This window comes from Stegostoma tigrinum, chromosome 4 (assembly GCF_030684315.1).
Source record: "Stegostoma tigrinum isolate sSteTig4 chromosome 4, sSteTig4.hap1, whole genome shotgun sequence".
In the NCBI taxonomy this organism is placed as follows: Eukaryota; Metazoa; Chordata; class Chondrichthyes; order Orectolobiformes; family Stegostomatidae; genus Stegostoma; species Stegostoma tigrinum.
The window spans coordinates 19,761,048-19,882,943 of NC_081357.1; the positions used below are offsets into that span (position 1 = coordinate 19,761,048).

Sequence of the window (121,896 nt, forward strand, 5' to 3'; positions counted from 1 at the left end):
CTTAGTTTTTATCCTTATTTTTATATCTATTCTCTTGGCAATAAATAACATTCCATCTGCCTTCCTGGTTTCAAAACAGAGGTAGATATAGCTCTTGCTATTAAAGAAATCAAGGGACATGGGAAAAGGCAGAATTAGGGTTTCAGCTCAATGATCAACTGGGATCATTTTGAATGGCAGAGGAGTCTCAAGTCGTCAGGTGTTCTCCAGGTCCAGTCTCCTATGTTTCTATGTATGTCATCCCTTGCTACACCTGCATATTAGAGTGTTGCAATTCATGCATCAGAGTTCTGCACCTTCGCTCCTTATTTAATATGAACATAGGAGGTCTGGTCAGTAAGCTTGCAGATGACACCAAAATTGGAAGTGTACTGAACAGCAAAGAAGGTTATCTCAGAGTACAATGGGCCAAGAGTGGCACTTAGAGTTTATTATAGATAAATGTGAGGTGTTGCATTTTGGAAAGGCAAATCATGGCAGGACTTGTTGCTGAACAAAGGGACCTTGGAGTGCAGGTTCATAATTCATTGAGAGTGGAGTCCCAGTTAGATAGGATAGTGAAGAAGGCATTTGGTATGCTTGCCTTTATTGGCCAGTGCATTGAGTATAGGAGTTGGGATATCATGTTGCAGTTGTATAAAACATTCGTTAGGTCACAATTGAAATACTGTGTGCAATTCTGGTCATCCTGCTATAGGAAGGATTTTATGAAACTTGAAAGGGTTCAGAAAAGATTTACAAAGATGTTGCCAGGGTTGGAGCTTTTGAGTTATAGGGAGAGACTGAATAGGTTGGGGGTTTCTTTCCTGGAGCATCAGAGACTGAGGGGTGACCTTTTAGAGATTTATAAAATCATGAGGGGCATGGATAGGGTCAACAGATAAGGTCTTTTCCCTAGGGTGGGGAGTCAAAAAGTAGAAAGCATAGGCTTAAGGTGAGAGAGGAAAGATTTGAAAGGGATGCAAGGGGCAACTTTTTCATGCAGAGGGTGGTGTGTATGCGAAATGAGCTGCCAGAGGAAGTGGATGAATAGGAAGGGTTTAAGAGGTATATGGGTCAAATGCTGGAAAATGCTTCTAGATTTATTTAGGATATCTAGTCAGCATGGACGGTTTGGACTGAAGGGTCTGTTTCTGTGCTGTACACCCCTATGACTCTATGGTTCTAATATGCTGCTGTATTTTTATTCCTGCTAAAGTGCATAAGTTCACTTTTTCCAAAATTATATTCTGTTTGCCAAATTTTAAGAAACTCAACCGATCAATATCACTTTGCATTCTCCTTGTGTCTTTTTCGCAATCTTCTAACTATTTTTATGTCAGGAACAAATTTAGAAACATTACATTAAGTTACTTTGCCCAAGTCATTGTCATAAATTCTAAAATATCGAGATCAAAATCTTGATCCCTGTGGCTCTCCACACTCCAATCTTGCCACCTGAAAATGACAAATCTACACCTACTCTCTGTATCATGTTCACTAATCAGTCCTCTATCCCAGCCAATTTATTATCCCCAACGCCATGAGCTCTTACTATGTGTGGTAACCTTTGATGTGGAACCTTGTCAAAGGCTTCTGAAAACCTTTATATACTTCATCTGCATATTCCCCTTTATCCACATAAGTTACATACTCAAAGAATTCCAATAACTTAGTCAAATATGATTCCACAGCAATAAAATTCATGTTGATTCTGCATGATTACATTGAGAATATCTGTGTGTCCCACTGTAAAGCTTTTAATAGTAGATTCCAATCAGGACTCAACAATTTTGGACAAAATGTTTAAAAAATCCCCCAACAGAGTGAGAGTTCAAACATTGGTGTGCTAACAGCATTTGTTAAGATGCAAAAAGCTATCCAATAGATGAAGAACAACAATCAATTTGGTCCAGACAATATTCTTGCAGAGAATTATAAAGCTGCTAGTTGTGAACTATTCAAGTTTCTTCCAAGTCAGCCAAGAGAAAATATACCTCCTGACTTCCAAAATGCCATCAGTGTTATTGTTTTCAAAAAAGATGATAAACAGGTCAGCTGCGGGTGGAAAAGCAAGCATGTGGGCCCATAAAATAAAGTGCCATGACATATCCTGCCCCACAATGGAATTACAAGCAGTTCAAAATTCCTATAATAACACAGGAGCTCAATCTTCATTTTTTTTAAAAGCAGCAAAAACAAATGTTTCCTAAAAAAAATTGACACTGATGCAAATGATATTCTGGACTGTTCTAGACTCTTTAAGAGGCCTGGCTTTGGTAATTTAGTGTTTAGAAGTCTCTTGCAGAGTACAAATAGCATCAACAGCAGAATAACCCTGTAATTGCACTGATGTTGTAACAGGGGCAAACAAGCAGCAGGATGACCTCAAGGTGGGAGCCTGCAGGGAGGTTATTACTGTTGACTCTGATTGCAATCATTCCCAACGAAGAGAGATTACGTGAGTTTACACAGCTAGTTTAAATTGGTGCTCAACTTTTGAATAACAACACAGGAAATTCAAATTGAACAGTTGATGTTAGATAAGTGTTTTTAAATTAACAAAATAATATATTTCCCATTGCAGATTGTTTTTTCAGGTTTTAATAGCTTGTTATTCTATTCTGAACCAGATGAAATTACGTATTTGGTTTCTAGTATTTAGGACAACAGGTTACTTAGGAAACCTGCATGTGTCACTTCTGAATAAATAATTTTCTAAATTCAGATTTCTCCCTTTAAACTATTTTCCTTCTCACATTCTTCACTCCAGAATTGTGCTTTTGTCTCCCTTCAGCCGAGTTTAAGGAAAACTAGCCTGGAGTGACTTACCTCTTCTTTATCCTGGAATGTTTTCCTGGGATAGTTTCCAAGGTCAGTAATTGCTGCATTAGCAAAGGCAGAAATAAAGCTAGGGGCTTGCTTCTTTATTGTAGAATTTGTTATGTAACCACTGTACTGTTTCACAGTTATTACTTTCCACTATGGCTATACCTTTCTATCTTATGCTAGCTTTAAATTTATTAAAATAACTATTTACCATAGTTTTCTAATTTAAAACATTACTTGATATTCTGACCTTTCTTTTCTGAATTTCCAAGGTGCATGGTTGATATTTTGCTTTAATGCCTCATTACAAGTTATTTTCTTTATATTTATGAACATCCAAATCTTAATATTTGGTTCATCTAAGCTCATCCATCCAAAAGAAACCACTGACAACTTGGGTTCATAAAGCATCTTTAGGCTCAAGACCAACAGATGAGACAAAATTCTCTCTCTCTTTCTCTTATGATTGTAAGAAACTTACATAAATCAGGTTTTGGCACTCTGATGCTTGGTTATTAGCCAATGTAAGCTACTAGAATGAAAAAAAACACTACTTGACAGGAATGAATAGAGAGTTCTATAACGTTCATGAGTCTGTACATAGATATAGGACATCAGCCAGATTTGCCTGCTAATGTAGCAAAGCCATATCCTTGTTATATTTTCCATCACGGAGGGTCATATGTTGCTGAGGTTCATTTATGTCTGTCTACAATATATATTTCCACTCTTGACTCCTGTGAAATGGAACAGCATTGCATTAGAACAAACAGTGTTAAGAATGAAAGATGCTGTTCAATTTGGCTGAGTGTTGGAAGCCTACAAAAGGAATTCCGCTCACAGGTAGCTGTGTTGAGACAAGAATAGCAAGCATGGTGCAATCATGTTGAATTTGCACTCACATATATCTAAAGAAGACTAGTATGTGCCACTTACGACACAAATGTTGCCATCACCGAGACAATGTTCACGTCCATCAAATCGCCTGCTTCTCAACTCCACCCCATTTCCCATCTTGCCCAACAACAAAGTTGTTTTTTAGCTACCCAATTGATCCTATCTCTTCTAAACACCTCAGTTAGATCTCCCCTCAGTTGTTATTCAAGCAAATACAAGGTTTATGCAGCCTGTCCCCACAATTCAAAACATCAAGTCCACATTTAGCAGTTGAGACAAAGAGAGAAAAGAGTGGTCAGAGAATTGTGGGCAATCAATGCCCAAAATTCCAATACCTCATCCCTATGTGCTCCTCCATTATGAACACAATATTGGCAAATTACCCCCATAAAATAGAAAAAGAAGAAACATAGAAAATAGGAGCTGGAATAGACCTTTGGCCCTATGAGCCTGGTTCACCGCTCAATATGGTCATGGCTAATCATTCAACTCAGTACTCTGTTACCACTTGCTCCTGTATTCTTTGATTCCTTTAGTCCTAAGAACCATATCTAACACCTTCTTGAAAACATTTGACATTTAATCTTCTACTGCTTTTTGTGGCAGAGAATTCCAGGAGCCCGCCACATTCTGTTTGAAAAATATTCTTATTTCAGTCATAAATTGTTTACCCTGTATCCTTGTTCCGGAGTCCTTAGTTATCATAAAATGTCTTTCCTGCATTACCCTGTCTCATCCTATGAGAGCTTTATAGATTGATATGAGATCACCCCTCATTCTCCTAAACTCCAGTGAATACAGTTCTAATCAATCCAGTATCTCTTCCTACACCAGTCCTGCCATTCCAGGAATCAGTCTGGTAAATTTGCATTGAACTTCTTACATAGCCAGAACATCGTTCCTCGGATAAGGAGACTAAAAATGCACACAATACTCAAGGTGTGGTGCCACCAAGGCCCTGTACAACTGGAGCTAAACATCCCTTTCATGTACTCAAATCCTCACACTATTAAGGCCAACATACCGTTTGCCTTCTTCACCACCTGTTGCATCTTACTTACATGCTTACTTTCAACAAATAATGTACAAACACTCGCAGTTCTTGTTGCAATCCTCTTTTTCCAATCTACCACCATTCAGATAATAACCTACCATCTTGCATTTGCTCGCTCATTCAACTTGTTTAACTCATAATGAAGCATCTCTGCATTCTCCTCACAATTCACTCTGCAATTCAGTTTTGTCACCTGCAAGCATACATTTAGCTCTCTTATCTAATTCATTCATATATATTGTAAATAGCTGGGGTCCAAGCACAGTTCCTTGCAGTACCCGAAAAGTCACTGGCTGCCACTCAGAAAATGACTCATTTGTTCCTATTCTTTGTTCCCTGCTGGCCAAATAGATTAGATTACCTACAGTGTGGAAACAGGCCCTTCGGCCCAACACGCCCACCCCGCCCTTGAAGCATCCCACCCAGACCCACCTCCCTATAACCCACACACCCCTGAACACTACAGGAAATTTCTCATGGCCAGTCCACCTAGCCTGCACATCTTTGGACTGTGGGAGGAAACTGGAGCACCTGGAGGAAACCCATGCAGACACAGGGAGAATGTGCAAACTCCACACAGTCGCCCAAGGCTGGAATCGAACCCAGGTCCCTGGTGTTGTGAGGCTGCAGTGCTAACCACTGAGCCACCGTGCCGCCCCATTAGTTTTGTTGGAGGCTGTGGGTGGGAGGTCACCTGAGGGGATGACGTTATGAATGGTCTGAGAGAGGATGGTTGGTGCTCAGGGGTGGGGTCATAATCAAGGGGGCATAAGGAAGAGGTGGCAGAGAATTGGTGCTGGTCTCCGCGATTTCGAGGCCAGTGCGCCATACCGCTACTGCACCCCCCCTAATCTGTGGGTTTGATGCTGAGGTACAGACACCTTGGTAAGTGTGAAGTGGTTTGATAAAAAAAGATGTAGCAAAAATGTTTCCACTTTTGATATTTGTCCATAACTAGTGTCACAGATGTAGAAATACAATTTCCTTGAAGATGGAAAGGCAGGTAGACAGGCTAGTGAAAAAGATGGTAGTATGCTTGCTTTTATTGGTCAATGCATTGACTATCGGAATTGGGACATCATGTTGTAGCTGCATAAAACACTCTTTAGGCCACTTTTGGAACACTGCATTCAATTCTGATCTCCCTGCTACAGTGAAGATGTTGTTAAACTCGAAAGGGTTCAGAAAAGATTTACAACATTGTTGCCAATGTTGGAGTATTTGGCCTATAGGGAGATGCTGAATAGGCTGGGGCTGATTTTGTGAAGCGTTGAATGCTGAGGGCCGATCTTATAGAGGTATATAAAATCATGAGGGGCACGGATAGGGTGAACACCCTTTAGCCCAGGGTGGGGGGAGTCCAAAACTAGAGGGCATAAGTTTAAGGTGAAAGTGGAAAGATTTAAAAGGGACCTAAAGGACAAATTTTTCATGCAGAGGGTGGTGCATTTATGGAATGAGCTGCCAGAAGAGCTGGTGGAGACTGGTACACTTACAACATTTAAAAGGCATCTGAAATGGGTACATGCATAGGAAAGGTTTAGAGGGGTATGGACTGAATGCTGGCAATCAGCACTAGATTAATTTAGGATATCTGGTAGGCATGGACAAGTTAAACTGAAGGGTATGTTTCCATACTGTACAAATCTGTAACTCCAATAAAATTTGTGGAGGAATTTCCTTGCCTAAAAAGTTGTTAAAATAAGGATTTCATTATCACAATGAGTGGTTTCGGCAAATTGTAAGCATAATGTTACAGGAAAGCTGGATAGGTAAATGAGGGAGAAAGGGGTAGAAGAATATGCAAAAAGTAGTGCAAAAATGATTGGTTTGAAGGCAGCTATTTTTAAGCATTTTTTTTTAAGCAAGCAGCACCTGCTCAGCAACAAGTTCCTCACTGATGCCTAGTTTGGGTCCTGCCAGGGCCGCTCAGCTCCTGAATTCATTACATCCTTGTTTCAAACATGGACAAAAGAATTGAATTTTCAGAGGTGAGAGTGGCTACCCTTGACTCCAAGCCTGTATTTGACTGAGTGCAGAATAAAGAAGCCCTAGCAAAACTGGTCAAACTCCCCCCTGGTTGGAGTCATACCTGGCACATAGGAAGATGGTTGTGGTTGTTGGATTTCAATTATCTCAGCTCCAGAACATCTCTTCAGGCGTTCCTCAGGTCTTAGGTCCAACCACCTTCGGTGCTTCATCCATGACCTTCCCTTCATCATGAGACCAGAAGTGGGGACGTTCGCTGATTCCTGCGTTATGTTCAGCACCATTCACAACTCCTCAGATACCCTTTCAAGTTTAACAACATCTTTATGGTAGCAGGGAGATCAGAATTGAATGCAGTGTTGCAAAAGTGGCCTAAAGAGTGTTTTAAATGCAGCAAAACCTGGACATTATCAGAATTAGGCTGAAAAGTGCCATATAACATTTGCACCACGCAAATGACAAACACTGACTATGTCCAATAAGAGAGAATCTAACCACTGCCCTTGACATTCAAAAGGCTTTACCAGCACTGAACCCCATAATATCAATATTCTGGGAGTTACCCTTGAGCAGAAACTGACTAGATTATCCAAATAAATATAGGGCAACAAGAGCAGGGCAGAGGCTAGAAATGGTGGAGCGAGTATCTCACCTCCTGACTCCTGACACTATGGAAGTCTGGAATCTGTTGGATTACTCTCCACTTGCCTGGATGAATGCAACTTCAAAAACACTCAAGGAGCTTGGCACCATCTAGGTCAAAGCAAGCCCCTTGACTGTCTCAACACTTACAAACATCTCTCACATCCATCAACCCTAGAAGCAGCATCTACAAGGTGCACTGCAAAAAATTACTAAAGATCCTCAGACAGCACCTTCCAAACCTAGAGCCCACCATTAAGTCGACAAGGGCAGAAGATACATGGGAGCACCCCACCTGTAAGTTCCCTTCCAAGGCACACATCACCCTGACTTAGGAATATATCGCAATTCTTTAGCGCCATTGGTTCAAAATCCTGGAATTCCCTCCCAAATGGCATTGTGGACTCATCTGGATTGCAGCAGTTCAAGATGGCTGGCCGCCACCATCTTCTAAAGGGCACCTAGGGATGGCAATAAATGCTCATCCAGCCAGATTCATCCATACCCTAAGAATGAATTATTTTAAAAAATCTTCATGGCCTTTATCCAAACATGAATAGGGAAAAGTTGAATTCCAGACGTAAGGTAACAGAGATAACCATTGACGCCAAGGCATCTTTTGACTAAGTATTTGATTAAGGAGTCTGCGCAATGTTATTAAATGAAAATCATGGGAAAACTCTCCAGTAGACGAATCATACCTGAAGTAATTTTCCAGATGACCCCTGTTGGCAGCATATGGTATTTGCCACCAATACCAGTATGTGATGCTGGAAAGGATTGTTTGAGGTAGATTGTTGCAACCAATTCTTCTTCGTCTTTGCTTTTTTTTTGTTCCTAAGTATTGATTAGTGGTGGATGATAGATCATTGTAGAACATCTAAAGAAGAGACACTGTTCATACAATAGCTGCAATAAGTTTATTGAATCTCTGATGAAGGGTCATTGGGGTCTATTTTCCTCTCCACAGGAGATGAGTGGAGTCTTGCAGATATCTTTTCTGAGCCCCATCCATTTACAATTTATATTAATGGCTCAGATGAGGGAAGCAAAAGCATGGTAGCTAAATTTGCAAATGACACAAAATAGTTGGAAAGTATATAAAGAGGACATAAGGAGGTTGCAGAAAGATTTGGATAGGTTGAATGAGTAGGCAAAAATCTAACAGATAGAGTATACTGTGAGACAATAATTGGTTTGATAGCAAGAACTAAAAAAGTGTATTACTTAAATAAAAAATGAATAATTCAAAGATGTAGAGGAATCTTAGGTATTCCAATACAAGTTACATATTTGATTATAGGAACAACAAGCTATTAAGAAGACTAATGGAATGCTATCCTTCATTGTGAGAGGAAATTAACATAAAAGTAAGGATGTTATGCTCCTGTTATATAGGAGAAACTATGTCTATACAGTTATATAGCAGAAATCACATCTCAAACACTCCGTGCAATACTAATTTCCTTAATTAAGAAAGGATGTAAATGCATTGGAGGCAGAGGAGGTTTAATAGATTGAGAGCAGGAGTCAGTTAGCTATGTGACTGGTTTGTGATGCAGAGTGAGGCCAACAGTATGGGCTCAGTTCCTGCACCGTCTGAGGGTACCATGAAGGGCTCTCCTTCTCAGCCCCTCCTCTTGCCTGAGGCAAGATGACCATCAAGTTAGAACCCCACCAGCTGCCCAACCTCCTTTCAATGGAAGAGCAGCCCTGTGTTCTCGTAAGACTGTAGTGACTAGGACGAGGAGGTTGCTTTGAGGAATTATGTACTGGCATTGTTTCCATTGAAGTTTTAAGAAGTGAGAGGTTAGGTGATTGTAGTGTACAAAATTGTGAACAGCCTTGACAAGGTGGATGTGAAAAGGAAATTGCTTCTTGTAAACGAGCCTAGAACTCGAGACCACGGTTTAAAATTTATGCGTTGCCCTCTCAGGACAGGGGTGATAAGAAATGTTTTCTCTCAGAAAGCTGTACAACTTTGAACTTTTTGCATCAGAAGATGGTGGGGAAGCCATCTTCGATTATTTTAAGGCAGAATTAGATAACTGCTAGGTAGGAAATTAAATGCCAAGATAGGGATCTAATTTTCTAAATATATATGAAAACATACCAACAACTTTCTTACTGTGGTTTCAGAAAGATTTCACTATCTGCCTTGTACATGAACCAAATAGATTCATTGAAGATTGTTACTAACGTATTTCCGAAAGAAAACCTATGATGTGAACTAAGCCATATAAAATTATGATTGCACAATGGCCAAAGATTATAAGCCCAGCTGCATATCACCTCATGTGTAATCCCTCTCATCCCAGAAATCTATTGAATACACCTTCATTGCAACCTCTTTAAATCATGCATATTATCGTTAGGTACAGAAACCAAAGTTATGCAGAGTACTCCAGATGTAGTTTCATCAAGAGCCTGCTAAATTGTAATTCCTTACTCCAACCCTTTATAATAAAGGCCAATATATAATTTGTCATCCTAACAGTTTGCTATACCTACATATTAACTTTCTGTGCTTCATATTCAAGGATACCAACATGATTCTGAACAAAACATTTAATAGTTTCAGATGATTTTAAATAATATTTTTCCACTGTTGCTACCAAAGTGAATAACTTCATATTTTGTCACATCAATTCTGTCACCTTCATACCCATTAATTTAACCTACACTTTTTGTGGATATTTTTTGTCCTTTTCACATCTTACAAATCTGGATAGAAAGTATAGTTAGTCAACTTGGATACATTATATTCAATCCTTTCATAAGGACATAAGAACATAAGAACTAGGAACAGGAGTAGGCCATCTGGCCCCTCGAGCCTGCCCCATCATTTAATAACATCATGGCTGAGCTTTTTGAGACTCAGCTCCACTTGCCCGTCCACTCACCACAACACTTAATTCCTTTACTGTTCACTTACTTCCTTTACTTCCTTGCCTTAAAAACATTCAGCAAGGTAGCTTCAACCACTTCATTGGGCAGGGAATTCCACAGATTCACAACCCTTAGGGTGAAGAAGCTACTCCTGACCTCAGTCCTACATCTCCTTCCCTTTATTTTGACGCAATGCCCTCTCGTCCTAGTTTCACCTGCCAGCGGAAACAACCTCCCTGCCTCCACCTTATCTATTCCCTTCATAATCTTACATGCTTCTATAAGATCTCCCTTCATTCTTCCGAATACCAATGAGTATAATCCCAGTTTACTCAGTATCTCCTCATAATCCAACTCTCTCAACTCTGGAGTCAACCGAGTGAATCTCCTCTGCACCCCCTCCAGTGCTAGTATATCTCTTCTCAAGTAAGGAGATCAAAACGGCACACAGTACTCCAGGTGTGGCTTCACCAGGACCCTATACAGCTGAAGCATAGCCTTCCTGTTTTTAAACTCCATCCCTCTAGCAATGACAGACAAAATTCCATTTGCCTTTTAAATTACCTACTGCACCTGTAATCCTACTTTTAGCGATTCATGCACAAGGACACCCAAATCCCTCTGCACAGCAGCGTGCTGCAATTTTTTACCATTTAAAACAAGTCCATTTTCCTGTTATTCTTAGCAAAGTGGATGACCTCACACTTATCAACATTGTACTCCATCTGCCAGACCTTTGCTCACTCACTTAAACTATCTATATCTCTCTGCAGAATTTCAGTGTCTTCTGCACACTTGGCTCTACCACTCACCTTAGTGTCATCTGCAAATATTGACACACCACACTTAGTCCTCAACTCCAAATCATCTTTGTAAATTGTAAACAATTGCGGTCCCAACGCTGATGCCTGAGGCACACTGCTAGCCATTGACCACCAACCAGAAAAACACCCATTTACCCCTACTCTTTGCTTTCTACTGGTCAACCAATCCTCTATCCATGCCAATACATTACCTGTAATACCGTGCAAGTTTATCTAATGTAGCAGCCTTTGGTGTGGCAGCTTGTCAAATGCCTTCTGGAAATCCAGATACACCACATCCACAGGTTCCCCATCGTCCACCATGCAAGTAATGTCCTCAAATAATTCCACCAAATTAGTTAAACCTGACATACCCTTCATTAACCCATGCTGGGTATTTCCAATGGGACAATTTATATCCAGATGTCTAGCTATTCCTTCCTTAGTGATAGAAATGGCCTATACCTGAAGAAGGGTCTAGGCCTGAATCGTCAGTATTCCTGCTCCTCTGATGCTGCTTGGCCTGTTGTATTCATCCAGCTCTACACCTTGGTATCATTGACCTTTACACTTCCCCAGTAGTGACAACATGACAACTTGAAAGTGATCCTTTTATTCCTACTTTCCAGAAAAGGCAATTTCATACAAGCAATGCATAAAGATTATAAAACACTGATTCTTCATTGCACTGGCAATGAATCTTCATAAACATTAATGAAACAGTTTAGTTTGGAGGAATAAACTGTTTACAATGGATATTGTATCACCTAATATTGCAAATTCATCAGGATATTTTTGTAGTCTTTAACACCTGACCTCTCATCTGCCTGGTAATGAGCTCAGTAGGAGGAGCTGCCACTGCTCACTTCTGATGACTATGTAACACCAATTACTTTGCTTCCCAGAAACATCTCTTTGTAGCTTCTAAAGTCAGGAATTTTCTCCAACTGGTCCACCTGGGATCCCGACAGCAGCTGGCTCATTCTACTGACCACTCCTCAGATATTTGGTCGTCGCCAGTGGCTGTGGTCTTCATTATTCATGATCCTCATTCTTCAGTGCCCCAATAACAGGCTCTGCTCATCTCTTTTGCTCAGTCTGTCTCACTTTACATAAAGCTTCTGTGGCTCAGGGGAGCCTCCATTCAGACTAGTGATGTATCCAGCAACTGCATGCCTGCTATGACACTATGAATCAATGTTCCTATTCCACTCCCATTTCTCTATCCACCATCAGAGGTTTCCTGTTCAGAAGTCCTGGTCATCTGCTCCTTATTTCTTTGTCCCTTGCCCCTAGCCTATCTTTCTGCCTAACCCAGCTTGCTAAAGACATTGCTCCCTCAGGAATGAATGGGCAGGATTTTCCTCACCAGGTTGAAAAATGTCCTGTTACATGTGTAGCCTCCTTCAATCAATCTTTTATCCATCTTATTATATCAGCCCCTATCTTGTGCAGCTATCTTTTGTGTCTTGCCTTACTAATACAACGAACGTCAAATGTATAACATTCATTATACTCTGATATCTACCCCGCAAGTTGCATTCTCAAAAATACTCAAAGGACTAAATCTTAAAGGGGTCTGAGGGCATGGGTTATGGCGAGAATTGTAGCAGAATCAAATGAAAAGTCCAGAGATACCTAACTCGACATCAGGAGCATTTCTTTGTATGTTTTATGTTTTTGCTGAGTGGTGTGACAAGTTTCTCACTAGGCAACAGTGAGTTGCTAATTATGAGAGATGAGTTAACATCTTATTAACAGCTATCTCACCTCATTAATACTCAGCCCACCTGACTAAACATGTCAAACAAACTAGACATCAATTTAGAAATCCCAGCAGGTACCTGGCAACTTCAGCTCACTGCTTGCTCCAAAGAGCCTCCAAGCTGGACACAGAGCACCAACATCTCAGAGCCTGCTTCATGGACACCAACCGAATGCACCCTATGCCATGGATGTTGGTTCCTGATATGACCCAGCGTCTAAGAACCCTCGTGATGCATCTCCAACACATTTATAGGATGCTTCTACACTTCAATGCTGCCACTCAGGCTACACCAGCAGCTATTATTGTGAAGCTATAGCAACAACTATGTGCCGTTGGACCCAGCTGGACTAGACTGAATCTTGGGGTTTTCACTCACTCTCACAGCACTCACTCATTCTGAGCTGACTTAATTGCTCACACCATCTCTGCCTTGCATTGCCTTTGTAAACCTACAGCCAGAGCTACCATGACAACAAAATGTGAGGCTGGATGAACACAGCAGGCCAAGCAGCATCTCAGGAGCACAAAAGCTGACGTTTCAGGCCTAGACCCTTCATCAGAGAGCATCAGAGAGTCTTATGCTGCTTGGCCTGCTGTGTTCATCCAGCCTCACATTTTGTTGTCTTGGATTCTCCAGCATCTGCAGTTCCCATTATCTCTCGCCAGAGCTACCATGTTTATTTTACTTCTGACTCGTCTTGCTATTAGTGCAGACACAAAGGCAGGAAGTTTGTTATATTTGTCAGCAGGTCTCAGTCAAGTCAAGGGAGATTGTGTCTGTTCAGGGAGCCCTGACAGAGTAAATCATGGCAGCCTCTGATACTGGTCCAGGGGTTTGGACACAGTCAGCCACTTGATGTGGTTGAGTCAGGATTCCCTTCACCTAAGGAGTGAAGAGATGAATGTTGGCTAACCAAGAGTCTATCTTGCTGTGAGCTGTTTTACTCCTAGAATGAGACAGGCAGATATTACTTTTGGGATAAGTGAGCGAGTGAATAGGCAGCATGGAGGACATGCAGGTTTAATTGTTTTGGGGATGAGTGAGAGTATGAATGAGCCCTGAAACACTTAAGGACGTATTGATATTGTTAATTCCAACATGTTTTCCTTTAAATATGATCTCTGCAGTCAAAAAATGACTGCAGATGTAAATTCAGTGACCATCTGGCAGACTTGTGCATGGACTCGTGGAGTGTTAGGGAAATTCCAAACTGAAAGAATTAAAGGGAAGAAACAACGAGAGGTGACTATTCACCCCTTTCTCAGCAGAAGCCACCTCCTGCAGACATGTTTGCACTTTACTCTTCCAGGCATTTACAAAAGCAAGGTTAAAAAACCAATTGCAAAGCCTGGCCTGAGTGTGTGTTAGTGCTTGATGTACTAGTGTGTGGACTAGAGCGCCATGAAGGTCATGATCTGAGAACAGCCAATAAACATCAATGCAGGTAAAGCAAGGGAAAATATACCACTCACATGGAGTTCTGCTAACCTGCCTCAGAAAGGAAACAAAGCAAAATCAGTTTAACCAATGCGCAAAGCCATGAATCTCAAAACAGACTGCTGAACTTACCAATGTCAATGCTACTAGTACCAACCAATGTAATGACTACAATGTTCTACTGTCTATTTTTCTTGCACAACTTAAAGACTGAACTGTTTATCTTTTTTACAATTTTATCTTTACTTCCACTCATTATCTTAAACCATGTGTGTGTGTGTCGTGTTATTATTTCAACACAGGTTTCATGACAAAAAATCACACTCTACTGTTAATTAAAGAGCTAGGTTAAATTGGATCCTTTCAAAACATAAATTCATTTGGCCTAGGAGAGACTTATTGTTGCCATGGTTTGAAACAGACACTTTTGATCTTACGCACAGTATACGCTGGAGACACACATGGTAAAAAGTCCACCAAGGTCTCTCCCAAAACAGCCAATATGCCAATTTTTTAACTTTCATGATTCATTACTTTGTTTTATAGTTCATATTTCTTTGACTACCTTAACTCTTGTATCACATATCCTTATCAATAAACAGGGCTACATTGCCTGTGTTCCTTTCATGTTCTGATAAATGCTGTTATGGCTCTACATTCCCCTCTTCTCTGCTTGCTTGTCAACTCAAAGGTATTACTGAGCTAGGTTCCCGTAGTTTGGCTACATAACCCATCATCCCAATAGTACACACTGCATTCCTCATCAGGCTTAATAATGGCATTCTTACATTATGGCCATTAAGATCTTAGAATCTCTACAGTGTGGAAACAGGGCCTTTGGCCCAACAAGTCCACGCTAACCCACAAAGCATCCCACCCATACCCATACCTCCAAAGCCCAACTAATTTACACATCCCTGAACACTACGGGCAATTTAGTGTGGCTAATCCACCTAGCTTGCACATCTTTGGACTGTGGGAGGAAAGCAGAGCACCCAGAGGAAACCTGCACAGACACAGGGAGAATGTGCAACCTCCACACAGACAGTCACCTGAGGGTGGAATCGAAGCCGGGTCCCTAGCGCTGTGAAGCAGCAGTGCTAGCCACTGAGCCACTGTGCTGCCCCATTCTAAAGCTTGTAGTGTGAATTTAAATATTAATGTTAATCAATTTTCTCAAGTTGTCTCACTTCAATATCTACAGCAGATGGAATCTTTTCTAACAACTTTGTTGCAGACATTGAGGGAGCAAGTGAATGAAGAAGGAGAGCCAGTTTTGGGATATCTATGGAATCATAACCAATTGGAGAATAATTGTCTAGGGACACATTGTAAAATTATATCTGCTTTTGCATTAAATGTAAGCAATTTTTCCTAAATTTCTCTGGTTTTGTTCTCATATTGCTGTATCCCTTCTTTGTTCATCTACCTATCCAATCTAACCTTCAATGTTGTTGTAGTTTTTAAGTCAATGATCATTGCTGGAAATTAATTCCATGGCTGTATACTTCTCTGTTCTCAATTCTGAGTCTCGTATTGAATCTTACATATTATGGCCTCCACATTGTTGATTCCTCATCCACTGGGAGCATTCTGTTGAATCCACCTGTTTAAACACTTCGAAAATGTTGACAGGCAGAACAAAAATTCTTGCATACAGGCATTTTCAGATTTCTTTCAGAGATGTTAGCATATACACATCAGCTGTAAATGGCTGTGAAAAATCTGGTGACCTACTGCCATCCCTGATGTTGCTTTTGTAGTTTTAACTTCAGCATCTCCAAATCATTTATGTCTTTATCATAACTTCCTAAAATCTTCTCAATTTGTACATCGGTAGAATCAACTAATGTTATAAATTATAACACATAATAAGTTCACTCACCCTCGGACATGATTTAATTCAGCCACGCGTGTGCACTTCAACCCAAGGATACTAAGAATTATTTTACAGCATTCTGTGATCAATTAGGAATTAATGACTGTTAGAAAACATGCAAGCATTCCTAGCTCAGCAAGGACCTCTAGTGTCCTTAATGTAATTGCACAATTCCTTTCAATCAGTGGGGGAAGCAATGGCCTAGTGGTACTGTCACTGGACTGTTAATCTAGAGGTCCAGGTAATGTTCTAGAGACCTGGATTCAAATCCCACCACAGCAGATGGAATTCGAATTCAATAAATATCTCGAATTAAGAGTAAAATGGTAGCCATAAATCCATTGCTGGTTGCTGGGGGAAATACCCATCATGTTCACTATTGTCCTTTAGGGAAGGAAACTGTCATCTTTAGCTGGTCTGGCCTACACATGACTCCAGACCCTCTGGGCAATTAGGGATGGACAATAAATGCTGGCCTAGCCTGTGACACCCTCATCCACTGAATGAATAAAGGGTTAACTTTAATGTATTACAAATAAATTATGATGAAAGATTCAGCAGTAATTGCTAAAAAAAAAGAGGAATTAACTGATAAGCATAGGATGTAGAACATTTGAGCTCATAAAACTGTTAATTACTGTCTTCACAAAGCATTCATAACGTGTGATGGATCAAGCATTGTGTATTACATATGACTGCTTTGACATTGCTGGCATTTTAGAGTTATGTACAGACCAGACCAAGCAAAGATGGCAGTTTTGCTTCCCTGAAGGACATTTCTAACAATCAACAATGATTATATAGTCACATTAGATTTGGTACTGGGTAATGAGCCTGGCTAGGTGTTAGATTTGGAAGTAGGTGAACACTTTGATGATAGCGATCACAATTCTGTTATGTTTACTTTAGTGATGGAAAGGGATAGGTGTATACCACTGGGCAAGAGTTATAGCTGGGGGAAAGGCAATTATGATGAGATTAGGCAAGATTTAGGGAGCATAGGATGGGGAAGGAAACTGCAGGGGATGGGCACAGTAGAAATGTGGAGCTTATTCAAAGAAAAGCTCCTGTGTGTCCTAGATAAGTATGTATCTGTCAGGCAGGGAGGAAGCTGTAGAGCGTGGGAGCGGTGGTTTACGAAGGAAGTGGAATCTCAGGTCAAGAGGAAGAAGAAGGCTTATGTTAGGATGAGATGTGAAGGCTCAGTTAGGGCGCTTGAGGATTACAAGGTAGCCAGGAAAGACCTAAAGAGAGAGCTCAGAAGAGCCAGAAGGAGACATGAGAAGTTGTCGGCAGATAGGATCAGGGTTAACCCTAAGGCCTTCTATAGGTATTTAAGGAATAAAAGAATGACGAAAGTAAGATTAGGGCCAATCAAGGATAGTAGTGGTAAGTTGTGTGTGGAGTCAGAGGAGATAGGGGAATTCGACAGTATTCACTCTAGAAAACGACAATGTTGTCGAGGAGAATACTGAGATACAGGCTACTAGACTAGGTGGGATTGAGGTTCACAAGGAAGAGGTATTAGAAACCCCAAAGAGCATGAAGATAGATAAATCCCCTCGGCCAGATGGGATTTATGCTAGAATCCTCTGGGAAGCCAGGGAGGAGATTGCCGAGCCTTTGGCATTGATCTTTAACTCGTCATTGTCTACAGGAATAGTGCCAGACGACTGGAGGATAGCAAATGTGGTTCCCCTGTTCAAGCAGAGGAGTAGAGACAACCCTGGTTATTATAGACCAGTGAGCCTTACCTCAGTCGTTGGTAAAGTGTTGGAAGAGGTTATAAGAGATAGGATTTATAATCATCTAGAAAAGAATAAATTGATTAAGGATAGTCAGCATGGTATTGTGAAGGGTAGGGCGTGCCTCACAAACCTTATTGAGTTCTTTGAGAAGGTGACCAAACAGGTAGATGAGAGTAAACCGGTTGGTGTGGTGTATATGGATTTCAGCAAGGCGTTCGATAAGGTTCCCCATGGTAGGCTATTGTACAAAATGCAGAGGAATGGGATTGTGGGAGATATAGCTGTTTGGATCGCAAATTGGCTTGCTGAAAGAAGACAGAGGGTGGTAGTTGATGGGACATGTTCATCCTGGAGACCTGCTACTAATGGTGTACCGCAAGGGTCAGTGTTGGGTACAGTGCTGTTCACAATTTTTATAAACGACCTGGATGAGGGCGTAGAAGGATGTGTTAGTAAATTTGCAGATGACACTAAGGTCGGTGGAGTTGTGGATAGTGACGAAGGATGCTGTAGGTTACAGAGAGACATAGATAAGCTGCAGAGCTGGGCTGAGAGGTGGCAAATGGAGTTTAATGCAGACAAGTGTGAGGTGATGCACTTTGGTAGGAGTAACCGGAAGGCAAAGTACTGGGCTAATGGTAAGATTCTTAGTAGTGTAGATGAGCAGAGAGATCTCGGTGTCCATGTACACAAATGCTTGAAAGTTGCCACCCAGGTTGACAGGGCTATTAAGAAGGCATACAGTGTTTTAGCTTTTATTAATAGTGGAATTGAGTTCCGGAACCAAGAGGCTATGCTGCAGCTGTACAAAACTCTGGTGTGGTCGCACTTGGAGTATTACGTACAGTTCTAGTCACCACATTATAAGAAGGATGTGGAAGCTTTGGAAAGGGTGCAGAGGAGATTTACTAGGATGTTGCCTGGTATGGAGGGAAGGTCTTACGAGGAAAGGCTAAGGGACTTGAGGCTGTTTTCATTAAAGAGAAGAAGGTTGAGAGGTGACTTAATTGAGACATATAAAATCATCAGAGGATTAGATAGGGTGGATAGGGGGAGCCTTTTTCCTAGGATGGTGACGGCGATCACGAGGGGGCATAGCTTTAAATTGAGGGGTGAAAGATATAGGGCAGATGTCAGAGGTAGTTTCTTTACTCAGAGAGTAGGAAGGGAATGGAACGCCTTGCCTGCAACGGTAGTAGATTCGCCAACTTTAAGTACATTTAAGTCGTCATCGGACAAGCATATGGACGTACATGGAATAGTGCAGGTTAGATGGGCTTCAGATTGGTATGACAGGTCGGCACAACATTGAGGGACGAAGGGCCTGTACTGTGCTGTAGTGTTCTATATATTCTATATCATCAGACTTTTAATTCAAGATTTATTTCAATTCAGAATTCCCTATCTGCCATGGTGTGAGAATAGTCGAACAGAGAGACCTAGGGGTGCAGGTGCATAGTTCCTTGATACTGGCATCATCAGTCAGAGCACTGAGTACAGGATAATAAAGAACTGCAGATGCTGGGAATCAGAAACAAAAGCAGAAATTGCTGGAAAAGCCCAGCAGGTCTGGCAGTTCTGAAAAAGGGTCAGCAGAACCAAAACATTAACTCTGACTTTTCTCCACAGAGGCTGTCAGATCTGCTGAGCTTTTCCAGCAGTTTCTGTTCTCACTTGTCATGGAGAACAGGAGTTGTAATGTCATGTTACAACTGTACAAGACATTGGTAAGGCCACAATTAAGGTACTGTGTACAATTCTGGTCACCTGCCAATAGAAGGATGTTATTAAACAGGAAAAAGTGCAAAAAATGATCTACAAGGATCTTACTGTGACTGGAGAGTTTGAATTATTAGTAGAGGCTGCATAGACTGAACTTCTGTTCCTAGAGTGTCGGAGGCTAAAGGGTGATCTTATAGAGGTTTGTAAAAGCATGAAGGGCATAGATCGGGTGAATAGCTGAGGTCTTTTCCCCAGGATAGGGGAATCCAAAACTAGATGGAACAAGCTACTGGGGAAGTGGTAGAGGTGAGTACAATTACAAAGACCAAAAGAACCGTGGATGCTGTAAATCATGAACAAAAAGATCTGGCAGCATCTGTGGGGGAGAAAGCAGAGTTAACATTTCGGGTCCAGTGACCCTTCTCAGAACTTACAAACTTACGATTACAAAGACGTTTGGACAGGTACATGGACAGGAATGGTTTAGAGTGATACGGGCCAAATGCAGGCAAATCAGACTAGTTTAGTTTAGGAAACATGGTTGGTATAGACAGATCAGGCCAAAAGATCTGTTTCCATGCTGCAAGACTCTATGACTCTAAATGACAAGCTAAAGAATTTGCATCCATCTTCAGCTAGAATTTTGGAGTGGATGATCCATCTAAGCCTCCTCCTGAGGACCCCAGCATCACAGATGCCAGTCTTCAGTCAAATTGATTCCTTATACATAATATCATATTAAAGATGCTGGGTACTGCAAAGGCTATTGGCCCTGAAAACATCAGGCAATAGCACCAAAGCCTAATGCTCAACAACTAGCCATGCCTCTGGTCAGCCATTCCAGAACAACTACAACATTAGCATCTACCTGGCAATGTGGAAACCACGGATAGCTAGTCCATAAAAAGTAGGACAAATATATTTAGATAATTATTGATCCGTCAGTATACTCTCCATCATTAGCAAAGTGATGGAAAGCATTATCCACAACGCCATGAAGCAGCACTACAGCAATGAGATGGCCACTGATGCGCTGCTTGTGTTCTACCAGGGCCGCTCAACTCCTGAACTCACTGCAGCTTTGTTTCAAATTTGGACTTGTTGCAAAGTTGGATAGAGTATTTGTGAATTGGAAGGCAGGATGTTAGAATTTGATGTTTGTAAAGTGATGGGGGGAAGAGTGTGTCGTCCCTTTAAAAGATTATATGTTTTTTCCAGAATGGAGCAAAAAAATTGCACAGCTGCACAGAGAGCTCCTGAACTTGAAACATTGTATCGAAAGGCTGTGGGGTCAACAACCCAGGCAGTAGTTTGCTTTGTTATTAAGGTAATCAGTTTGAAAATCAGCCAATAATTTAAACCAGGCATTTAGAAACTAAAAACCGATTATATTTAAATCTGATGGTTTTGCCAACCTAGAGCCAATCCAATTGTAAGAAATTAATAGGTCATCAAGGGTATAAAAGAAGAGGGCATTTGAAAAGTAGTGTTAGAGGAACTGCCACCTAATACAGTTAACAACCCCATCAGCTCTAAAGGGAAAAATCACCAGCTCTCACAGAGCCCTCTAAGCTCTAACAAAACCATCAAAGAACTAAAGGTATGGCTAGTATTCTTGACACAAGAATTCGATGGAAAGAGGGAATCCTGACTCAAGAATTCGACAGAGAAAGGCGTTCCTGACTAAAGGTCAGCGGAGAGGGTGCAGAGCATTCCAGAAGATGCATCCTGGTTGTAATTTTGAGACATTAGCTCTAATTTATTTTATTATTATTTTGGTTTATGTAAGTGGTACTTGTATTTACTGGAACAGCATACCATTAGAACTTCATTTTATTCAGGATTAATTAGTCATTTGGGGAATTGTTCAGTTTGTTAGTGATAGGATCAATCTGTTCACTATTAGAGTGAGGTAAATAAATTGCTACTTGTTGATAATAGACTGAAGAAAAGGATTTCACTTTATTCAACCACTCCTTTATAACAGATTGGCAGGTAAGAAGCAGGTTGTACCACTTTTCACGCCTCTTTTAACAGATTATGAGGTAAGGCGGGTGTCTCTGGGCATTTCAATTTTAGTTATCAGGGCAGAGGGTTGACCTGTGCTTTATAACAGACTAGATAGCTGACGTCTAGAGATGAAGCAAGAGTGAGTGCCCTTGCCAATTTGCAGCCCTCAGATACAGGGCCAGTCTGTTGCCAAATGTAGGGGGATCTGGCCAAATCCAGGCTTGGATTGTTAAGAGACAAGTAACATTTATAGCACACAAGTGCCAGAAAATGGCCATTTCAAAGGAAAGTGAGTCTAACCTTTTCGCCTTGACAATCAATACCAATATCATTTCAGAATCCCCCATTATCAACATCTGGGGGGTTACCATTGACCAGAAACTGAACTGTCCTAGCCATATAAATATATCAGTTACAAAAGCAGGTCAGAGACTAGGAATCTCACAGTGACTAATTCGACACCTGACTCCCAAAGTCTGTCCATCACCTACAAAACGCAAGTCAGAGGTGTGATGGAATGCACTCCACTTCTCTGGATGAGGGCAGCTCTAACTATACAAGAAACAAAACACCATCCATGACAAAACAGCCCACATGACTAACACCACATTCATCACCATCAGCTTTAACTCTGTTCAATACAGAAAGTGACAAGTAATATGCACCATCTAAAAGACGCAATGCAGCAATTCCCCACAGCACCATCAACATAGCCCTCCAAGTCTGCAAGTACTATACAAAGAAGAAAAAGAGCAGCTAATGCCTGGGAATACTACCACCTGCAAGCTCCCATCCAAGATATTACACCTCCTAACTTGGAATTATATTGCTGTTTTTGTATTGTCACTGGGTCAGAATCCAGGAACTCTGTTTCTAGCAGTACCGTGAATGTACCAACGACTACAGCATTTCAAGACAGAAGCTCACCTCCACGTTCTCAAGCGATTAGGGACAGCTCCATTCCATCAATAAATTAGAAGAATATTCCTTTGTGATGAAAAGGGAATTAAAATACTAACACAAAGTGACTCAACTTGAAATGTGATAATGGAAACTGCAGATGCTGGACAATCTAAGATAACAAAGTGTGGAGCTGGATGAACACAGCAGGCCAAGCAGCATCTCAGGAGCACAAAAGCTGATATTTCGGGCCTAGACCCTTCATCAGAGAGTCCGGAGGGAGGAGGGTAACTTCTTCAGGTTAGACATCCCTGGAAGAGGCTTCGCAGTGGGGTTAAAATTGTATCAGTGATAATGGGAACTGCGGATGCTGGAGAATCCAAGATAACAAAGTGTGGAGCTGGATGAGCACAGCAGGCCAAGCAGCATCTCAGGAGCACAAAAGCTGACGTTTCGGGTCTAGACCCTTCATCAGAGGGTCTGACGAAGGGTCTACGCCCGAAATGTCAGCTTTTGTGCTCCTGAGATGCTGCTTGGCCTGCTGTGTTCATCCAGCTCCACACTTTGTTATCAACTGGAAATGTATTGAAATTGCAAATTCTTGTAAAAAAATACAGATTAAGGTTCCTAAAAGACTGTCTGAAGTTATATGTCATCAGGGTGCAAATTTCTAACCAACACAGAATGATAAAATACAGGTTAGCCATTAAAGTGAACACCAGCTGTTGCATTTGAGTTCTCACTTTGCCACCCCCCCAATTATTTCAGGAAAGTACGTACCACTTGTATTAAATATCAACCGATAGAACATGCTGACTGACTGCTCCCTATTTAGTGTTGGTAACTGTTTTCTGACAGTTGATCTGAATGGTTTTTGTCAAACAAATCTGAACTAGTCTACCACATATTACATTTAGCAGTTGTACATTCTATCAGTAAATCAAACACAAGCTCATAAATAATGCCATCCAAGGATGTCAAATTCAAAAATGCAAACATAGAAAAAGAAAAACAGCTCTGTCACGCTCCTTGGAATCATATCAGCATTAGACACAGTTTCTGCTATTTCACTGACCAAAGCAAACAACATCCGCTTAAAAGTCGTTCTGGCTGTTTTAAACTAATGCATGTACTTTGCCCTAAGCAAATTTTATTATAGTTCAACAGGAATGTTAAGTCCATAATGTTGGCCACTGGATAGATGTTATGAGTCTGAAAATGTTATGAATCTAAATATTATTAATTTAGAAGTATGCTCAACATCAGAATGACCACCAACAATGAGAATGTTAACACTGTAACGGGCTCTCCATTGGCTTAGTTTGTTTATTCAGTTGATAGCTGAGCCATAAAGACAAGGTGATTCCTATAGTCATTATCAATTTGGCTGATTTCCACTGAGATGATTGTCACATTGTTTAGTGTTTAAGAATGTAAGAAACAGGAGTAGGAAATTCTGCTGCTCAAGCCTGCTCTGCCATTTAATTCTATCATAGCTAGCCTCAACTACACTTTCCTGCTCATTTCTTTACCCTTTAACCCATTGTCAGTTAAAAATCTGTCTACATCCTCCTGAAATTTTCAGTGTCCCAGCATCCATTGCATACCAGTGTAGTGAATTCTACAAATTCACAACCCTGTGAGAGAAGTAATTCCTCCCCATATCTGTTTAAAATCTGCCACCCTGTAGCCCAAAACTGCAACCTCTCATTCAAGATTGACCCACAAGAGGAAACATCCACTCCATGTTTATTTTGTCATTCTCCTTTAGCATCCTATGTTCTGTTTCTTATCTCTTTTGTGGCTGAAGGTTTTGCTGGCTGGCCAGCATTTATTGCTTTCTCCAGTTGCCCTTAAGAAGGTGGTGGGAGCTACCTTCTTGAGCCACTGTAGTCCACCTGCTGTAAGTTGACCCACACTGCCATTAGGGAAGGAATTCCTCAACGTATGCTTCAAATATATCATTCTCATCCCTCAGAACTCTCACAGCCTTTTTATTCTTCCAACCAAAACAGAAACCTCGCATCTATCCATGTTAAACTCTATCTGCCAAATTTTTGTCCATTCACCTAACTTGTCCACATCCATTTGTAAATTTCATATTTTTTCATGGAAATTACTTGCCCATTTATTTTAGCGTCATGTGAAAATTTGGCTATGGTACATTCTATTCCTGCATTAAAATCATTAATATAAATTATAAATAGCTGAGGCCTTAGGGCCGAATCCTGTGGCTCTGCTGGTTAGCCAATCCACTATCCCGGTGGTTCACAACCTTTTCAGTATCGCGGCAAACTTCAACAAGACAAACAAATCCACAGCACACGCACTTTTTCAGCTAATCTGATTGCTCATAAAGCTATACTTACTTGCATTTACCATTGTTACAACCTTATTAGAGAGGGTTGAAACATAGTGCACAAGCTAAAGAAGGTTTAAAAGCATTAATAATTCAAATCCATTGGAAAACATACATCATATTCCAATGCATGCACAGACACATTTTCAAAATCTACTCAAATCAAAAATTTGCCAATTTCTTTCTACGAATGAGATATTCAGATAAGGACCAAGTGGCATCTCTTGTCCATGAAAATGCAAAGGTCAGTTAGATGATAAGTGAGATTGCAGATGACACAAAATTTGGCCAGGTTGTTGACAGTGAAAAAGATGGTCTTAGTTTCTGGGAAGATATAGATAGATTGGTCAGATGGGAAGATTGGCAGCAGATGGAATTTAGCCCTAATAAGGGTGAGATGATGCACTTTGGAAGAAGCAACAAGACATTCAACAAATGGCAAGACACTAGGAAGCTCAGTGGAATAGATTGATTTTGGGATGTTTCTCCACAGATCCTTGAAGGTGGCTGGACACGTTAAGAAAGAAGTTAAGGCATATGGGACACTTGCCTTTATCAGTCATGGCATTGATTAGAAGAGCAGGGAGGTTAAGTTGGATCTGGACAGGGCTTTGGTTAGGCCACAGCTAGAGTACTATATGCAGTTCTGGTCACAACATTATTGGAAGGATATGATTGCAATGCAGGATATGCAGAGGAGATTCATCAGCATGTTGCCTAGGGTGGAGCAGTCTATCTATGAAAAGAGGCTAGATGAGCTTGGGTTCTTTTCTTTGGAGCAAAAAAGTCTGAATAGGGTAACTACTAAGGTACATAAGTTTATGAAGGACATGGATAGTGTGGATGGAAAGAGGCTGTTCCCCTCAGTCAAAGAGAGCATAATTTTAAGGAGAAAAGCAAGAGGTTTAGAGGAGATTTGAGGGAAAGCTTTTTCACTCAAAAAGTAGGGGGAATCTGGAATGCATTGCCTGGGATGGTAGCTGAGGTAGAAAACATTACAACATTTAACAATTATTTGAGAGAACACTTGACATGTCATAACATTCACGGCTATGGGCCAAGTGCTCTAAAGGTGGAATAAAATAGATTTAGAGTATTTTTTGTCAGTGCTGACTATATGGGCCAAGGGCCCTCTTCTGTCCTGTATGATTCTATGATTCTCTCTTGTATGATTCTATGACTGTCTCTGAACAGTTCTTGCTTTTTTTCTGATTGGGTTGTAGAACTATGGACTAAGCAGAAAGACTAAAAGTTACAACAGTTAATGAACTGTGACAGACATTTAAAGAAATATTCAGTCCTACTCCAACAACGGGGTCAGATGCTCTGAGAGTCAGTGTGGACTTGTTGGGCCAAAGGGCCCGTTTCCACGCAAGAGGGATTCTATTATTTATGAACTATGATTCTATGATCTAGGAGAAGGTGCTGGATATCTGAAAATGCACAAAGATGGATAAATCCCTGGGACCTCATTAGGTGTATCCTAGAACTCTGGGAAGCTAGGGAAATGATTGTTGGGCCCCTCGTTAAGATACTTGCATCATCAATAGCCACAGGTGAGGTGCTGGAAGACTAAAGGTTGGCCAATGTAATGCCACTATTTAAGAAAGATGTTAAGAAAAAGCCAGGGAACAGTAGACTGGTGAGCCTGCCACCAGTGGTGGGCACGTTGTTGGAGAGAATTCTGAGGGACAGGATTTACATGCATTTTTTTAAAATTCATTCACAGGATGAGGGCATCCCTGGCTAGGCAGCATTTTATTGTCCATCCCTAATTGCCCACAATGCAGTTAAGATTCAACCGCATTGCTGTGGGTCTGGAGTCACATGTAGGCCAGACCATGAAAGGATGGCAGTTTCCTTCCCTAAAGGAGATTAGTGAACCAGGTGGGTCTTTCCACCAATTGAGAATGGATTCATGATCAACATTAGACCCCTAATTCCAGATATTTATTGGATTCAAATTTTACCATCTGCCGTGGCAGGATTTGAACCCCTGTCCCCAGAATGTTTTTTGCATCTCTGAATCAGCAGTCCAGCAATAATACCACTAGGCCATCGCCTCCCCATTTGGAGGGGCAAGGATTGATGAGGGATAGTCTACATGGCTTTGCTTGTGGGAAGTCATGTCTTACTAACTTGATTGAGGTTTTTGAAGAAAGAGTGAAGAAGATTGATGAGGGCAGAGTGGTGTACTTGATCGATGTAGACTTCAGTAAAGCGTTCGAAAAGGTTCCGCATGGTAGACTGGTTAGCAAAGTTAGATCACATGGAATATGGGGAGGACTAGCCATTTGGATAGAGAACTGGCTCAAAGGTAGAGGACAGAAGCTGGTGGTAGAGGGTTGCTTTTCAGACTGGAGGCCTATGACCAGCAGTGTGCCACAAGGGTCAGTGCTGGGTCCACTAGTTTCTGTCATTTATATAAATATTTTGAATGTGAACGTAGGAGGTATGGTTAGTAAGTTTGCAGACACCAAGGTTGGTGGTATAACGGATAGCAAAGAGTACAATGAGATCTTGATCTGATAGACCAATAGACTGAGGAGCAGCAGATGGAGGTTAATTTAGATAAATGTGAGGTGTTGCATTTTGGAAAGGCAAATCAGGGCAGGACTTATACCCCTAATGGTAAGGTCCTGGAGTGTGTTGTGGAACAAAGAGAACTTGGAGTTCTGGTTCATAGTTCTTTAAAAGTGAAGTCACAGGTAGGTAGGGTCGTGAAAAAGGTATTTGGTATGCTTGCCTTTATTGAACAATGCATTGAGCATAGGAGTTGGAAGGTCATGTTGCAGCTATACAGGATATTGGTTAGGCCAATTTTGGAATGAAGTGCGCAATTCTAGTCACTGTGCTACAGGAAAGGTGTTGTGAAACTTGAAATGGTTTGGAAAAGATTTACAAGGATGTTGCCAGGGTTGGAGGATTTAAGTGATAGGGAGAGGCTGACTAGGCTAGGGCTATTTTTCCTGGAGCATCAGATGCTGAGGGGGTGACCTTATAGAGGTTTATAAGATCATGACGGGCATGGGCAGGGTAAATAGACAAGGTCTTTTCCCTGGGATGGGGTGTCCAAAACTAGAGGGCAATAGTTCAAGGTTAGAGGGGAAAGATTTAAAAGGGATGCAAGGGCCAACTTTATCTTGCCCAGGATGGGTTGTGTATGAAATGAGCTGCCAGAGGAAGTGGTGGAGGCTAGTACAATTACAACATTTAAAAGGCATCTGGAAAGGTTTATGAATAGGAAGGATTTAGAGGGATATGGGCCAAATGCTGGCAAGTGGGTCTAGATTTCTCTGGGATATCTGGTCGGCATGGACGAGTTGAACTGAAGGGTTTGTTTCCATGCTGCTCATGTCTATGACCCGATAACCCTAAGGAGAGGCAGAGATTAATCAAGAACAATCAGCATGGTTTTGTTAAGAGGAGATCATGTCTGATCAACCTGAATAAATTTTTCTGAGAGGTGATCAACTGAGTAGTAGATGAGGGCATTTGGTGTAGTCTACCAGGACTTTAGTAAGGCTTTCGTATGGTCCCACATGGGACACCCATAGCAAAGACAAGAACCCATGGGAACTAAGGAAATTTCGCTAAGAGGACCCAGAATTGGCTGAGTGGCAGGAAGGAGAGGATGACGGTCAAGGGGTGTTTTGTGGCTGGAAATTTTGTATCAATTGGGGCTCCGCAACAATTAGTTTTGGGGCCCTTACTGTTTGTGGTATACAAAAATGATTCAAATGTGAATGCGGGAGGGTTGATCAGCAAGTTTGCAGATGGTATGAAAATTGGTGAGTTTGTAAATTGTGAGGAAGACAAGCCTTAGATTACACAAATATAGATGTACTGGTCAGACTGACTGATCACTGGCAAAAGGAATTCAAACTGGACAAGTGTGAGGTAACACAAGACAAACAAGGCAAGAGAATTCATGTCTTACATTCATTCCAAGATGGCAGCGGCAGCAGGATAGCCAGCATTTTGGGGCTCCTGAGCCTGTCCACTCTGAACAGCAGGCCGGCCTTATCCTTCTTTCTCCTTTTCTTCCTTCTTTCTCTTTCATCTTCATGTTTTTTTGCTATTTTTGGCAGCAATGGAGAAAAAAGGTGGCATGGCTGATGGCAAGATCAGGAGCAGGCAGTTTGAGCAGCCAGCAGTGAGAGCAGGAGCAGGCAGTCTGAAGTGGACAGCAGTGAAGTGGGAACAGGCAGCCTGAGGCAGCCAGTGGTAAGAATGTGAGAAGACAGCCGAGAGCAGCCAGGGCTGGCAACAAGCGTTGGAGGCGGCAGACCAGGGTTGCCAATGGTGAGAACAGGAGCTGTCATCATGAGACAGCTGGTGACGAGAGTGGGAGCAGAAGGTCAGCAGTGAGAGAAGGACTAGGCAGACTGGGGCAGCCACCAAAGGCTGCACGAGGAACAGTCTACAAGGTGGCGAGAATAGGCTGTCCAGGGCAGCTGTGGGAGTGACGTCAAGCCCAAAACAGGGGAGGTCAAGCCCGGTGAGGAGTGCTAGCACAGCATGTCCAGGTGCTTATGGACTATGGTGTTAAACTATTAACAGTGTTTCTTTGGTTTTCAACCTTTTAGTAAGAAGGGCTGTAATGCTTAACTGTTTTAACTTTGTTTTCCTTATTTTTCTGCTTTGTACATGCAAATAAACCTAATCCAATTCAATTCAATGATGCATGGTAGGACCCTGGGAAAAACCAAGGAGCAGAGGGCCATTTATCCCTTAAGATAAAGGGACAAGTAGAGGAAGTGGTTAAGAAGACATATGGGATACTTGCCTTTATTAGCCAAGGCATAGCGCCTAAGAGCAGGGACATTATGCTGTTTAATAACTTAGGAAGCCCAACTGGAAAGGAATGTCATTTATTGTTGAACGGCAAAACTCATGGCATATGTAGGCTGATCCAGTCCAGGCAGACAGTTCTGGGGTGGGTCCGCTTTATATATTTTCTGATCAACTAGTTCAGGGATGTTCTTACACACCTGTGGAGCAAGTGGGACTTAAACTAAGTCCTCCACCAAGGGGAAAAGCTCCTTTCTGTCTACCCTATCCCTGCTAGTCATAACTATATACATCTCCCCTCATCTCCTCTGCTCCAAAGAAAACAACCTAAAACTGTTCAAAGATAGTAAGAACTGCTGATGCTGGAGTCAGAGATAGCACAGTGTGGAGCTGGAGGAATCATAGACTTAAGGTAAAGGGCAGAGGTTTAGAGAGAATGTGAGTAAAAAGTTTTCATGCTGGAAGCTGGAACTCACTGCTTGTAGGGGCAGTAGAAGAGAAACCCTCACAACATTTACAAATTAAGTATTTGGACATGCACCTGCACAACCAAGGCATCTTTCAGTTTTGACAAGGCATATAAGACTATGAGTAGAAGTGCTAGAAAATGGGATTAAAATAGGTGCTTGTTTCTGACCAGCACAGACTTGGTGTGACAAAAGGCCATATTCTGTGCTGTAGACCTCTACGACTCCATTAATCTATGGCCTTTGTGGTTCTGCAGATTACTGCAGCATTCAGCTGCTCATATTCCCTCAGCAGACCCTCTTTCCTCGCTCTACCTGTTTCATTGGTACCTACATTGCCACTGCAAGTTCGTCTGCAGCCCGTAAGAGATATCTTTAACCCTTGCAGCAACACAGCCTTCAGGGGTCTTGATCCTTGCTAATGTGAACCTCTGAGGCTCCTTCATGAATCAACTTCATGATCATGGCTAATATGATTGTGGGCTCAACATTTCCACCTACCAACATGAATTCCCTTGCTAGTCAAGAATCTGCCTGAAAAATGTTTAACTACCTGTTTCCACAACTGTCTGGGGAAGAGTTCCAAAGACCGATAAGCTTCTTAGAGAAAATAAAAATCCCCATCACTCAGCTTAAATGATAGACCACTGATTTTAAACTGTCATCTGGTTTTAATTCCCACAAGAGGAACCATCTTAGGATCTTATTTTTCTCCAAGGAAATTCCAACGTAAAAAGACCCTATCTGTCAATTATTCATGACATAATTCTGCCATCCCAGAGATCAATCAAATGTAACTTCTCTGAACTGCCTTGGGTGCAGTTACATGCTTTCTTAAATAAAGCTACTAAACCTGTACTCTACATTCGAGATGTGTCCTCACCCAAAGTTCTAAACAATTATTAAAGAAATAATGCTGTTCATATCACACCAACCTAACTTTAGAAAAATCCCACATCTATTCAGATTAAAAGTGCAATTTTAAAGTGCTTTTTATGACCACAAGATATCTTAAAATATTTTACAGCCAACAAAATATCTTTGAAGTACAATCATTGTTGTAACGTAGGAAATGTTGCTGATAATTCATGTTCAGCAAACTCCCACAAACCACAACCTGAATAATTACCACAATAATTTGTGATATGAATTGAGGTATAAATAGTTACCGATGAACCAGACATAATCCATCTGCTCCCCTGCCTTGTGATCTTTTAAACTCATGCTAACAAATTGATGGAACATGAGAGGGTGCAGATAAGATTTAGAAGGATGTTGCCAGGACTGGAGGCTTTGAGTTATAGGGAGTGCCTGAAAAGGCTGGGACATTTTTCCTTGGAGTGTTTGAGGCTGAGGGGGGACCTTGTAGAGATTTATAAAATCATCGGGGCATGGATGGGATAAACGGCCAAGGTCTTTTTCCTAGCGTGGAGCAAGTCCAAAATCAGAGACATAGGTTTAAGGTGGGGGAAAGATATAGAAAGGACCTGAGGGATAACTTTTTCATGCAGATATTGTGGGTGGGGTGTATGTCGGAAAAAGCTGCCTGAAAAAATGATGGAGGCAGGTACAACAACAACATTTAAACGACATCTAGGTGTATGAATAGGAATGGTTTGGAAGGATATGGGCTAAATGCAGGCAAGTGGTTAGATTGGGATGTCTGGTTGGTGTGGACAAGTTGGGCGGAAGTGTCTGTTTCCATGCTGTATGACTCTATGAGTCTATCTGAAAGTATTGCACTAGAGTATCAGCCCTGAATTTTGTTCTGAAGCTCCAGGGAGGGACTTGAACCCAAATGGCCTCTTTCCACATACATTTTTTCACTACTCTTGACAAATGTATTCTCTATATTAGCTCATTGGGGTTGTTTAGTTTAGTTGGCTAATTGGCTAGATTGTAGCATAGAATGACAGTAATTACACGTTAAATATCCACAGAAGCTGCAGTTGTTAATGGAGGGCTGAGTCCAAGCTTCACTCCATGCCCAATGCAGAGTGGTGTTCTTTGTCAATTACCCAGTATCAGTGTCCATTTAAAAAAAATTAATTTTGAATGCCATACACAAAGGAAGTGCAGACAGATGTTTAATCTGGCGAAAAAATTGGCATTAACATCAAAATTTCATTCCATGACTTAGTAGGTACTATTGGATTCAATGATGCATAGATCCATTTTCTGGTTTTATGATGGATGGTTAATCACTGAATGTTTTCATATATCTAATTAATCTTTGAAGGAGTTCCCATTGTTCATGCGGATAAATTAGTTCAACATTTGAAAGCTACAGTTGTGTTAAATCACCTTAACTGTGAAGTCCTCTTTCAAGCTGTCAAAGTTCTATCAAAATATATGACTCATGGCTACCTTTTGTGATTGTTAAAGACTTGCTGACAGGTAATGTTACAGTTCCCAGTTTCTTCTGCAACAAACGCTCTCTGTATAAAATGTGGATTTAATCTGGAATGATCAGGAAGCAGCTTCAGGCACTTACTTAGCTACAGATATTACGTGAAACATTCCATCTCCATCCTGGCTCCATAGAATGACCCAGTAGTTCTGGCCCATCCCATGACATGCTCTATTACATTTCACATGTGCATTTTTGATATATTGTGATCACTACCAACATACTAAATTAGCCACAAATTCACATACCGATAATCATTTATTAGATAATTGTACAGCATTTTTCAGACATCAAGTTCTTCAAGGTTCAGTGCAAGGACCACTAGCCTTTTTGATATTTATCAATATCTTGGGTTTAACTATATAGGGTAGAAATTTAAAATTTGCAGATGTTTAAAAAGTGGACGTTTATTAAACAGTGAGGAAGATATAAATACAGTTCAGGACATCATAAATAGTCTGATGGAATTGAGATATAGCAGATGAAATTCGGTGCAGAAAATTGGAGACATGGTAAGATTTTAGAAAGTTGAATGACAAGAAACAATACAAATGGAAACAAACAACAAGGGCATGTCCTTTATTGGATTGTCAAGCTCTAGTTAGCAGTGTGACAAAGAGATCGTATTGGGACCTCAGCTGCACTGTATATATAATATTTATCAATGCTTCTACGACTTTGATGAAAGAATTGCAATTAAATTTTCCAATAACACTAAAATGGTTAGGACAGTAAGTTGCCAAGAGGACGTAAGTGTCAATAAGGGGATTTAGACAGGCTATGTGATTGGTCCCCGAACAAAGAATTTACATAAACTTGTGTGTATTTCTCTTCTTATTTTCTAGTGTTTCAACTTAAAAATAACCATCGCTACAGGTTCATGCATTAAACAAGATCAAAGGTTGGTTTATTAAACACTTATGTTTGGACTATTTTAAGTAGAAACTGATAGTTATCCTCTAAGACAAAAGAAGAAAGATTTAATGGCTGAAAGTTAACTCGGAAGATGAACATTAGATCAGTCCCAACTATTGTTGCAGGCCTGGCTTGCTTGAAGACTCTCATCCCAAAGTGAATGGGTTGAAAGTGAGATTCAGAACGTGTGTTGGCTTCTGTAATCAAATAGTTGGAAGCTGTTCCTACAGGTGGAGTAATGTGAATAAGTCCTGAGCATGAGTGAAGGCTCCTTTGTTTTGCTTGCACAGAAATGCAGGTTATGTCTTTTTGTTGCCTACTTTAGTACAGCAAATCTGGATATTTTGCTCTGTTTTTCTATTGAGAAGAAGTAACTGTTCGTAGAGTGTCTCTCTCGCAATGTTCAGAAGAATTCCCTCACACTCGCCATTTACAGCCAGTTTTATCACAATCAAACATTAACTCTGTTTTCTCTCTACAGATTTGCCAGAACTGCTGAGTTTCTCCAGCAATTTGTTTTTGTTTCAGATTTCCAGTTTCCTGTGTTCTTTAATTTATTGTAATGAATGTAGACAAGCAGGTGCAGAAAGCTATTAGGAAAGAAAATCGTATTTTGATTTTCATTGCTAGAATATTTGAGTTCAAAAATAGGGATGTTTTAGCACAGTTATTCAGAGTCTTGAAGCCATGTTGAGTCTGTACAGGACAGTGGTGAGGCCTCTTCTGGAATATTGTGTCCTGTTCTGGTTGCCCAGTTATAGGAAGGATATTATCAAGCTGGAGAGGTTTCAGAAGAGATTTACCAAGATGTTCCCAGGCATGGAATGTTTGAGTTATAAAGAAAGGCCGGAGAAGCTAGGACTTTTTTCACCAGACCATAGGATGTTGATAGGCGACCTGATCGAAGTTTATAAAATAATGAGTGGTATACATGAGTTGATGGTAGTTATCTTTTGCCCAGGATGGGGAATTTCAAGGCTAGTGGGACATTTTGAACGTGAGAGGAGAGAGATTTTAAAAAGGCATGAGGGGCAACTTTTTTACACAGAAGGTAGTTCACATGTAGAATGAACTTCCTGAGGAAGTGGTGGATGTGGGTACAATTACAATGTTTAAAAGAAATTTGGATAAGTACATGAATAGGAAATGTTTGGAGGGATATGGGCCAGGAGCAAGCAGATGGGACTCGTTAAGTTTGGGATTATGTTCGGTGTAGATTGGTTAGATCCAAGGGTCCGTTTGCGTGTTGTGTGACTGTATGACTCTATGGAGTATTACGTCTCAGTTCCACAGGGGTGGAAGTATATCCTTCCACAGATCGAAATGCTCATTTAGATAAAGCATTGTTCCAGAAAGAACGAAACGTCAGCTCCTAAGATGCTGCTTGGCCTGTTGTGTTCATCCAGCTCTACACTTTGTTATCTCGGATTCTCCAGCATCTGCAGTTCCTATTATCTCTCTGCTGGAATTCCTTCTGATATCCTTTCTAACTCCTGTTCAACACCACAGAAGTTTTTGAGTCTTTATGCCTTTTGAGGGTTCAATGGATAATCCCTACAGTCTTAAATTATTTAATGCCTTTTTGTAGTTAACTCTTTAGAACACAGTCTAATCGTTTTTGGTTGCAGTTGAATCACAGGAGAAGTCATATGGTTTCTTGCAGCCAATTTTGTAAGACACCTTGTGTCAATTTTAAGAAGAAATCAGATTTCTCCACAAATGTTACAATATTGTAACGACACATTTGCGGCAAAATAATGTAAAGGAAATAAGAATGATGACAAAAATGAGAAGATAGAAGGAAGAGATAACATAGTGTGGAGCTGGAGGAATACAGCAGGCCATGCAGCATCAGAGAAGTAGGAAAGTTGACGTTTCAGGTTGGGGCTGACTCCAACATCGGCAGTTCTTACTATCAAAGATAGAGGGAAGACAGTTTTTTCATAATTCTCATTTGAGCTTTGTTTCAGAGGAGGCAAATTTACTTATGAGATGAAGGAATCTCCTGCCACTTGTCCTATTTATAGCAAATAAGACTAGAAAATGGGTTGTTCTGAGGAGGATGGTCGTGAACTGAATCATGTGATTGTGTATTAGAATAGGAAATTAGTAGGGAATGCTAACAAAATTACAATTAATGAACAAATAATTACTCAGTAGTTAAAATAAAAGAATAGCTTGCATTCAAAACTCTGTAAGCCAGTTTTAATGTCATTAAATATGCATTGTAGTTTCTCTATGTGAGAACATAGAAACTAGGAGCAGGAGTAAGCCATTTGGACCTTCAAGCCTGCTCCGCCAACTAACATAATCAAAGCCGATGTTCGCTTTCTCTCTATATGCCTTGATTAATTTACAATCTAAAAATGTATTTATCTCTTTCTCGAATAAAATCAGTGACTAGGCTTCCTCATTTCACTTCCAATGGTCTACCCTGTATCCTTAAGACTATGTCCCTGGTTCTAAATTCTGCAAACAGGAAAAATATCCTCTCTACATCTGGCCTGTCCAGCCCAATTAGAGCGCCACACATTTCAATCAGATCTGTCTCATCCCTCTAAGCTCTCATGAATACAGTCTCAGTTGAACCAATCTCTTCTCATAGCACAGTCCTGCCATCCATGGTATCAGCCTAGTGAACCTCCACTGCACTTCCCCTGTGGCAAGTATATCCTTTCTTAGATAGTGAGAGTACAAATGCACGTAATACTCGGTCTCACCGAAGCCCTGAATAACTGCACTAAGACATCCCTACTCCTGAACTGAAATCCTCTAGCAATGAAAGCCAAAATACCATTTTCCTTCCTAATTGCTTGCAGCACCTGCTGTCTAATTTCGTTATAATAAAACAAAGAACATAGGAAGCTGGAAATCTGAAACAAAGATAGAAATTATTGGGAAAACTCAGTAGGTCTGGCAGCATCTATGGAGAGAAAACAGAGTTAATATTTTGGACCCAGTGACCCTCTTCACCTTACTTTACACAAAGAGCCTACGATTTTGAAAATTCCCATGCCTATGTTTGTCCTACAGCCTTTTCATATGGAGGCCAAAACTACCATACCTTGATGAACACCCTCACTCCCTCTTTCAAAGCTCTGAGCCAGGAGATCCACATTTAATATGCTCCAGGGGTGTGTAACAACATTTCTCACAGGTTGATTAGAAAATATTTAAAAGCAAATCTGGCAGAGCTTTGTAGTGCAGTGGTAGTGGCCCTGTCTTAGAGATAGGAAGCCTGGCTCAAATTCTACCTTCACCAGTTATTTAATAATAGGTTCATTTAAAAAAAATTATTTGGGGACTCTTGTATTGCAGTGGGTGGGGCGTTATGGGTTCAAGTCCTGCCTGATCCAAAGGTGTGTATGAACATCTCTGAACAGGTTGATTAGAAAATATTTTTTAAAGAACAGACGGCACGAATGTTGTCCAGGTTTTACTACAAACAGACATAGACTACTAGTTTATTCTTTGTCATTGTACAGTCATCATTGAACATTCTGACTATGATGGAGAGGTCAATGTTGGAGCAACTTGTGATAGTTGTGCTTAGAACTCCTGTAGTAATGCAAGTTTTCAACCACCACCATTTTCCTTTGTATTGCCTATGAGTTGAACACGACAATCAGTCAAATACTGACTTGATTTCAAGGACAGTCACTCTCACCTCATTACTGGAATTCAGCCCTTTGGTATGTTTGGATCAGGGCTACAAAGACTTCTGAAATTGAGTGGATATGACAAACACATATTGAGCAATTGTGAGTTTACTGGTGTGCAAAAGCCACTTGAAAGCACTGTCACACATCTTCCATCTTTTGCACAATCGATTGAGAACAGACAAATGGAGTGACAATTGGCCAGACTGGATGTAAGATGACAAAGTGTGAAGCTGGATGAACACAGCAGGCCAAGCAGCATCTCAGGAGCACAAAAGCTGACGTTTCGGGCCTAGACCCTTCATCAGAGAGGCCAGATTGGATGTGTTCATTTCTTTGTAGACTGGAAAATTATAAAGAAGCTTGAGAGAGTAGATATTCAGATGGCCTAGCAGAGGAATCTAGAACTAGAAACAGTTTAAAAATAAGTAATCTCACATTCAAGATGAAGGTGAAGAAGAATTTCTTCCTTCAAAGGATCATTAGCATTTGGGATTCTCATCCCCAACAAATGCAAAGACCTGAATGATATACTCCTATTCTTAAGTTCCTATTGTCAACAGATGCTTATTTGGCTGTTGTGCCAAAGCCCTAGTAAACTAAAATCTGGCTGTTAACCTTGGCTTTATATTTGACCTCAAAATTACCTTCTAACTACATATCCACACCTATGGATGTGTCCGTCCATATGGCCATCTGTTTCTACTTCTGTAACAATCTCTTAATCCCACCACTTGCTCAGCTCATCTGCTACCAAAATCTTCATCCTTTCCTCTTTTCCTCTACATTTGGCTATTTCAAGATACTCCTGATTAACTTCCCACATTCTGTTCTCCTTAAACTTGAGATGATCCCCAACTTACTTGTTGTATTCATAACCTGTGTGTTCGCAGTCTAAACTGGTTATTAAATATGCAATGCCTCGCTTTTAAAATTTGCTTGTTTTTATATCCCTCCTTAGCCTTGCCTCTCATTATCTCTGCAAACACCACTAATCTTTCCATTCTGATCTCTTGTTATTGTTTTAATACATGTGTTTGTAAGAGAAGTTAGATTGACTTTTATGTTATCTTTTGATCATTTTTCATAGAATTTCTTTGCCCCTCTAATCTGTATTTTCAGTTCACCCCTGCACTTTATTTGACATTGAATCATTCAGAAATCAATGTGTCCAAGAATATCGTGCTGTTATACCTTGTGGGCCTGGAATTGAGCCCAGGATAAGGAGTGTTTTTTTTTGGCAGATATTTAATTGCCTACATTTCCAAGACAGACAAAATAACTGTGGAACAAGGTATCTAATAGAGGAAATATACAAGTATGCACCTAGAGAAAACACCTGGGCCGGATGGCTGCGTCAGAATTTTATAACTAGTCTTGCTGTAACTTGTTTCTCTGCATCTTCCCATAACTGAGATCAAATGCTTCTTTTTCTTTTAAGGCAAGGTTATTTTGCTGTTCATATAATCCATTACTGGCCTTACTAAAAAACAAGTGTGAATCTAAAAACTCTCACACACCTCTTGGAACATTCATTTTGGAACTGATCTACAATAAAAAGGGTTTGTTTTCTAACAAAGAAGAACAAATCCTCAATAAAGAAGGAAGATGGCAAAAATTTTAGTCACATAATAGCCTGAATTAAGACGAATAAAACAGCTTTACTGTCTGGGATAAGGACTACATAACCAAGTAGTCATTATCACACAATCACAAGGCACATCCACATTGTGGAGGGTGAACTGGGGATTAATATAGCTCAGGTAACCTTTTAATTTGTTATCATTCATATTGAAACGGCCTAACTCACTCAAGATATTTTATTACAAGTTATTACTAAAGGATTCTTAATGATAAAGAGAAAGATAAAATTATCTAGAAAATATAGATATTAATATTAAAAACAAATACTGATAGGACAAGAGAATACTTTTCAGAGATAAGCCCCATTATCTTTGTGGTATACAACTGAAGCCTGTTGCTGGAGCTTGATGTTTATGCAAAGAAGTTAGTGCTTCAAATCAGATTCTACAGTTCTGATGGCTTTGGTAGCTGGATAGTTCATGTTTTATTGGACAAGTGTACCAGTAGGAAAGCAGATTTTAAGAGAAAGTAAAGATTTTGGCTTCTAGTTTTGCAGACATGATACTTTTAATTGCCAGTTACTTTACAGCAGGCCTCTGTTTTGACTAGTGGTTAACTGATACTCAACCAAAAGAAAATGCCATTCAGCCAAACATTTCAGTTTAATAACATCTTCAGTGACCATGTCACAAAGAACTTATGCAAGGAAGCCTACCACCTATACCAGGTCCGTCATTTATATGATTTCCTGAATGAGATGTTACCTCTCATGTGTGTTTCACATTTCAATTTTGAATCTCTCCAAACATGTTCTGCCCAATCAAATATTAAAACAACTCTTGTTAAAGTCACAAATGACATCCTGCAGTCATAGAGTCATACAGCATGAAAACAGGCCCTTTGGTCCACCTCCTCCATGCCAACCAAGTTTCCCAAACTAAACTAGTCCCCCTTGCCTGTGTTTGACCCATATCCCTCTAAACTTTCCTATTTGTTGATGTTCAAATGTCTTTTTTTAAAGGTTGTAAGTGTACCTGCTTCTATTACTTCGTCTGGCAGTTCTTCCATATACAAACTACCCTCTGTGTGAAAACACTGCCCATCCGGTCCCTTTTAAATCTTTCTCCTCTCACCTTATTAATATGCCCCCTAGTTTTGAACTTCCTTGACTAGCAAAAAAGCTTTAAAAAAGCTTTTGCTATTCACATTATCCATGCCTCTGATGATTTTAAAAAACCCACATAAGGTCATCCCTCAACCACCTAAGCGCCAAGAAAAAAAGTCCCAGTCTATCCAGCCTCTTCAGTTCCAGCAACATCCTTGAAAATCTTTTCTGAATTTAATAATATCCTTCCACCAGGCCCACCAGAATTGTGCACAGTACTCCAAAAGTGGCCTCACCAATGCCCTGTACAAACGCAACATGACATCTCAATGCCTACATGCAGTTGTCGGAGCAATGAAGGTAAGCATGCTAAATGTCTTCCTAAGCACCCTGTCTACCCATGACGCAACTTTCAAAGAACTTTACAAGTGAACCCCCAGCTCTCTCTGTTCGACAACACTACCCAGGGCCATACCATTAACTGTATAAGTAATGCAATATCTCACATCTATCCAAATTAAACTCCATCTGCCACTCCTCAGCCATTGGCCCAATTGGTCAAGATCCCTTTGTAATCTAAGACAAACTTCTTCACTGTCATCGTTTTTGTTGTCATCTGCAAACTTACTAACCATGCATCCTAAAGTCTCAAATAAATCATTTATATAAATGACAAGCAACAGTGGACTCAGCACTAATTCCTGTGCAACACCACTAGTCACAGGTCTCCAGTGTGACAAACACCACCACAGTAGGCCCGGAGCCTGGACTCCTGGCAGTGGTAGGTCCAAACAATGAATTCTTGGCAGCAGTACTGCCTGGAGCAAGGATTCCTGATGGTAGCGGGCTTGGAGCCTACACTCTTGACTGCAGAGGTGCCCAACCTGGGACTCCTGGTGACAGTTGGTCCAGAACTTGGACTCTCAATGGAAGGCGGAATCCAGAACGGGGATGCTTGGCAGTGTAGGCCCGGAGCCTGGATTCTTGGTGGTAATGGTGGTCAGAACAGGGTCTCCTCGTGGCAGTAGGCCCAGAGCCTTGGGCTCTTGGTGGTGTAGGCCCAGAGCCTGGAATGGAAACTCCTGGCAGTAGTTCGCTGAGAGCCTGGATTCTTGGTGGTGTCAGCAAGGTGGTAGCAGCAGCAGAACCTGGGTCTCCTGGGGCAATAACACCATCATTGCTGTGGGGCTCCTTAAGGACTGGAGCATCTACCAGACATGTTGCAGAAGCCATGAAGCCATGCTTGAGTCTCCAATTTGGACAGAAGATGAACTCTTACTTAAGTAATTTCTTTCTTATCCTTATTATAACTCAAAGTGGCACTTGATGGTGGTGACAAAACACTTTTCACTATCTTCAAGATATATGTGATAATAAATCATTCATTGTTATCTCTAGGTTCAACTAATCCAATGCCCTCCAGACTAATTTTCCACTTTCTACACTATTTTTATGTTTATTTTGCCGTTTACATACCCTTTCACTTTTGGGAAATAATAAGAGAGTGCTGGAAGGCTGAGCAAGGTTGATTATTGACCTGCTGAACTGTATAAGGAATGTTCTTTGTGCAGGTGAGAAGCCCTGGAGTAGAATGTTTTTATTCATTGATTGGATGGGGGCATATGTTCTATGTTCTATGGCTGACTAGACCAGCATTTATTGCCCATCTGTAATCGCTCAGAGGGCACTTAAGAGTCAACCACATTGCTGTGGGTTACTGTATCACATTTAGGCCAGTCTAGCTAGGAATGGTAGTTTCCTTCCCTACATGGTTTTTTCTAACAACCGACAATGGATTCACAGTTATCAATAAAATCTTAATTTGCAAAATTTTTATTGAATTCAAACCTAGGTTTCCAGAACATTACCTGGCTCTCTGGATTAACACTCCAGTGATAATACCACAAGACCATCGACTCCCTGGATGGTTGAAAAATGGGCTTTTGACGCAGTGGCAGGGCCTTTACCCACTGAGCCACAAGACCTTCTTCCAAAAGTTTGAGATCATCCAAAATCTTCATGCCTATGTCTCAACTTGCAGCAAATCCCATTCTGCTATAATCCTGTGCACACTGCCCTACATTGGATCCCAGTCAAGCAAGGGCTTGATTTTAAAATTCTCATCCTTGTTTTCAGATCCCTCCACAGGCTCGTGACTTTCTATTTCTGTAAATTCCAAGATATCTGCAATCTTCCAATTCTAGCCTTCCCTGCACCACAATTTTAATTGCTCCACCCTTGGTAGCCATGCCTTCAGTTGTCTAGACTTCATGTTTTCTCCCAATACCTCTCCACTTCTCTACTCATTTCCTCCTTTAAAGACATTCAATTGAAATCTAACTCTTTGCTAAAGCTTTTGGTCATATCACCTAATATCTCCATATTTGGTTTTATGTCATATTTTGTTCTACAATACAATTCCCATATAACTTCTGGAAATTTCATTATGTTATAGGCACTATACAAGTTGTTGTTGACACCAGTGTGATGACTTAACCACCCAGAAGTGGCCCGGCAAGCCATTCAGCAGGAGAAATAGGAGGTGAGCAACAGTTGCTTGTCCCACTAATAATGCCCATATCCTAAGAATCAACACATATTAAAATAATCTGACAAACTCTGTTCAAGGTATGGATCATTATAGCTTATTTTACATTGAATATGCAGTACAAGTCACGATCAATGTTTTTATTGTGTTTAGTGGCATAGCCACACACATGGCTCTCGCTCAACTGCACAAGCACTAAAGATAATTATTTTCCAATTTACTAAGTGAATCTAGAAATGTAATTTTTAAAAACATTGCCACAACTCTATGGAACTCAGCTATCAGAAGCTGGCTACACTACACTAACAGAAAAATAACTTGGCCTCCAAAATCCAGTCTTGGTGTGAGCAAGTTTCTAAAAATGTGGGATACTTTGAGATGTAAAATTAATCTTATTATAAAATAGGACTAAGTGTACTGACATCTAGTGGCAGTAAATTACTGCATCAACTTTCATTTATCATATGCCCTGCCAAAGACAGTTAATTCAAATATTAGTCATCCATTGAGCAATCCAAAATATTATTGAATATACAAGCTGAACCCCATTGCGGTTATAACAACATGTTTTAAGATTTGTTCGAATTTGCCATGGACGTAAGCTGATAGTTCTCAGAATATGTTACCACCCACTCGAAAAACCAATCAGGCTGGCAATCCAGTGCCTCATAGTGATTGAACAGGACATCAGTTCCCAGCAGCTAAAGTAGAACATCAGGCTAAAAGCCTCACAACAAGATGGTAGTTGCAGCAGCAGGATTATCAACAGAAGTACAGAAAAAGTTGGTTGATCCTTGTCAGATCAGATCCAATCTCCTTGCACTCAAGCTTATCTGACGAACCACGGGGTAATTATCATGGATTCCTTACAATGCAGAAGGAGGTCATTCAGCCCATCAAATCTGTATTGACCCTCCAAAGAGCATTCCACCCAGGCACACACCCCACCTGCAATCCTAACGCTATGACTATTCCAGTTAGCTTGCATGTCCCTGAATGCTATGGGGTGTTTTACCATGGCCAATCCACTTAATCAGCACATCTGTGGACTGTGGGAGGAAACTAGAGCACCCAGCAGAAACCCATACGGAGACTGGAGACCATGCAAAATTCACACAGTCGCCCACAGCTAGAATCATACCCAGGTCCCTGGCACTGTGAGGCAACAGCGGCAAACCACTGTGCTACCCTAATTTCAAACTACATATGGCTTCCAAATTTTAATTGTTAGCAGTAGAGGTAGTGAATTTGGGTCAGCATTTGTTTTATTCATTCAAAGAATGTGGGGGCTGCTGGTTCAGCCAGCATTTATTGCCCATCCTCAGTTACTCGAGAAAGTGTGCTTTCTCAAAACTGTTGCTGTCCTTGGATGTAGGGACACCTACAGTGCTGTTAGAAAAGGAGTTCCAGAATTTTGACACAGTGATAGTGAAATAGTGGTGATATACTCTCAAATTAGTATAGTAAGTGAATTGGAAGGGAACCTGCAGGTGGTATTGTTTCCATGCATCCCAGCCCATGTCCTCTTGGTAGGGATTTTAAAGATGCTGTTGATGGAACCTTTGTGAAGTACTAAACAGCATTTGGTAAATAGTACACACTGCTACCACTGTTCATCACTGGTGAAGGAGTGAAAGTTTAAGTGATAAACATGATCAACGTTTTAGGATTTTGATTGAAGATAGTCAGGAGGCCCAGGATTTCCAGGAGTTGCCATGTCAGTGATGAGAAGCCCACTGAAAATAAAGTCAGTATACCACACAATCATATTTTCAGCAACAGTTTAAGTACACATGGTCACACTGAATATTCAATATTTGTTGTTGTCATCCCTGAAGTTAGAGATGTATAATAGTCCATCAAAAATAGTTCAGTGAAGGGAAGGCATTTTGGAGACCAGAAAGAATGCAACTTTCCAAACTCTTTGGGGCAACAAGTTAGCAAATGAACATTCACATGCAGTTTATCACCTACACGCAAATCAGAGCTGCATTGAGGTAGACTTAGGCTACGAACATTGATATTTAAAGTTCTTCAACACACCTCTGCACTGTATCCTATGAGGTAGGTGTGTTGGAATTGCTGAGGCAGGATGGAAACCTAACAGCTTGCTGAAGTCTCCAGGAGAGCAGGAGTTTAAAAACTGCATGAGAGGGAACAGAAAACAAGTAGGGGTCAGCTCTGTGAAGCCCTCACCATCCATCACATTCACATACAAAAAGATGATAACATAGAAAGACAGGCAAGTGATTGACTGATTAATCTGTCTTATCTTAAGAGCCCATGAAAATATTAGCAGTATTGGTTTAATCGGCAAGAGGGTCTACAGTGGTATAGTCATAATATTACTGACATCACAACCTAGAGGCTCCAGGCTAATGTTCTGGTAAAAAAGATTCAAATTGCATTATAACATGAAATTTGAATTCAATGAAAATCTGGAGCTAAAGCTAGCCTAATGATGACTATGTAAATACTGTTGAGTGTTATAAAAACCCATCCAGTTAATTTTTAGAGAAGGAAATATGCGGCCCTTACTTGGTCTGGCTTACAGCAACTGCAGACTAGAGAAATATGGTCGACTCTTAACTGCCCTCTGAAATAGCTACTCAAAACATGGGCAACAAATGCTGGCCTTGCCAGCAGCTCCCACATCCCATGAAAAACAAAACATTTGTCAGGTTTTATGTCATGAACAGTAATAGATGTTATTGGAAGTAGGGTTTATTAACTATAATTATAAGATTAAAATTATGTAGGAATTATAGCACAGTAAAAATGACACAGCAAGTGATGTGTTTGACTTCAGGATGTGGGAATTCCTGGAAGTAAGTCTAATCCAAAGGAAAAAACTTCTGTGGCAAGTTTTTGTAGTTCATGAAAATTATGCTCAGAATTTCAAGTGAACGCCAGGTTGCAGACTCTGCAATGCTTCAAGGAAGGAAATAAATACCTTGACACTTTATTCCAGGAAGTGATCACATCCCTTAGACATGGTGAATGGCCAAAGAGAGGAGATTGTGTGACAGATTGACATAGCATGGTGCCACACAGCAACATGTCCACCCCTTGCCTGTGACTACAGACAACCAAGACAAGCTGCCTTTTTGGTGTCTTGCTAAAAGGCTAGTCACGCTAAGTGGTTATATGAACCTTTAAGCTCTGTCTGAGGCAGCAACGTAAAAAATATATATCAAAGATGTTTTCAGCATCTGAGTACGCACAAAGCTCAAAAAGAGCAAGCGAGATACACTCTGGTCGAATCCATGAGTTATATACTTGTCCCTTTATGCAGAAGTATTAGTATTCCAATGAAAGGTGCCTGTGCACTACACAGTGCAGAACTGAAGAGCAGAACTGTGTTAAACAGGGTGGCTGATACTGGCTTTCAATGCCAATGTCAGTGGGCTTGGGTGAAGTGTTGAAGGTGTTCCCAGCCCATGGAGCATGTTCCAGGGATGTTCATGACTGCTGTCCAGAATGATGGGGAGAGTATCAAGTGGTAAGCTGGAGATATCGAGGAATTGTCACAGTCAGCTTCTATCTGACAGGTGGGATAATGGAAAATTGCTTACAAATGAGGCTAGATTAATTAATAATGACAGATTAATATGTGTAAATAGGCCTCTCACCATTCAGTGGTGAGAGATTGTTATCTTGCTGTTCAACAATTGGAGAATGGAATTTTTGCTGACAACACTAACAGCATTGAGATTCTCAATCTCACCCTATTTTTCCCCAACTTTCTCACCAGTGTCCGTATTGGTCAGCAGCTGGGAAAATTCCATCCAATGCTTTTATTTGTAGGAAATTTATAACTAGAGGTCTCTCTAAAAACTAGGGGTTATCCCATCAAAGAGAGGTGGTGGCATAGCAGTAATGTCACTAGATTAGTAATCCAATTTGTATTCTAGGAACATAGATTCAAATCCCATTATGGCAGGTTCTAAGGTTGAATTCAACAAGATGAAAAATCTTGGATTAAAATATTTAGTGCAACTGTGATCACATAACCACTGTTGATTGTCATAAGAACTCATCTGGCTTACTAACTTCCTTTATTGTGCTTATCTGGTCTGGCCTATGCATAATTGGTGGTGCAAATTGAGTTAAATCAAGGTCACAAGGACCTTAATAACCTCTCGTGTGCCCTCTTTCTCCGCCCATTCCCTCTTCCAACTAGTTTAAAGTTTCCAGAACAGGTAATCGGTCAGAGGGTATGGAAAGAGTCAGAAATCTAATTTCAGGCATAGATAGGGAGGCAAGTATGAGAGGAGAGAGGGTCACTCACAAGGCAGGACTGAGGATGATATATTTAAATGTGCACACCATATGAAATAAGGTAATAAAGCTTGTAGTGCAGATTGAGGTTGGCAGAGACTTGCTGCAAGGAGATCAGAGTTTGCGAACTGAATATCCAAAAGACAGGCAGATGGGTAGAGGGGACACGGTTGTCTTATTAATAAGGAATGAAATTAAATCAACAGCAAGAAGCAATATAGGGTTAGAAAGTGTAGAATTTGTATGTGTACAGTTGAGGAACTGAAAAAGGGTTAAAAAAAAGACCCTTAAGAGGAGTTATGTACAGGCCTCCAAGCAGAAGTCACAATGGGGGGCAGAAAATAAATCAGGTGATAGAAAAAGCATGTAAGAAAGGCACTATTAAAATAATCATGGGATGGACTGAGAAAATCGCAAGACAAGGAATTCATAGAATGTCTAGAAAATGGGTTTTTGAAACAGTTTATGGTAGACCCCATGAGAGAAAAGGCAATTCTAGATTTGGTGATGTGTAATAAGGTGGGCTTGAATAGGGTGCTTTAAGTGAAGGAACTAGGGGCAGTCACTATAATATGATAGAATTTACCCTACCGTTTGAGAGGGAGAAGCTGGCATCACATATAACAGTGTTACAATTGAGTAAACATAACTACAAAGACAAGGAGGAGTTGGCCAGAATTGATTGGAAGGGGATGCTGGCAGGGAAGGCATTGGAGCAACAATGGCAGGAATTTCCAGGAGACAAAGCAGAAATGCACACAAAGGAAGAAGAAACATGCTATGGGAAGGAAGAGGCAACCACGGCTGACAGGGGAAATCAGGCACAGCATAAGAGCAAAAGAACAGAGGGCGCTGCTGAGAACAATTCTGCGAGGAGCCATCTCAGTCACTACCCAGAAACAAATAAAAGGTAGACAAGTTATAGCAGAGTAGCCATTTTCAGAAGGGCAGCTTTGTGCTGTTGGAGGTTTAATCATAGGTTTAAGGCAATACTGACTTCAGTGAGGAGAGCGAGCAGCAGTGGGGTAAGGTAGTTGGAGGAGGAGCAAACTACTGCAGCTGATGAAGACATGAAAGTAAAGGAGAAGTAGAAGGAAGTTTAACCATGAAGTCACGGAGGCCAGGTAAGTGAGTGACTGGTGAGTAGGTTTTCTTCTCTTATTTTCTCTTCGCTACTGCTATTAACTTAAGGGTTGAGTCATGGCAGGAGATCTAGGACCTGTGTCACGTTCCTCCCACATATGGAAATTCAGGGACCATTCCAATGTCCCTGACTCCTTCACATGCAAGAAGTGTGTCCAGCTGCAGTTCCTGTCTGACTGCTTGACAGCTCTGTAGCTGCGGCTGGATTCACTTTGGAGCATCCGCAAGGCTGAGGGAATCATGGACAGCACATTCAGTAAACTGGTCACATGGCAGATAAAAATTATTGTGGAAGAAAGGGAATGGGTGACCAACAGGCAGAGGGAGAGTAGGAAGGCAGTGCAGGAGTCCCCTGCAGTCATCTCCCTCCAAAACAGGTATAGGGAGATAGCTTACCAGGGGAAGGTGGCAGCAGCCAGGTTCGCAGCACTGTGGCTGGCTCTGCTGCACAGGAGGGCAGAAAAAAAGAGTGGTTGTAAGGGGAATAGGAATTGGTTCCCAACCCCCTGCCATTTTAGTTTAAGCCCTCCCCAACAGCACTAGCGATCACTCCCCCTAGGACATTAGTTCCAGTCCTACCCTGGTGCAGACCATTCAGTTTGAACCAGTTCCACCTCCCCCAGAACCGAATCTACAATGAGAGTCCGAGATGGTATATTGCCTCCCTGGTGCAAGGGTCAAGCATGTCTCAGAGTAGATGCAGGGCATTCTGCGGAGGGTGGGTGAACAGCCAGCTGTTGTAGTGCAAGATAATAAAATGTGAGGCTGGATGAACACAGCAGGCCAAGCAGCATCTCGGGAGCACAAAAGCTGACGTTTTGGGCCTAGACCCTTCATCAGATGAAGGGTCTAGGCCCGAAACGTCAGCTTTTGTGCTCCCGAGATGCTGCTTGGCCTGCTGTGTTCATCCAGCCTCACATTTTATTATCTTGGAATTCTCCAGCATCTGCAGTTCCCATTATCTCAGCTGTTGTAGTGCATATGGGCACCAACGATATAGGTAGGAAAAAAATGGGATGAGGTCCTACAAGCTGAATTTAGGGAGTTAGAAGTTAAATTAAGAGGTAGGACCTCAAAAGTCATAATCTTGGGATTGCTCCCAGTGCCACGTGCTAGTCAGAGAACGAATGGCAGGATAGCTAAGACAAATAGTTGGCTTGAAAAATGATGCAAGAGGGAGGGATTCAAATTCCTGGGACATTGGATTCGGTTCTGGGGGAGGTGGAACTGGTTCAAACTGAATGGTCTGCACCAGGGTAGGACTGGAACTAATGTCCTAGGGGGAGTGATCGCTAGTGCTGTTGGGGAGGGCTTAAACTAAAATGGCAGGGGGTTGGGAACCAATGCAAGAAGGCAGAAAGATGTAAGGTGGCAACAGAAACAAAGAATTGTAAGGGGAAAAGTGAAAGTGGGAGACAGAGAAACCAAAGCTAAAAATCAAAAAGGGCTACATTTCACAATGATTCTAAAAGAGCAATAAATGTCAAAAAATGAGCCGGAAGGCTCTGTGTCTTAATGCGAGGAGCATTTATAATAAGGTGGATGTATTAACTGGCAAATAGTTATTAATGGATATGATGTAACTGGAATCATAGAGACCTGGCTCCAGGGTGACCAAGGATAGGAACTCAACATCCAGAGTTATTCAATTTTCAGGAAAGACAGGCAGAAGTGAAAGATAGATAGGATAGCGTTGCTAGTTAAGGAGAAGATTAGCGCATCAGTAAGTGAGGACATTAGCCTGGCAATGTGGAATCAGTATGGGTGTACCTGTGGAACACTAAAGGGAAAAAGATGTTAGTGGGACTTGTGTATGGACACCAAACAGTAGTTGTGATGTTGAGGGCTGTATCAAACAGGAAATTAGAGATGTATGCAGTAAGAGTACAGCAGTTACTATAGTGACTTCAATTCACATACTGATTAGACTAACCAAACTGGTAGCACTGCGATGCAGGAAGATTTCCTGGAATGTATGAGGGAAGGTTTACTCAACCAATATGTCAACGAACCAACCAAAACGCATGCCATCCTAGACTGAGTATTGTGTAATGAAAGAGGATTAATTAGCAACATTGTGGTGCAAGATCCTTTGAGGAAGAGTGACCATGATATGGCAGAATTCTTCATTAAGATGGACAATGATACAATTAAATCTGAAACTAGGGTCCTGAACTTAAAGGAAGCTAACTTTGATGGTATGACACATGCATATGAGGTATGATGATAACAAACTGGCCCAGGATACTTCAGGAGTTGACAGTGAATATGCAGTGACAGACATTCAAAGAACACGAGCTTTAACAATTGTACATCCCTGTCTGGCACAAAAATCATACAGAGAAGGTGGCTCAACCATGGCTAACTAGGGAAATCAGAAACAGTATTAAAGCCAAGGAGAAGGTAGATAAATTGGCCAGAAACAGAAGCAAATCCAGGGACTTGGAGAAGCTTAAAATTCAGCTGAGGAAGACAAAAGGTTTAATTTGGAAAGGGAAAGTAAAAGGGTAAGTAGAAAGGGAAAGAGCTTGCGGAAAACATAAAAACTGACTGCAAAGGTTTCTTTGGACATGTAAAGACAAAAAAACCAGTGAAGACAAATGAAGGTCCCTTGCAGTTAGAATCAGAAGAATTTATAATGAATAACTAAGAAATGGCAGACCAGTTGAACAAATACTTTGGCTCTGTCTTCACTAATGGGGGCACAAAAAATCTTCGGGAAATGTCAGGGAACAGAAGGTCAAGCATGAAGGAGGAACTGAAGTAAGTTCTTGTCAGTCAGGAAATGCTATTTGGAAAATTGATGGGATTAAAATCCAATAGGTCCCCAGAGCCTAATGCTCTGCATCCCAGAGTACTTAAGGATGTGGCCCTAGAAATAGTGGATGCATTGGTGATTAATCCCCAGCATTCTGTAGCCTCTGGAGAGTAGCAGATGTAACTCCACTCTTTAAAAAAGGAGGGAGAAAATGGGGAATTAAAAGCCAGTTAGCCTGATATCAATGGTGGGGAAATTGCTGGAGTCAGTCATTAAGGATGTAATAACTGAACATTTGGAAAGCAGGGACAGAATTGGTCCTGGTCAGCATGGATTCATTAAAGGGAAATCATGCTTGACAAATCTTCTGGAATTTTTGTGGAAGTGACCAGCACAATAGACAATAGTGAATCAGTAGATCATGTGTATTTGGAGTTTTTGACAATGTTCCACACACGAGTTTAGAAAGGAAAGTTAAAGCTCATGGTACCCGAGGTGACATATGGACATGGATAGAGAACTGGTTGGAAGACAGGAAGCTAATGGAATAAACAGGACTCCTTCAGAGTGGCAGGCAGTAGTGAGTGGGTGCCACACGGTTCAGTGCTGGGACTTCAGCTGTTCACAATGTACAATAATGAATAGGACTGTTAGGAAGGAGAGGTCAAACCCCTCTGATAATTAATATCAAAATACAAGACCCAATCTGTTACGGCAACTGTAGAGGTCCCCTTCTAATGATCAAACCTCCAGAGAAGCTTGCCTCACCTCTCCTGATCTTTTAAAAAGAAATGGTTAAATGAAAGAAAATCCCGATATTAGCTTTATAAGCAACAAGTAACAAGTTGTTTATTTAACCCTAACAGTGAGCAAATTAATAGAACTACGAACAAACCAAACAATTCCCCCTTAACTGCTAACAAAGGACTACATGCCAAAGTTCTGAACGAGATAGCAGAAGAGATTGTGGAGGCATTGATGGTGTTCTTCAAAGAATCACTGGAGTCATAGAGGGTCCCAGAGGACCAGAAAATGGCCAATGCAACATCCCTACTTAGTAGAGGGAGGCAGAGACAAGAAATTATTGACCACAGTCAATAATAATATTTTAGAGATAATGGGAACTGCAGATGCTGGAGAATCCAAGGTAATAAAGTGTGAAGCTGGATGAACACAGCAGGCCAAGCAGCATCTCAGGAGCACAAAAGCTGACGTTTTGGGCCTAGACCCTTCATCAGAGAGGGGGATGGGGTGAGGGTTCTGGAATAAATAGGGAGAGAGGGGGAGGCAGACAGAAGATGGAGAGAAAAGATAGGTGGAGAGGAGAGTATAGGTAGGGAGGGGATAGGTCAGTCCAGGGAAGACGGACAGGTCAAGGAGGTGGGATGAGGTTAGTAGGTAGGAAATGGAGGTGCAGCTTGGGGTGGGAGGAAGGGATGGGTGAGAGGAAGAACAGGTTAGGGAGGCAGAGACAGGCTGGGCTGGTTTTGGGATGCAGTGGGGGGAGGGAACGAACTGGGCTGGTTTTGGGATGCAGTGGGGGGAGGGGAGATTTTGAAGCTGGTGAAGTCCACATTGGTACCATTGGGCTGCAGGGTTCCCAAGTGGAATATGAGTTGCTGTTCCTGCAACCTTCGGGTGGCATCATTGTGGCACTGCAGGAGGCCCATGATGGACATGTCATCTAGAGAATGGGAGGGGGAGTTGAAATGGTTCGCGACTGGGAGGTGCAGTTGTTTATTGCGAACCGAGCGGAGGTGTTCTGCAAAGCGGTCCCCAAGCCTCCGCTTGGTTTCCCCATGTAGAGGAAGCTACACCGGGTACCATGGATACAGTGTACCACATTGGCAGACGTGCAGGTGAACCTCTGCTTAATATGGAAAGTCATCTTGGGGCCTGGGATAGGGGTGAGGGAGGAGGTGTGGGGCAAGTGTAGCACTTCCTGCAGTTGCAGGTGAAGGTACCAGGTGTGGTGGGGTTAGAGGGCAGTGTGGAGCGAACAAGGGAGTCACGGAGAGAGTGGTCTCTCCGGAAAGCAGACAAGGGTGGGGATGGAAAAATGTCTTGGGTGGTGGGGTCGGATTGTAGATGGCGGAAGTGTCGGAGGATGATGCATTGTATCCGGAGGTTGGTGGGGTGGGGTGTGAGACCGAGGGGGATCCTCTTTGGGCGGTTGTGGCTGGGGTGGGGTGTGAGGGATGTGTTGCGGGAAATGCGGGAGACACGGTCAAGGGCGTTCTCGACCACTGTGGGGGAAAGGTTGCAGTCCTTGAAGAACTTGGACATCTAGGATGTGCGGGAGTGGAATGCCTCATCCTGGGAGCAGATGCAGCTGAGGCTGAGGAATTGGGAATAGGGGATGGAATTTTTGCAGCAGGGTGGGTGGGAGGTGGTGTATTCTAGGAGACTCCCACAGCTACCTAGAATACACCTCCTTGACCGCGTCTCCCGCATTTCCCGCAACACATCCCTCACACCCCGCCCCCACCACAACTGCCCAAAGAGGATCCCCCTCGTTCTCTCACACCACCCCACCAACCTCCGGATACAACGCATCATCCTCCGACACTTCCGCCATCTACAATCCGACCCCACCACCCAAGACATTTTTCCATCCCCACCCTTGTCTGCTTTCCGGAGAGACCACTCTCTCCGTGACTCCCTTGTTCGCTCCATACTGCCCTCCAACCCCACCACACCTGGCACCTTCCCCTGCAACCACAGGAAGTGCTACACTTGCCCCCACACCTCCTCCCTCACCCCTATCCCAGGCCTCAAGATGACTTTCCATATTAAGCAGAGGTTCACCTGCACACCTGCCAATGTGGTACACAGTATCCATGGTACCTGGTGTGGCTCCCTCTACATGGGGAAACCAAGCGGAGGCTTGGGGACTGCTTTGCAGAACACCTCTGCTCGGTTCGCAATAAACAACTGCACCTCCCAGTCGCAAACCATTTCAACTCCCCCTCCCATTCTTTAGATGACATGTCCATCATGGGCCTCCTGCAGTGCCACAATGATGCCACATGAAGGTTGCAGGAACAGCAAATCATATTCCACTTGGGAACCCTGTAGCCCAATGGTATCAATGTGGACTTCACCAGCTTCAAAATCTCCCCTTCCCCCACCGCATCCCAAAACCAGCCCAGTTCGTTCCCTCCACCCACTGCATCCCAAAACCAGTCCAGCCTGTCTCTGCCTCCCTAACCTGTTCTTCCTCTCACCCATCCCTTCCTCCCACCCCAAGCTGCACCTCCATCTCCTACCTACTAACCTCATCCCACCTCCTTGACCTGTCCGTCTTCCCTGGGCTGACCTATCCCCTCCCTACCTCCCCACCTATACTCTCCTCTCCACCTATCTTCTTTTCTCTCCCTCCTTCGGTCTGCCTCCCCCTCTCTCCCTATTTATTCCAGAACCCTCACCCCATCCCCCTCTCTGAAGGGTCTAGGCCCGAAACATCAGCTTTTGTGCTCCTGAGGTGCTGCTTGGCCTGCTGTGTTCATCCAGCTTCACACAATAATATTTTAGAGTCCATTATTAAGGTAGCGATTGTGGAGTACATGGAAGTGCACAGTAAAGTAGGACTGGATCAGCATGGCTTGTCAAGGGGAGTTCACGCCTGACAGATCTATTAGAAGTCTTTGAAGGATTGCGAAACTTGGACAGAGGTGAGCCAGATGACTTGATCTATTTGGATTTCCAGATGGCTTTGACAGTGCCACACAGAAGGCTGCTAAATAAGAGCCCATCCTGTTAGGGGCAATGTATTAGCATGGATAAGAGGATTGGCTGATATAACAAGGTGTAGAGCTGGATGAACACAGCAGGCCAAGCAGCAATCAGAGGAGCAGGAAGGCTGACATTTCAGGCCTAGGCCCTACTTCATTTTCTGAAGGAGGGTCAAGGCCCGAAACGTCAGCCTTTCTGCTCCTGTGATGCTGCTTGGCCTACTGTGTTCATCCAGCTCTACACCTTGTTATCTCAGATTCTCCAGCATCTGCAGTTCCTACTATCTCTAAGAGGATTGGCTGACTGGCAGAGACAGAGAGTGGGAATAAAAGGATCTTTTTCAGGATGGCAGCTGATGTGTGGTGGAGTTCCATTGGGATAATTATCCAAAATCTGGATGAAGGAGCTGAGGGCATTGTCGTGAGGTTAAAATTGTATCAGAGATAATGGGAACTACAGATGCTGGAGAATCCAAGATAATAAAGTGTGAAGCTGGATGAACACAGCAGGCCAAGCAGCATCTCAGGAGCACAACAGCTGTTGCAAGAGAGTTGCAGTGGGAACTGCAGATGCTGCAGAATCCAAGATAATAAAGTGGCATTGTCGCTAATTTTGCAGATGACACAAAGATAGGTGCAGCAACAGGTAGTGTTGAGGAGGCGGAGAGATTGCAAAAGGACTTGGCACAGCTAAAACAGTGGGCAAAGAAATGGTAGATGGAATTTAATGTGGGAAAGTAACTGGTTTCATACTTTTGGTATGAAGAATAAAGACATGGATTATTTTCTAAATGAGGAAACGCTTCAGAAATCCAAAGCAAAAAGTGACAAGGAGTCCTAATTCAGGATTCTCTTAAGGTTAACACCCAGAGTCATATGGAGTTTAGGAAGGCAAATGCAATATTTGAGATTCCTTAGACAACATGTCCATCCTGGGCTTCCTGCAGTGCCACAACGATGCCACCCGAAGGTTGCAGGAACAGCAACTCCTATTCCACTTGGGAACACTCCAGCCCAATGGTATCAATGTGGATTTCACAAGCTTCAAAATCTCCCCTCCCCCCACGCATCCCAAAACCAGCCCAGCTCGTCCCCACCTCCCTCACCTGTACTTCCTCTCTCTTATCTCCTCCTCCCACCTCAAGCCACACCTCCATTTCCTACCTACTAACTTCATTCCACCCCCTTGACCTGTCCATCCTCCCCGGACTGACCTATCCCCTCCCTACCTCCCCACCTATATTCTCCTCTACTGCCTCCATCCCCGCCCCTTTAACTTGTCTGTCTCCTCTCCACCTATCTTCTCCTCTATCCATCTCCCCCTCTGCCTCTTCCCCCTTTTCCCATGAAGGCTCTAGGCCCGAAACATAAGCTTTTATGCTCCTAAAATGCTGCTTGGCCTGCTGTGTTAATCTAGCTCCACACTTTGTTATCCCAGCTATTATAGTGAATGGATTGCCACCCATGCCAGTATACATTCCCTCAGACAATGGTTCACGGTATTCCCAATCTGGTCTGACTACTGCGTTGTACAATTTTAGTAAAACTCCCTACTTTTATATTCTATTTCCTTTGAAACAAAGGCCAACATTCAATTTAACTATTCCCCACTACTCACCAAGTTTAAATGCTAGCTTGGCCTGATTCATGGTTCAAATTCAATAGGATGCTACCTTGTTAGGAGGAAATGTGCTCCAATCCAAGATAACCCACAAATAATACTTTTTTTTTTAAAAAATTCATTCAGAGGATGTTTTGGAACAATTTCACCTCCTTGATTCCTAAAGAGGGTGAACGAAACATGAGTAGGTTTACATTATTGCCATTATGATTTTAAAAAAAATACAATGAAACATTTTGCATCTGAGGTCTTTTAATGTAATAAAATAGGGCTTTAGTCCTGATTATAAAAAATTGGTACTTGACTGGACTTGGACCAGGAACTCCAGTTTTTGAAAATGCTGTCAAGAAATTTACAGTTCAGATTAGTAGAAACGTGAATTTGTATAACTTCTTCAGAGATAATGGGAACTGCAGATGCTGGAGATTCCAAGATAATAAAATGTGAGGCTGGATGAACACAGCAGGCCAAGCAGCATCAGATGCTGCTTGGCCTGCTGTGTTCATCCAGCCTCACATTTTATTAATTTGTATAACTTGTTGGCTGAAATGAGAATTTCAACTTGTTGGGGGATTGTCACATGACATCTAATGTTAATACACTTGATGAACTTTAAACTTTTTAAATGTGATCATTTTACGCTTACATTCACTAGTTTCAAAAGATAAACTGCATCCCTTTTGCCTGCATCACTGAACAGACTAGCAACACTGCTGTTTACTGTACGTGTCATAGTACCAGAATGGCCCATCTCCGGCCACTGATGGTGAAGAAAAGTAACAAATCACTTAAGAGAGATAATGGGAGCTGCAGATGCTGGAGAATCCAAGATAACAAAGTGTGGAGCTGGATGAACACAGCAGGCCAAGCAGCATCTCAGGAGCACAAAAGCATACGTTTCGGGCATAGACCCTTCTTCAGAAATGTTCATCCGGCTCGACACCTTGCTATCTCAGATTCTCCAGCATCAGCAGTTCCCACTACCTCTGGTGTAATGAAAGGAAGCAGCTCTCCAGATTGCTGAAAATACAGGTCAACAAACAGCCGAGGTCCCACCCACCAAACCTCAGTCCTGTATCACAACTATTTCCGAATCAATCAAGGGTCCCGTCCCGAAACGTCAGCCTTCCTGCTCCTCTGATGCTGCCTGGTCTGCTGTGTTCATCCAGATCCACACTGCGTTGTCTCTGACTCCAGCATCGACAGTTCCTGCTATCTCTGAGACTCCAAACCTTAACCAGCTTCCCTTGGCAGAGATGCTGCCGGACCCGCTGCATTTCTCCGGCACTCCTGCCTGTCCGCACCTCAGACAATTGGTAATGAAATGCGCGGAACAGTTTCTCTTAAACTGGAAAGTGACCCTGTGTAAACTTCTGAATGATGCAACCTGCCCATCCCCCGTTCGACATGCACCCACCCAGGCCACAGAAGACCAACCGCCGTGTCTGCACGCGCACTTCCCCTTCCTCCTCTCCAGGCCAACCGCCGCGCGGGACGTGCACGCGTACTTCCTCCAGTCCCTCCGGGCCAACAGCCGCGCGTTTGCGTGCACGTGAGCGTGCGCGTGCACATGCCTCCCCCTCCCCGGCTAACCGTCACGTCGGGAGACTGCGCGCGCGCGCACAGCTGCCGGTGCGATGGCTGCTGAAGGAAGTGGATGTGGCATTGATGCGCTTTTATTCGACTTGGATAACACACTGATCGATACCGCCGGGGCCGGGAGGCAAGCGGGGCAGCAGGTATCCGGGATCGGGGGCAGTTATTGGCGGTATGGGCTTCCTCAATCCTCCCCTCCTCAAAAAGAATCATTCCGTCCTCGGTGGTGCATCACCCGGAGTTATTGTGGAAACTGCACTTCCTGGGTATAGGCCTCTTTCCCGTCCAAGCAGCAGCAGCCTCCACTGGTCCGGCAGCCAGGTTGACAGGACTGTTAAGAAGGCATACAGTGTTTTAGCTTTTATTAACAGAGGGATCGAGTTCCGGAACCAAGAGGTTATGGTGAAGCTGTACAAAACTCTGGTGTGGCCGCACTTGGAGTATTGCGTACAGTTCTGGTCACCGCATTATAAGAAGGATGTGGAAGCTTTGGAAAGGGTGCAGAGGAGATTTGCTAGGATGTTGCCTGGTATGGAGGGAAGGTCTTATGAGGAAAGACTGAGGGACTTGAGGCTGTTTTCATTAGAGAGAAGGTTGAGAGGTGACTTAATTGAAATCTATAAAATAATCAGAGCGTTAGATAGGGTGGATAGGGAGAGCCTTTTCCTAGGATGGTGATGGCGAGCATGAGGGAGCACAGCTTTAAATTGAGGGGTGAAAGATATAGGACAGATGTCAGAGGTAGTTTCTTTACTCAGAGAGTAGGAAGGGAATGGAATGCTTTGCCTGCAATGGTAGTAGATTCGCCAACTTTAGGTACATTTAAGTCGTCATTGGACAAGCATATGGACGTACATGGAATAGTGTAGGTTAGATGGGCTTGAGATCAGTCTGACAGGTGGGCACAACATCGAGGGCCGAAGGTCCTGTACTGTGCTGTAATGTTCTATGTTCTATGTTATTTTCTTCTGCCTCCCATGCACTTCTCGGTAAGACTATATGGCGTAGGAGCAGAGTAGGCCATTTGACCCATCGGGCCTGTTCCACCATTCAGTGAAATCGTGGCTGATCGCATAACCCTCAACTCCACTTTCCCCATAACCTTTTGATTCCCTTACTGGTTATAAAAGTGTCTGTCTCAGCCTTGAATATACTTAAAGACCCAGCCTCTACAGCCCTCTGCAGTCAAGAATTCCACATATTGAATACCTTTAAAAAAAACTCATCTGTCTTAAATAGGCAAATTTTGCTCTGAAATTTGTACTGTGTGTACCTAGACTAACCCACATGGGCAATATTTAGCCCATCAAGTCCCACAAAGAATATTATCTGATTCAATAAGGTTACCTTTCATTCTTTTAAACTCCAATTAGTATAGGCCCAACCTTCTCAACTTCTCTTCACAAGACAGACCCTGCATGCTAGCAATCAATCCTGCAAATCTTCTGTGAATTCCTGCAATGCCAGTACAGATTTCTGTAGATGATGGGACTAAATTTACTCTGTGTGGGCTAACTAGTGCCTTGCATAACATTAGCAACATTTCCTTTTATATTGTACTTTCCCTTTGAAATAAAGGCCAAATATTTGCTTTCCTTATTACCTACTGAACATGCTAACGTTTTGTGATTTATGCACAAGGACCTTTATGCTGCAGATTTCTGCAGTCTTTTTCCATTTTAACAATGTTCAGCTCCTTAATTCTTCCTGTCAAAATGCATAACCACACATTTTCCCATATTATATACTATCTGCCAAGTTTTTGTCCACTCCCTTACCCTATTCCCTCTGTGTAACTCACTTAACTTATCTATACCCTACTGTATATTCTTATCCTCACCACTTGCCCTTCCACATATTTGTGTCATCTGCAAACTTGGCAGTAGTACGTGCACTTCCCTCGTTCAAGACACTTATACATATTCTCAATAATCATGGCCCCAATACATATCCCTGTGGCATTTCACAAGTTACAGGGTGCCTGTTAGCTCAAATCTGCCTTTTATTAGTTAATCAATCCTCAGTACTGTGTTGTTAGAGATAATGGGAACTGCAGATGCTGGAGAATCCAAGATAACAAAGTGTGGAGCTGGATGAACACAGCAGGCCAAGCAGCATCTCAGGAGCACAAAAGCTGACGTTTCAGGCCTAGACCCTTCATCAGAAAAGTTACATCCTTCTATAATAGACTCAATGTTTTCCTAATTACAGATGTTAAGCCATATTTTCCAGTTTTGTCTCTCTCATTTGGAATAAGGGTGTTATATTGGCAGTTTTCTAATCCTCTGGGACTTCTCCAGAATCTAAGGGTTCTTGGAAAATCACTACCAGTGCATTCTCTCTGTGTAACTGATTACTTTTAAATACTAAGGATTTTTTTTAACAGGTCCAGGGGACTTAGCATTCATTAACGCCATTAGTTTCTCTGGTACTTATTGCTCTAGAGATAGAGATTGTTTTTTATTTCCTGCCCCATGCTTTTGCCTGTTCAATATTTAGTATTTTTTGAATGTTGTAAAGAGTCTTCTGCCATGAAGACTAATGCAAAATATTTATTCAGTTCCAGTGCCATTTCCTGTTTGCCCATTATTATTTCCCCAGTCTCATTCTCTAAAGGGTCCGTGTTCACTTTGGCAAGTTTCTTTCTTTTTAGTTTTAAAGAAGTTGTTGCTGCATTTTTACACTACTTGCTAGTTTGTGCTCAAAGCATATTTTCTCCCTTGTTATTATATGTTGATCATTTTTTTTAAAACAACAAAGCTTTCCCAAACCTCTATTTTACTATTAATCATTGCCACACTAAATCATCCCACCCACCCCCCTCCCACCACCACCACCATCAGTTGGAAACCATCCCTAAACTTTGGTTTACCGTGGTGACTTTATCACCTTCCTTCAAGGTTTTTCTTCCCCTCCTTGGAAAATATTTTTCTTGTGAAACATGAACATTCTTAATCATTCTTAAATGTTTGCCATTATTCAACCACCTTTTCTGCTACAGCCCTTCCCAATCCACTCATTCCTTTGCACCCTAATTTAGGCTGAGCACAGTTGTTTCCAATGCAAGATTTTCCCTCTTAAACTGAATGCTAAATTCTGTCATGTTATGGTCTCTGTTACCTCGGATATTTTCATAGTGTTATACACACCATGGAAACAAGCCCTTCGGTCCAACTTGTCCATGCTGACCAGATATCCTAAATAAATTTAGTCCCATTAGCCAGCATTTGGTCCATTTCCTTCGGAATCCTTTCTAATTATATGTCCATCCAGATGCTTTTTAAATATTGTAATTGTACCAGCTCCCACTACTTCCTCTGGCAGCCCATTCCATACACATCCCACCCTCTGGGTGAACAGGTTGCCCCTCAGGTGCCTTTTAAATCTTTCCCCTCTCACCTTAATCCTATGCCCTGTATTTCCCCAGCCTCAGAAAAACACCTTGTCTATTTATCCTATCCATGCCTGTCATGATTTCGTAAACCTCTATGAGGTCATTCCTCAGCCTTTGAAGCTCCAGGGAAAATAGGCCTATTCAGCCTCTCCCTTTCATTCAAACCCTCCAACCCTGGCATCATCCTTGTAAATCTTTTCTGAACCCTTTCAAGTTTCACAACACCCTTCCTGTAGCAGGGTGACCAGAACTGCACACAGTATTCCAAAGTGGCAAACCAATGTCCTGCTACATGACTTCTCTACTCCTATACTCAATGCATTGTCCAATAAAGGCAAGCATACCAAATGCCTTCATCACTATTCTATTTACCTGCAGCTCCACTTTCAAGGAACTATGAAACTGAACTCCAAGGTCTCTTTGTTCAGCAGCACTCCCCAGGACCTTACCATCAGGCATATAAATCCTACCCTGATTTGCCTTTCCAAAATGCAACACCTTGCATTTATCTAAATTAAACTCCAAATGCCACCAAATGCACATTGGCCGATCTGATCAAGATCCTGTTATACTCTGAGGTAACCTTCTTTGCTGTCCACTACACCTCCAATTTTGGTGTCATCTGCAAACCTTCTAATCATACTTCCGATGTTCTTTAATTTATTAAACAATCCTCATTACACATCCAAACTAGCCTGATCCCTGTTTGGATCTGCAACGCATTGTTCTCAAAAACTGTTCCAACTGCACTATGAATTCTTCACAGCTGCCTCTGTGAATTTGAGTTTCCCAATCTACAAGATGACTAAAGTCACCCATGATCAATGTAATGCCTCTTTTTAATGTCATTATTTCCTGATTTATTCTGTACCACAGTATAGTGATAGTTAAGGGGCCTATAGACTCTTTCTACCAGTGTCTTCTTGCCTTTGTTATTTCTTACCTCCACCCACATGCATTCCGCACCTTCCAATCCAAGACCTTTCCTGCATGCATTTTGCAGAACATGTACATTCTGTCTGCAAAAATGATCCTGAGCTTCATGTTGCCTGCCACTTCAACATACCACAGTTGCCAACATCTCTGACCTGGGCTTTCTGCAGTGCACCAGCAAAGCTTAACACAAGCTAGAAGAACAGCATCTCTTTTTCTGCATGAGGGCCCTGCAGTCTCCAGGACTCAATAACAATAATTTTAGAGCCTAAGCACCATTTCCTGTGTCCTTAACCCAACTCCCTCATATCAGGCCTTGTCATTCACATGGGCTGCCACCACAACTACCCCATGATTATTTACAAATGGTCCCAGTTAGCAGCTATTGAATCCCCCAGGCTGATATTTACACAAAACTTTGTTTGTCCAACTGTTGCCGGCCTCCTTCTCTCTCTGGGCTTCATCTCTACTTATTGTTTACTCTCCCCCTCCCACCCTATCTTCAGGATTTATACCAACCTGTACACAGCTACAATCAGCTCTGAAGAAGGGTCACTGAACCCAAAATGTTAATTCTGCTTTCTGTCCACAGATACTGCCAGATCTGCTGAATTTTCCCAGTAATTCGTGTTTTTGTTGCCTGTTTCCAGTATCTGAAGTTCTTTGTTTCTTTTTTGTTTACCTTTTTCCCTTCCTCCACTTAACTCCCTGAAGCACTGAACTCCTGTATTCAAGATACTTTCTGATCAAGAGTTGAGATGACACACCTCTGGAGCAGGTTTGACTGAGAGCTAGGGACGCTACCATTGTGCCACAGGAGTCCCATAACTCCAGGACTCTATTACAAGATGTATTAAGTTGGCTACTTAGACATGCTCTGAAGGCAAAAGGCCTCTCTGAGTCACTTAGTAAGGATCCAGTTTCATTTGGTTCTTAATTAAAATACCCCTCCACTGGAACCTTGGGTAAAAGGGCTGTGCTTAGGGAAAAAAAAATACTTAAATATAGAAATTAAATTGTGGCTTTCAGATACAGACTAACTACAAACTAAATTAGGTCAAATAAAAATTGGAAGAAGTGCAGATTCTGTAAAGCAGAAACAAAAAATAGAAATTGCTGAGAAAGCTCAGCAGACCTGGCAGCATCTGTGGACAGAAATCATAGCTAATGTTTTGGGTCAGTTGACCCCTCCTTGGAATTGGAAGAACTGCGGATGTTGTAGATCAGAAATAAAAATAGAAATTGCTGGGAAAGCTCAGCAGGTCTAGCAGCATTTGGGTTGAGTGATCCTTTCTCAGTCCTGAGGAAGGGTTACTCAATCTGAAGCATTAACTCTGATTTTTCTCCACAGATGATGCCAGTCCAGCCATGCTTTTCCAGCAATTTCTAAATTGGGTTTTTATAAAATAAATCTTTCTGGACTTTGACAGTAACGCATGCACTCATGCCTGAGTCAAATTGAGTACTTTAGCTGAATTTATATCCTCCTAACACAAAGGCCTAACTGAATCACTTAATGAGGAGATAAGTTTGGTGGGGCAGGAGCAGACGGAGACAGTGGCTCGACCAGAGCATTCAGGTTTGTGAATTTTGGGAAGGAGATAGAAGCAGGCAGTGCGGGGTTGGGGAACGAAGAGGCTGGAGGCTGTGGGTGGGAGGTCACCTGAGGTGATGAGGTTGTGGAAGGTTTGGGAGATGATGGTTTGGTGCTCGGGGGTGAGATCATGATCCGGGGGCGGTAGGAGGAGGTATCCGAGAGTTGGCGCCTGGCCTCAGCGATGTAGAGGTCAGTGTGCCATACTACAACTGCGCCTCCCTTGTCCGCGCGTTTTGTGATGAGGTTGGGATTGGAGCGGAGGGAGTGGAGGGCTGCATGTTCTGCAGGGGAGAGGTTGGAGTGGGTGAGAGGGGTGGAGAGGATGAGACGATTGATGTCTTGACTGCAGTTGGAGATGAAGAGATTGAGGGAGGGTAGGAGGCCTTGGGGTGGTGTCCAGGAGGAGGGCTTGTGTTGGAGGCAGGAGAAAGGGTCAGTAAAGGGAGGGTTAGGTTCACGGTTAAAGAAGTAAGCGTAGAGGCGGAGACAGTGGAAAAACTGCTCAATATCCAATCGTGACCGGTACTCATTGATGTGTGAGTGGAGGGGGTCAAGGGTGAGCCCTTTCCTGAGGACTGACCGTTGATCCTCAGTAAGGGGAAGGTCTGGGGGAGTTGGTGAAGACTTGGCAGGGCTCAGTGTTGCTGTCCTCCTCTGGAGCTGCTAGCTATGGAGGTGGTGGGCGGAGCGATGTCATCGGCAGTGGTGGGCGGGGTTGCATTGGCGTCTGTGGTGGGTGGAGTTGCGTCTGTGTCCATGATGGGCGAAGCGGCGTCAGCAGTGGGCGGAGCGGGGTAGGCGGTGGCAGCAGCAGTGACGGTAGTGTCTGTGGTGTTGGTCTCGGAAACGGAGGGGTTGGTTTCAGCAGCTGTCCCGGAAGTGGTGTACCCGGCGGTAGCGGAAGTGACGTCATCTGTGGCTTCTCCGACAGTAGCCACATGGCCAATGGGTACATTGTGAGGAAGGTCATGGGTATGGCTGGGGATTTGAAAGGTGGAGGAAGCCCGTTTTGGATGGTAGGCACCAGTAAGTTTACAGTACTTGGGGATTTTAGTGTCCAATAAAGCTGAGTAGAATTGTGAGTTCAGGTTGTGGATCCTATGAAGAATAAAAAACAGGAGAGGTCCTTTGCAGGTCTGGGAGAAGGAGGCTCTGAGCTGGGGGAGGCTTGAATATAGTGCCTGGAGATGCTGGCACATTGCTGCGAGTGTGTTTCAGGAGTCGCAGGGAGAAAGGCTTCTGAAGGGTCTCAGTCTTCTGAATGAAGATATTGTCATGGTTGGGGCCAAATTGGGAAGACTTGAATGTGGACTGCAGTCCATTGAGGATGATCTGGTTCCGTAGGCAGGTACTAAGAAAGGTGATGTGGCTGTAGTACCTGGTTTGCTTCAGGACAAGGTCAAGCAGTTTCAAGGCCAAAGAGATTGAGAGAGTTGCAGTCGGAGAGAGATCCCTGAGGTTTTTAGGCATCCTTAGAAGAGGGTTCGCAGTGGGGTTAAAATTATATCAGAGATAATAGGAACTGCAGATGCTGGAGAATCCGAGATAATAAAGTGGAGAGCTGGATGAACGCAGCAGGCCGAGCAGGAAGGCTGACGTTTCGGGCCTAGACTCTTCATCAGAACTTCATTATAACATCATGAGGATGCTGTTTCAGTAAGTTGCTCTTTCACTGGAACCTTTTAAGGGGAAAAAATATTAAGCTTCCCTGAGGGTTCTTCTAGTTTTCTAATCAACCCATTCAGACATGTAATTATACTACACTGGAGTGCTGAGACCTGAACCTGGGTCTCCTGGCCAAGAGGTGAGGACCACAAGAGTCCACCACCAAAACTGCCACTATCCTATCCTTTTTAATTTGTTAATGGGGTGTGGGTGTCACTAGCTAAACCAGCATGTGCCTAGCCCTGAATGCCTGGAGAAGTATTACTGAGTTGCTACACTGAACTACTGCAGTATTTAAGAATGTAGGTGTACTTTTTTTTTAGGGAATTCCATGAATTTGAAAAGACAGTGAAGGAATAGTGATAAATTTCCAAGTCAGGCTGTGTGACTTGAAAGAGGTAGCAGGTTTGGAAGATGCTTTTGAAGGATCCTAGTTAAATTACTAGAGATCATCTTATACATTGGACACACTACTGGTCATGTGTGTTGATGGAGGAGACAGTGAATGTTGCAGAGGTGGATGGAGTGCAAGTTAAGCAGGATAGTTTGTCCTGGATAGTGTCGACATTCTTGTCTGTTTTGGAGATGTATCCATCCGGGCAAGTACAGCATACTCCATTTCCTTCCTAACTTGAGCTTTATGGGCATGGTTTAGGGAGACAGGAACAACATTCCCTCCAAGCTGTACAGCTGTTGAAGAACTGAGAAGGAACATAGCACAGGAGGTGAGTTACTCACCACAGAATTCATAGCCTCTCACCAGCTCTTGTAGCCGCAATACACCCTGAATGCTCCCTGTGATAGCAAAATTAACATTCTCAGCAATTTCTGAGTAAAGCTATTTCTATTGTATTCCCTGTTTCTTGCTATTATTCTTACATTAACAGCTCTTAATTTTGTTTCACTCCATAACTGAAAACACTTTTTCATTACAAGAGTAAAACACTTTGCATGCTGGAAATAATAAAACATAATAAACAGAATGCTGAAACTACTCAATTAATAGTAGCAGACTGTAGTGACTATCAGACAATATTTGAGCAGACAATGTTCCAATTTCACAATGAAGACATCCTTTATTGTGTTTAGTGCATGGTGAATAGGACAAACTTAGATCTAGCATTTAAAAGCATGATGTACATGGTGCTGTAGGCCATCAGTAACAGCTGAACTATTCAAAAGCCAAATGTAACCACATCCCTTCCATATCCTTTGCTCTATCATTATTAAAGTGAGGAACCAGCCTTTGTTCAGTGAGAAATTTAGGAAAGAATGTCCAGAAAAAATTGTATTTGTATAGAGCCTTTCATGGCTACCAGATGTGCCAAACCATTTTACAATAAATAAAGCACTTTACTCTTGCTACTACATTTCTCACAAGTGATTAATTGGCACAGCAAGCTTTCATAAACAGCAGTGCCTTAATGATCAGATTGTCTGTTTTATGATATTAATTAAGAGGTAAAATTGTACAGGGCACCGGGAATAGTTACACATACTTTGTGTCCATGTCGGAAAGACTATTTCTGCACAGCTGCAATTTTTCACCATGTAAGTGATCAATCATTTTGGTAGCAACAACTGCGAAATGGACTATGTAACATTTACCAACATTATCCTCCCTTTGCCCAGCGAATTTTGTTAAAGACTGGATCTGTGATCACTGAAACAGCTGTGTCAATGTAGTTTGAGATAGTAGGAACTACAGATGCTGGAGAATCTGAGATAACAAGCTGCAGAGCTGGATGAACCCAGCAGGCCAAGCAGCATCAGAGGAGCAGGAAGGCTGACATTTCAGGCCTAGACCCTTCATCCAGCTCTACACTTTGTTATCTCAGATTCACCAGCATCTACAGTTCCTACTATCTCTTGTAGGTGGACTTTATAGGGTTTGCACTCTCCTGGATTCTGGCCTTTGAGTTCTCTTACATAATTTAGGTCTAGTGGGACTCTTATGCTGTCTCCAATCTGCATACCAACAGCAACTGTAATGGCTTGCCAGTCCAGATCCTAAAGAAGAAGTGGTGGATGCGAGCACAGTCACAACGTTCAAAATCCATTTGGATGGATAAATGAATAGTTTAGTTTTGGGGGGATATGGCCCATGAGCAGGCAGATAGGACTAGTTTAGTTTGTGATTATATTCAGCACCGGTTGGATGGAAGGGTTTGTTTCCATGCTGTGTGACTCTATGAACCTTTATCCCTCTGCAGACTTTGTGTCCTCTGTGCACTTTGCTCCACCGCTCTGTATCATCTGTGAATTTTGGGACAATACACTTTGTCCCCAGCTCTAAATCATTATGTAAATTTTAAACAATTATTGTCCTAATACTGATCCCTGAGGCACACCAGTAGCCACTGATTGATTGCCAAACAGAGAAAAATTCCATTTTTCCCTACTGTTTTGAGCCATGCATACTTGTGGTTAGATCACGATTCCCAGAAGTACGCTACAATTGTACCAATATACAAGACTGCCATTTCGGGCATTGCCAGCCTGTGCAATTTTTCAGCAGATGATGGAGAACATTTTACAAGGTCTGTCCTAGTTTGGCATTTATTCTGATGACTGGCTAATAACCAGGAACAACAACAGGGAGCACTTCGAGAACTTGGACGTAGTCCTTAGACATTTTTCCCAGGTGAGCTTGTGCCTTAGAGGGGAGAAACATGTGTTCCAGGCACCCTAGATGATCTGCTTGGGCTACAGAGTCGACAAGACCAGGTTAGATCTGTTGGAAGATCAAGTGATGGCAATCAAAGGTCCTGGGCTCCCACATCTATACCAGAGCTTGGGTCTTTCCTTGGTTTGGTGAATTATTGTGGAAAGTTCACAGATAACCTGGCCTCTATCCTGGCACACTCGCATCAGCTCTTAGAAAAGAGTCAGCCATGGAAATGGTCACATAGCTAAGCCATTGCTTTCAGGGAAAAGAAGAAACAGTAATTATCCTCCAAGATGTTGGCATGCTGTGATCCTAAATATTGATATGCGATGCCTCCCCAAATAGCCCAATGGAGTGGTACACCCAACAGCGTATGCATCCAGGATTGTGGCAATTGCAGAGCACAAATATGCCCAGACAGAGAGGAAGGTTTGGCAGTCATAGTCAGAGTCAGGAAGTTCCATCAATACCTTTATGAATGTAAATTTTAGACCATAAGACATAGGGGTGGGAGTAAGGCCATTCGGCCCATCAAGTCCACTCAGCCATTTAAATCATGGCTGATGGGCATTTCGACACCACTTCCCTGCACTCCCCCCGTAGCCCTTGATTCCTTTTGAGATCAAGAATTTGTCGATCTCTGCCTTGAAGGCATCCAACGTCCCAGCCTCCACTGCACTCTGCGGCAATGAATTCCACAAGCCCACCACTCTCTGGCTGAAGAAATGTCGTCTCACTTCTGTTTTAAATTTACCCCCTCTAATTTTAAGGCTATGCCCACGGGTCCTAGTCTCCCCGCCTAACGGAAACAACTTCCTAGCGTCCACCCCTTCTAAACCATACATTACCTTGTAAGTTTCTATTAGATCTCCCCTCAACCTTCTAAACTCTAATGAGTACAATCCCAGGATCCTTAGCCGTTCATCATACGTTAAACCTATCATTCCAGGGATCATTTGCGTGAATCTCTGCTGGACACGCTCCAGGGCTAGTATGTCCTTCCTGAGGTGTGGGGCCCAAAATTGGACACAGTATTCTAAATGGGGCCTAACTAGAGCCTTATAAAGCCTCAGAAGCACATCACTGCTTTTATATTCCATTAATTTTGTGGTAATAAAGTACCAGATTGGTGGCAAGAGTGATTGTCCTGAGCAATGGTCACTGCCAGATACTGGCTGAACTCTGGTAGAGTTATCCAGGAGTTTCCCAAATGAAGATGTTGGCAAGAAGTTATGGCTGGTGGAACAGTGCCCAAAGTGCCACCAAGTATAGAATTACCACCAGCAGCTCCCCCATTCATGGGAATTGCCAAGTAAATCCTAGATTCAGTTACACATTAACTGTACAGGTATTTTTATGGGGCTCAATGTTCTTTGTCATTTTGGATACCCAATCGAAGTGGCTGGACATGCATAGAGTTCATTCATCAAACGTGGGGATGACAATAGAAAAACTGCGTGCATCTTTTGCAATACACTGACGGAAGTGTTGGTCACAGAAAACAAGCCATTGTTTACCAGCAGGGAATTTGTGTATTTACTGAAGTTGAATGTTGTTTGACATATACAGACAGCTCCATATCATTCATCATCCAATGATCTGGCAAAAACAGCAGTCTAAATTTTGAAGGCAAGCTTAAAAGAAAGAGCCTACAATTTCACTAGATACCAAACTGCTTTGGTTCCTACTTGATTATAGGACCACCTTTCAGGCAACAGGGATATAGGAATAGCTCTAGCAGCATTCCTAATCGGGAGAAGATTGCGTATCACGTTAACTCTGATGTTTCTGGAGTTTTGGGGTGGGGGTGGGGGCGTAGAGCTATCTAACGACACTGAATAAATACTCTGCTAAGTAAGACAGATTTATTTCAGGGGATAAAGTTTGATGTGGGAACCACGGGAATGGCCCTGCATGGTTAAGAGGCATGGTTGAGGTGAAATCACGTTCAGTGATGTATGAAGTTCAGGTAGGTGTGGTGGTCCTGAATAAGCACATGCACCATATTAAACCTTCAAACTTGCAGACAGGGTGGGAGCAAAACTTACCCACCTCCTCCGAACAGTCAGAAAGACTGCCGGAACCAGTGGGATATCTCTCTCTGTCAAGTATTGAAGAGCTCTCAGAATCTGAAGGGACACAGCAGATGTTGCCACCTGAAGAAGAGAATTAATTTCTTCAAAGGTTCTACTGATACAAGAGGCAAACTACTGTGCATTACACGTCTGCATCAGGCAGAGTTGGAAGAACGTGACACAGTGCCAAAATGCCCCAGGAGGAGCTACAAAAAAAGGCCTATGTCCTTGGACTCAGAGGTGGAGGAATATAGTGATTATAATGTCCACTTGGAGCTCATAGAATATGAGTTTCCTGATTGAAGCTCTTAATCTAGTCCAATCTGTAAGCCCTGACTCTCAAATTAAAAACAGGACTGTCAAACATTCTGTCACTCAGAGAGCTAGCACTGACTGACCTGAATCAGTGTCAAGGACTTTAATTACACATGGAAAGGGTAATTTGATGACGAGATACTGGCCTCTGGAATTATTTCAGACTTTATCAAATATTTTCTGTAAATCCACATAATTAGACCTTCCCTTGACTACTAGATAATCTGCCTCTTCAAAAAATTCAATTTGGTTTGCTTTCAATTTTTTTTTGGTTTTTTTTCTTGGCTTATATTCCAATTTCTTTGGTTCTTGCATGAATCACGAAGGGTCTAGAAAATGTTCGTTATGTGGTCTGTTGGCAACCCTAAGTTCTAGTGATTCTGTCTCAGGCAGCATGCTGTCCTGATATTTACAATGGACAAAAATGCACTGTCTTCTGTATGCATTTGCTAAAACCACATGCAATTAATGGCAAGCAAACAATATAAACAGGGTGCAAAACTACTGCATTCCCAGCATATGACAAGTTATTTTAACGTTAGGGATCATTCTTGGAATGCTCTCGTTAAATAGCTTTTCAGGGAATATCTTGTTTTCAACAGATCAAATGCTTTTATGTAAGAAATGGGAATGCATTAAATACAAGTGAAAAGTACACTGAAAAAGTGTATGCAAGCACCACAGATAACTCAATTTTCAAACAGTTATGCCTGTCCTCCTTTTGTGTCTCTGGTTGATGCTCTATAACTACAAATCTGAAAAAAAATTTGTTTTTGAGGAGTTTCCATCTCAAGCCAATTAGTGTTCAGCAATCAGCTCTGAAAACTCTGCTCATACTATGGTAGTTATTTTCCTTTCCTTTGTCTGGCAAGGATAGCTGTGGTAAGTTCTTTCACAGCTGTTGAGACAATCCACAGTATTCTTCAAAAAGATCAATTTGCCCAATCTCCAAATCTTAATAGACCCTTGCAAGATCTCAAGGATCCAGATCTACATCTTCACCAAATAAATTGTTTTCTTCATGGTATGTGCCATATCTGTGTAATATGCTTTATTGAAATCTGTCTATTAATTGTTGAGCTGTATTGCTTAAAGATAAACAGTCAGACAGGTTAAATATTACCTCCGTGTACCTAGTGTGGCGAAGGTGAACATAATACACTTGCCCAGTGACTTTCATGAATCGCAATCCTTAAAATAATTTGTGGCTTTGTATATGCAAATTTGGTAGTTTTGATTTGATAGAAGTGGTAAAGAAATGAAAAAAAACCCACATAATTTTAATTCGGATTTATACCATTATTTTCCCTCCCAAAAAACACAGGTAAAGGATCTATTAATAACACAACATGGTTACGAAGAGTCTGCTGCTCACCTCGTCATTGAGAAGTTTTATTTGAAGTTGGAGAATGGGCATCCTAATTCCTCTCTGGAGAGGGATGTTGATAAAGAGCGCACATTACTTTTTGAATTGGCTATACAAGAAACAAAGGGGAGTAAACCAGACAAGAGGTTGGCTGCTGAATGTTATCTTCTGTGGAAAAATACAAGACTCAACCATCTCCATATTCCCGACAAGACGAAAGCCATGTTGAGGAAGCTACGTCAGTCCTACAAGTTGCTTTTACTAACCAATGGGAGTTCCGCAGTACAAAGGGAGAAGATTAATGTTTGCCAATGTGAGCAGTACTTTGACATGATAGTTGTCGGTGGGGAACAGCCAGAGCAGAAACCAGCCAGTTCTATATTTCAACAATGTTTCAGGCTCTTGGAGGTGAAGCCTGGTGCTTGTGTGATGATTGGTGATGATCTAAAGACTGATATTAAAGGTGGGGTGAATGCTGGTGTTAAAGCAACTATCTGGATAAACAACAATAATCTAAAACCTCACAGAGAAAGTGCAATGCCTGACTATACTGTGAAATCAGTTCTAGAAGTTAAGGATATTTTAGAAAACATTAAAGATAAAGTTTAACTAGGAACAGTATAGTCCTTCTATATACTTTACCTACTTTAATGGGAAAAATGCTTAAAAGGTGAAGTTTAAGGATGTACTCTAGACTTTTCTATCTTAATTACTTGGCAGACTGGTATCTAATTTTCATACGTACATCAAACCATTACCCAAATCAAATAATAAATAATTGCCTTCCAAAAATACAATTTAAAAATATAGTGGATCTTTAAATTTTAAAGCTCAGTTGTAGAAGGTTAGAATTCTTTGAAGAGGTAACAAGTATGTTAGACCAGGGAAATCCAGTAGATGTTATCTATCTAGACTTCCAAAAGGCCTTTGACACGGTGCCTCATGGGATGCTGCTGAGCAAGGTGAGGGCCCATGATGTTCGAGGTGAGCGACTGGCTTGGATTGAGGATTGGCTGTCTGACAGAAGGCAGAGAGTTGGGATAAAAGGCTCTTTTTTGGAATGCAAACAGTGACAAGTGGTGTCCTGCAGGGTTCGGTGTTGGGGATTGCAACTGTTCACCTTATATATTAATGATCTGGATGAAGGGACTGGGGGCATTCTGGCGAAGTTTGCCGATGATACGAAGATAGGTGGACAGGCAGGTAGTACTGAGGAGGTGGGAAAACTGCAGAAAGATTTAAACAGTTTAGGAGAGTGGTCCAGGAAATGGCTGATGAAATTCAACGTGAGCAAATGTGAGGTTTTGCACCCTGGAAAAAAAGAATACAAGCATGGACTATTTTCTAAATGGTGAGAAAATTCGTAAAGTAGAAGTACAAAGGGATCTGGGAGTGTTGGTGCAGGATTCTCTAAAGCTTAACTTGCAGGTAGAGTCTGTGATTAAGAAAGTGAATGTAATGTCGTTTTTCTCAAGAGGGTTGGAATATAAAAGCGGTGATGTGCTTCTGAGACTTTATAAAGCTCTAGTTAGACCCCATTTAGAATACTGTGTCCAATTTTGGGCCTCACACCTCAGGAAGGACATACTAGCCCTGGAGCGTGTCCAGTGGAGATTCACGCAAATGATCCCTGGAATGGTAGGTTTAACGCATGATGAACAGCTAAGGATCCTGGGATTGTATTCATTAGAGTTTAGAAGGTTGAGGGGATATCTAATAGAAACTTACAAGATAATGTATGGCTTAGAAGGGGTGGATGCTGGGAAGTTGTTTCCATTAGGTGGGGAGACTAGGACCCGTGGGCACAGCCTTAAAATTAGAGGGGGTAAATTTAAAACGTTAATGAGACAACGTTTCTTCAGCCAGAGAGTGGTGGGCTTGTGGAATTTATTGCCACGGAGTGCAGTGGAGACTGGGACGTTAGATGCCTTCAAGGCAGAGATCGACAAATTCTTGATCTCAAAAGGAATCAAGGGCTACGGGGAGAGTGCAGAGAAGTGAAGTTGAAATGCCCATCAGCCATGATTTAATTGGCGGAGTGGACTTGATGGGCCGAATGGCCTTACTCCCACCCCTATGTCTTATGGTCTAAGAGATACAAGAGTGTTGGAGTTTTTAAACTTTACAATTTTAAAGAATAAAATTTTAGAAATTTCAAACATTCTTAAATACATGGAACTAAATTAGTCATTTGCTATCAATGCTAATATATTAATTTGACAAAAATAACAATGACAAAAGGGAAGTTATTTTAACTGCAGGACATTAATCTTTGTTTTTAGAATGTAGTCAGGCAGCAATTAATTTGTGGCCATTATCAGGAAAAGCAACATGGTCTAAAACCAGTATTCACAAAGAACAGAAATCAGATTGGAAACCATTTGTTCTTTAATTTCTGTGATCTTGATTTTGTTTTAACTTTGTACAAGATTTATGCACATTTGTTTGCTTTCTATTTTAAAAGTTCATGTTTTCCAGTGTATGAGATTTTAAGCTGCAGAATTGTGATATCTGAAGTATCATCTCAGCCGAGTAACTGTGTTTTAGTGCTGACCATACTGAGTGAGGCACCAGATCCCAGCGGATGTCAGCCAGATTAGAGGTTGCACATTGGCAACCCAGTCACAAGAAGGTGGACCAAGTTATCTTTCAGCTCATCCTTCACTGAGAACAGTTTTGAGGCAGCCAATGGTATCCATGAATGAACCAACTACCAACAATCAATAATCAATGCCCTTTTCAAATGATGAATAGGCATTGAAGAAGTGACTTTTTTTCCCTTTAAAAATACCCTTAAATTGTGAATAAATTATTTCACAGAATTATTTCAAATGTATTCAGGCTTCCTAATCATTAACTGTTATAAAGGTTTATGAAACAGTTTATGAAAAGACATGATAGTGTAGAGAGGGGAACCTGAGGGTAGAAATAGGACAGAATCTGGTTGAGGTGTAGGGTGTTTCACCTACCAGCTAGAGTGTCAGTGAAAGACCTACATTGTTTCTGTTTGGGAAGGCTTGCTAAACCATGAGCCATTAAGGCCATGGCCAGAGATTGAAGTTTTGCCAGAATCAGTACTTTGGGGACAGTAGGCTTCTCTTGCTGTTCATTTGGCAGGCTAAAGCTACTGCCAGATCAACAGAGACCAGAGTTTCAGCATCGATAGAAGATGCAGGCCACTATATCAGTACAAAAAAACAAGCAGAGGTGTTGTAACCATCTCCAACCACAAGTGCCAAGTGGCTATTCATTGTGGCCTCTACTTGAGGGGACCCAGCATCAGAGATGCCATTTTTGGCAAGTTCGGTTCACTCCATATGAATACTGAAAAGACCATGAGTCCAAGCAGCATTCTAAAAATATTAGGGAAGGTCTGTGCAACAGCATTAGCCATACCCCAAGCCAAGCTGTTCCAGCACAACACTGAAGGGGAAAAGGTGGAGCAGTGGTATTGTCACTGGACCAATAATGCTGTAGTGAGATAAAGTTCCACCATGGTAGTTGATGAAGTTTCAATCAACAAAAATCCTTGTAAAAGCTAGCCTAATGGCTACCATTGATGATTGTTGTAAAAAAAATCTGGTTCACTAATATTCTTCAGAAAAACAAGTCTTCCATGCTTATTTGAGCTGGCCTACAGCTGACTCGAGACCCACAGCAACATGGGTGCCTCTTAGCTGCTCTCTAAAACTGCCCTAACAATCTAGTCAGTTCAAGTGGGGATGTACAATAGTGACCCCAAACCCATAATCAAATAAAAACAACTACCCAAAAATTGTCCAGGTAAGTCATGTCCACAAAAAGCAAGACAAATGCACCAAGCCAATTAATGCCCTGCGAGTTTGCTCTCAGACATCAGCAAATTGCTGTAACAGTTCTATCGAGCAGTACTTGCTCAGTAATAACCTGCTTAATGGGAAGAGTTTGATTTCTGCTGAGGCCAGTCAGCTCCTGACCTTGTTACAGCATTGGTCCAAAAGTGGACGAATGAGCTGAACTGAAGAGGTGAGGAGACAGTAATTGCTCTTGACATCATGCAGCATTTGGCTGAGTAAGGCACTGAGCCTAGCAAAATAAGAGTCAATGGGATTCAGGGAAAATCTCTCTACTGATTGGGATCATACCTGGTGGTTTGAGGTCAATCATCTAACCCACAAGACATTACTAGAGAGTAGCATCTTATAAATCCTAACATACTGGAGCAATCGGAGTCCAAATACAGCAACCTGGACAACATACAGGCTTGGTCTTACAATTGCCAGTTAACATCAGAGCTTCAATGCCAGGCAGTGATCAGAAACTAAAATGAACCAGACATTTGAAAGCTGTGGCTACAAGAGTACATTAGAGGCTGGAAATTCTGAGCCAAGTAATTCTCCCAAAGCATGTTTATCATTTGCAAAGCACAAGTCAGGAGCATGATGGAATACTTTTCACTTGCTTGGATTAGTATAGCTCCAACAACACTCAAGAGCTTTGACACCATTTAGAATAAAGCAGTCCATTCATTAAAACTTTTATCCACCACTTTGAACTTTCATTTAGTGTACACTATCTACAAAGTGCACAGCCCAATCACCAGGACTGCATCAATAGCAATTTCCAAAAGTGCAGATGTATGGGAGTGCTATTGCCTGTAAGTTCCTCTGCAGGCCCCACACCAACCTGACTTGGAACTATGCCTCCATTCCTTCGATATTGCAGGGTTTAAATCTAGGAACACTTCCCAACAGCTCTGATGTACCAACACCCCATAGACTGCAAAAATTCAATGTGGTAGCTCACCATCACCTTGTGAACGACAATTAGGGATAGGCCACAAATGCTGCTCTAACTGATGATGCCACTATCACTTGAAATGAATTAAACAAAATTGGGACTATACTCTCTGGACCTTAGAAGAATCAGGCATCCTTACGGAAGCACACAGCATTCTGAAGGGGTTTGAGAAGGTAGGTATTGAGCAATGGCTTCTACTAGCCAGTGAGTCTAAAGCATCAGAGCACAGCCTCATGCTAAGAGGCTGATCATTCACAATTGAGATGAGAATTTACTCCACTCAAAGGACATCATGAATCTTTGGAATTCTTTATTCCAGCTGATTATGGATGCTCTATCTTTCAATATTTTAAGATTAAGATAGATTTTTAGTCTCAGGAAATTTATGGATTTGTAGAGCAATAAAAGTGGGTGGAAGCTCAAATCAGCTACAATAATATTTCATGGCACAGCAGACTGGATGGGTCAGTTCCCAGTTAAACAATGCTTCAGTTTTAAAATTCTCCCACTTGTTTTCAAATCCTTCTATGGTCTTTACCCTCCATTTCTCCATAATGTACTTGAGACCTACAACTGAGTCAACAGCATTTCTCTAATTCTGGCCTCTTGAACATCCCCATTTTTAACTGCTGTCCCATTGATGGCCATGGTTCCTGTTGTATAACAGCATAAGAGTCTCAGAGTTCATTCTGAAGAGTACATTAAGCACGGCCCAATATGATATCACAGACTGGAGCAAAAAACAAAACACCTTTGGGCTTCAAAGGTATAAAGACCTAACATTGCCGTCTCCCTCAGTCTTATACCAGTTCATTCATACCAACATAAAAACTGTACCTTGTGATTTATTGCATGATAACTTCTGTGTGTTTAAGAGGCACTTCTTGTTAGACTACCACGTTTTCCTCTTCTACACAAGGCCATCAACGTCCTGTATATCCATACCAAGAAAGAGAATGGCATCAGTAAGTCTACTTGACGATTGTTTTTTATAAAAAAAAATTAATGGGATATGAGCATTGTTGTCTGGCCATTATTTATTGCCGATCTCAGACTGCCCGGGGGGGGGGGGGGCAATTAAGAAACTACACTTCTGTCAATCTGAAGTCACACATAGGCCAGACCAGGCAAGGTTAAAATTTCTGCTCATGGGAGCTTGCTGTGCAGAAATTGAGTGGTGTAATTTCCTTTGGCAGTGTACTCCATTGTGCCAATGCGCTGAGGTCCATGGACTAAAAATATACAAGTTCTCAAACACTTTGGGGCATCCTATGACCATAAAAGGTGCTGAGTGAAATTACAGAATAAATTGTGTACTCAGGGGAAAACCTATTAACTTGAAAGGAAAACAGAGAACCCAAAGGAGGAAATAATGGTTTGGGTTAGGTCTGAACACCTTAGCTCATGCTGCAAAAAACACAATGGACTTGGACTGTTTAGAGTCAGGTGCCTGTTGAAAAACCTACACAAACATCAAATTCTGCAAACCTGGTCCTGTATGGAGTTGGGACTGTCCTCCTTCGGGAGGTGGAGATCTCATCGGGGTTTCCAAAGTCATGAACGGACCTGGGCAGAGTAGGGAGGAAGCTGTCCCTGCTCATAAAAGTAACAAGAACGAGAGGTGAAGTGATCTGCAAGAGAAGCGAGGATGAGTGGTTAGGATGCAGAATGCACTGTTCCAAGGTGTGGGGGAGAGACGTCCAAACTGAAACATTCAAGGTGGTACTAGCTGGTTGGTCTGAAACGACGTGCGTTGGTAAGGGGGTGGGTGGGAGGTGGATATGCAGGAGATTGGCACAAGGGAATGACGTGCATATGACATCCTGTGCTGTGACAATTGTGTGTTTCTGCTTGGACCCAGAAGAGGAGGCTCTGAGCTGGATTCCTCCCCATATTTCAATGGGCAGGTAGACCTAGCTGAGCGAGCTGCAATGTGCCAAGCTGCAGCAAGGGGTCAGTCTTCTCAACCTCTGGCCCATGTGAAGTTCCAATCTCAGGAATCCAAGGCTGTGGGTGACACAGGGAGATTGCAGATGACACAGGGAGATTGCAGACACAAGAGCAATCCATTCTGTGGAATCTGGACTAAGGAGTGAGTGATTTATTTGGTGAGTTAGTATGGTATCAGCTACAGCAGGAGGAATGGCTGTGGCTGGGTTGGGAAATCTTTACTCAGTAGCAAGGGAATGGAACGCTTTGCCTGCAATGGTAGTAAATTTGCCAACTTTAGGTACATTTACGTTGTCATTGGATAAGCATATGGACGTACATGGAATAGTGTAGGTTAGATGGGCTTGAGATCGGTATGACAGGTCGGCACAACATTGAGGGCCGAAGGGCCTGTACTGTGCTGTAATGTTCTATGTTCTATGTTCTTATAGGACATTTGTGGACTAGATGGGTTTTTTCAACAAATTACAATGGGTGAATTGTTGCCGTTAGACTAGCTTCTAGTAGATTTTATTGAATTACTCCAATTCAAACCCACGTTCCCAGAACATTAGCCTGGGACTCTATTACTAGTTCATTGACATTACCACTACACCATCAATTCCCCAGTAAGGGTTCATTAAAGGTGACCTGTGGTGAGGATCCATATGATACATTCAGCTGCCTAGGCCCTAAACTTTGGAATTCCCTCCCTAAAGCTCTCCGCCTAACCTTGCTCTTCAAAAGTACTCCTTGAATCTCTATTTCCTTTAATACTACCTCTTTGACCAAAATTTGGTCACCTGCCCTAATAACTCTTGTTTAGCGTAAACGTTTTGTTGATTACTTCCTCAGATGTGCATTACTAATTTTTTTTAAAAATCACATGAAAAACTGCTATACAAATTATAAAAGATTAGATAAGATGCCCTACAGTGTGGAAGCAGACCCTTTGGCCCAACAAGTGCACACCACTCCTTGAAGCATCCCAACCAGACCCATTCGCCCATTACCAACACACCCCTGAACACTACGGGCAATTTCAGCATGGCCAATCCACCTAGCCTGCACATCTTTGGACTGAAGTGGAGGAAACCAGAGCACCCGGAGGAAACCCACACAGACATAGGGAGAATGTGCAAACTCCGCACAGACAGTTGCCCGAGGCTGGAATCGAACCTTGGTCTCTGGCTCTGTGAGGCTGCAGTGCTAACCACTGAGCCACCATGCCGCCCCCCAAATATGCAAGTTAAAATAAATATGCAAGTTTAAAAAATCAGTTTTATAAAAACAAACATGGCTGAATTTTTTCTTGGTATTACTCAACTGGCATCAAGGAGATAGAAACAAGGCTACCAACTTAATTTTCATTCCCTGTTGCAAAAGCACGAGGAAACATGTTAAAAGATCTTTTTTTATTTCAAAGAGATACGAGATTTGTGTTAAAGTATAAGAAAAATCTTAAATGCAACAACTATCCTCAATATAATAAATTTATAGTGAAGCTCAGATGGTGACTAAAGCACTGCCAAATGAATAGTAAGAAAGGGAGGAATTCATCGACTATTTTTCTTGTAAAAATATAGAAACTCACATGATAAAAGATGCCAGATTTCTTGGTTTTCAGGCATTTTCATACATTAATGCACGATATTCAAACTGCAGATTCACAATTTATAATAGGTGTTCTGCAGTTAAATGCATTTCAAATAACCATGGGTTGACTGAAAGGTAAGAATGTACCCAAGAGTAAAAGTGCACGTAGCTGTTGATGAAATCTGTACATCAATCAGATAATAAAGATAGACTGATAGCACAAAGCTTTTGGTCAGAGCAAAATTTAAAAATATGCCTAGTTACTGGAAGGCACCAGTAGCTGTCTGCACCATATATGAACTGATTACGATCACGTATTGCACAATTTCTGGCATTATATTACTGCAGTTTCTCATCCACAATTGTGCGCAGATAGCACCTGCATATTGCGGAAAGATTTCAAAAAGCTGACTGTTCTTTGTAACCTGCAGATTTGAATAACCCAAACTTAATTTTGTGTTCAAAAATATTGCATAAAAAATGAATAAAATCTGTGCTGGAGAATGTGGATGAGTCTCTGTTTTAATGTAAGTGCTCTGTGTTTAAGTGACAACTGAGCTGACTGACTGAAGCTAAATTCATCCCATTTAAAATGTCACATGCAATCTGGATTAGTTCATCAGGCATGAGAAAAGCAATACTTCATCTACTCAAACACTCTGATATCCAGAAACCTCCATCACTCTGTGGCATCCAACTGTTTCTTTGTAAACAATGATTTTAGGGTTTTTGGATTCTGTTCCATATATTGGTAGTTGTAAGAAAAATGTCATACTAGTAGTTTTCAAATAGCTTTTTAGTAGTCTGAATGTGTGTTCCATTGTTGTATGGTATGTGTCAGACTGAGGTGGAATCTTATGCTCTTCTCCAACAACAGTGGGGAAAGACAGGCATTTAATCCTAGAGGAGGGTAGCAGGTGGAGACCCTATCAGCATTTTGCCTGCCCAATAAAGTTTGAACCAGAAAAATCCATAGACAACTTCTCATCCCATTGCCAATTGAAGCCCTTAGGTATTAACTGGCCATTTAAGGGCCTCCTCCATCTATTGCTGGTATTCCTGTCTACAGGAAGAAGGTTCACAAGGTGAGGAATATGGCAAGCGATCCTAAGGTTGCAGTTTCCCAGGCTAGGGCACCGCCCCATTCAAAAACACTAATCGCTGGAACCTCAGCAGAGTATTGAAGTCAGACTGTCCTAAAACCAACACTGTTGGATAGTAATAGTGTTGAAGAACGCCCTGACCATACAGACCAGCAGTTCAAAGAGGTACCTCAATACAGTTTTCAAAAGACAACTAGGGTAAGAAATAAAAACCTGAAGAACTGCGGATGCTGTAAATCAGGAACAAAAACACAAGTTACTTGAAAAGCTCAGCATGTCTGGGAGCATCTGTGAGAAGATCAGAGTTAACATTTCAGGTCCGATGATCCTTCCTCAGAACTGTTGTTGTGTTGAAGGTTAAAAAAAATAAACACTAGACTCAATTTTAAAAAGTTTTATACCCCCATAGTTTAAGGCATTAATCTATTTACTTTCTCTGTACCCTTAACAGTCTTAGATACCACCATAACATCTCCTTTCATGATTGAAAGGCCCAGTTTTCCTGAGGATCCAAACCATGAATGGTAAGGAACAGTCCTTTCGTTCTTGTCTACAGTCCCTTTACTGTTTCCTTTGTTGTCACAGTGACAACAATACAGTACTCAAGGTGTGGTGTCAATGCAAGTTATTTAAAATTATCGCAATTTCTTGTGAGATTGCGATAATTATCACATTAATCTGCAATTGTGTGTGTCAGGTACTGTAACCCTTTGTAAATTTTAAATCAGAAGCTATCACAAACTGCTTAAAGTTTCTTCAGAATTTCTGGATATAATAGTTCATAACATCAGATCCCTGTACAGTGAAAGAGTCACATGTGCTAACATTCGATTCTTTAAACCATAACTCAGATTTGTGAACCAGATGCAAAAAACTAGTCCTGCTGTTACGTCTTATGCAATACTTGAAGATTTGTATCAGTATAATACCTTATTATAACTCCCATAACATGTTTAATTGTATTTTGCCTTAAGCAAAAAGCTTTTTGTTTTCAGTACACAGAGAAACAGAATGATTTACTGAAGCAATGAGATGAGACAAATGATCAAATGAATTTTTGTTCTGATATTAAGGAAGAAATTTTAAGGAGAGTGCAAGAATGTTTAATCCTGGCCATTAGGACAAGCAGAAAATGTCTTTTAAATATCTTCAGCAGTGAAACTTTCTTCAAGGTCATCAACTGAAATTGCAATTTCGAATTCCCAAAAAATTTATTTTCCTTTTTCTGTAAAGGGTGCAAGAAATCAAGTAATCAGACTCTATCCAGGGAAAGAATGATGATCCAAAAAAAAGGAAGCAGTTCAGTGTCGCCTACAGTTTCTTTTAAAGTGCCAAACCTGAGATTTGAAAATGAGCTCAAGTTGATCAGAAAGAGCTCTTCTGGCAGAAATGATGCTTGAAAATGACAGCAAAAATAATTTTTCTTCAAAAATAAATGATATTTACTGTTGAGCTGTTTGCATAGCAGCACTGCTCATACCCTCACAATGCAGACTTCAGACTGTGCATTGAGACTGCAATTTCTTTCTTGGCACAACAAAATTAAACCATGTTATATTCAGTAAATATTGCAGTGTAGAATACAAATTCACCCAAAAGCTTCTCTGAGAAATGTAACTTCCAGTTTATCTGCATCCAATCAAAAGTAACTTAATTCTCAAAAGTGCATGACATATCAGTGCATGTGCTGCCACCAAGAGTCCACAGCAAAATCTAAATACAAATCAGTTTGAAATTGTTTCACTGATCTTTCAGCACAGCAGTTTTTAAATCAGATGTCACCTCTGTCCACTCACTGTATAAAATGTACAAATGGAGTGAAATCCATTTATTTTTAAAAATTCACTAAAGTGAATCAGTCATATCATCTCACGTCAAGACGAACATTAATGTTCATTGCTGCCAGTTCAGCTATAAAGTATCTAAAAACATATGGCACAGAGACAATCTCAATGGTGTCTGACTGATGACAGAGAGTACACTGGTACTTCCTGTGACGTGTATAAGACCATGATGGCGGGGGCTTTTCCAGTACTGGCGACAGAAGGCTACTGCACTTGATGCACACATGGGCTACAGATCGGTCAGAGCAATTGAACAGGCGATCTTGAAGCAAGAAGGACGTTCCATGTGCTAGCAGGGCATCACGTTCCATCTCCCCAAATCGAATACCACCCTGGACGTTTCTCCCTCCCAAGGGCTGGTTAGTCACTTTATCCCTCGCCCCAGTAGTTCTAACTTGAAACTTATCAGATACCATGTGACGCAGGCGCTGGTAGTAAACCACCCCAATGAAGATATCCGCCTCCAGCTCCATCCCGCTGATGCCACTGTAGATCCTTTCTGTACCATAGTAGTTGTAGCCAGCAGCCTGCAACATCTTCCCAAAGTACTCCAGGGCAGAATTTTCCTCAGAGAACATGAATGGGGTGGCATCATGGCACAGGCCATGCATAGCAGCAGACTTTCCTGCCATGCTTTCAATCAGCATCCCTATGGTCATACGTGAAGGGAATCCATGGGGATTGAACAGAATGTCTGGCGTCATTCCACTTTCTGTGAACGGCATGTCCTCTGCTGGCCACAATCTACTCAAGATGCCCTTTTGACCATGTCGACTAGCAAACTTATCTCCAATTGTGGGATTACGAGGGACCCTCATTGTGATGCAAACACGTTTAAACAGTGCTGTTCCATTGTCATTGCTACAGACTTTAATGTTATCTACAACACAGCTTTCTTTGCTCCTGTGGGAAAATAAGCACATTAAAATAAGTTACATTTATTCACAATCTTTAATGCAGTGTCTGGTTAAAACGTACCTCCCAAACTCAAGCAGGTTCATTTTATGAATGTTAGATATCACTATGAGATTTCATCACAGCCTAAGCTCTAATCTGGAAATGTGGTGTGGCCATGTCAGAAGTGGCCATATTTTACCAAAACTTCTGAAAGGTTGTTTTCATTTTTGGGAAAAGGGTGGGAATCTGGAAGAATTTTCTGACTGCATCTCCAGGCTCATGGATTACAAGAAGGATTTGCACTATTATATTGCTTTATCTTACCATCAAAGCATCTTACTAACATGACAAAGCAAACTCATTTCTGAAAAGCAGTCACTGTTGCTGCGTAGGCTGACACAACAGCCAAATCTGCACCAGTAAAATCCCACAAATGGCAACAGAGTGAAATATCAGTTAGTGCATTTCTTTAAATATGGTATAAATTGACAGAAAAATGTGATCATTTCTGTCAGCAAACGTGCAAGAAAAAATACTAGTCTTTCACGTTAAACGTTACAAGAAATAAATTCCAGCTCAGGTTTCAGTTGCATCTGCTGACAAAAACAATACAAAGAAACTCTGATATGTGAAAAGTGTAACAACATATGTATGTGCACCAGAGACTTTTTTTTTAAAAACTTACTTGTAGTATACTACAGAACTATCCCCAGTATTGAGATTCACGTAACTATAAAATGGATCACCATACTCCAATACAGCCCCAATAAATGGCAATCCATCATCATCAAGTTTCTGAGTTGTTCGTTTATCACCAGGTTTGACACCAAACACAAAGGTGCCATCATGCTGCTTAACCTTTTGGTCAAGGTCTATCATCTCAGTCTTATAAACACTTCCATGGGCAAATCCTCGTTCCCAAGATGCCTTGTTGACAATCTATTATTTTACATACAAAGAAACACATGCTGTTAGAATCAATAATGCATATAGCCAATTCAACACAAAAATATTTTCCAACACTGAACGTAATGCATTAAAAATAGGTTTTTCCTCAAGCTCTCTACAATTTAACTAACTACAGTTTTTAATAGTGATAATCAAAAATACTTCAGGGTTTTCTAAAAATAATAATGTACTTGAATTACGTGCTCATGTGGGAGACAGTTATATGGATGTTTCTATTTCAAACATCTGGTGCCAGTGCGATACAATCTAAGTCAGATTGCAGACTAAAATTCCTTCTGTAGTGCCCTATCCAAACCTGACAACATCACAAACTGAACCAGTGTGTCACCTTCCACTTGGTTCAGCTATCTTCTTTGTGTCATAGTAATTTTGTCCCAGCTTTCAGTGGTTCCCTACAATGACATGAGGATACTTTCATCTAATCATTTTGAGCTGGATTCAAACCTTGGTCCAGAGTCACTGTCTAACTCATTAGCTAAGGCTTCATTATAAGAGAATTACAGTCCTGTGAACCTTACCACACTTGTGATCTATGTATTTACATGTATATGCTTGAATAACTAGTGCATTTTGCAATTTTGACAAGATGCTCAGTAGGACAGCTGCTCGCACCCACATGGAAAATCTGCACAGTAAAATCCAGGTAATAAAATAGGAGGTAGGCAGTGATTACTTTCATAGGTTTACCTCAATGATTTCAAAATGCCAGTATTAATGCAGGATGACTAAGCTTGTCAACATGTACATGATCCTCAAAATACCTGCTTTGGTCCAGTTGCAGGATTTTGTAGATCTTCTGTACTAAGAATGAGAAAGGAGTTGGGACAGATTAGCACTGGCAGTAGTCTATAAAGTAGGTGTCCCTCTCATTACCAGAGGTGATTGATCCCAGGTAGGGCTTTCAGTCACTGAAGGCAGAATAAAGTGTGCATTCTTTAAGGATAAGAAATTCACTTGTTTCAGTCATTACATTCAGTAGTCTCACACTTCTTTAATGTAGCAATGTATACTCAATAGAGCTGAATTTAATTAAGAAACAAATACACACCATAGCATCTTCCATGTCATATCCAGTGTATGAGATTACAGCTACAACAGCATTTGTCCCTGTGGGATAGTTATCCATATTAAAGTAGTCATACATGTGGGGTCGCACAAGAGGACTTTGAGGAGTTTGAAGGCGATAGAGTTTATTGTCAGATCTGTCTGAATAAGTGTATAATGGAAATCCCATTGTTTGCTTGCCTATAAAGGAATGAAAATAAATCACTTTCTGGACTATAATGTGCAATCAACACACAACATGAATCAGTTAAGCAATTAGCACATTTTTTTTAAAAAATCCGGTTCCACATTTAATTATTTATCCTATCTCGCAATGAATGAGCAAGGAGCAGGAACAGGCCATTCAATCTCATGAGCCTGCTACATCATTTAATACAAAGTGGCTGACCTGATTATAACCATAAACTCTCATTCAAAAATTGTATGGTGAAACTTTGTTGTACTCTATGGCAATACTTCCGGAGATAAGGAAATCAAACTTGCATCCAGATGCAATCTAACCAAGCTCCTGTACAAATGAAGCAGGACCTCACTACTCCTGTACTTGAATACTTTTGCAATAATTGCTAGCAATCCAGCTGCCTTCGGAATAGCGCTCTGTACCTACAGGTTAAACTTCCGTGACTTATTCACAAAGATACCCAAGTTCCGTCGCACATCTTTACACAGTGGCTCAGTGGTCAGCACTGCTGCCTCAGACCACAAAGATCCTGGGTCCAATTCTATCCTTGGGTGACTGTCTGTGTGAAGTTTGCACGTTCTCCCCACGTCTGCATGGGTTGCCTCCTGGAGTTATGGCTTCCTTCCATATCCAAAGATATCCAGGTTATGTGGGTTAGCCATGCCAAATTGCCCATAGTGTCCAGGGATGTGCAGGCTAGGTGGATGAGCCATGGAGAAAGCACGGTTACACGGTACGGGGGGTTATTATGGGTGCAATTTTTGAGGGCTAGCATGGACTCATTAGGCTGAATGGTCTGTATCCACACTGTAGGCTTTCATTGATTTAGACTTTCCACTGTCTCAACATTTAAGAATTACCCAGCATTCTTCCTACCAAAATGGATAATTTCACATTTTCCACATTATACCCCATCTACAATGTTCTTGCCTAATCACTTAGCCTATCCTAAACCTCCTGAAAGCATTTTACATCTTCCTCATATCATACATTCCTGCTTAGCTTTGTATCATCTACAAAGTCGGAAATATTACATTTCGTTTCCACAGCAGATCACTGATATAAACTAGAAACAGATAGAACACAAGTAATGATCTTTGCAGTACTCCACCTCTCAATCTGTCAATACAAGAATGCCCCTTTTATTCCTACTGTCTGTTTTGTCTATTAGCCAGTCCGTAATCTATGTTAGTGCATGGCTTTGAAGCCATGTGTTTTAATTTTGATAACCAACTGCCTATGGGAGATCTGATCAAAAGCCTGCTGAAAATCCAAATATACAACATTCAGAATTTTCCTTTTGTCAATTTTGTTAGTAACATCCTCAAAATCTCCTGAGTTTCTTAATCATGACTGTCCTTTTGCAAATCCATACTGATTATGCCCAATCAGGTCATTTTATTTTTATCCAAATATCCATCAATCACAACCTTTGTCACAGAGTTTAGCATTTTCTCTGTTACTGACGTAAGGCTGACAGGTCTGCAGTTTCATTTTGACCCTTGCTTCTTCTGTAATTGTGGGTTGACATTTGCAAGCTTCCAGAACCAATGGAATTTTGGATGATGATTACCAATGCATCAACTATCTTAACAGTCACCTCCTTTAACACTGTGTGATGGAGACCATCAGGTTCCAGGGACTTATCAAGTTTCAGCCATGTTAACTTTTCCAGTACAACTTTCTCAGTAGCACTGAATTTCCTTCAACTCCTCATTCTCCTTCTTCACTTAGATCTCTCATTTTGGGGGATTTCTTATGTCTTCCTCAGTGAAAACATACACAAAGTAATCATTTCGCTTCTCTGTGATTTGTCTACACCCCATTACAAATTCTCCTGAATTCTGCTTTTAATGGACTCACTTGTTTTAGCCAAAGTGCACTTTCTACCTACTTGGAGAAGCTTTTACAGTCCATTTTTACATTTTTTGCTATAGATTGCGCTAGCTTGTAGTTTATTCTTCCTTTCCTCATCAGAATCTTGGCCCTCCTTTGCTGCATTCTGAAACTTCCCAATCCTTTACACGATCCTTAACTCTAACTGGTTACAGCATTGCCCTGAAAAATGAACCAGCGAATACCCATCCCCTATTTTGTTGAGGTGAAACAGGCACAAAGCAGGTGTATGTTCATTCTGTCTGCAAAGAACAGGGCCCCAATACATTAACGTACACAGCTATCGTTATTCACAAATTAAGGCTGGCTGGTAATCTTACATTGGTTAGTAGCATAATTTCTCATATATTAGGGATTATACAGCTGAAAGTTACATATTAATATACAGGGCCATGTTGTTTGCTGATAGAAAGAACCGATTCAAACAAAAAGTGCCGGAGAAACTCAGCAGGGTTTTTGAGTCTAGTGACCCTTCATCACAACAGAAAACAGCTGGCAAGAGGGGGGAAAAGAGAGGTGAGAGCAAGGAAAGTACAATGAATGGTAGTTTCAGGAAGGTGGAGACACCGCAGATAGAGGGAAGTAGATGGTTCACAGTTAGGAACGGTGGGAGCAGTAGCCAGGCAGTGCAGGAGTCTCCTGTGGCTATCCCCAACTCAAACATTCTGTTTTGAACACTGTGAGAGGGCAGGGACATGGCCTCTCAGGCGAGTATAGTAGTCACAGCCAGATTTCCAGTACCTTGATTGGCTCTACTATAGTAAAGGGTATGTGTCAGGTTCCAAGTGATCAATTGTAATAGGGGACTCGTTAGTCTGGGGCACAGACAGACGTTTCTGCGGCCATCAGGATGGTGCGGCGCCTTACTGGTGCCACGGTCAAGGATATCTCAGAGAGTGCAGAATATTACGAAAGGGGAGATGATTGTTCACACTGGTACCAATGACACAGGTAGGGAAAGGAATGAGGTTCTGCAGAGAGAATATAGGAAATTAGGCAGGACATTTAAAAGTAGGTCCTCACTGGTGGGAATATCTGGACTACTACCTATGCCACGTGCTAGTGGCAGCATGAATAGAAGGATTGAGCAGATTAATGTGAGGCAAAGGAGTTGGTGCAGGGGGCACGAATTCACATTTTTGGACCATTGAGATCTCTTCAGAGGTAAAAATGACCTGTAAAAGAGGGAAGGGTTCCACCTGGATTGGAAGGGGACCAATCACCTGCAGGCAGATTTGCTTGGGTAACTTGTAAAGGGCGGGGTGGGGGGGGGGTGAACCAAAGCGACAGTGAGAAAAGTGCAAAGGCTGATGCTTATAAAACGCTTAAATCTTAAAGTGTCATTTGGTTCCATTTTCACTTACCCATCTGACACTGGTACATGTTCCTAGGACTTTGATTATGATCAGAATATGGGATGAAATTAGCCACAACACTCAGCATGGCATGGGGAAAGAGTTCCTGATGGCTGGTTACTCCAGACAGGATATCCGTCTCAGTGATAGCAATATTCATGTACAGCTGCATGACAAGAACGTACTATAAGTACCAGCATTTTTTTTCCCTCAGCACTATAGTAAAATTGTGTTCATTAATATTAGAAAGGAATGGAACAATAGTTTGAGTTATTTGCCTCAGAATGATTTCCAGGTACTTCAGCTTGTTTTCTTGAAAAAATAAAAAAGGAATTGTTTCTTCCATAATCCACCTGTCTCCTTTTGCAGAGAGGTGAAACATTTTCACTTGGACAGAGCAGTGAATAGGCTGGACACAGACTAATTTTCAGGGAGCATGTCCTGCTAGTATTACAAAAGTAAAGGACTGATTGGTGAGTACTCCAACTCCTCAATCAGTATGATTTCAGTACAATCAAAATCAAAAATGATCATTTCCACAATAAAAGGTCCATTGTGTATAAAACAACTGACTTATTTAAGAACTGTTGGAGTCTGGGAAGAGTAGAGTTAGTATAGGAGGCCCGCCTTAATCCAAAATTGTTCTTATCATTGTGAAATCAATGAGCTAGCCAAATCTTCCCAAGATCATGTGAAAAGCACCATTATTAACATTACCTGCTCAAGAGTCCCAATAAGCTCCTGTTTTCCCAAGACCAGGTTTCTGACAGGCCTCATCATCCGATTCATAGTGGTGAAGAGGTACAATCCTGGGTAAATGCTGGGCTTATCCATCATTGGAATAAGAACAATTTCAATCCACGGAGGGACTTTTTTCAACTGGAGCACCTATCAACAAACAAACCACAGGGGTTTTGGGTTTTTATTGCATTGACAATAAAAATGCCAACTCGATCAACAGTACAAATTAGACACAGTGTAAGACTGGAGGAGGTAATGACCTCACGATATTACTGCTAGACTATTAATCCAGAAACTCAGCTAATGTTCTGGGACCAGGATTGGAATCCAGCCTTTACAGATGGCGGGATTTGAATTCAACATTAAAACAAAAATCTGGAATTAAGAATCTTCTGATGACCCGTGAAACCATTTAGATTGTTATCTTATTAGTGAACCAGATGGACACAGTGTGGAGATGGAGGAACACAGCAGGCGAGGCAGCATCAGAAAAGCAGGAAAAAGTTAACGTTTCAGGTTGGGATGGTTCTGAAGAAAACTTCCAGCATCTGCAGTTCTTACTCTCTCTGGTTAACTAATGTCCTTCTGAGAAGGAAATCTGCCTCACCTTGTCTGGCCTACACATGACTGACTCTTAACTGCCCTCAATCACTACAAAGTCTCAAGAATGCATGTGGGCCATACAGTTTCATGCCATCGACCGAGGCACCAAGGAAGACAACGGCAGAAACAGTCCTGTCGACCCTGCAAAGTCCTCCAAATTAATATCTAAAGGCTTGTGCCAAAATTGAGAAAGCTGTTTCACAGACTAGTCAAGCAATAGCCTAACAAAAATCATACCTTACAATGTCCCAGGCACCACCATCACCATTCTTGGACATGTCCTGTACCACTGACAAGGCAGACCCTGAGATGACTGCATAGTGGTACACATTCAAGAAGGAATTACCCTGGCAGTCCTCAATATGGAGTCTAAAGTCCATGACAGCTCTTAGTTGCAAGTTAAAAAGGAGCAAGGAAAACTCCTTATCAAGGATTATCAAGTACTGTCTTACCTCAACAGATGAATCAGCATTCCTCCATGTTGAAGAACACTTGGAAGAAGCACAAGAGTACAGAAGAGCACAAAATGTACTCTGGGTATTTCAATGTCAACGACTAAGAGTGGCTCCGCAGTAGCAATAATGATCACACTGGTCAGGTCTTAAAGGATATACTGCTAGGCTGGGTCTGCAGCAGGTGGTTAGGGAACCATCATGACGGACAAATATACTTAACCTCAGTCTTACCAATCCACCAGCTGCCGATGCATCTATCCATGTCAGTATCGGTAAGAGTATTGTGAGATCAGGGAGATGAAGTCCTGATTTCACATTGTGAATAACCTCAATGGTATGGTATGGCGCTATCACCATGCTAAATGGAATAGACTTCTAATAGATCTAGCAAGTCTAGACTGGGCAATTATGGAGGTGCTTTGGGCCATCAATAGCAGCAAAATTGTACTTCAGCACAATCTGCAACCTCATAGCCAGGTATATACACAACCCAACCATTTCATTCAAGCCTGGGGATCAACCCTGATTCAAAGGAGAGTGGAGGGCTTGCCAGGAGTAGAACCAGGTGTACCTAAAAATGAGATGTCATTAGGGTCATACAGCATGGAAACAGGCCCTGGTCCAACTTGTCCATACCGAACAAGTTTCCCCAGACTAAACTGGTCACACTTGCCAGTGTTTGGGCCATATCCTTCTAAACCCTTCCTATTCAGCTACCTATCCAAATGTCTTTTAAATGTTGTAACTGTGCCTGCATCTACCACTTCCTCTGGCAGTTCATTCTAAATACGAACGACCCTCTGCGTGAAAAGGTTGCTCCGCAGGTCCCTTTTAAATCTTTCTCCTCTCGTCTTAAAAATATGCCCTCTAGTTTTAGAATCCCCTACAGTAGTGAAAAAGAAATTGGCTGCTCACCTTATCTATGTCCCTCATGACCCCAACCTCATACACGCTAGTGAAAAAGTCCCAGCCTATCCCACTCTCCCTACAATTCAAACCCTCCAATCCCAGTAACATCCTCATAAATCTCTGTTGCATTTTTAACCCGTAATCAGATGTAATGAATTGGAACTGAGCCCTGAGATTACCAAACAGGACTACTTCTATACCAAAGAGCAATAACAGCAAGTGACAGACAGAACTAAGCGATCCCACAGCCAACAGATCAGATCTAAGCTCTGTAGTGCTGCCACATTCAGTTGTAAATGGTGATGGATATTTAAACAAGTCACTGAAGGAGGAGACTCCACAAATACCTGCAATGTGGGAGATTCCAACACAACAGGAATTTTACCGCAAAACACTCACAGCAATCTTCAGCCAGAAGTGCTAAGTGGATGATTCATCTCAGCCTCAGTGAACCCCAGCACCAAAGTCTTTAGCAAATTTGAACCACTCCATGTGATATCAAGGAATGATTAGAGGCACTAGAAACTGAAAATGCTATGGACCCTGACAACATTCCAGCAATATTACTGAAGACTTGTGCTTCGGAACTTGTCACACCCCCACTTAAACGGTCAATACAGTTACAAAACATGCATCTACATGACAATGTCGAAAATTACCCAGGTATGTCCAGTACACAAAAAGCAGGACAAATCTAACCCGACCAATTATCACCCCATCATCTACTCTCGAATCACTGAAAAAGTGATGAAAGGTGTTATCAATGGTGCTTTCAAACAACACCTGCTCAGCAATAATCTCCTCAGTGAAGATATTTGGGTTCTGCCAGAGCCACTCTGCTCCTGACCTCATCACCAGCCTTGAGCAAAGCTGGACAAAAGTGCCAAGTTCACATCAAGGGCCACATCTGACCAAGTGTGGCATCAAAGAAGCCCTGGCAAAATGGGCAAACTCTGGCACATAGAAAGATGGTCATGGTTGCTGGAGGTCAAACAACCCAGCTTGAGGACATCTCTACAGGAGTTCCTCAGGGTAGTGTCCTGGATCTAAACATCTTCAGCTGCTTCATTAATGATCTCTCCTCCATGAGAAGGTGGATGTGAGGTTGTTCACTGATGATTGCACAAAGTTCAGAGCCATTTGTGACAGTGAAACAGTCCATTTTCAAATGCAACAAGTTCTGGATAATATTCAAGCTTGGGCTGACAAGCAGCAAGTAATAGTCATGCCACACAAATGCCAGGCAATGGCCACCTCCAATAAGAGACAATCTAAGCACTGCCCCTTAACATTCAATGTTATTGTCTTCACTGAATCCATCCTGGAAGTTACTGACCAGAAGCTAAATTGGACTGACCATATGAATACACTGACTACAAGAGCAGGTCTTAAGCTAGGAATACTGCAGCAAATAACTCATTTCCCAACTCCCCAAAGCTTGTCCACCGTCTACAAAGTACTAGGCAGGAGCATGATGGAATACTCCCCATTGGTCTGGATGGATGGCAGTTCCAACAACACCACGCAGTACAAAGTAGCCCGCTTGACCGGCACCACATCCACAAGAATCCACTCCCTCCACCATCAATGCTCAGTAGCAGCAGTGTGTTTTCTATGAGATGTCCTGCAGAAATTCAAAGATCCTTAAAAACCACCTTCCAAACCCATGACCACTTCCAGCTAAAAGGACAAGGGCAACAGATACATGGGAACATCATCACCTGCAAATTCCCTTCCAAATCACTCAACATTGTGACTTGGAAATATATACTGTCATTGGGTCAAAAATCCTGAATTCCCTCCCGAAAGACATTATGGGTCTACCTACAGCACATGGACTGCAGCTGTTCCAAGGTAGCTCACCACCACCTTTTCAAGGGCAACTAGGGATGGGCAATAAATACTGGCTAGCCAATGACATCTACATCTGAAATGAATAAGAAGGGTTGTGTTGATTGTGCAGAAGTAGGGCCTTTGCAACTGGCGTCAATACTGACAGGGGAGGAGAACTAAAGGACAATGCTCATTCCTGATCACTAATTAGAACAACGGCCATTTGTGGGTGAATAATGTGCTGTAATTTGTTCACAGATAAAGGAGGCATGCTTTCAGCAAGAGCACTCTACATGTACGGAAATATGCACCTGCAACAGTTTGTGATATCAGGAGAGGGTGAAAGCGTGTTGTTTGGGCAAGAGAGAGATATTGGATCCATAGTACATAGTTACCAACAATAAGCTGTTATTACTTCAATAAAAGATCTCAAGTTTTCACCTCCATAAACAAACACACTCACTAATTCCAAATATTCCTACTTTTGATGAACAGAGAAAATGTATGTGACCCAAAGCTCTACTTTGTATATCATGTGCAGAAGGTGCCTCTTCACAAAGTAGAGACAATGAAGAGAGACATTCCTTCTTCTTTCCCATCTAAAGCAGAGGATTTCAACCTCTTTAGTGCATAGACACTCCTTGCAATATTGAAAATAATCCTGAAAAAGGAGACTCAACCTCCAATGTACTACATCCGCCAATGCAAAAGAAAACCGTACTGTAATTGCCAGAAACGTTTTTACTTTGATATAAAGCTCCAATGTGCAGGCAATTTAACAAGAAAACACAGAAGCATGATTCTTGAGATAGTGTCCTAGTGGCACACAGTTTAACAGGCAGAGGGAGAACATCTCTCATGATTTATAGCTCTCTGAGACACTCATCCATTACCTCTTATTTAAAAACTTATGGCTCGAGACAAATTTCAGAAAGGGACCAACAGCTCTGGAGAAAGGTGAAAACAATTGTGTGGGATGGTGGTTGGACTCTCATGTAAGGAGGAGAAAAGCAAATGGGATAGAAAAAATGAATTCATTTCAAATGGAACCTTTCCCTCTGGTAATCCCAACGTATAAACAGGAAGTGACAGGAAAACAACAAAGCATCTAAGCAGATACATACTTTAAAGTTGCGTAGCGTATCAGCAATACTAGGTCCCATTTCTTTTTCCACCCAGCCAACTACAGCACCATCCAACAGAACTGGGTAACATTCAGAAAATGGCTTGCTGGGTCTACCATCCACTGGCGTAACACCTGCAAAACACGTAGCACAAGAACAGTTTACTGCTGGGTTTCTATTGATATAACAATAAAACACATAGCCGTATATCAGCAACAACAATATTGAAACACGAGCATGTCAAAATATCCTAAACATTTTTATTTAAAGTTAAATGGAATGAAGTGGCAATCACTCCAATAACGCACAGCATCACCTCCTTTCTCCTTTGCATGCTAAGAAAACAGTAACTTGGGGGGCACAATGGGCCACAGCCGCTGCCCGCACTCTACTGAGGGCATTGAAGAGACATTCAGCAACGGAAGTAGATTTTGAGCTATATAAGGTCAGGCATACAGAAAGGAGGCACCACTCCACCCTAGCCATCAACCAGTACGTTGGCTGCAGGCCTATCCAATCACTCATTAGCCTTCAGTAATAGCAAGATAAGGCTCTTAAGTGGCTATTAATCACCCACCTAAGAGCCTCAGTTGAGAAAAGCATGGTCAGTCTGATCAACAAATCCCCTGCTGCTTCTAAAGTTGCAATGGGGTACTATGAAATGGCATGTGCCCTATCTTACAGGTCTACACTCCTGCTTTCCAACTTGGGGATGGACCATAACATTGAGTACCCATATTTCTATTTATAAAGCCAAGGAGTTAATATGTCCTTTTTCAAAAGCCTTCACCTTCAAAGATTTGTGAATTCTGTGTCCCTGCATTCCCCTTTAAAGGTGTACCACTTAGCTCATCTTGCCTCTTTTCATAATTCTGAGTAAATGAATCACTTTAGCCTTTGGTGCAGCAATCTTCAATTCATACATGGCCGTCCATATCATTAGTGTCAATTCGCTTGCTATCATTACTTATAGACATCATTGTTCATCACATTTTCAAGGATGTGTGTTTGTGATATATTTTAACATTTGCAGATAACACACAAGTCCAGGCCTTTGGGAAGCACCGTTGTTTTTCTGACTGGAGGGCATTACATAATCACTACTCCCTGTTTCCTGTCCCTTGGCTAATTATATATGCACACACTGTTGTCTCTCTAATCCCATGGGCTGCTCTGTGAAATGCACTTCTACATACAACAATGCTTAGCTGGTACTGTGCCACTCCAAGAACACTTGAGAGGTTTGACACCATCTAGGACAAAGCAGCTCACTTGATTGCTGCTGCTTCTTCCACCACCAACGTGCACTCCCTTCACCACTTATGCACAGTGACAGCAGTGTGTACCATCTACAAGACGTACTGCAACAACGCATCACAAGTCCTCCAACAGTATCTGGGACCACTACCACCTGGGAGGTCAAGGGCAGAAAATAAACAGGAACAGGAACATCTGCAAGTTACTGCCCAAGTCAAACTTATTCTGAACACAGAACGATTTTGATGTTCCTTCACAGCTGCCAGGACAAAATCCTGGAATTTCCTTCCTAACGGTACTGTGTACATCCCTACAGCCCAAGTAATAGGAACACAGGAACAGGAACATTCAGCCCCTCAAGCCTGTTCCATCGTTCAATGTGATCATGGCTGATCTGTGGCCTAACTTTGGCCCATATCCCCAATTATTTTTGCTCATCAAAAATTTACCCCACTCGGAATTAAAATTAACTGATCTAGCATCCACTGCCGACTCTGCAAGAGAGTTCCAAACATCTGCCATCTTGTGTGAAAAAGTGCTTCCTAAAATCTCTCTTGAATGGTCTGGCCTTAATTCTCAAACTATGCCCCTAATTTTAGAATTCCCAACCAGTGGAAATAGTTCAACTTTATCAACTGTCTTTTCTTGTTAGTATCTTGAAGACTTTGATCAGGTCTCTTCTTGTACACATGTCCATCCCAAGAAAAAAAAAACACTCATGCACAGCTGTTCAGTTGTCAGTCTATATTCAACACACTGCTTTCATTTCACTCTAAATATCTGGCTGCTCTTAAGAATTTCTAAAGTTGTTGAAGAAACAATACACTAGACAAGAAAACCTACTTTTACTGTGGTACTGCTAGACATATAACTGACAAAATCTCTAATGCATAAATTGGACTATTTTAACCAACTTTTTTTAAAAAAATTATTCCCCCATTATATCATTTTATGTCTAACTTCCTCATCACTTACCCAGTCCACAGAGTAAAGCTGGCAAAGAGACTGTACTTGATGTCTGGGTCACAATTTCACAAATGACAGTCAAGTGATTCATTAACCCACAGGGCTCTCCGTCAGGAGTGTGCACAGGACACAGGAAGCCCCAGGACTCTGGCAGTAACTTGCGTACTGAGGTAGTTCTCATCTTAGCAAAGGCTGCTCCTCTGTGCACACAGCGGAAATGGGAAAGATATCGAATAAAATTCAGCTTGTCCGCAACAATACACAAACCTGAATCCTGCAGCATTCCCAGACCTGAGACAAGAAATAAATGTGAAGTTAGCATGAATGAATATCCTGCATTATAATTATCAAGAAAATACAGCACATCTTTTCAGGTTTGTGTCTGTATTTCAACATGAGCCTAGTCAGATGTATATTGCATTTTTATTTTACATAATAGATATATGTGCCTTATTTTTACAAGATTCAATAAAAAAATTTAAGTTTGCTTAGACATGCATCTTTTGTCTTTCATTTTTGCAACTGTTTCCAAAACGTTTTTGTTTTGAAATAAAGGTAAAGTTTGCTCTTCAGGTACTTTTTTTCCATCTCTTTGCTCCACCTATATCTCCCAATCACCCATAGCTAAGAGAGATCTACTTAACAGACAGCATCACATAAATGAATTCAGCCAACAGTCCTGTCTGCTGTAACTCTCTGAACTTTGAAATCCTAAAAAGATTTATTTGTGATACAACATCAGTACATGGGCAAAAATCAACCAAAATAGTTCTTGGGTTATTCGTCTTTCAGTCAAGTTTACTTTTTAACATTCAGGTCGCTTTAGTAACTTTGCCCACCACTGTAAAAACTTACATTCTACTTGAGAACTACTGTTGATTGCTTTTGTGTGGCTTCAAGAACTATAAATCGAGCTTTACAGACAAGCACAATCTGGAGCAAACTGAATATCTGTACTGAGATAGTAGGAACTGCTGATGCTGGAGAATCTGAGATAACATGGTGTGAAGCTGGATGAACACAGCAGGCCAAGCAGCATCAGAGGAGCAGGAAAGTTTGACGTTTCGGGTTGGGACCCTTTCTATCTGAAGAAGGGTCCCGACCCGAAACGTCAAACTTTCCTGCTCCTCTGATGCTGCTTGGCCTGCTGTGTTCATCCAGCTTCACACCATGTTATCTCAGAATGTCTGTGCTGTTGTTTTCTAGCTTAGACGTGTATATTCTAAACTTACACTTGCTGACAAAAAAGTTAGATTTTCCAAAATAACTTTATTAAAGCCGTTTATTTGTGAGCTGCTGTAAGCATGTTATAATATCTTGTTATAAGCAAAGTGCTCACCTGTTTTTGAGCGCAGGTTTCCTGTCGCCAAAAGATACTCAAACGGTCGTGACAGATCTGCCACTAAGTTAAACACTTTCATTAGGTTCTCAGAATTAATCTGGATAGTCCCCTTCTGGGTCTTTTTGTCCAAAGCTAACTTTGTGGACTGTAACCAAAACTCCATTTTCTCCTATCAGCAATAATCAAAAGGAAAAAAATATTCAGTTAATATTTTAATATTATTTATACTGCCATAAACTTGAGTAATCAGTTAAATATTTCCCACAATTGGTAGCACTGAACTAGAGCATTAACAATTCAAACCCTATTCCAATGATGAGGGTGGTTGCCTTGCCGAGCTGGTTTGTTGCTCCGCAGATGTTTTGTTATCGTGCTTGGTAACATTCTCAGTGCAGCCTCTGATGAAACATCGGTGTGTTCTTGCGCCTGGCTTTTAAACTCTGGGGTCCGTTGTGATGGACTGCCTCACTTACAGGTTTCCTCCGTAGTGGAATGAATATAGGGTCGAGTTCAATATGTTTATTAATAGCCTGCTTCGTGGAGTGCCGTGCTTCCAGGAATTCTCGGGTTTGTCTCTGCCTAGCCTGTCCCAGGATCTTGGTGTTGCCCCAGTCAAAGTCACGGTTCTCCTTGTCCACGTGGATTGAGGTGAGTGAGTACTGGTCGTGTCTTTTTGTAGCCCGTCGGTGTTCATGTACTCTTGTTGTTAGTTTCCTTCCTGTTTGTCTGATGTAGTGTTTCTCGCAGTCTCTGCAGGGGATTTGTAGATGACATTGGTCCTGTCCACGGCGGGCAGTGGGTCTTCAGTTCAGGTGAGCACTTTTCGTAGGGTTGACATGGGTTTGTGCGTCACTCTGCTGCCAAGAGGAGGAGGAATATCTCTTCCAAGTGTTCAAGGATAATAGGTATCCAAAGAACTGGGTCAGGTGATGCCTACGGGAATAGCATCAGCAAGATTCTACAAAGTCCCAACACACTCATCACACGACCCTACATCAGGAACATGTCAGAACTCAAGACTTTTAAAACCTCTGGGCATCTGAGTGACACACAACCCACATCACCCCGACGACAAGTGCTCACCTGAACTAAAGGCCTACTCCCCTCCATGGTCAGGACCAATGTCGTCTACAAGATCACCTATAGAGACTGCGAGAAACACTACAATCTGACAAACAGATAGGAAGCTTACAACAAGAGTACATGAGCACCAACTGGCTACAAAAAGACACGACCAATACTCACTTATCTCAATCCACATGGACAAAGAGAACCATGACTTCAGCTGGGACAACACCAAGATCCTGGGACAGGCTAGGCAGAGACAAGCCTGAAAATTCCTGGAAGCGTGGCACTCCACAAAGCAGGCTATTAATAAACATATTGAACTCGACGTCATATACATTCCACTATGGAGGAAACCCGGAAGTGAGGCAATCCATCGCAATGGATCCCAGAGTTTAAAAGCCAGGCGGGAAAACACAACGACGCTTCATCAGAGGCTGCACCAAGGATGTTACCAAGCACGATAACAAAATATCCGCAGAACAACAAACGAGATCAGCAAGCCAACCAACCTCAACACCCACAAACCTAACTACAAATCTACTCCAAAACCTATTCAATGACTTGAGCAACTGACCTTGATTAATGCTTTAATGCCACAGAGGAAACGCTGGATTACAGGACAGATCATGTTTCACCACCAATTAAACCTGTTGCTTTGTTCAAATAGACTCTATGGCAATTTGTTAAAACAAAAATGAGGAAAACTGGGGTAAAGGCAAAATACTATGGGAGCTAGAAATCTGAAACAAACAGAATGCTGAAGAAACTCAGCATCAGTGCAGAGGGAAACAAAGATAATGTTTTGGGTCCCGTATAACTCTTCTTCGGAACTTCAAATAGATGACAGCTGCTTCCAAACCTGGTGAGGTTTTTACAGCATTCCCGGTTTGTTTCAGATCGTGTGTGCTGGCCAACACACTTCCCTCAGCTAACGGTAGCAGAAGATTAGCTAGCCAGTGATTTCATCTACTATTTGTGAGACTTTGACATGAGTAAATTGGTTGCATTGCAGCTATGCAGCCTTTCAAGGCACCAGAGATACCTCAAACTCCCTCGCTGAAAGCAAGTTACTTGTTTCTTACAAAGGAAACTTTGAAATGCTTGTGAATATTTTATTCAAGGCGATCCACCATTTGCACGAAAGGTCAAGTATTTCTTTACATGCAATAATGTATCTTGTTATTTCACTGCGCTTTGAAGGCACTGATTTCTCGCTGTGTTACAGCGCCACAGCCTCCTGCCATGTTCTGATACCTGGTCCAACTGGCCATGATTAGTGCAAGAACCTAGACTGAAATTGTCAACAAGCTGCTTGATAATCACAAGGTTGCTGGCTATAATTCAGGGGGAGGCAATGACTTTGTGGTATTATTGCTAGGCTATATTCCACACCTGGGTTCAAATTCAGCCATAGCAGATGGTATAATGTGAAACTTTTTTAAAAAAATCTGGAATTAAGCGTATAAGGATTGTCTGATGGCTAGAAAAATCCATCTGGTTTGATAATGTCCTTTAGGAAGAAAATCTGCTGTCTTTTACCTGGTGTGACCCACATGCAACTTGGCTCTCTTTAATACCCTCTAAAATATTAAGGATGCACGACAAAAGTGGATACAAATCTGCTCCTTTTCAAAAATCAAACGAGTCACAAAAAAAGGAATTAAAAAAGTGTTCACATTAGGATATGACTAAATTTGCCAGAACTTCCTGTTACTTTTGGTACAGATGTGTCCAACTGTAATCCTATTAAAAATTGCCCAGTTACCATTCCGTGAGTTTTACAGCTAGGTCTTAGAATCTGGCTGCTCCCAAATATCTCCATGGCAGGCTGCCTTCCAGGTCTGGATACGGAACAGGAAAAGAGAAACCAACCCTCACCCCAGAGGACCTGGGAATACACTGCAAGGACAATAGCAAACACCACAGAAAGGCAAATTAACAAAGTAGATAGTAGATTTTTTTCCTGCTGCTTTTTAAACCATAATACTGTTTTTAATTGATGAATGGTCATGATTTTTAAATTTCTTGAAGTTAAATTTTCAAATGTCATTGCTAACCAACAATTCAAAGTGTAATTAGCTTTCCTTATATACTTTAACATTCAATGTTGTTTATGATTTCTAGAAAACAAGTGTATGGACGAGGGAACCTAGTGAGTAAGACACTAGAGTGAGCTAAATGGGTAAGGGTGGCATGTAAGCAGCTGAAGGCTTAGGGTAAGTGGGATGGTGTCTGATCAAGGGACAGGTGGAGGTCTCCGTGTTGGTTTATTGGAGGAAACATCAGGTCAGAACACATTTATGAAAACCAGCCATTCCCAATTATCATGCAGTAGACCAACCTTCAAAAACATTAAATAGAGCTGCCCAGGGGTCAAGACTTCATGATTTATCAAGCTATCTGGATTCTCTTCCTGACATTCATCCTTGGCAAATGCAAACAGCTTCCGGGTCATCAAGCACAGTAAGTAGTACTTCTCTACACTGGATTTTAGATGTATACACAGGCACTGACTGTGGATAAACAAAGACAAAGATTCCATGAAAAAATATTAATTTCAAAAAAGGCACACCAATAAAATCATCAGCTGTGGATCCTGACCTTTGTGATACAAAATGTTATTGAAAAATGTAGATTTCTGGATAGCTACTCAATACTTTTCAAATCACCATACACCTCTCACAGAAATAATGTACTTCTGCTCATATTTTGCAGAGGAGACATATGGAAATAGTATGTCTCCTGCATGGACAGTTGATGATTTATTATTCAAATGAGAATCCTACTGTTAGGATGAAAATTTCAGAAGGTTTGACCAGAGGATGAAAAGGGGAAATATGACATTTCTTTTCAAATAAAAGAGGGGGATATCAGAGAAATTCCACTTTAAAATATTTGCTTTAGATGGTGAGAGCCAATTATAGTCTACAACACAGGATAATAAGTTAGGATTAATCCAGGTCAGTTCACTCAGACTCCTAGGAGACAGCTCATATTTGACTAATTCTTAAAAATTATTTGATGCAATATAGGGGTCACAAAAAGACAATTATCACCACAATGAAATAGCATGAAATTAAAGTGAAAGATGGATTTAGGGCAGTGAAGCAAAGAGCTTGGCATAAAAATAAGTTCTTCTGTCTCTAAAAGATGGCAAACATTCCACTATAATCTGTGCCGAGGCCAGTGAAGGTGCAGCAACATGGAGAAACAAGATTGCCAAAGATTGTCTGCCTAGTGCCACTTATCCATTCCACAATGGTGCAAGGTGTCATTCATCCATACTCCTCTCTTTCTTCCAGCCATCAGGCTAATTTGGTTCACCAGTCTGGCCTAGAACAAAGTTTAAAATATTAGATCTCTGCATCAAAATCATCACTTACTCAAATAGGAATTCTGCAGCTTGCTCATTTGTGTACCACTCTGGGAGGTAAAGTTTCACACGGAATCGTTCTCCCAAGTAATTCAGGACCTGCTTCTTTGTAGTGCATCCTTCCATCATCACTGTTCTTAACATCTGTGCCACACAGCTCTTAAAGAATGAATTGTCCTCTTTTCCCTTAATCAACTCTTGATAAATCTGGTGGTCCGTAAAATCAACCATTGCCTATAAGACAGGATAAAACATTTCACAGTGAGGATGAAGTGAAGAATGAATTCTAGAAGCACACAGCAGGTCTGACAATACCTAAATAGTGATAATGGGAACTGCAGATGCTGGAGAATCCAAGATAATAAAATGTGAGGCTGGATGAACACAGCAGGCTCAGCAGCATCTCAGGAGCACAAAAGCTGATGTTTCGGGCCTAGACCCTTCATCAGAGAGGGGGATGGGGTGAGGGTTCTGGAATAAATAGGGAGAGAGGGGGAGGCGGACCGAAGATGGAGAGAAAAGAAGATAGGTGGAGAGCAGAGTATAGGTAGGGAGGGGATAGGTCAGTCCAGGGAAGACTGACAGGTCAAGGAGGTGGGATGAGGTTAGTAGGTAGGAGATGGAGGTGCGGCTTGGGGGGGGGGGGGGGGGGGGGGGGGGGGAGAGGAAGGGATAGGTGAGAGGAAGAACAGGTTAGGGAAGCAGAGACAGGTTGGACTGGTTTTGGGATGCAGTGGGTGAAGGGGAAGAGCTGGGCTGGTTGTGTGGTGCAGTGGGGGGAGGAGACGAACTGGGCTGGTTTTGGGATGCGGTGGGGGGAAGGGGAGATTTTGAAGCTGGTCAAGTCCACATTGATACCATTGGGCTGCAGGGTTCCCAAGCGGAATATGAGTTGCTGTTCCTGCAACCTTCATGTGACATCATTGTGGCACTGCAGGAGGCCCATGATGGACATGTCACGAAAGAATGGGAGCGGGAGTGGAAATGGTTTGTGACTGGGAGGTGCAGTCGTTTATTGCGAACTGAGCGGAGGTGTTCTGCAAAGCAGTCCCCAAGCCTCCGCTTGGTTTCCCCAATGTAGAGGCAGCCACACCGGGTACAATGGATGCAATATACCACATTGGCAGATGTGCAGGTGAACCTCTGCTTAATATGGAAAGTCATCTTGGGGCCTGGGATAGGGGTAAGGGAGGTGGTGTAGGGGCAAGTGTAGCATTTCCTGCGGTTGCAGGGGAAAGTGCCGGGTGTGGTGGGGATGGAGAGCAGTGTGGAGCGAACAAGGGAGTCACGGAGAGAGTGGTCTCTCCGGAAAGCAGACAAGGATGGGGATGGAAAAATGTCTTGGGTGGTGGGGTCGGATTGTAGATGGTGTAGAATGCTACACTTGCCCCCACACCTCCTCCCTCACCCCTATCCCTGGCCCCAAGATGACTTTCCATATTAAGCAGAGGATCACCTGCACATCTGCCAATGTGGTATACTACATCCATTGTACCCGGTGTGGCTTCCTGTCTCTGCGTCCCTAACCTGTTCTTCCTCTCACCCATCCCTTCCTCCCACCCCAAGCCGCACCTCCATTTCCTACCTACTAACCTCATCCCACCTCCTTGACCTGTCAGTCTTCCCTGGACTGACCTATCCCCTCCCTACCTCCCCACCTATACTCTCCTCTCCACCTATCTTCTTTTCTCTCCATCTTCGGTCCGCATCCCCCTCTCTCCCTATTTATTCCAGAACCCTCACCCTATCCCCCTCTCTGATGAAGGGTCTAGGCCCGAAACGTCAGCTTTTGTGCTCCTGAGATGCTGCTGAGCCTGCTGTGTTCATCCAGCCTCACATTTTAATACCTAGATAGATTCAGGTTGTCATTTCAATTGGAGTGCTGGAGAAAAAAAGTTACTGAAGGATTGACCAAAGCCAAGATAGCTGTACCAAAATACAGAAACCCAACTGTATTTCAAAGGTCCATCTCTTGGAGTTGCAGCATAAAATAGACTTATTTTAGTATTATGTAATATACCATAAATCAAAACAATGTACTGTTGAAAACTTTAATTAATTTCTTACATATTTTAAGAGTTATTTGTTTCTGCAGATCATTGCATATTCAAAAATACTGCAGAAGCTTGACAAGAATAAAAACAGCTTGTTTGAATGGCACCCCATTCAGCACCAGTGCACCATCTACATGATGCATTAGACCATAAGACATAGGAGCAGAAGTAAGGCCATTCCGCCATTCAAGTCCACTCCGCCATTTAAATCGTGGCTGATGGGCATTTCAACACCGCTTCCCTGCACACTCCCCCTTAGCCCTTGATTCCTTGTGAGATCAAGAATTTATCGATCTCTGCGTTGAAGGCATCTAACATCCTGGCCTCCACTGCACTCCGTGGCAATGAATACCACAAGCCCACCACACTCTCGCTGAAGAAATGTCATCTCATTTCCGTTATAAATTTACCCCGTCTAATTCTAAGGCTGTGCCCACGGGTCCTAGTCTCCCCGCCTAACGGGAGCAACTTCCAACGTCCACCCGTTCTAAACCATACATTATCTTGTAAGTTTCTCTTAGATCTCCCCTCAACCTTCTGAGCTCTAATGATTACAAACCCAGGATCCTTAGCCGTTCATCATACGTTAAACCTACCATTCCAGGGATCATCAGTGTGAATCTCCGCTGGACACGCTCCAGGGCTAGTAGCATTGTAGCAATTCACTAAACGTTTCTCTAAACTGAGAAGGTGGAGGCAAGTAGGTGCATCTACAAATCTTCCTCCAAGCCAAACATCATCCAGTCTTTCAGAAAATGCTGCAGAAACTCAACATATTTGGCTGTGAGGACAGAAACAGCGTTTATGCTTGAGCTCAATAGAAATATTTTTTGTACCACGCTGTCTTCGACTATATTGTTGTTCCTTCAATGCTGCTGGAATAAAATTTCGCAACTCCTTTTCTAACGGTATTCCCTAACATAAACTATAGCAGTTCCAGAAAGCTGTTCATCATCACCGTCTCATGGTGAATTAAGGATGAACATTAAATCTGTCCTTGCAAGGAACACTTGCATCCTATTAACCAAAAAGATATGTTTTATTCAATCCCAAATTACATCCCTCAAAGAATTCAATTTTTTTAAAACCCTTGCCCACTGTACCAATATAGTATTACATCTCACCTTAAGCACAAAACAGAGTGGTATGAAGAAGAGTTCCTTCTGGTAAATGAAGTTGACCATTATGGTGCCATTATCGAGATAATGGAGGTTCATGTTAATAGCGGTGTGCTCATCCTTCACGCAGTGCATGCTTATACCTGAAAAGAGAAAGCACAACACAAAGTTTGCTTCGTTTTCATGAAGTCTTACTCTGTTGTCACATTAATGTTTCTTTGCTTTCAAATCTTGCAATTTTACAAATGAGAAATGTAACTGACCAACCTGATCCCATGCCTCCTGTCAATGACGTTTAAGAGCATAATTAATAATGAAGGAGATTAACTGATGTTGTGCTACTTTGTGGTAGAGTGGGCTGAAAGTCACGTCAGCCTATCAAGAGTTAAGTATGTGCTTCACAAGTGGGGAACCACGAAGATATTTCCAAAATGATCAAAGTAAACAAGTTGAGTGTAATAACTTCCAGAGGAAGCCAAATGAGAGCACAAAATATTAAGCTGCAAGTTTAAGTGTTACGGTCCTCTTTGAAAATTTGAAATTTAAATATTTTTGTCAGTTTTTTCCACTAGTTACAGATTTGTTACAGTGTATGAAGTGGCCATTTGCTCCACTGTGTATCCACCCTATCACCAAATCAGCAATGCATCTAGTGCCATTATTCTGCTTCTCCTTGTACACCCTGCACATTCTTCCTTTTGTACATCTTGATTGAACCTACCTCTATCCCAATTTCAAGCAATGATTCCCAGACTTTACTAAGCACTGTGAAACAACATATTTACATTTTCTGCCAACTTCTCAATCCTCTTTTTACCTCTTCTTTCACGGAACATAGGTATTATCGAACTAAGTGACTTGCTAGGTTATTTTGTATGACAGTTAAGAGTCAACCATGTTGCTGTGAATCTGGATTCTCATGTAGGTTTTTTTTTAAAAAACAGTTATGGAGGACAGTTGCATGTCACCATGACTAAACCTAGCTTTTAATTCCACATTTTATTTTGAATTTACATTCGACCAGATGACATGTCCCAGAGCATTAACCTGAGGCTCACCAGTGGAAGCAGTTTCTTCCAAGCTATTCTGTCCAGATTCCTCAGTCTTGAATACCTCTACTAAATCACGTCAGTCTTTTCTGCAAAAAAAAAATCCTGACTTCTCCAAAAACATTCACAACTTAAGTTCTTCATCTGTGGAACCATTCTTACAAATCACTTCCAAACTCTCTCGACTGTATTCATTTCACATCGTTCTGATCTCTCTTCTGCACAGCAAAGCATGCACCAAATTTTCCCTGAAAAACCACTTACAACCAATCAAATCAAACCTCATAGGCAGCATGCACCTCCAATAAATGAATTTATGAGAATGATAAGAGTGCAGCGCTCCTATCACTGTACAAGTGGCACCAGCAAAGACGAACAGCGGAACCTTCATGACATTAGTCTACCAGTGAATGACAGAATAAGCTCAGTGTTTAACTAAGGGAATTGTACAGGACAGATCAGATTCAAGATCAAGGTTTTTAAACTTGCTGGGCATTGACTTTAGTTACATTAAAATCAACACTGATTCACCAGCACTAAGAGCAGCTTTAGCATCCAACAGTCTCAGAAGGAAAGGACATAACACCTGTAAATAAGACATATAGTTCAACTCAAAATGAAGCTCCAGCAGAGCCTGCACATTCATTTCCAAGTTTTACTGTTTTATTTTTTGAACTGGTTTACAGCTCAGCAATGTTACACAGAGACTAGCACCGTTGCCTCACAATGCCAGGGACCCAGGGTTCGATTCCACCCTTGGTTGACTGTCTGTATACAGTTTGCATGGGTTTCCGCTGGTTGCTCCAGTTTCCTCCCACAATCCAGTTGTGCAGTTTAGGTAGACTGGCCATGCTAAATTGCCCCGTAACATCCAGTAATGTATATACTAGGTGGGTTAGTCATGATATAATGTGGGGTTATGGGGATTGAGTGGGGGCTGGCTCTGTATACAATGTTTTTAGAGGGTTGGTGCAGATTTGATGAGCCATATGGCCTCTTTCCACACTGCAGGGATTCTATGATCAAACAGAAACGGTTGGTGTAGAGATAATAATTTATAAATTAACAGGGGAGACACAGAACAAATATCTCAATCAGAAACCAATCCACTTGCATGCTATCACTCAGAATACAACAGACTGAAAAATCACGAGTTATCAATTACACCACAGGAGGCTGTCACTTAACTCCCAGTCTAGGGCTTAGAAAACAATAACAAAATCAGGTGTGGTGTTCACAACTGTTGGACACGCAGTCAAGCCCTCCTGGAAATACATGCAGACGGGTATTAGAGAGGAATTTTGCCAGAAAAAGGAGCAGATACGAACTTGAAGAGATGTGGCTTTGGGTACAAAAGATGTTGAGGATTCAGAAAGAACTCATCTATGAGCCAACGATTATTACAAATGTTGCACATAAGCACGCAACCTACCACAGTACAATTCAACGTTCCCAAAATAACAAAATAATCTTCAGTCAAACTTTTCAACTCATGTCGTAAAATCCACAATTACCGTACTGCGTAAAGCCAGGGCCTCTGCTCTTCCATTTGGGTCTCACCATAGCAATAGGAAAATTTCGTCGTGGCATGATCAGCATCCGAATGATTTTCTCTATGCCATTTATTATGAAATATCCTCCCATTTCCTGTTGAGAAAGGATATGTATCAACTTCCGTTATCTCTTCTCTAAACTCTCAGTAAATTATGTTTGTATCATTCTGACTTAAGCAGGAATTCCACAAACAAGTACTCCATGATTTGATTTGATTCATTACTGTCATACATACTGAGATACAGTAGAAAATGTTGCCTTACGTGCTTTACAGGCAGATCATATTATACACATGCATCAGGCTAACAAAAGTGTGCAGGATACAACTTCACAGCTGCAGAGAAGGTGCACAGACAGAACAACATCAAAATTAAAGAGGTCCATTCAAAACTACAATAACTGCAGGGAAGAAGCTGTTCTTAATCTTTTCATACAGGTATACAAACATGCGCATCAGAAGAGGGTGGGAGGGATCTTTGACTACCTTGGCTGCCTTTCCGAGGCAGGAGACATACAGATGGAGTCAACGGATGGAAACCTGGTTTGCATCGTGGACTGGACTGTGCTCACAGCACTCTGTAATTTCTAGCGGACTTGCGAACAGCAGTTGCCATACCACACTGCGTTGCATCCAGGCAGTGTGCTTTCTGTGGTGCATCTATAAAAATTTGTAACAGGCCTTGTGGACGTGCCAAATTTCCTTAGCTTCCCGAGGAAGCAGATACATTGTTGTGCTTTCTAGACTATCGTGTCAAAGTGAGTGGACCAGGACACGTTGTTGGCGATTGTCCTCGCAGGAACTTGACGCTCTCGACCATCTCCAACTCAGCATCACAGATGTGGACAGGGGCGTGCCCTCTACTCCATCTCCTGAAGTCAATAACCAGCTCCTTCGTTTTGCTGGTGTTGGTGGGGAGATTCTCATAAAGCAATCAATCTTGTTCCTGTGGTCCATCTCGTCGTTGTTTGAGATCTGACCCATGCTGGTGTATTCAGCAAACTTGTAAGAGGAGTTGGTGCGAAATTTGGCCACACAATCATGTGTTTACAACAAACGTAGCAGAGGGCCGAGTACGCAGCCTTGCAGGGCACCAGAATTGAGTGTTATCATGGAGATGATGTTGGTGCCTGTTTTTACTGGCTACGGTCAGTTGGTCACGAAGTCAAGAATCCAGTTACAGAGAGGGGAGCAGAGACCTAGTTCCCAGAGTTCGGAGGTGAGTTTGTTTGGAATTATAGTGTTGAAGGCAGAGCTGTAGCCAGTAATTAGGAGCATGACAAAGGTCTCATTGTCCAAGATGTTCCATGGGTGAGTATAGAGCCAGGGACCTGCTGCACCGGTAGGTGAATTACAAGGGATCAAGGCAGACTGGGAGGCTACAGTCAATGTGAGCCATGACCAACCTCTCAGAACACTTCGTAATTATGGAGGTCACAGCCACTAAACCACAATCATTGAATCACGCAGCATGATTTTTCTTTGGCATTGGGATGATGTGGTCTTCTCAAAGCTATGGGGGGGATTTCAGATTGTAGTAAGGCGAGATCGAAGATGTCTGCCAATACATCTGCCAGCTAGTCTGCACACTACCTGAATGAACAGCCGGACACCCCAATCAGGCTGGCTGCTTTCCATGGGTTCACCCTCAAGGCGGCCGATCTAAGCAGTGACTGGTGCATCCAAGGCTGATGGTATCGGTGATATCCTTTAAGTGTCCTTGAGCTCATTGGGTAGAAACATTCTGTTGCCCACGATTCTGTTTGTGGTTAGTATGGGTCTCTAGGTTAGTTTGGTCTTGGCTCTTGGTGTCCATCATGGCCTTGCAAAGGTCTTGCCTGGATATCCTATAGAGATCATAGCTGCCTCAGACCTGGACTTCAGCAGGGAGTAGATCACCCAGTACATCCATGGTTTCTGGTTGAGGAATGCTCAGATTAACTTCTTCAGCATGCAGACATCTACACACTTACTAATGAAGTCTTGTAACGCTAGTGGCATACTTATTCAAGAGCTCCTTGGCCAACCTGAACATGGACCAATCCATTGACTCAAAGTCCCATGTAAGACCTTCCGTTTCCTCAGACAGAAAGTACACTACTTTCTGGACTGGGTCCTCATCTCTTCAGTTTCTGCTTTTAAGCCAGGAGGAGCAGCACAGCATTGCGATCTGATTTTCCAAAACATGGACAGAGGATTGAGCTGTAGGCATCTTTTTTGGTTGTTTAGCAATGGTTAAGGATGTTCAGACCTCTAGTGGAACAGGAGATACGTTGGTGGAATTTTGGTAGCACATTCTTGAGGTTTTCCTGGTTGAAGTCACCAGCTACGACGAACAAGGCTTTGAGGTATTTCATCTCAAGACTGTCTGTACCGTTACATACTTAATCAATGTCCATGATCCATACGTCACCTCTATCATCACAGTATGTGAAACAAAGGCGAATGAGCTTGTAGCACTGCTTGAAACTGGTAAGTAGCATGTTGTGGGTATCACAATATGTGGCTGTAAACTGATACATATCCTATTGAAAGGGCCGACAGATGGGCAGAAGACAGGATTAGTAAAATTTAAAAATTAAGTTGGTAGTAAGAAGTGAGATAGAATCAGAGGTGTGGAATCTATGTGGATAAAGTTGAGAAACCACATAAGGAGAAAAGACCTGACAAGAATTCTGTACAGGCCTCCAAGCAATCGTCAGGATGTGGGGCAGAAAATAAATAATGAGACAGAAAAGACATGCAAGAAAGGCAATTTGGAAGGAAGGGTAGATGTATGGACTATCTGCTAAATGGAGAAAGGCTTCAAAGGTTTGAAGCACAAAGCAACTTGGGAGTTCTAGCTCAGGATTCTGAGGTTAATAAGCAGATTCAGCTGGCAGTGAGGAAGGCAAATTCAACATTAACATTCATTTCAAGAGAACTAGAATACAAGGCTAATACAGAGTGAGGGTGTACAAGGCTGTCATCAGAATGGAACTGGAATCTTGTGAGCAGTTTTAGACCCCATATCCAAGGAAGGATGTGTGACTTTGGATGGGATCCAGAGAAGGTTTATAAGAATGACCTCAGGGATGAAGGACTTGTTATACGAGGAGTAGTTCAGGACTCTGGGTCTGTGCTCAATCGAATTTATAAAGGATGAAGGGGGAAGCTGATTGAAACTTAAAGTCCTAAGAGACCTGGGTAGCATGGACATGGAGAAGATGTTTCCACTAGTAGGAGAGACTAGAACTGAGGGCACAGCTTCAGAGCAAAGGGGCGATCCTTTAGAACAGCGACGAGAAGGAATTTCTTCAGCCACAGGGTGGTTAACCTGAGGAACTTACAGACACAAGACGTGGAGCCCAAATGGTTGAGTGTATTTAAGACAGAAATAGTTAGGTTCTTGATTGGTAAGGAGATCAAGGGTTATGGGGAGAAGGCAGGAGAATGGGATTGAGAAACATATCAGCCATGATCGAATGGCAGAACAAATGGCTGAATCTGCTCCTCAATCTTAGTGTCACACTTTTATTTAACTTTTCAAAACAGAACCTTATCCTGGAGTTCTTCTACCACCCATCTCAAGTTGGAAGGTCGCAGAATGCTGACATCAGATCAGCAGAGAAAGCCTGCTTGCAATACATGTAATCCGCACCATCAGCAAAATAGATATCCGATTCTTTAACGGCATTTCAGAAAATGTTTTGAAAGAACCTTCAAGAGTAGAACAGAACAGGTCCAGCGCATGGCAGAGGGCGATTGGCAAGACTTCCACTGCTATCTATGTATTGAATGATTGCTATTTTGGGAGGATGTTAAACTTTGTGTTTTCTGCACCAGCACCGGGACAATTTCCCGTGTCAATAAATTACAGTAAAATTTCAACAGTAGTTCTCCGTAATCTTGCTGAAAGAAAATCAGTTTCCCACTATGTTTACAACGGCTTTAACAGGACAACCAAGATAATTAAGGTTTGTATTCTATGAAAACTATATTCCCACCAGAGATGAATGATAGGATAGAAACTTGGCTCTCTTCCTTCCCCTAATGTGTTGCCTAAATTCCCCTACTCCTAGCAAACTTGCACGCAATGATAGGCTGTCATACCGGAAGAAAAGGAAATCAGTTAATTCTTTACCTCTGCTTCTTCGTGGTGTTTAATGAGTTCTTGAGGAGAAAGCCCATAGAGATTACAGAGCTTTGATTTTACCATAATAGGAATTAAACCAAGGCTCTGTTTAATAATCCCCTTTGGTACACCATTCACAGACCAGCTGACATCTGCCTAAAAAGAAAGAGAAGTTAAAGAATTGCTGTCTGTACACATTAAAAGCAAAACCATTCAGTCTGCCCCTTTTTAAAGCTAAGAATGCAGCATTGGCTATCACGTAGGATGAACGCAACTCTTCAGTAACATACGGCAGATCACATCTGATAGATCCATTTTAATCACATTGAAGCAATATGAATGACACTGAAGTCAGTTCATGCTAAATATCTGGGTCACACCACAGCTGCCAACGTCACTGAACGATTTGGTCTCAATAAAATAGAAATTTTATTTACAGGCAATTCAAATATTTCTGGATTAGGAAGAGGAGAAGGCAGGGAACATCATCCGCAGTGTCTACCCTTCTACTGGAGAGTACTCACATCAACAAGTGTCACCAGAAGACATGGAAAGCTCATGAACACTCTATTAATAAGCATAACACATGAAGAGAAGCCATTTAAGTAAAATACTAGAATACTTCCAGTGAACCATACCCCAATACAGTGTGTTCTGACAGCATAATGGTTATAGAACTGGACTGGTAACCTAGTGGCTGACAGCTGAAATCCCACAATGATGAAATGTGAAAATAAATTGAACAAATGTATGGATGAGGAAAATTATGACCGACTTGTCAAAGTGTGATTAAAAACCCAACTGGCTCAATAATGCTCTACTAACTCACATGGCCTATGATACCAGTCCAACAGGTGATTTTTAATGTCTTCAGGACAAATAGAGATTATTTACAAATGGTAGCATCTCAAGAACGTTGTTTTCTTAAAATTTGGCTTAAAAGCAGGAAAGTCACTTGGTAAATATAACCCAGAAGCAAAACCTATCGCACAACAACTTGCATCCCTATAGGATCATCTTGAGGTGACCTGAAGGGATGTAAACTCGAAGATAGATTTCACAGATCATAGTTTAAATGGATCATAGCAACATTGTTAAAAGTACCACCAGTTGAAAAGGTCTAGCTTTTGGCAGGTGATAACAGTATGTAGCCAATTCAATTCTAACTCCAGCAGCAGACAGGATCATACAGCACGGTCCAAATAGTACATACCAACCAACTTTCCCAAACTAAACTAGTCCCACTTGCTTGCATTTGGCTCATATCCCTCTAAACCTTTCCTAGCCATGTATCTATCCAAATGTATTTTAAATGTTGTAACTGTATCTGCACCTACAACTTCCTCTGGCAGCTCATTCCACATATGAGCCACCCTCTGGAAAAAGTTGCACCTCAGGTCCCTTTTAAATCTTTCTCCTCACATTAAAAATATGCCTTCTAGTTTTGAACTCCCCTACCCTAGCGAAAAGGCCCTTGCTATTCACCTTATCTATGCTCCTCACGACCTTGACCTCCTACCCCCCAGTGAAAAAAGTCCCATCCTCTCCCTGTAACTCAAACCCTCTAGTCCTGGTAACATTCTCTTACATCTTTGTTGCATTTTTAACCTAAAATCAGATGTAACGGATCAGAACAAGCAATACTTACAGTTAACTTGCCCCTATAAGTACTTCGTCGTCCTCTACACTCCGCTGGGTAGACTCTTAGGTCATTGCAGATGCTGCCTTTTGACACCATGGGAGTGCTGATGAAAGCATCCATAAAGGCCAGGCTGATCCGTTCATTTCTATAATTGAACTCCAGTGGAGGAATGGCCTATGGTGAGAACATTTAAAACAAAAGTGTCAGTAGGAGGCTTAAAGGAAGTCGCATTTATACTATGCATTTTGCTAAAATGGCACTAAGTTTTGACAGCATGCGCAGCTTAAATTTATATACCACCTTTAACATCATACAGTATCTCATAGGAGCATTATTGAACAGCATTTGATGCTGGACCGATAACGAGTTGTTAGGACAATTGGTCAGAGACTAGTAAATCTTTAGTTCAAGTAACTCTTTTCTCAACTCCTCAGAGCGCGTTCCAATCTACTGTGATAAAAACTCTATTTGCTTGGATAAATGCAACTTCAAACAACACTGAAGAAGATCAACACCATCCAAAACAAAGCGACCTGCTTAGTTCACACCCACATCCTCCACCATTGACAATCATTCCCTGCAGACCAATGCACAGTCATAGCAATAATGTTGGTACTTTATTCTAGCATCTCAACCAAGGCATCAAGTCAGTACCATCCAAACCCACGACCTTTACACCCTAGAGGACAAAGGCGGCAAATACATGGAAACACCATGATGTGCAAGTTCACTTCCAAGCTACACACCATTTAACCTGGAGCCATCTCACTATTCATTCACTGCTGTGGAGGTTCAATGCTGGAACTCCCCTCCTAACAGTACAGCAGATGTATGAACAGCACATGAGAATGCAGACGTTCATGAAAGCAACTCACTATTGACTTCTCAAGGGAAATTAGGGATGGGCAATAACGATGATCTACTTTTGAATGTCCACATCCCATGAAAAAGAAAAACTTTAGTCAGAGATATGTTTTTAAGAGCCATTTTCAAAGGTGAAAGAGGAATGGAGAAGCAGAGAGATTTCTGGGAGTTCAAAACATTAAATCTAGGCTGCTGAAAAATACAGGTAAGGTTTTATTTATTTATTCTTGTATGTGAGCACCACTGGCAAGGTCAACATTAATTGTCAATCCCTGGTTGCCCTTAATCTGATTGGTGCTCTGGGCTAATTCAGAGAAGGCAGTAAAGAGTCAACCACATTACTGTGGGATTGGAGGCACATGGTGGCCGGACCAGGTCAAAACAGCAAATTTCCTTCCTATAGGAATGTGTGTATAGGCCAAAGGCAAATGATCAGCCACAATTGTGAGAAATAAGGATGATTAAATTGCAGTGAAAATAATTACTTAACTTTGAACAAAAAGACATCTAGTACTAAGCCGAGTGATAAGAAAAGGGAGTAAGGGCCAAGTGATTAGAAACCAGAATGAACTGGTCCAAAACTGCTAGCAGATACCCAGAGGGTGAAAAGGTTAAGCTTTGCACAGTAGACGTAGTTGAAGCACATGCCTAATGAGAGAATGCATATTAACTTTTACGCCCATGCTTACGAAGCTGCTTAATTAGCATAACATGATGTATGAAGAGGGTGGGACAAGGGAAGTAACGGGAAGATTGTGCACCTTGGAGCTCAGATTGGACGGAGCTAAAAGGGGAGGATCTGGCCGGATAAGTGATGTATAAAAAGGGGAGGCTCCCTGACCTGTGTGCGCCTCAGGCAACGGGGGGCACCCAATTCTGCAGACTCGTAATAAAGCTTAAGTTACTTGTTTCCAAGACTTTGTCTCCACTGACTCCGTGATTGTGAGCACGTGAATCTATATCTCACAATGATCATACTGAAAGCTGGAAGAAGCCTGAAGGGCTGAATAGCCTACTCCTGTTCCCATTTTCTATATTTCTCACCCTTTAATGAAACAGATGGATTTTTATAACAATTTACATGGTCACCGTCAGACTAGCTTTTAAATCCAAATTTTCACTGAATTCAAATTTCACCACCTATGGTTGTGTGATTTGAACCTATGTTCCCAGAACATCTGGGTTATTTGTGCAATGACATTATCACAATGCCAGTGGTGAAGCAATTAAAATTAGGGATTCATGAGATTTCAAAATTATGGGAGTAGAGATCTTGAAGGGACATAAAGCTGGAGAAGAGATCTTGAAGGGACATAAAGCTGGAGAAGAGATCTTGAAGGGACATAAAGCTGGAGAAGAGATCTTGAAGGGACATAAAGCTGGAGAAGAGATCTTGAAGGGACATAAAGCTGGAGAAGAGATCTTGAAGGGACATAAAGCTGGAGAAGAGATCTTGAAGGGACATAAAGCTGGAGAAGAGATCTTGAAGGGACATAAAGCTGGAGAAGAGATCTTGAAGGGACATAAAGCTGGAGAAGAGATCTTGAAGGGATATAAAGCTGGAGAAGAGATCTTGAAGGGACATAAAGCTGGAGAAGAGATCTTGAAGGGACATAAAGCTGGAGAAGAGATCTTGAAGGGACATAAAGCTGGAGAAGAGATCTTGAAGGGACATAAAGCTGGAGAAGAGATCTTGAAGGGACATAAAGCTGGAGAAGAGATCTTGAAGGGACATAAAGCTGGAGAAGAGATCTTGAAGGGACATAAAGCTGGAGAAGAGATCTTGAAGGGACATAAAGCTGGAGAAGAGATCTTGAAGGGACATAAAGCTGGAGAAGAGATCTTGAAGGGACATAAAGCTGGAGAAGAGATCTTGAAGGGACATAAAGCTGGAGAAGAGATCTTGAAGGGACATAAAGCTGGAGAAGAGATCTTGAAGGGACATAAAGCTGGAGAAGAGATCTTGAAGGGACATAAAGCTGGAGAAGAGATCTTGAAGGGACATAAAGCTGGAGAAGAGATCTTGAAGGGACATAAAGCTGGAGAAGAGATCTTGAAGGGACATAAAGCTGGAGAAGAGATCTTGAAGGGACATAAAGCTGGAGAAGAGATCTTGAAGGGACATAAAGCTGGAGAAGAGATCTTGAAGGGACATAAAGCTGGAGAAGAGATCTTGAAGGGACATAAAGCTGGAGAAGAGATCTTGAAGGGACATAAAGCTGGAGAAGAGATCTTGAAGGGACATAAAGCTGGAGAAGAGATCTTGAAGGGACATAAAGCTGGAGAAGAGATCTTGAAGGGACATAAAGCTGGAGAAGAGATCTTGAAGGGACATAAAGCTGGAGAAGAGATCTTGAAGGGACATAAAGCTGGAGAAGAGATCTTGAAGGGACATAAAGCTGGAGAAGAGATCTTGAAGGGACATAAAGCTGGAGAAGAGATCTTGAAGGGACATAAAGCTGGAGAAGAGATCTTGAAGGGACATAAAGCTGGAGAAGATCACAGAGAACAGGTGTGACCAGAAGACAGTTTGAAAACAAAGGATGAGAATTCTAACACTGAGGCATCATAATAGTGGAAGATAATGGAGCACAATGCTCGTAGGTGAATGGGACTTTGTGCAAGTTAGACCACACAAATTTTGGATTAGCTCAAGGTCAAGGAGAGAACAGAGCAACTGAGAGGAATGAAGTGTCATAGCGTTTGTCCTTTGAAGCTGACAGAACAGACTAATAGATGTGAACACAGAAGGTTACCTCAGAGTACTTCAGGATCTTGATCAGATGAACCAATGGGCTGAGGAGTGGCAGATGGAATTTAATTCATATAAATGTGAGGTGCTGCACTTTGGAAACGAAAATCAGGGCAGGTCTTATACACTTAATGGTAATCCCTGGGGAGTGTTGCTGAACAAGGAGACCTTGGAGTTCAGGTTCATAGTTCCTTGAAAGTAGAGTCCCAGGTAGATAGAATAGTGAAGAAAGCGTTTGATATGCTTGCCTTTATGGGCCAGTGCATTGAGTACAGGAGTTGGGAGGACATGTTGCAGCTGTACACGACATTGGTTAAGCCACTTCTGGAATACTGCATGCAGTTCCGGTCTCCCTGCTATAGGAGGGACATTGTGAAACTTGGAAGGGTTCAGAAAAGAGTTACAAGGATGTTGCCAGGGTTGGAGGGTTTGAACTATAGGGAGAGGTTGAAAAGACAGGGGCTATTTACCGTGGAGTGTCAGAGGCTGAGGGGTGACCTTACAGAGATTTATATCATCATGAGGGGCATGGATAGGATAAATAGACAAGATCCTTGCGCCTGGGTGGGAGAGTCCAAAACTAGAGGACACAGGTTTAAGATGACTGGGGAAAGATTTAAAAGGGGCAATTCTTTCACACAGAGGATGATGTGTGTATGGAACGAGCTGCCAAAGGAAGTGAAGGAGGCTAGTACAATTACAACATTTAAAAGGATGGGTACAGGAATAAGAAAGGTTTAGAGGGATATGGGCCAAATGCTGGCAACGGGACTAGATTTATTTTGGATATCTGGTCAGCATGGACAGGTTGGACCAAAGGGTCAGTTTCCATTCTGTATACATCTCTATGACTCTAATAAAGCAGTTAAGAAAGGATATGGGATTCTGGGTTTTATTGTCGGGTACAAATGCCAGGATATTATACAAGAATTGACCGAAATAAAATACCAGTGCTGTCCAATCAGGAGCATTGTGTCCAATTAAGGAAGATTACAAAGATTTTGGACAGAATTTTAAAAATTAATAGAATAGGTTCAACAATGAGGGATTATAATTGCATAGAAAGACTGGAGGAGGTGTGAGACCTCTTGAAGCAAAGAAGATAAAGATGAGATTTGACTCATTCAAGAAGAAATTCAATAAATAATTGAAGAGTAAAAACAGCAAGGATGTTGACTGCACTTCAAAGAATCTTGAGTGGAGAAGTGGTTCCCTTCTATGTTCTACATCTCTACAGTAATTAAGGAAACTAGTGGGAATGGCTGATGAATAAAGCCCAGCCCAACCAACTGAAGAGCTACCAAGGCCCAGGCTGACATTTGCTCTTGCAATTCAGAGCACCGGCATCTGGGTGGTGGCTCAGGGTCCATATTACTGCTGCCTTGGAGCATGTTTCTGATGCCTCTGATGTCATTACTCAGATTCATGTAGCTATTCTCCCTGTCCAGTTGCTGCTTTCATATAAACATACATTTGGAATACTGTGTGCAGTTCTGATCTCAGAGGTAGTAGGAACTGCAGATGCTGGAGAATCTGAGATAACAAGGTGTAGAGCTGGATGAACATAGCAGGAAGGCTGACGTTTCGGGCCTCGACCCTTCTTCAGAAAATGTACAAGGATGCTGCCAGGATTGGAGGGTTTAAGCTTATAGGGAGAGGCTGAATAGCTGGGGCTATTTTCCCTGTTGCAGTCAGAGGCCGAGGGGTGACCTTATAGAGGTTTATAAAATCATGAGGAGCATGGATCGGGTAAATAGTCAAGGTCTTTTAAAAATTTAAAAGCACTTTCTGTTTCTGTGCAGTACATCTCTGTGACTCTATATTAGAATCAGGGGTAGGCCATTCAGCCTCTTGAGTCTACAACACCATTTAGTAAGATCACAGCTCACCTGATTACAACTCCAAATCCCCATTCCCACCAAACCCTGATTTTCATCACCTAGCACAAGATGATTGTACATACGGTTCCTTGAAAATTCCACTACCACCACTTTTTTTTAAAGAAACAGAGTTCTAAGGCTCCCAATGCACAGCCGAGAAGAAAAATAATCTCATCATTGTTTTAAATAGGTGACTGCAACCCTTAATTCAAGACTCTCCCATAAAAGAAAACATCCTTTCCTCATCTGCCTATCAAGAGCCTTGCTCCTGAGACGCTGCTTGGCCTGTTGTGTTCATCCAGCTCCACACTTTATTTTGAATTCTCCAGCATCTGCAGTTCCCATTATCCCTTGCAAGGTGCTGTTGCTCATCACCCATACCATGGTCGATGTTGCCAATGCCCAGATCCTTAAGACTGATACTCCAACCGCTGCTGTTTCCCAGGTCCATGTTGCTGATCCTTCTATGGTCCAACTACCCTGTGCTATTATGCTCCGTTACATGCCTCATGGCCCACTGCAGTTATGCCTCCTCTATAGCTGCTGCTGTTTCCCAGGTCCATGTTGCTGATCCTTCTATGGTCCAACTACCCTGTGCTATTATGCTCCGTTACATGCCTCATGGCCCAATGCAGTTATGCCTGCTCTATAGCCACTGCTGTTGCCCCTGTACATGTTGATGCCTCAGGGCCCATGCCCCATTGTTGCCCCCCCCCATGACCATGCACCATTGTTGTTGTCCCCCGCCCCGAGCCCGTGCCCCATTCTTGCCTTCTTGCCCTCCGGCCCCCCACCCCCGCTCCATGGTCCGTGCCTCGTTGTTGCCCTCCGGCCCCTCCAGCCCGTACCCCATTGTTGCCGCCCGTGACCCCCCCCAACCCCCTCCAGGGCCCGTGTCCCATTGTTGCCCTCCGTTACCGCGCCCCCCCCCCTCCAGGGCCGTGCCCCATTGTTGCCCTCCGTTTCCGCCCCCCCCTCCAGGGCCCGTGCCCCATTGTTGCCCTCCGATTCCGCCCCCCACCCCAGGGCCCGTGCCCCATTGTTGCCCTCCGTTTCCGCCCCCCACCCCAGGGCCCGTGCCCCATTGTTGCCCTCCGTTTCCACCCCCCCCCCTCCAGGGCCCGTGCCCCATTGTTGCCCTCCGTTTCCGCCCCCCACCCCAGGGCCCGTGCCCCATTGTTGCCCTCCGTTTCCGCGCCCCCCCCCCCTCCAGGGCCCGTGCCCCATTGTTGCCCTCCGTTTCCGCGCCCCCCCCCCCTCCAGGGCCCGTGCCCCATTGTTGCCCTCCGTTTCCGCGCCCCCCCCCCAGTGCCCGTGCCCCATTGTTGCCCTCCGTTTCCGCGCCCCCCCCTCCAGTGCCCGTGCCCCATTGTTGCCCTCCGTTTCCGCCCCCCCCTCCAGTGCCCGTGCCCCATTGTTGCCCTCCGTTTCCGCCCCCCCCCCAGTGCCCGTGCCCGTGCCCCATTGTTGCCCTCCGTTTCCGCCCCCCCCCCCAGTGCCCGTGCCCCATTGTTGCCCTCCGTTTCCGCCCCCCCCCGCCCCGACACGAACCCATGCCCCACGTGCTCTGGGCTCGCACTCACCTGCACGGCCCTAGCCAGCCCCTCGCTCACCGCCTGGTCGAACGAGTCCACGTGAGCCGCGACCAACTCCAGCAATGCCCTCCGCCGCTGCCGCTGCTCCGGGTCCGGGTCCAAGCCCACTCGCCCCATCCTCAGCCCCGGCTCTGTCAGGTTCTTCAGGCTCGGCCGGAGCCGCTCTTCGCCACACAGCTGCCTCCACTTGTCCGCCATTTGTCCAACGAGATAGAAGGATCGGGGGGGCAACAACGGCAAACGATAAAGGTTCCGCTTCAGGATCGCCGAGCGTGCGCAGGAGGGAGGGGGATGCAATGCTGAGTTCCCAACTCAAGACATTTGGATTGTGCCTCAATTCATGTTCATTCATTTTAAACAGATAGCTTTTACTTGCATGAGTATTATTCCAACAATATGTACAAAACAAATTAGTTGATTGGAAGGTAATGACATTTCCTTTATATTTAAAAGGCGT

The 121,896-nt window shown here is 42.2% G+C and overlaps 2 protein-coding genes across 3 annotated transcripts; one reads left to right on the forward strand and one right to left on the reverse strand.

Moving 5' to 3' along the window:
* The first annotated feature begins 57,552 nt into the window (after positions 1–57,552).
* Positions 57,553–77,367, forward strand: nanp (N-acetylneuraminic acid phosphatase). 2 transcript variants are annotated; one of them, XR_009445669.1, is made up of 2 exons: positions 57,553–57,693; positions 71,493–71,607. XR_009445669.1 is itself a non-coding variant. In XM_059645194.1 (2 exons), the coding sequence occupies exons 1-2, from the start codon at positions 57,563–57,565 to the stop codon at positions 72,141–72,143; spliced, it is 753 nt and encodes a 250-aa protein (XP_059501177.1). In that variant the 5' UTR covers positions 57,553–57,562; the 3' UTR covers positions 72,144–77,367. The 2 variants fall into 2 exon arrangements, 1 of the variants encoding a protein (XP_059501177.1); XM_059645194.1 differs by having other exon boundaries at positions 57,553–57,664; positions 71,493–77,367.
* Positions 77,368–82,541: 5,174 nt separating this feature from the next.
* On the reverse strand, positions 82,542–121,650 carry polr1b (RNA polymerase I subunit B). Its single transcript, XM_059645193.1, has 15 exons — positions 121,428–121,650; positions 114,355–114,522; positions 112,716–112,862; positions 108,555–108,687; positions 105,998–106,134; positions 102,830–103,053; positions 101,788–101,959; positions 98,376–98,547; positions 97,046–97,327; positions 94,814–94,947; positions 89,866–90,036; positions 89,158–89,314; positions 85,700–85,896; positions 84,368–84,621; positions 82,542–83,688 (listed from the first exon to the last, which is right to left on the reverse strand). The coding sequence occupies exons 1-15, from the start codon at positions 121,635–121,637 to the stop codon at positions 82,806–82,808; spliced, it is 3,441 nt and encodes a 1,146-aa protein (XP_059501176.1). The 5' UTR covers positions 121,638–121,650; the 3' UTR covers positions 82,542–82,805.
* Between the last annotated feature and the right edge of the window lie 246 nt (positions 121,651–121,896).

Excerpts from the sequence above, each read along its gene's own strand:
- nanp (XM_059645194.1), top strand. The coding sequence starts at position 57,563 with ATGGCTGCTGAAGGAAGTGGATGTGGCATTGATGCGCTTTTATTCGAC. Across the intron at positions 57,665-71,492 it reads GGAGGCAAGCGGGGCAGCAG|GTAAAGGATCTATTAATAAC; the intron begins GTATCCGGGATC and ends CAAAAAACACAG.
- polr1b (XM_059645193.1), bottom strand. The coding sequence starts at position 121,637 with ATGGCGGACAAGTGGAGGCAGCTGTGTGGCGAAGAGCGGCTCCGGCCG. Across the intron at positions 114,523-121,427 it reads GGCTGGCTAGGGCCGTGCAG|GCCATTCCTCCACTGGAGTT; the intron begins GTGAGTGCGAGC and ends TTCTCACCATAG. Across the intron at positions 94,948-97,045 it reads AGCTTTACTCTGTGGACTGG|GTGTTACGCCAGTGGATGGT; the intron begins GTAAGTGATGAG and ends CGTGTTTTGCAG.